Raw genomic sequence first — 122805 nt, 5'->3', positions numbered from 1 at the left:
TAACGCCTCAGACACAATATACAGACCAAGATTTGGAACCCTAATTCAACATCTGATTGCCCCGACATTTTCTTGAGTCCCCCAACGACCTGGCAATATCATCTGTCCTTAATCACACGTATCTTAGAAAAATTCTTAGTAGGTCACCCAACATGAAATTGTTCAAAGCTAAGCACGCTTAGCTTTAAAGTAATTTCTATAATTGAGTCACCAAAAAGGAACATACACCTTCTTGATATAGGTAGTAATTTTCCTTATAAATCATACAATTTTATACCATTGTATCTAAGTCTAAACGATCTTGTAATCGATCTAAACGATCTCATAGCAAGAATAAACAATCTTGTACCTTTGTACCAAGTCTAAACGAATTTGTACTCTTGTACCCAGCCTAAATGATCGTGTACCCTTGTACCTAGTCTAAACGATCTTCTACCAAATCTAAACAATCTATTAGTGATAGTGGTTTATCTCTATCTATCTGAGATGGACAACTAATTGTTTAGATAATGGTAGATGATCATTTAGATCATGTACCAATATCGTTTAGATCTTATGCTAAGAAGAAAAAAATAAAAGATGATAAATGTAGAAGGAGAAATTATAAAAGTGAAAATGAAGAAATTGGCAAACATTTACATAAATAATCACAATATTGTAAAATAAAGAAGTAATAATATGAAAAAAATTTAATAAATATGAGGAGAGGATGAATAAATCACAAAGAAGAGGAAGAACAATAAGTGAAAAATCGTTCGCATTAATCAAGTGCAAACCTGAAATTTTTGAAAATATCATGGTTTTTTTATTTTGTTAGATAGATCGTAAATATTGTAGTGTGCTTGTTATATTTATGAAAATTAACGTTTAAAAAATAGTTATTTTTCTATCCAGCTCTTAACTTAATTCTAATTTATTCACAATTAGGAAAAACGCACCTCCATTCTCTTGCGGGATTAAGATATAAGCCCTAAACTTCTTATTTATGCTCCATTAAGTTTTCGTCTCTTCCTTTAGCACTAGAGTCTTTTTTTAGTTTATTTCTTCTCTAATTTAAAAAATTATCATGGAAAATTACGTTGGGTTGAAACTCACACATTGAAAAACACAAGAGCACACAGTTCTTATAAGATAGATGGATTATTCCTCTCACTACTAATTAATTTTGAAATAAAGCTCAAACAAAGTATTCAATCCAATTAAAAGAAATTGAGATTCAGTCAGATTACTGAACCCAAAAGAGGCATCATTTTATGGGGGACATGGTAAGATATTAAGAATCTCACATTAGAAAAATCAAGATTGATTCATACTCCTTGTAAGATATATGTTTTCATTATCAACTGATTTGAGACGGAATCTCATACTATCAAACATGTTGGACGTGCTTTTTCGTATCTGAAATTAGTACATGATTCGTAATAGATAGTATATCTACGCTAAATGATTAACATGGTTATAGTTAGGGATGAAATTGTTTATAGATTTCTAAAATTATGTTAGCAATGCCTAGGCATCTACAAAGCAATGGAAGAAAAAAAAAACTTAGTAAGTGTTATTTTTGATTTTGTAATACTAATTAAATAGGTTGACCAAGTGAACTGTAGATTGGTAGAGATGTTTTCCAATTTTATAAAGCTTTAAAGTTTTGACCTACAAAGTTCCTCTTTTCTTTTTTTCTTTTTTTCTTTTTTTTCTTTGTGGGGTTTAAATATTGTTTGCAATCATTGGATTAACTGTTTGGTGTCAACAAATTTAATCAAATATTGTAGATGGGCTTCAAACCTATAATTACTTTGCTTGCCTAAAAGGGCAATTATTTTGTCTCCTTTGTAATCTATTATTTTTCATGGCTAATTTATTTAGTTTCTTGGTCTTTATTGTTTTGTTTTCCAATAACTGGTCCTAAATTTAATTTTTTTTTTTTAGGGTATTAAAATAGAAAGTGTGATATAAACTGATTCAATAGATATTAAAATTATAAATAAACAAAAGTTATAAGTATTAACATTTTATTTATTATAATAACAAAAAAAGTAGATAAATAGCTTAAAACAATCTAACTCAAAATATGGTCGAGGGGTTGAATTGGGCAATTGAGTTTACTATTTAATGATGTTTATTTGAGTTGATTAAAAAAACTTTTAGAATCCAAATAGTGAAGTGTGTATAAATTACAAATGTGAACACATATTTGATAAATTAGAAGAAGAAGATTTTTATGAATTAAAATTGAAGTATTGGAAGTAAGTTGAAGAAAATAGAAGATAATTACATAAAAGAAAATTTAAAAAAAAAAAAATGAAGGGTTTAGGGAAAAAGAAGTTAGATGAGGAGGGAGTGATGTGTATGTGTAGTGTTACCTTTAGGAAAATTGATGATTCAGCCCAACAGGTCCTTTCAAGGCCCACCATCATTCACAATTACATTACTCCCACCTTTCTAATTCTTTTCATCTTTTCTTTTCCTTTTCTTTTTTCTTTTTCTTTTTTTCTTTTCCTCCTCTCTCTCTAATAAAATTAATAAATAAATTATGACTACAATTTTTTTAAATTCTTGTTTAAGAATTTCTATTCTTATCCTTTTATTTTTGTATAATCTGTTTGTTTGTGGGTTGTTTCAAAAACCATTTTCAAAATACTCTTTGTTAAATTTTATTTTCCAAATTGAAACAATTGCTTCCTCTTTTATATTTATTGTATAAAGGTGTACGTTTTTAAGAGGATGTTTTTAAAATATCAAAATAAATTAAAATATTTACTAGTAATATAAATTTTTTAAATTCTATCAGGACTTCAATCGTTGTCTATCAATGTCATTAATAGAAGCATATCAATGACTATTAATGTCTATTATTAATAAATCTTAAAATTTTGCTATATCTTGTAAATATTTTGTTCAATTTACTATTTTTTACAATTTTTCTATTTTTAAATAGTAACACTCCCATTTTAACTCTAAAATGTAACAATTTTGTACTGATTTTAGCTTCTTTGTTAGATTTTTCTTTTTAATTAATGAAAACAAAATTTTGAATGAAAAGTAACCAAATAAGACAATACAAAGATAAAAATAATTACTTTTTAGTAGATTTTTTTTGACAAAATTAGAAGTACGATTGTCCAACATAAAAAATGTTTAGAAAAATCATGGTTTTATCTTCCATTGAAAGGGTTTAAGAAATCTCCCATAATTGTGGGAAACCCCACTTAGGTCATTGTCTAGCTGAGAGCGAAGTTTGTTACTGATCTAAGCAAGCGCCACGGTTGACCGATGCCCTCAAAAATCATTCAAGGTTATTTCGTATTAGGCTTCCACATCTCAGCAAGGGAGAGTATTTGCCACTAATTGGCAGGAGGCCAAGAAGGCCGACACATCAGAGACAGGTACGCTCTCAATCTTGGGGCACTTTGCACTAGTATTGTTTGACTCTGTGTCTTCTCATTCTTTTATATCTTCGGTCTTTCTTCAATATATGTATTTAGAAGTAGAACCCTTGAGTTATGTGTTATCAATGTAACACTCCAAATTTTGAGGTATTTCTCTCAACTTAATTGTCAAATTTTATTAAGATTTTAAGAATTTTGCGTGTTATTTTATTGAAGATTTGTGAGGAAAATGTTTAATTTGATGGAAAAGAAAAGAATTTAAAAAGGGAAAGAAAAATGGAAAAGTAATAAAAATTATAATATAATAATTATTATTATTATTATGGGCATTTATAAAAATAGCAAAATAAATTAAAGTATTTATAAGCTATAGCAAGTTTTTGGATTCTATTATTGATAGTCTTCTATCACTATAACATATCAATGACTATCAGTGATAGAATTTGCTATAAGTTGTAAATATTTTGTAAACTTTGCTATTTTTGAAAATTTTCCTTATTATTATTTAATTTTTAGAATCCTTCTCGAGTTGTGTGCATCTCTTTCCTCAATTCTTTATATTCTTCTTCTTCGTTTTTTTTTCTCCCCAGCTACCGTCAGTCTCACTTCCTCAGTTCAACTTCACCATCACTTCTTCTTCTCCTTTGTTCGTTGCACGCAAAGCCCATCCCAGCTCCTTCTTCTTCTTCTTCTTCTTCTTCTTCATTTTCAGTTAGTCGTCGTCACACCTCCCTTAGTCGATCGACCAACACACAGTCATTGACAAGTTTCCATCAACCAAGCTGAGGCATTATCAATCGTTCGCGCAAGTGCGACCGTCGCACATTCTTGAGCTCAAACTTTCTGCGCTCGGTTTGGTCTCATGCAGATCTCCATCTCCAATAGTCATCGAGCGAGCCCAAGCCTGACCGAGCGATATGTTCTCCATCGAGCCATATTCCTCTATTTTTCTCGCTGTTATTCGATTCAGTTCATATGTCGCTGTCGTTTCTGCCTTTTCGTGAACCATTGGGTTTATGTTTAGTAAGAATAAAATTGTATGTTTTGTTGTTTTCATGGCTATTGATAAATGCTAATGTTGAATTAACCATTTGAAGAAATTCTTGATTCTTAAAGGTACTATTTAAGGATAGCGATCGAATCCTTGAATTTTCAATACCTTTGAACTGGGTTCGATTCTCCGTTGAATTGGATAAGTTGTGAAATTCACATTTGGTGAAGTGACTGGGAGAAAGTTTTGTGAAAGTGTTTGAATTTCTGTTTAATTGTGTTTAGGTTGCTTCGTTGGACTTTAGTTTGATAAAGGAGCTTAACTAAAGATAAGGTAAGGGGTTTTTACTACTAAACCCTATGTTGAAGTTGAAGTGTATTGACTGTTATATCAAAAAGAATGTATTGATAGTTTACTGTTAACTAAATTGTATGATCTGAGGTGGGTGATGCTTAAGCATAAGTTTTATTATTTTGATGAATTGTTACACTAATGATTGATTATGTACTAGTATGCGTAATTTTGACTGTTTATGTGTTGGACTGAAATGATGATGGTAGGTTGGACTGTATTTTGAGTTGACTGTTTCAATTGTTAGAATGGACTGAGGGGAAATTGTTAGCTTTATCTATGGGGTAGTGTACCTTGCATGTGTCATCCTACGGGATCACGAGACTGTTATGATGTAGGGTACTTTCCAATAGGGAGTTAATCGTTTTTACCCCTAACAGGACCAATTGTGGGTCTTTTACTAGGTATATTTTATACTCACCCTTTATGACCTTTTATGTTTAACTTTTTCAGGAAAAGGTAATACGAGAGGTAGACCAATGAGAGACAAGAATGACACGTGATCGCCATATGAGGACATTATGTCAAAACTGCATTCGCTTATTGTTTTATTATTTTTAAATTTTTATGATTAAAATGAATTTATGGTTAGTGACTTTGTAAGTTGTACTTTTGAATTTTTTTTTTTTTGAAATAGGGCTCGGATAAATTTCTTTGATGTCTATTCGATTTTTAACAGATTTTACGAGCTTTTTTGTTTAAACAAAGTATCTTTATGTTAAATTAAGGACCTCAACTTAGATAGAGAAGTTGGGTCGTTACAATAAGTGTCTAATCCATCTTGAGGGATTATGTTGTAGAAAAAATATATAAAAACATGTCAAATAGAAATGGTGAATCATGTTTTAGTTGTAACTTTGCTAGTTTTAAACATGTGAGAATTCAATGTAATCCTAGGCATAGATTAGTTATGTGCTAATCATGTTAGTATAGATTGTTCCCGTAAGAAAGATAGTTTTTAATCCTCTTGTAAAGGCTAGTTTCAAGTACAAGAGGGTTGAGACAGTGGTCTTACCCAAAGTTATCTTAGCCATGAAGGCTAGTAAGTTGATCAACCAGTGTGAGACATTGATCTAGAAAAAAGGGAGTCCTATTAAAGAGAAGCCCTGTGGAGAAAAGTCATTTTGACTAAGTGTAAATAAGAAAAGAAATGACAAACCTGAAATATATAAAAGATTTAGCCAGTTTAATTGGCTTTTTTATTTTGTTACATTGATGGAACTTAATTTATGATGTCTGATATTTGGTAAGAATGATCATATACTATGATTATTTTTTTTGTTTCTTTAATTAGGTCAAAATTCACCCCTCAATTACTCCATAATTTAGTAGTATAATGCAGTTTTGAAAAAGTTTGTGAAAAATTAAATTAATATGAGATAGGAAAAAGAAAAAAGCACTTGAAATGAAGAAAAGGACCCAAAATAAAAGATTGTCAGAAGAGAAAAAATTTCCTCTGGAAAACGCAATGTGTTCCGTACTGATGGGACCCAACCCAATCAGTGACATGACACCTGTCGCGTGACGTGGTGCTCAAAAACACGTGTCAGGTGTCACTTTCCACTATTTTCCACTTTTCCTTTTTCTCTCTAAACTTCCTAATACTTTAAGGAAAAATATATTACATATTTTCAGTATTCATTTTCAACATTCCATTTTCTCCAAATTTATATTTATTTTGTTACGACTTACTTAAAATTTTATATATTATATGAGAGAAAATCTTAAGTTTACTATGTAAAAAATAATAAATACAAGCTTTAGTTATGTGTTATACATACTAATCTTTAACTTATTATACTATCTTTTATTTTGCTCACTTTTTACTTTTACCACAACCTTAGTTTCAATTAATTATCCATTCAAATTTTTTATCCAATTATTTCAACTCGAACTTGTGCTCATTTATGCATACTCATCACCTTCCTCAAAAAATATAAATAAATTAATTAAAAGTATGCATACTCTCACTAATTTCTTTCATATAAAAAATATATATATGAAATTTGATTAATCAAACATCTAATTTAAACCCTACATTAGACTCATCATATTGCATGGTCAACTCTATTATTAATTTCTCATCATATTGCATGGTCAACCTCTATTATTAATTGATAAATATTTAAAAAATGTTCATAAATATTTAAAAAATGTTTAAAATTATTCTTAACGTTAGTTTTCTTGTATGAAAATCGTTAAAGTTTTGTTCCAAAAATATCTGTCGACTATGGAAGCCCTTAAACTTAAAAAAGATCCTAATATTCTTAATAATCCATTTTTTTACACCCAATTCTTAACATTGAAAATAAAAATCAAAATTTTGTGTTGAAACCATAGTTTTAAATTTTCATCTATATGTCGATATTTCTATCAATATTTTCACATTTTCATGGGTTTAATATCAATAGAATGGGTGAATCGATATTTCCATTTCATCTTTAAAAAAAATACACAAATCACAAAAAATAAACTTCAAAATGACACTAATAAAATGTAACGACCCAATTTTCTTACTAAGTTGAATTCATTACCAATTAAGTAATTATAGACCTTTTATTTTTAAGGAAAAGAAAATACTAAAATTTAATGAAATGTTTTAAATATTGAGTTAAAATAAATAAACAAAAGTATATATAAAAAAATATATAAAATAACTAACTAAATAAATAAAATAACTAATTAAAATACTAGTTGACCCATAAGATTTAATAAAATATAAGATAGAAAAAAACCAAAGGTAAACATGAATTTTGAAATAAATTTATGAAAATATAATTACTCAATCTAAATTCTAAACTTTCCCCAATGACAAACTAAAGACATTTTTGATTTAATAATTATGTGTATGTTAATTACACCAATAACTATAGACTATGATTTTAAGTTAAAAGTTTAAGTTTTTATTTTACTTGGTGAGAAAATTGGTGTAAATTTAGGATCAATGAGAGTTTTTTTTAAAAAAAACTTTTTTTTGTCACGCCCCGTCCTGGTTAAGGTCACTTTTTTTTTTTTTATGTCAATGTCTTATTTCATAAAACATATAAATCACACATTAACCTCTAGCTTATTCCTTTCCACCAATAACATGAATCATTCCTTTGCCTAGACTTGTGATTCCTTTCACCAGCATCAAACAACATAGACATAAGATTCACTTCTCCAAACATCCAACGCTTATACTTGGGATTCCTTTCACTAGCATTCATTGGAGAATTTTTTTCTAGTTCATTTTCCGTTGCTTAGGCTATTTACTCAAACGCCTTTACTAATTATGTATACACAAAATAGTGTTAGCTCATTGATAGGAAGAAGATTAATGGTTTACTCGCATACAAGCATCACAATCATCACATTGAAACATTTGTTTTCTTTTCAAATAATACCATCAATATCAACGACATATTACAAAATGTTATGTATTTATAACAACATAAAACTTAGAAGAATGCTTTAAGAACACCTTTTTTCATTTAGAAAAATCACTCAAGAAACACTTAAGTTTCTTTTCTTTGAGAATACCTAACTTAACTTCCTTCATCTCACTTAATGCTTCTCAATAAGCAGCTCAATACTTAGTACTTTCTCTTAACAAATTCTCATATATTACTATCTTCTTTAATATTCCTTTCAATATTATTTATACCAGTCCTTTAACCCGATTAGTCATCATCAAGCCTCTCTTAGCTTGCCACCTCCTACTTAACATTTTACACACATCAGCTTATAAGTCATCAGGCCATGCATCCAATTTAAATTCAACACATAACCAGCTGTTAACTCAATATTAGACATTTTCTTGAAATACTAAACTCTCAACACCAACTTTTTTAGTGCGTTACGCCAAAACGCCTAACTCTAAGCATTGAACGCATACTACCTTTTACCGTGTCGGCAAGCTTCAATGTCAATCTCAAAACACATACTTCTACTCAGAACATTTCTTCTTTATACTTTAAAATGATCATTTTAACAAAAACTCTTTCAACATGACCCTTCTGTTTCGGATTAAGGCCTCACATTTTAAGTTCAAGGGTATTTAAGAAACTTTTTAAATAACTCAAAGATATTTTTTAAATAAAACTTTAACGATTTTCATTCTAAAACTAATGGTAATTAAGGATATTTTTGAACCATTTTTAAAAGTTTAAAACACGTCCTTAAACTTGTAATGTTCTTAAACTTGTTTTAAACTTTCAAAAGTTTAGGGGTATTCTTTACACAAACTACAAAGTATAGAGGTAATTTTTTGTAATTTAACTTTAATTTATTTCACAAAATAAAGATAATGGTTAAAATGATTAAGAAAACTTTAAGTTCAACAACTACAATAAATGTTTAAAAGTTAAGAGACCTGATAACTTGTTGAAATACAAGTTATTATGGCCTTTTAGGTAGAACAATGGAACCAAAAACACATATTTAATGTGTCAAAACACGTAGTTTCTATTGCAAATTCATACATACTAGGAAATACACTTGCACAAGCATCCATACTTGTTTTACCCTGGTTTTCAGTGTTTTAACGTAGGATTATAAAGAAAAGAAGACATAGTGAATCACATAGGAGTACGTGTAAGTGTTACGCGAGAAGAACCTTGTCTGGCGAATGACCTCCCTAGGTTAGGAACCACATTAACACACGATGAAGGTTCACGAGTAGACAAGAATGATAGTTGGAGTTGATGTGACTTGACAAAGGTTGCAATTGACGCTAACATGACTAGAAGAATAGAAATTTCCCGTTGAAAGTTATCTATATAAAGCCTCCTTCTACACCATTCATTTCATCTAGCCTGAATGGACCAAACCCTAGAGAGTGGCAGAAAGGACTAGCCTTTTCACACATCTGCAAAAGTTTCTTCCTCTTTTTCCCTGGTCAATCCATCAAGTGAGAGCTTAAGGACATAGTAGAAAAGATTCCACCATTTACCCCTCCCCTAACTTGTAATGTTCATTCTCTTTACTTTCCATTTTTATATTTCTTTGTAATGTACAATGTTCATATTGTACAATGGTCTAAGACCTACATTCTTTAATACATTACATGTTTATACATTTTCAATCCAATATTCCTTTACTATTTATCTGTCAATGTGTTACATGTAGTTTAAGCTTGTGATAAGTTATTGATAAGAAGTTTAACTCATAATGGTTATCGATTTAGATGAGCTACAATCATCGCTTGGCCAACGTATGTTCATCAACTAATTGAGAGAGTAAGTAGCAAAGATATGTCTAACGCGTGCAAGGAGAAGTTTGGAGACAAAACTCCACCTTGGCGATATAACTTCCATCACTTGTGTCCCAAAAAGAGAATAAGTGTGGGTACTTGGCGCTGAGAGATTGTCAACCTTAAAAAAGAAGTACTATAAGTCCTATAAACAACAACTTCTAGAAAAAAAATTGAACTTTTTTTTTAAAAAAAATTAACTAACTCACATAACTTCCACTAAAATATTTTAATTGAATGGTTAACTTTCAATAAAAAAAATCATTTAAATGATAAATTCCAAAAAGTGGAGTTGAATTTAAAGAGAAGTTACTCAAATTATTGAATAGAATGAAATAATCACTTATAGAGTTATTTTTATATTTACAATCTGTCGCCACGTGTCCGAGACTAAGTGGAGCGGCCGACGTCCTCAAAAGAGTTAGTTTTAAAAGAAAATAGCCACCAATCTTTTTTTTACGGTGTGATTGGACACTGAAATAAAGTAAACAATTTAAAAAATGGTTTGTGAAAAAATAAAGTTGAGTTCGAGAGTCATTTGTGTGTGGAAAAGGTATTAGCACCCCACAATACGCATTTAGAAAAAACGGTGGCCAAATTTTAAATCTTGAATTAAAATTGTTTATTTATTTATTTTAAAACTAATGTCTTATTTCACACCTTATTACTCCAATATTTGAAGCAATGATCTCATAAAATAAGTGGAATAATATTCCGTTAATTAAACTATATATTGAGGAAAATTTCTCACCTTAAGAAAAAGATAAAATATTACAATTTCTCAAAATCTATCTTAGGCTAGTCTTGGAATAAAGATTATTTTTTTTTAAAACATTGATTAAATTCATTTTTTTTCTTATGATCACATCTTGGACTTCCAAAGATGTGATCCCTCACCTTAAGAATTCTAAGAAATTGGACTCCCAAGTTTCCTCGATTCTATCATAGGATTTTATTTTTTTAAAAAAGTTAGATTATTAAAAAAGATTCATTGAGGAAACTTTATGAAATTATAGATTATTTTGAAGGTTTAAAAACATTAAAAAAAAATGATAAGATTATAGATAAAATTTGCTAAATGATTAACAAATAGGTTTTTTTTTTTTAAAAAAAGCATAAAGACTTTTAAATTTGAATAATTTTAAAACATTGAAAATTTTAAAATACAAAAAAGAATTACTTTTTAACTGCATATAACAATAATTATTATGATAGTAACGTGAATAAGTAAAAGAAATGAGAACATAATCAAGTAAATAAAATAAGAAAATAAATTAAAAAAAGTAGTGATACAAATAAATAAATAAATAAATATATATATATATATATAATAATAATAAGATAATTAATAGAGAATAAATAATAATATAAAAAGAATATCAATAACAAGAATAGTAATAATAGAAAGAAAATACTAATAAATATAAATATGAGTACAATAACAATAACAATAATAATAATAATAATAATAATAATCATAATAATAATAATAATAATAATAATAATAATAATAATAATAATAATAATAATATATATGTATTCTTTAATAATAATGACATAACTCTCTATTGCTCATTCCTTCTCTCCATATTTTTAGAGAGAAGAAAATAAAGATCAAAAGTTTAAAAAAATATTATGCTTTTTTCTTTTTTTCTATTTTTTAGGGTGAAGAAAAAGACTAAGGTTTTTTTTATAAAAAAAATAACAATAAAAATATTATATAATTTTTTCTTTCTCTCTATCTTTAAAGAAAAAAAGAAGAGAAAAAAATGATCGAATCCCAAAGAAAATTATTCGTCGATGAGGTGAGGATCCTTGGGATTAAAACCCTACCACATGGAACCTTTAATAAAGTTTATTTCAACATGAGATTTGATTTGGTAAAGAGAAATAAAAAAAAGTACCGAAAGAAAAAAAAAAAAGTAAATATACCAACGTAATGAAATGAATAAAAAACTTTTCTTTCAATCCGCAAAGATGCTCCCAAACAAAATTTCTCTACAGATTTTTTTTGTAAGAATTTTTTTCTCCAAACAATTCTTTATTTAAAAAAACTTCTCTCATTTTTTACCAAATGACAAGGCCCCTAATTATAGACTCGAGGTGTAGCACAAATTAGGAAAAAATAATAAGAATAAAAACCAAAATTTGATATTATGTTAATCAAATAAAATTTTATTTTCCTAATACAAATTAAATTAGATATTTTGAGATTTTGTAAAGAATAAATTAATAAATCAAATGAAAATTAAAAGATTTTTCATTTAAAATTGGATTTCTTTTTTTTTTCCTAAAATGATAAAAGTAATATTATAATATTTTATTTAAAAAAAATCATTTCTTTTTCCCTAAAATAGTACAAATGTGATATTAAAAGGTTTTTTAAAAATAAATTGATTTATTTTTGTTTCTTAGAATGATAAAAATGAAATATTATAAGATATTTTATTACTAATTTTTTACCTTTTTAAAATAAATAAATAATTTAGCAATTATTACTAATATTAGTATTTAAAAAAAAATATGTATGGGTAGGATAAAAATAGGTGGCTACACAATCTACCTCAAAATGTTTATTTCTAATGTATCCTGTTGGATAACAGTTCCATCCCTGTTTTCTATTTTTCGTTTTCTATTTCTTATTCTATGTTGTTATTTTAGAAGGAACAAGAAACAAAAATGTATTTCTTAACTATTTATGTTTTTGGTTTTTTTTTAAAAAGAAACATAAACAGAAACGTGTTAGATAATCGTTTCTTGTTTTCTATTTCTTTTTCTTGTTTTCTTAATAATATAATATATAAAAATTTCTTGTTTCCAACATTAAACATGAAAAAGAAAATTGTCAAAAGTTTATATCATTTAATACAAACAATATCAGACTATTAGTATACAATTAAAAACAATAACATAAAATTGTATTTATCCTTCAAATGTTGTCCAAATTTGATTAACAATATCATCTCTCACTTCGACCATTTGTCTTAGATGATGTCGACTCACATCTAATTCAATTATATCACTCTGCAAATTGTTTGACAAACTCTGTGTATCTTTAATGCTCATTGATTCATCCATTATAAGAAAATGAGGATATCCCAACGCATTCCTTAACGTCAGGTAATATATTACTAAAGTCGTTGAATAGATTCTGATCTTGATAATCATTCAATCTAATATAATTGTGAATTGTGCAACATGCTATCAATATATATTTTTATGTGTTGATCGGGTAAGGAGGCATTTTCTTAAGAATAGGAAATCAAGCCTTTAGCAAACCAAACAATGTTCAACGACATTTTGCAGTGAAGAATGTCGATAGTTAAACACCTCTTCTCTACCTCGAAGGCGATGTCACCTTTTTCTAAAATCTCGTAAATGATATCTTTGATTGTGAAATGGTGCTAATAATCCATACATATTTGAATACCTTGAATCGACAAGATAGTATTGATCTGCATTAAATAAAACAAATAAAAAATTATCATAAAGTTAAATATTGAATTAAAATTCTTATAACACATAATTATTTTCCTCTTTTAAGCATAGAAAATTTATTCTTTGGATGCTTGATACATTATAGAAGTATGCACAAATCATTGGTCAATTCTTTCCAACCAGACATGACATACGTTAATAACATATCAAATGAACATACATATTATATTCCATGTTGTGTTAGCTTTCTCCCACGAAACTGTATAATTTGTTCATTTTTTGTAATACTTGAAGAAACATGAGTGCCATCAATAACACCAACACAATTATAAAAAATAAGCATAAACATAAATATATTTCAAAATATTATATTTCTGAAAATAAATAAAGTCATTAACTAGAAAAACATTACCTTAAAGAATGGGTAGTATTTTGATTTTGATACACTCTCTAGTGGTATAGTGGCCATTGTGGGAGGGCCAATAATTTGTACTTCAAGCTTACAAACCTTATTCAAAACAAGATTAAAAGCTAGAGAATTAGTTTGACCTAAATGTTAAAATCCTTTTGTTGCTATACGATTACTTTCATTATGTAATATAATTAAAAAAAATGTATAGCAACTTTTTCTTGAATAGTGAGATAACTAGATGCTTTCAAATTTGTCTTGGATTTTAAATCTTTACAAAACCTTATGAATGTAACTCTTTTCATTCTAAAACACTCAAAACATCTTTTATCGTTTCTATTTAATAATTTGATCACATAATCATGTCCTTTCAGTGCAAAGGTCTACATGGTTGTCTAGAAAATTGTATCTTAGGCAAGTTGACGTAAAATAAATTGAAAATGATCCACATGGTGTCATCATCGTTGTCAGAATCAAAAGCCACAAAATCATTGTCTTGAATCAAATTTATCTCACTTCACTAGCCTATCCCTCGATCAAACAAAAAAAATCAAAACAAAAATCAAATTCATCTCATAAAATGAAACATAAACATAACATATTTCTAAATTTTAAAAGAAATCACACTCAAAATAGTCATATTAAAAAATAACACAAAACCACAAAGACAAACCTACAAAATTGATGTTTAGGTATAATACGAAGAAGTTATTGACGTAGTCCTAAATCATCTGTAAGTGACATCTAGAGACTATTTATGAAATCTTTCTTCCTTGAATCAGACACGAGCAAAAATATTTTTCTCCAAGCAAGATCTTCGTGCAAGAGTTATAATGCTTTGGTATAAGTCTCTTCATCAATATCATCCATTGTATTTAAAATTTTGAAACATTCCATCAAGTTTTCATCGAGATCATCTTTTTTTATATAATTTCTTTATATAATTTCAACTGGTCTTTGTAAATATTATGATTTGTCAATTGCCTTTTGCATCTTCTCTATCCATTAAGTCAACAAATAGAGTTTCACCCTTGTTTGATCATGGTCCCTCAGTTCTTAATCCATCAAATTCAACAACCTCGATGACACAACGTTGTTCTGATGATTTTTGTGACATCTAGAATTTAATATTAAAATTGGAATAAAAGGGAAAATCAATAAAACTTGAAAGATGCTAATTCACCTATTGGTTACACATCAATGTACAAACTTTAGATAAGCTTTCAATAACATCGTGGGTTTGAACATAAGAATGTTTGAAAATTCAGTTATAAAAGGTCTTATCGTAAACAAAACTGCAGCCAACTAGGTTGGTTTCCTTGTTTATGTTCATATGAAAATAACTTGTAAATGTGTCATGTTAAGGCTCTAATCGAGCAACTAGTAGGTGACTAAATAGACTTATGGGATAAAAGATGCAATCATATTCATGCGTTGCAAAACTTCTAATGATATGCGTGTAATGCAAGTTTTCCTCGTAAGTCCAGGGTCGAACATAGAGAATTAATGTTTCTAATGATCTTATTGTGCAACTAAACTCATGTTGTATACTCTATACAGTGTGTTAGTATGAATAGTATAATTTATCCTACTTGTTTACATTAAGGTGTCTTTGGTGGTGCAAGGTGAACATGGCAATGAGATGAAATGAAAAATGAACTCAGTTATAGGCGTGGAAGGAAAGAATGCTTAATTAACTAATCATAATGGATTGTGCATCAATAGTTCAAGGTGATACAAAACATGTATTAACTTCAGAATTAAGGTGAGCAACCGTTTGGCGCCTTCATTATACTTGCTCGTCTTTTGAGGTCCAAATACTTAGAGTTAAGATATGCTTTATATCTAAGCAGCTTGTTTGTATTATAAGTAACTTATCCTTAATTAAGGCAAGTGACCTCTCGGTTCTTTCGCTATACACGTTAACATCTCTGTAACTTATGCGAAGGAAAAATTGCACAAGATTGATACAATCTCCTTTTCTCATGCTTAGTTAATTATATGTTTTCGCTTGTTAGATGATTGCTATAAATATCATTGTCTTCCTCTCTAATATACATTATATTGACATTCGCGTTTAACTAAGCAAAACTTATAAAACATACAATCAGATTGTCTAGTATTAAAAACACATTTCTTTACTCGTGAACTAATTAAACAGGTTGACCATGGATAGTAGAAGAGAGATGGGAGAATGAAAGAAAAAATGAATTACTAATATAAAAAATCTTTAGGCTTCTTGGCTCTGATTTTTGCTTGTTCTTGAGGGGAAAATAGTGGGGGAAGAACTCTCTCGTTTTATTCTAAGCTCTGACCTAAAACTCAAGGGAGAATGAATGAAGGATTAGGAACTTGCTCGTCTGGCCAAAGAATGCCCATTTTGTTATGAAGTAGAGTCTTCTCTTTATAGCCGGGGAGTGATGTTAACATGACATTTGCATCGAATTAATCTTTCTGATAAAGTTGTGTAGGCACCGTACTAGGCTATGAATGATATGACATCCATGCCTCTTGAAATAAATTTGTGTTGGCACTGCGCAAAACGTCCTATCATCCTTCTTTAGAGATTTGCGCCAATCAAATTTATTTGCTAGTGCATCAGATCATCGTGTTGATCTGACGTCTCTCCTCGTGCAACATTCTATCACCAAACTCTACTTTTTTTGCCTATTAGCCTGCAATACAGCATGTAAAACGCGATAAAACAAGGATGAAGTTCTTTTGCGAGACGTCATGCACAAGTTAATCAAATTACTTATTTTTTTTCTTTGTTTTCTTCTATTCTTATACGACAAGACTTCATTATTTTACATAAAATGTCATAATAACTTGCATTATTACCGGTTATCACATACGTGTACTTTTCATATTATAATACGTTTTTAATTTACATTTAGAGACAATACGTGGCCAGTCTATCTAAACCTATCACATTAAATGAACCACGAATGTTAAAGAGGAGTGAGATGGGGGAGAATTGTTAAAAATAAACATACCAGTAGAAAGACAATAACTAAGAACAACCTGACTTTCATCTACTAAAGGTACCATGCCAAATGGATTTACATAACTTTGTTAGTATAAATGATATAGCATTCCATCTTTGCAGACTGTATAATTGAATCCATAACCACATACCCGTTGTTAAGCCTTGCTATGAGAATTTGTTTGTTTGTCCAAATCCACAAACCAAATAAAGAAAATGAGGAAAAACAATGGATGAACATAGAAACTCAGAATAATCTCATTGGGTTTTTCTTAGTAAAGTGTTTCAACTAAACCAAATACATCAATTCAATAAAACATCTCATTAAGGCTTATGAAATCCTATAATACTGTTTCAGAGGGTATTGAAGAGTTTGATTTGTAAATTAGTTACAAATGCCGAATAGAAAGAATAACATTAAAAATGGTTTTAAAAAAACTATAGGACACAAAGTTGCCCTCTTCCTCTACACCTAAAAGCAGAGACATATGGAACATATAAAAAGAGCATCAAAATACAATCCATTCTAGTTCCATCAATGCAGCATACCCAAAATACCATCAAATTCAGCATACCTAGAATACCATCAATTCCAGAAAGAAAAAAAAAAACAAATTTGAATTATGGAAAAAAAATAGAGGAAGAAATCCAAATCGACTGCCAAACAGAAATTGAAGGAAAAAAAAAAAAACCTATGCATGCCCTCGCTTTAGAGGAGAAGAGAGTAGCTATTGGTGCATGCACTAGCTATCGTGTGTAGTCGTAGCCCTAGCTTGAGAGAGAGAGATTTGGAGAGGAAGATAACTTTCATGACTAACATATGGAGAAACGTTTCTACTATTTTGAGAACAAAAGAACATCGAACATTATCAAACACATTCCTTTTTTAAAAAATTAAAAAAAAAAACAGAAGACAGAAAATGGAAACATCATCCAACCCACTCTATATTACATATTAAATAATAAACCTAGAAATTTAACATAATACTAGTAATAATCTATATGTATAGTATATATGAAAGCTCTTATATGGATACATTTTTAAGTCAATTTTGTCATTTAAATTCAATGTATAAACAGTGGGTGAATTTTAACTCTTCCTCCTCATTTCTCTCTAACCATTCAATATTTGATTCAAACATATTTATTACCCTAATTAACTTGATGGGAAGTGGAAGAATACTTATAGGCATGATAATAAATTCAAGAAAGGCTTTTAATAGTCTCTAACCCATCTTTCTACCAATTTATTCAATATAAATGTATGATATCCCTTGCTTCCTTAGCAACAAATCATTGTTAAGTGGAGATGAAAGTGCAAGGAGACAAGAAAGATGGAGAAGATAAAGATCAATAACGAATCTAAAAAATCACATCATCAATTAGAAGGAGAGAAAAATGCAAGAAGACAATATTTATTTCTTCGGTATTAGAGATCTATACAAATATTTTCTTTCATTTCTTTGTAAATATTATCTACTTTTCTATTTGGTTGGAACTATTTTTCTTTTTAGTTAATTTTTTAGTTATATAAATGAGTAGAATGAAAAAATTTCTTTCATATCATTTTCTATTATATTTTCCTTCTGTTTTTCTAGCTAAAATGAGAAAGTAAAATGACATAAACACCTTATTTTTTATTATGTTTTCTTATCTTAAATCTACTTTTTTACATCAACCCTTTAAAATTTCTAACATTTTTTTTGGAAAGTATGTTTTTAAATATAAAAATTACTATTATTTTAGATTATAAAAATTTAATATTTAGACATAAGCACAAAACCAAAAGAGTTAGGAAACTGAAATATGGTAAAACTAAATTCAAATCAATGATTTTAGTTACACATTTTTAAATTCTTAGATTAGAAATATTATATGACCTTTATATTATGTATCAACTATGGACGGCTTATGAATATTTGTTACAAACATTTAAATTCTAAAATAGTAAAAGATGATAAATTAACTATTTAATCTCATAAAAACCTAACATTTTATATATACAGATATTTTCTACATCAATTATCCAATAGTAATTGCTATCATGTTTCTATATATTACTTAAATCTATTTTCCTTCTTTCTTCTTTATAACTTATACTTATTTAAGTGATCTTCAATAATATAAAGATATAATATAAATTTTTTTAAAAATAAATTAAATACTATCGCATTTTGATATCTAACTAAACTTGAAATAAAGAGATTAACTAAAAAAATAAAAGTTTGTATCCACTATTTTATAGAAAATAATTTTGAAACATCTATATCATTAATTATCATTAAAAATAAAATATTAATCCTACATAAAAGTAAAAAATGATGAGATATAACTCTACATTAGGTAAATATGAAAAAATAATTATTAATCAAATGCTACTATAACTTATATTATTAATTTTATATATTTAAAAATAACATGACATATTGGCATCCATGTGTATATGGTACGTACAAGAAACTAGTAAATTAAAAAAGAGACAAAGATGGTAGACATGAGGATGATTCTTATTTTTTTCCACTGCCTCCTTCATTTTCAATCTTAAACATGAAAACTCGACCCTCTTAAGGGCAGATTTCACGTGGTCCGTTTATGTGGAAAAATGAATATCTTTATTCACATGTAAATATTCTCATCAATATTTACGTATTTGAAATTGGAGATAAATTGGCAATTCCATTCCATTATATTTTGAAAGTCCACAAAACATTACAAAATTTGAATTAGTTAAAAATATATATTTCTTTAATGTTTTGTTTCTATAATATTTTAAAAAATATTAAAACATAATCATTAAAACTTTGATGAAATTTGAGATCCTCACATTTATATCCACTGCTGTTGTTTTATTAAACCTTTCATATAAAAAAAAAAGATAGAGTTAGTGAGAGGAGTAATTAAAGAAAGAAAAAGAAAAAATGAAGGAAAATGTGACAAAGGGTCAAGATTCTCACACTCGACTTGTCCCCTTCTCACACAAATCTTTTTATATTTAAAAAAGAAAAGAAATGGAGAATCAATTTTTTTCCCTAGAAATAAATGGAAAACCAAAGAGGGCCTTTCCGTCAAACCAATCTTAGATGATTATTAGCGGGCCCTCCAAATGCGGCTTCAACAACTTCATTTTCTCCACATTCTTTTATCAATTTCCCTTTTTATCCCTTTCAATCTTTTTGTGTTTTCTTTTTCCATGTTTGTTCAACCCTCTATATATCCTTACTATATATATATATATATTTAGTCAATAAATCAGAGGTTCAAATCATACTTATCATACGATTGAACTCAATTCAAAAAATGATTAACTTAAATCTAATGTCCATTTGTTGTTGAGCTTCAACAAATCTCTACGTATCTTCTCGTAACTTTTATTTTGGTTTTACCCTAAAAGACCTAGCTCATAAAGATCGTCCACACTCTACGATCATCTCCTTATCTAATTAAGATAGAGTTTTGGTCGTTGCATCGAGTGTTTCTCTCTCTCGATTCCAATTACAACAACACTTTTCAAGCATTTATACTACTCACACCCTTTATTAATCCCACTATCAAACTAGAACATTACATAAGGGAATTAAACAACGTCTAATCTTTTTCTATCTAGGACAACTTGGAACCAAAGATAGAGACTCGTTTTATAGTACTTGAAGCCTATTACTTCCTTCAACTTCTTTTTATGTGGTATAAATGAACTTCAAATATTTTTCCAATCTCGACAATTTTCACTTAACAAGATATTTAAACATTTCACAGTCTATGCTATATGCATTGTCTTCACCGACAATCATAATTCTCTATTCAAAGCATTACAACTCACCCACCACATGAAGAGTATACCATTTGGAATACCACCTTCCAAGATTTTCTTTTCTTTGTCACATGTCAATAAACCTTGCTTTAATTTAAATCTTCTACCTACTTGGCTCACCCAGAAGTTCTTCAGTCATCTACATAACTTCCACTAAAGATTGGGTTTCACCTAGCTCTAAGTTAGCATATTCATCTTAGGCTTCAATCTGGTCCAAGATAAGATTTACAATCATTAAAAACATCAAGAACTAAGAATATGAGATGAGAATATCGGATTGAGGGTTGAAAACCCCAGTTAGAATTGACCTAAAATCGTGTGCATCCCATCTTTCTATCTAAATTAAGAGCGTCGTAGCATTGCTACCTTATGTGCTTTTTGGAAAATGAGTCAAATGTGACGCCAAACAATGTCACTAAACCAGCTCCTTGGCGGCATTTTTATCTTCTCTCTTTCGTTTGACTCAGTTTCTTCATTAAGGCTCCAAACTGATTCGTTGAAGCTCTATTAGCTCTCTAACGCTAAATGTTATCCCTCAAGTGTTCTATATATATAAAATATCATACTCAACATATTAAATAAAATAAAAATCATGAGCCAAGCTGAGTAAAATTACATTCTAGGTGTTATCAAATCAATCATCCATTTGTCTAACAAATTTGAGACTTTGGTGGCATTTCCAAAAGGTGAAAAAATATATATTTTTTTAAAAAAAGTTTAGTATCTGTTTTGATATAGATTTCGACCTCTATTTTTTTTTAAAAAAATATTATGATCTAACGAAGCTAAGCTATACATTGATTGATATAACATTTATAATGATTTTGTTATTATACTTTCAAATTAAATAGATTAGTGTCAGCTGAGCTATGCTCTTGTAGGTTGAGGTTAAGTGTATTAGTTGCATATAAATGAGACAACTATACAACCTCCATTCTTCGTGTAGTCTTTCACTTGCCTCAGCAAGATGTAATGCAGCAATGGACTATTGAATATTACATCCATATCTACAAAGCATCCAAATATTGTCTTCTTGAAGATAGCCAGTTGTGTACGTTTTTCTTCATTCGTTCATCGTAACATGGTGAAAAAATCTTTCTTGCTATGTGCTCAACATCCATTTAAAGGGAGCTTAAATCATTTTTGTTAACAAGAGTTTCTTAGTCTTAAAGCGACTTAAAAAAAGGTTAAGATCATAAATGTTAAGCTTCATCCTAAATTTAATAGTTAGAGACATGCTTATCTCAACTCTGATTTCATGATCTCTTGAAGAAATTTTCTTTGTTTTGTGTTCAAACTATCAAAATGAAAGTTGAATCAAATGTTTATGTTAAAAGATACTTAAATCAACATTTAAAGTTGAATATATAAATTTATGTAAAAAATAACTTCGTGATTATTTATGTAAAAAAAATTAATGCATGAAATAGTGTAGTATGTGACATGGATTGAAAATTTGAATCACACCCTCATTTTAGATGGTTTTCACACAATTCTAAATACATTTTGTTATTTGAAATTGAGAAGAATATACATTTCAACGGTAGTTTTGAAACGTTTATAAGAGTTTGACGGTAACATTACAACTTTTGATTGTGTAGGGGTACTTTTCAAACAAAGAAGAAATATATCTACTTTACCAAGAGTCCAGTTGTCGCTTCTTAATAGAATGACTGACACTTAATGAATGGAGATTAATTTAAATGTAAAGACTTTAACTAATTAATTTTATATCATTAGAGTTTCAATACGTAAGTCCACAAGATCTTCTTGTTAGCTAAATAAGAATCAATGAGAATCAATTTTTTTTGGATTAATTTAAATTGTTGAAGTTAATTAAAATGAACTAATTATATATGATATAATTAATATAATGTATATCACTACAAGAAATAAGGTTTTCTCTGGCGCAGCAAAACGTCGTCGAAATCCTAAACCACATCGGGAAAAGTTTTTTCGACGTCGAGGATGATGTTGGTAGGTACATCGAGGATACTTTTTCCGACGCAGATCACGTCAATGACAGGAAAGGATTTATCGGCGGACAATGCCAGAATGTCGCAGAAGGGTTTCCACGACGCCACATCAGAAAAGTTTTTGGTGACACAACGTTGCGAAAGGTTTTGGCAACGCAACATCGTGAAAGGTGTCTGCGAAGTGACGTCACAAAAACCCCTTCGGCGATGTGACAAATGTGCATCATAAAAGGATTTAAATATTATTTTTTTGTTTTATTATTTATTTTATTTTATATTATTTTACTTATTTTGTCATTGTTTAAATCACGGCGTGTGGCAAGGTGACATTGGAGAAAGTACAAATAATGATTTATTATTTACATTCTGCGACGTCGCAAAAGGTTAACCCTAAAAGATCAATTTTTAAACCTTCCGCGACGTCCCCATGCCACACGTCGCGAAAAGTTAACATTTGTCATCTCAATTTTGATTTTCCGCAACGTGTGGTAGATAAACATCGTGAAAAAGTTAAATAATAAATCAAAATTTAAACGTTCTCTGATGTCGGAGAAAATTAACATTTTTTGTTTCAATTTTGACTTTCCACGGCGTGTGGCAGATAGACGTCGCGAAAAGGTTAAATAATAAATCAAAATTTAAACCTTCCTTGACGTCTATCTTCCACACGTCGTGGAAAGTGAACCCATTAAATTTAATTTTTCTTTCTACAACTTGTGTTTCTCGTACGTCATGGAAAGTGATGTTTTCCGACGTGATGTTTCGTGAATCGATGAAAGTGGATTAACGGCGACGTTCCTTTCACGGACATTGTTTTTGATATCGCGATTGTTTTGATTTCTTATAGTGTATAATGTATGTGATTCATTATAATATAAAAATTGATGAGTATTTCAATATAATTCAAATATTAATTATATGAATGAGATTTATATATAAACTATAACTTAAAATTAATATAAATATGATTCATATTAAAACTGTTGGGTAACATGAAAGAATAAAGCTAAGGTTTTATATCATCTAAATTAGTTAACAACATATCCTAAATCTCACTTTAAATGGTTAATTTTATTAATTTTATTAATTTTATTAAAAGTTGTCTGAGTTTTTGTGTGAATGAATTAGAATCTAATAAGGATTAGATAACTAAATCCCAAAAAGTGAAATTGGACCAATAAATGAATGTTTAAAACTTAAGTTCACCATTAGAAGCTGTTAGGGATAGACTGGATGAAAGAAGTGAGAGATTGTATTTTGGCAATCTTGTGGGGATAAAAAATGTAATAAAATTTTGGGCATTTTTCTTTTAAAATAGTGAGGTTTGGGGTGGCAAATTACAAATGGGTAGTGAGAAATTCATCATATTGGTGGCAAAGACAAGTGAATCAATAGTGGACCCATGATATATTGTTGATGAAGAAGATATTGTGATATCTCTCGTCAATTTCAACCACTTTTTACACATGTATGATACCTTTTTCTTTCCATTATAATTTTCATTTACCCATTTAGTCAAAGGTTTGAGCTTTTAATAAATAAATAACAATAACAAACAAGGTGATTTCCTTTGCCCTACCATTGTTTTAATTTTTAATTTTATATATATACTATATCATCTCATATCATCTTGAAATTTTATATCATTCTGCTCTCCCACCACCACGGCTTTTTTAAACTTTTGTAGGCTACATGTATACTTTTGCCTTCTAAACTTGACTTTAAACAACCATTTATGGCTTTTAAAGTATCTACCATAAGATTGTCTCTATGCTTAACAATATCCCTTTTCCTTGAAATAGTTCAAAAGGTTAGTTAATAATTCATCATGTCCATTCGTTAAGGAGTGATGTTGGAAATTTATTGTGTTCTAGAAGAACGATATGATTGAAAATGAAATAAATTTCAACTAACACTTAAAATAAGATATACATTATGTTTGTTACTTTTGTGTCAATTACAACTTAGAAAAGGTGTGTGAATATCAAACTACTTTTCTCTACTCAAATATAAGGTTGTTCTAGCTTATTAAAGTGTAACAAGATGTGTAAACACGACAGATAAAGCAACAAGATCAAAACCTAAGAGGTTGTACGTAATTCAGTTCAGTGCAAAGTTACCTGTGTCTGATAGTAGTTTATCAATTAGAAATACTAAACTTCGTAAGTAACAAAGTTCAAAATTACAACACGATTCTTATAGGTTAGACATCCCTAACAATGGCTCACCTTAAGCTTAACTACTAGTTTCATCCTAAGTTCCAAGTGTGAGATTGTGCAGGGCTTTTCTCAAATCCCTCAAACCAAAAGATTTAGATACTCCTAAATATATGTTTAATAGCACACATTTAAGTTTTGTAACAATAACTCTACTAATATGGTTTATAGTAGAAAGCTAACTGTGACCTGTGACCATATAAACAAGAAATCATGATGACCTCAGAATTTCCAAGGAACTGTGATCCCATAACTCTTCTTAGGAAGAATTAATAGATTTCTTGACCTAATAGTAAACTAAACACACTATAAATGAAATAATGGGCCACTTGAGGAAAGATTCAATCAGTAAAATAATGGTAAGAGCACCAAAAAGGGAAAGTAATAAATTAAAACAAATTTGCAAAATTTTCTAGATAACCAAACTTGGACACAATGAGATGCTTGACAATGAGAACATTTTGCCTATCCAAAAATCTAACAACCAACACACCACGAACACAACCATCTATAAATTCTAATACCTTATTTTCTCCATCTTTCAAAATAATTATATAAATGAAGAATTGATTTGGTATTTCTACGATTTGTTCATTACTCTACTTAGGGTTTGGACACAAAATTTTGTTAGCTCATCGGTTCAATTTTCTGTGATGTTAGCTAGAATGTTAAACATAACATTGTCAACATGAGTTTAGGTTAACAATAATTGACATGATCTTTTATTTTTGAGATAGAAGATTTGATCTCTCATCTCTACTATTATTGTTAAAAGTAAAATTTTAAATTTAGTTATAGGACAAAAACGAGATACCTTATAGTTAGAATGAGTTCTTTTTAAATTGTCACATGTTGTTTGATTTTGTTCGAGAATTGACTCGTGGCATTGAGAGAGAAGGTTTGTTTTATAGGATTCACTTTTTAAAACTCCAAATATAATTATTCATTTGACATTTTAATACACTTCATACTCTTGAGATTTTTATACTTAGGAGATGAATATTATGTCTAATTAATTAATAAAATAATATCAACTATTCATTACTATTCATTTTAATTAATTATTAAATCTATATATATATATTATTTAGATTTAATAAATTTCAATTGAAAATATTTTATACCATCTTAACATTTAATTTAAATTTATTACTAATTATATTTATTTCACTATTTTGTATTAATAAGTAAATAATTTAAATAATGTTTCATTGGAAAGTATTCATTTATTTATATCTTAAGTGATTAAAACTAATCAATATAAAAATATAGTAAATAACTAAATTTAATTATGACCATTTTTCTCTTCCATTGATTAAACAATTATTTAGTTATAGATTTCATATACAAAATTGGTAAATCCAACGTGTTAGTTTAACCTTGAGAGATTAATTATCTATCTTGTAAATCCAAACCTAAACATTAATTATATTAGACATTTAAATTTCAGACATTTAGTATCCATACTTATAAAACTATGTGTGCGATCCACAACTTCGAGTGCTTTTTTTTCTCCAGTAATGATAATATGTGGTAAGAGAGCTCACCTAACTTCACACGTCGTCAATAGTTAAATTGTAATTTACAGCGGTCACCTGCAATATTATCAAAATAACACAAGTACAGTGTTTTCCATAAATACTCCAATGAATTAAGTTAGACGATCTCAACAAAAAGGTCACACGAAACAATTTAAGGAGGAAGATGAACTTGTTTCATATTGGGGTAGTCCACCGTGGAGGTTGTCGTAGATAAAGAGTCTATCGTAAGTAGGCCTTACACTACAATTTCTTGGCCTAGACCTCCACCTTTGAGATCGAGGTGGGGCAATTGGCTATATGGTCTAATTTTCTTTCCTCTCTTCAAAGGAACTCACTGTGTTCATTCCTGTCAATCTCGAATTCGCTTTAAGATAGACAACTTTCTTAGATTTACCTTAGCATAATATTTTTCAGTTCAAAACTATCTTAACATTAATAAATTCTTTTTAATGTCTTACTAAGTGATACACACCTAGAATGTGCGTATTTTGCCTTTGATTCAGAGTTGTTTTTATTAGATTTGATATGTTTGTCAGTGTTGTTCAGGGCAAACTTAGAAAAATGATTGTTAGAAGTAACAATGATTAAATCGAGCTAGTGAAAGAGTGAAGGAAAAGATGCAAAACCCTAATTTAAGGGTAGGTGCCATCGAACTAAGTAGTTTCTTGCCTCAATGCTTTTTCATGAGAGTATTAACAATTGACACACTACAGAGCATCGTGGTGCCTCATTATATTGTTGTGGTGTTAAGTAAGCATTGTTGTGCTCTATCGATGCACAACATTGCGTTTTGATAGGGGATTGACCTTCATGTGGAGAGCATCGTGGTGCCCTTGTGAGGATTATTTTGGCATTCGTTCAAGATCCAAAGGCATTGTTCGAGTAGAAATTGACGTGTCTCATCAAAGGAGGAGCATACGAGAGTGTCTTCTTTGATTCTTACTTTTCTTTAGTTTTATGATTTCAATTTTGCATGAAAATGTGTCTTTGAAGTCATGAATGGCTAGACTCATTAGTTATAGGGTGATGATTGAATTACTTATAGATTTAGGTTAATGTTTAGTGTTATTTATAGATACCGTAGAACTTTATTTTTTCAATGTTATTATGCTTTATTCTTATTGATTGACCCTCAAATATAATTGTTAGATTAAAAGTTCAATTTGATAGGTTACATGTCTAATCGGATCTATGACATTAAACTGCTATTAGCCTTTCATGTAAATATAGTTAGGAAGAATAGTAAAAGTTTTTTATGACAATTATATTCGTAATGCTTAGTGTCTTAATATGGGTTCACTAATGTAGTTATCATGTAAGATTTGCATAAGAAATGTTTCTTTTTTTTTTAAAGAAAATTAACAGGATAATAGTTTCAAGAATTAAGCATATTGTTCAATACAAGAATTCATGCTTGATCTAAAATAAAATCTAATGAAGTTTGTAACGAAATCAACAACTTAGAACACTTTTTACTCCAAGTTCCAAAACTTTCTTTCTTTGATTTGTTTGTTTTTAAAAATTATCTACATTCTACCATGATTCCTTAGTAAAAAAATTTCGATGACCATTTTTCTAATGATTTCTTTCTAACAGCTGTCGTCGCTCAACTTCAATTGACTATTTTACAGTGACTACAATTAGTCAACTTCCAACAACTGCTATTGTCAACCTCCAATCATCATTTTTTGGTATTGTCACTAGCCAACCTTCAATGACAGTTTTTTGTCAACTGTCATCGTCCATCTTTCGATTATCATTTTTCGATGATCATCGATGACCAACCTTTTTTCCCTGTTTTCTAGCAACCTCCATTGATCACACCTTCGACCACTATTTTTCAACAATTGGTACCGATAACCTCATAACACCATTGATGACCAATTCTTGGTGATCATTTTCCAGGATAAACTCTGCTACCAGCCAACCTTTGTTGACCGCTTCCAAGAAACTGAACTTTCAATAACTGTTTTTAAGCTAATACCGCTTGTGAACTCTTGGCGATCACTATCACCAACCTTCTGTCACATTTTCCAACAACTGCTGCCACCAACCTTCTGTTACTGTTTTATAGTAACAAAAGTGAGTTTAGAGAAAGCTTAGTGGACACATGAAAGTAAGCTTAGTGGATCTCAAGGGGAGCCTAGGAGTAAGCACAAAGAAGACTAAGAGATAGCTCAAGACAACTCATGAGAGAGACTAAGAAAGCTTAAAAAATCTTTGTAGGGTCCGTTGTGCAAGCTTAGGGAGATCTCACAAGGGATAGTCTAGTCTCCTAGCAGTAGCTCAAGGAAGGAGAACACACATGAGAAACTCTTACCTTCTAAAAGAAACTCAAAACAGAAGAAGGATCCACAAGGGATAGCCTACAAGGGTGAGTATAGGCTCCTAAGAAGAGCTCATAGGAGGAGGAGAACTCATAAGGGAAACTCAACATAGTGAACCTAGCCTCCTAAGAAGAGCTATATATCAATAAGGAAAAGTCTAATATCCTAATTAGAGGAGCTACCTATAAGGGACAGTGTTAGTCTTTAAGAGGAGCTATTCGTAAGGGAGAGTCTAGCCCTACTAAAAGGAGTTTAAAGGATTAGGACCACCGAGAAGAGTAACTTTTGGGTTAGTAGTGTCTGAGGAGAGCTTAGAGGACCCATGAAGGAATACTTCTTAGCGATTAAGTGTGAAACTGTTTGGATTCTCAACGAACGAGAGTCATAGAGGAAGCCGTGAGAACATTCTTATATATATGTTACAATGATAGTGTAATTGTCCATTGAGTATTAACCCAGCTATTTCAGAAATCTAAGAGAGATAATTATGAACTCGAGTATCAGTTACGTCATTATTCTATATAAATGACCCACATCATTAATTGAAGGTATGTCCAAATGCCCTACTATTTTTTATTGTCTAGTTACTCATAAACGTAAGACTGATTTCAATATTAAAGTGTGTGTGGCTAGACATCACATTGGTGCTTAATCTCTCTTTCATCTTACAAGCACTTGGACAATTCCTCTCATATAAAATAAATTTATGGTTGATCTCGTATTTATTGATTGATCTACGTGTATAAAGTTTTTTATAGTAGGGACTAAATCATTACATATTATAAAATACGAAAACTAAGTTGTTAAAAGTTTGTTGACTAAATTGGTTGTCCTTTGTTCGAAAAGAAGATGGTTGGATGTGCACCTAAAATCTCACATGCATTAAATTATAAGGAAAAGATACATATGTGAAACGAAAAAAAATTATGTCCAATGATATAAGACACCACATATTGCTAAAAGCTAAATGTTGATGCAGCCTGACGAATGAGTGTGAATCTAGTGGTCTTAGATGGGTTATTCGTGATCGTGATGGAAGGGAAATTCACGTAGTTCTACTTTTACGGGGAAGAGATATGTTATTAGCTTACTGAAAGCTAAAGACATTCTCGAAGGTTTGATCGTGGTGCAACACGTGAATGGGCTAGTATTAACCATCTGATCGTGGTGGAGTCTGATGTATTAAATATTATTAAGTTGCTCTGTAAATGATATTGTTTTATATGTTGGATGAAATAGTTTTGTTTGATGATAAATGGAGTTTCGTTATTCAATAAAGAAAAAATCTATAATGTTGTTTGTATATATTACAAGCCATTAATTTAGGTGTTACATCTTTATTATCAATGTTTTTTAAGGTTATAATTATCATAATTATTATTACCTATATTTATATTTCTAAATTTATTTAGATTGAAATGATTTAGATTCTCTCTCATGCACCTCTCTTAAGTTGTCCCCTATGGAGTAAATTATACTCTTTTATGATTAAAATAGGTATGATTGCATAAAAAGCAATATATGTATAATTCATCCAAAATGTCCACACACATCAATCTTAAATTTTAAATATCTCCTCAAAAAAAACTAAACTAAACTTTTAATATTATTCTTATTACATAATATATTTTCTTATGTTCATGAGGCTATATTAAAAAAGAAAAAAACCTTTTGGCCCATTTCCCCTCAACAATAGTCTTCCACTATTTGGGAACATGTGATTTAAAATCATATTCATGAAATAACGAGGGAAATGGAATTTTTTCATTATATTTGCAATAAATTCTCACTTCTAATAATCCAACCATTGAACACCCTTAGTGCATATATGTATATATAGATTAGTTGATATTGGGCATCACCACTTCTCATTAGAGAAATTACAAAAAACTACTAGAAAAGTAATTTTAGGGAATTAAATTTTTATTAGATTTAAGATGGTTGGAAGAGTTGGGTGTGAGCAAATAGAAAAATTCCAAAATTCGAAAATTCGAAAGAAAAAAAAAAAGAGAAAAGAATAAGTAAAAGTAAAAATGTAAAATAATGTTGAAAAAGTTGATAAGAATCACTCTCTCATGTGTCTCCCAACTACAGTTGGGCTCCTGCTTTTCATGCCCCCCTTCCCCTTTTATCTCCTATTTCCATTAATATATAACAAAATTAAACTGACCCCTCAGTCACTCACCAACCCAATAAAAAACAATCAGTGCAATTCTGACCGCTCTTTTGGGAGTTTGTGAATCTCTTATACTTCATCCCACCCCTTCATTCTCCACATACCTTCACAATCAACGCTCCAGATTTCACCTTCACTTTTCACTTTTCACCTGCATGCCAAGTTTAAACTTAAATAAACAAACAATGCTGCGTTGGCAAAGGGGATTTTTTGGGCATTGAGTAATTCTAAATCTGAACACAATTTCGTTTTAATATTTCGAGACAGTTTTTCTTTTTTAAGTGAATTGATAGTAATTAAGAATTGAAAAGATATTGTAGTTAAAGGAATTAATTAAAAATTAGGGGAATAATAAGTTCGTAAAAAAAAAAAGGATTAAAGGGAGACAGAATACTGAGAATGTCAGTTTAGAGTTCAGAATCATTCCACGTATAATAATAACATTAGATTTTTAAAATGTTAAATAATTATTGTCTTTCACCCATTAGATTCACATACCCCTGCCCACTTATTTGTTTCTTTTCAACTTTCAATATATTCATTTAACTTACTTATTTAGGACAAACATAAACATTGTTTAATCCCTTTAACTATAAACATTAAACTAATTTCAAATATTAAATGGGTACACATTAGATAGAGAGACTTAGTGAAAAAAAATTAAAGAATCAATATATATAACTGCGCCTGAGAAGACGAAATTGAATGGGTAAGAGGAATGAGTGTGAAAGATACCTTCCCACAATTTTTTAAAGGAAAAATGTTAGGGCTGTTATCGTAATAAGAAATTGATAATTTCAAAAATGTTTTAAAAAATGATTATGACCTAAAAAAAAAAAGGTGCCAAGGAATGTAATATAATATATGTTAGTGAAAATATAAAATATGAAAAGAAGGGATAGCTAAGATTAGGTTAAAGAGGGAAAAAAAAGAATAGGTGCAACATGCACAATACTTGATTACAGTCTAGCTAGGGACACAATTTTTAATATTATTATAGATATAGAGAAAGAGAAGACTCCAAATTGTTTTAGGCCACAACCAAAGATTTCTTTATTCAAATATCTTTCTATTATTATGCTTTTCTTATTTCTTTCTTTTTAAACCCTTTCTTTTTTCTAATTTTTAGGTTTAACATATATAACTTATTTCATTGGTTGTTGTTAGTTTATTAGAAATCTAACCTTTAGTTTTAAATTATAAATTTATTCTTTTGATTTCTATTGATGTTAGTCTTGTAACATAGATTATTAAACTTCTAAGTTTGTGTCTAATCGATCTCTACAAATTATAAGAATATAAAGGTTTGAGTTTAATAAATGAGCAATTTATGTTGACCACCTTTTTAAAATCTAATATCATATATATTTATTTTTAAAAAGAAATGTTCAAACTTTGTCCTTAATTTGTCATTCACATTTGAATGGGTATTGGGTGTGTGAATAAGATGTTAGACATAAATTTGAAATAAGAATTTGTAAAGTTCATAAATATAATCTTTTATATTAACTTTTTAAATATTCAAAGAAGTATTTGATGAAACATAGAATTGTTATTTGTATTATGTGTAATAAAGTAAAATAGTTTTTGAAGTAAGAATTAACCTTTGTAGAAAACAAGTAATGAAATGTTTGTTCTTTTAGAAGAAACAAAAAATAACTAAAGAGAGCTTAAACAATCATCCTTAATTGATAAATATAACTTTTTATCTTATGAGTAAGCTTCAATTCTCAGCACTTTAATTAGGTAATAAAATAATAAAAAATAATGAATAATCCTGTCAAATTTCTATTTCAACAAAAACATTACACATTCAAACCATTATTCCAAATTTATTCATAAATTTCAAAATTTTACGATTTTAACTTTCACATTTGATTTTTGTTTTAGTTTGGTAGGTAAATTTGAAGATTATACTTTTAATTAACCTCATTTTTCATTTTTAGAGGTAGTTATCTATTAATTAATTTAAAATAATGATAAATTACTTAAGTAGTTTCACTATTGTCACACCATTAAGAAAATATTACAAACAAAAGATTACAAATGTAAGATTCTAGCTCGATATTTTGATATGGTAGTACAATTGCGTGACATATCATATAATTAGTTGAAAAAATTAGATGTATCAATCTTGTTTAATACAACAACGGATGAAATGAATGATAGATCAAATCTTCAACCTTTAAAGGAAGAGATCATATTCGATTATTGTTGATCTAAACTCACTTTATATATAAAATTTTATTGTTAGGATCAAAATAGTATACCTAATGCATAGGGGCATAATCATGAAAGAGTTAATTTTGAATACTAAATTAAACTTACTTCCAAAGTAACTTTTTTTTTCAAAAACCAAAATTTAACTTTTTTGTTTGGTGAATCTAATTATGTTTTGTTAAATAGCTCAAAAACATATTCATTCTTTCTATGGGGAGAGAGATTTATGGGCTCAAAACAAAGGTAATCCCTATTTTTGCTTAGATTGTTTATAGTCATTAAAAAATATATAGATTCTTATTTACTTATTTTAATTGTTTATTTGCTTTTCACGGTATATTAAGTAGAAAATGGTTTTTTTTTTTTTTAATTCATGTGGGTAAAATGGGGTTTAGTATTCCTTTATGATGATTTTAAAATGTTTTTAAATGAAGAAATTATTATATATATAGAAAAACTAAAACAAAGAGCAATTGAACATCCTTGGGTTTTAAAAAGGAAAAGTAAGAAATTGAATGATTATCAAATGACCCTTTCTAGGTTCTTAGATTTCATTTCTCAAGAAAAACATTATTTACTACTTACAAAATTTGGAACTATTGATCAATATTAAAAAAAAAAAAAAAAGTTGAGATTTGAATTGACAAGTAATTGCTGTTTTCATTTTTTCCATATATGCATACAAGTAATTTATTAGATATACATAAATATATCTAATAATATACATATACATACATACATATATACTCAATTAATTTTTTAAATAAACAAAGTATTTTCAAAATTAGACCATTTTTAATTAATCTAGAATTTGGTGATTAACTCTTATTTGTTTGCAATAGTGTAAATTTGAATCTATAATGAAGTAGCTAATTTCTTAATTGAAATATCTATGGTAAGGTAGCAATTTGAAATTAATTACTTCGTTATACGTTATCCATGGTACCAAATTTTATGGGACAGAATTGGTCTAATTTACGGGTGTTTCAATGGTAAATTTGTAAACTAAGAAATGGAGTGACGTGTAAAGTAGAAAAAAGTTACACAACATGCAGCACAAACTTTGATGATTAAATAAAAAATGAAATTAGGTGTTATCAAGCTAACATTTTTTAGAATGAAAAAAAAATATATAATTATCTATATTGAAGTATGATGGAAAAACTTAAGATGTCATTTTTACTTCTCAAATTAGAGTGAATTAGGTCATTTGGAGGCTCCCTTGGGTTGGGAGCATGCAAGACATGAAGGTAAGAAGCTAAGTGCTTGAGGCGATGTGCGTTTTTGGACTTTTAGCTCCTAAATCTACCTTTCTAAGCCCTAAGTTTTGTTTAAGCACCACTAATCATCATTCTAGGTCATTTCTTATCCAATTCTATCGTTAAACTTTCTCTATTGATGTGAGGTTGTTTTTGAAAGAAGAATCATTTGACATATAGTGTTACAACAAATTCAATAACATAAATAAAAAGTAGAAAGTAAGAGACAAGGTTTGGCAACCTAGTTTATGCTGTAATATCATCTACATCTAAAAGGCATATGTCTAAGAAAAAATATTTTCACTAACTAATTGTTAAGATACTTATCTATAAATACAAAGCTTTTTAGAGTGACACACAAAAAAACCTATCTTAGTGAAAGAATACTTAGGTGAGCATGTGCTCAATCAAAAATATTGTTCACTAATTAATAGTTAAGTGATTACAAAATTCAACTTATCTAAAAGTAGAAAGCTTATGTACGGTGACATACAAATAACCTAGCTTAGTAAAAGAAGACTTAGGTTTTCCCTTAAGTGTGAGATTCCTTCTCAATGATATCCTCAATCTTTTTCGGTTTCAAATGAAGACCACTTCATTCGATATATATAAGGTTCCTCCAAGGGTGAGAATCTCTTCTCATGTAAGAGACAATGTTTTAAATAATGAAGAGAAACAACTCAAGATTCACACAACTTCTATATTTTTACCATCGCTCAAATTGATAGAATTGTTGTTCAGGCAAAACATATAAGAAATGAAATAAATTTTCTACAAGATAATGTTAACCCTAGATTTAAATACAAATCCTTACATATTAGGGGTGAGCATCGACATTTGAAAAATTAATCTGAACGAATCGACACTCAACAGTCGGTTTAAGAAATAGATTTTTGAAAAGCTGAACCAATCCAACCATATTTCTATACTCGTCGAACGAATTTTAAAAATATTATAAATTTATAAATTAGCCTCGAAATTTTACTTCTTCCTTCATCTCGCCTAGGAAGCACAAGGATTAGCCCCTGGATTTCACTTCTTCCTTTATTTCAGTCGGGAAGCACTGAGATTAGTCTTGAGATTTCACTTCTTTCTTAATCTGAATTGAAAAAATCGAACCGACCGAAATCGATCAGCAGTTCGACCGATCAATTCAAACTATTGGCTACCGGTGGTCGGTTTCTCCTCTTGTAAACAAACTGAAAGTCTATTTTCGATGCCAATTTTTGTACAAAATCATCCCTGTCCAACCGATGATTACCCTATTAAATATGCATGGAAAAAAAAGAGAAGAATTAGACTAATACTATAACCAACAAAAAGCTCCTCATAACCGAAAAATCATTGAGAACAAAGACGAAGATTTGTAGATAAAAGTAAAGATTTTTTAGACATAAACTACTCTATGCATGAGATAACATCATATGGGAGCTGACGAAGAATAAGAATACCAACACCAACAAAACACATAAGAAAAATATAACAAATCCAAACCACTAAGATCAGTTCATTAAGTCAAGATTCACCCTAACTAATTCAATGTTAAAATAATCCCATACCAGCCCAGTAAATAATTTAGAGAATAAATAATTTTAAAAGTAGGGATTAAAATATAAAATTTTATTACAGTAATTAATAGAAATATAAAAACCCCTAAATTATATAATAATTAGAGTACATAAATAAGAGATTTAATTTTAATTATAATAGTATTAATGAGTTAATTTAAGAAAACACAAAAACATTTAAAAAAGAAAAACTCATGTCACTCATTATTATTTTTTTTTTGTATATTATAAATATTATAAAATTGGTGATATTAAATAGTAATCATAATTATAAAGTTGTTGACATTTAAGTTTATTATTTTTAAATTTTAAAAATTTTAATAATATCGATCCTATTACAGAAAAAAAGAAGGAAATTACTATTTTTGGAGGGACCCTTAATTGAATGGAGAAGATAAGCAGAAAAAAGTTAAAATACGGAAAAGGTACAAAAATCTCAACAGGTATGAAGAAAGTGAAAGTACTTTGAACTTGCAAGAATATACCCTCACCATTATTGCTAAAAAGTCCTTCTATTAATACTAATACTAATTTCTTTTTCTAAATAAAAGTTTGGTATTTACTTTCCTAATATATATATATATATGTTTAACGATTTATGGGTGCTCCATGTTATAAAGGAAAATTTTGAAGAAATTAGTTGCCTTCTCCATTTTCTCCTTTACCTTCCTTTCTTACTATTTGATTGTCTTATAGTTTCTTAGTTACGTCTAAATCTCATTTTACTTCCTCAACCCTTTCATTATTATTTATTAGTTTTTATTTTTTTAATCTCATTTTACTTCGTCAACTTTTAGTAATAACTCAATTTTTAGTTTTTGGATTTTGGATTTTTGACTTTTCATTTTAGTATCAATGCTTTATGATAATTAAATCTTTGTTTATATGACTCTCATGCATTCTTGCATAAGCACATATATAATAATGCACAACCCCAATATTTATTCTCATTTTAATATCTTTAAAAATAAAACGAAGTGAATGTAAAAGCTCAAGTACCAAGATTTTAAAGCTAATATGCGGTTTTGGTTTTTATTTATTTATTTAATAATTAAAGTTAAAAACTTTAATTTAGTATAAATATGAGAATGTGTGGGGATTGGAAAAAAGAAAACTATATACAAAATAGAGGAAAAAGAAAAAATAAAATTAATGAGATAAGTTTATAGATGGATTTGGTTATATTTTGTAAATAATTTTAATATTTTGTTATTTTTAAAAATGTTTCAAGATTAAAAATAAAAATAAAAAGAGTAAAAATCCAAAATAAGATTATTTGAACATTCTTCTATAGGTGAGAATAATTTTGCTCATGCTTTAACAACTTTGACTTCCACTCATTAAAGTTTTTGGATATGAAAATGTGTATTTTCAAGTGATTAAATTAAAAAAAAAAAGTTGTTTTACCATCACTTAAAATAGATTTTGAAAAGATAAATTTATAAAATAAGGTGGTTTAGGATAAACACTTAAAATCAAATTTCATAAAAATAAATTTTGCATGCTTAATGATTATTTTTTTTTAATTCACATGAAACATTCGAGCCAACACCTTGGACTATCCTCACCAATCAGCCTTTCACAGTTGTCTTCTTCAAATGTCATTGACCAACACTCGACTATATTCTCCAATGACCATCGTTCTTGAATCTCTATCCATTGTGTTTTACACAGTCGTTGATCGATAACAAATTTTCGTTTATCATTTTTTTCACAACCTCTTTTGGCCAACCTCCAACCACCATTTTTTTAACAATTTTAACCAACCAAATTGGATAACGATTTTCTGGCAACTGCCGCAAAACAACTACCAATCACCATTAACCATCTACAGTAAACTCTTGGTAGCTATTTTTCTAGCTACTGTTTTTTTCGACCATTGACGATCAACTTTCATACGTCTACTATTTTTCAGCAATCATTGTTGGTCGACCTTTGACAACCATCACTAATCAACTTTCAAAGAATGTTTATATGGCAACTGTTTTTTGTTGACAGATGATGATAAAATTTTGTGTACCATTTTTCCTACCATTGTTGTTAGCCAACCTCCAATAACTATATTTTTAGTACTTAATATTGACAACCTTTTGACTATCGTTTTCAGTAATCCTAGTTGATCAACTTTCAACAACTATTTTTCAATGGTCGCTGTCAGTTAACCTCTAACTGCTATAGACGACAACCTCTAACCATCATTTTCCAGCATTGCCACCATCCATACTTTGTCGACTGCTTTTTTTTAGAACAATGGTTGGTCAACTTTTGTCAACTGTTTTTCAATGACTATTATTGGCCAAGTTTGACCATTTTTCGGTGGCTGTTGTCAGTTCTTTTGTCAACCGTCTTTTTGTGATTGTTGTTATCCAACTTTAATCAATCATTTTTTTTTATAACGGTTGGTAACCAACTATTGATGACCATTTTCGATGATAATTTTTTACTAACTTTTGTTGATCGTCTAGTGACTCTTGTCGGCCAAATTTTATTGACTGTTGTTTGTCATCTTTCATAGACCATTTTTTTCGATGTTCGTTGACGGTTAATGTGTGACCGTTGTCAGCCAACTTTCATCTACCATTTTTTGATAATAATTGTTGGCCAACTACCGGCAACCATTTTTCGGTTATCGTTGTCGACCGTTATCGGTAACCACTGTTGCTAATATTTTTTATCGGTTTTGTGGTTGTTGTCTTTTGGCTTTTTTTATTGTTCTTCGGTGATCGTTGTCAGCTTACTTTCGTCAACAGTTTTTCATGATTGTTATAGGTCAACTTTCATCGATTGTTTTTCTATGATTGGTATCGACCAACTACCAGAAACCAAGTTGGTGATCGTCATCAATTGACTTCCAACGACCGCTATGGCCAACCTGTGAATACCATTTTACAATGACTGTCCCCGACCACCTCCAACCACCATCCTCGATGATCGTTACCAAACTTCTATCAAAATCTCCACAAACTAATTCTTTTATTATAAATTGAAATTATAATATATATAAAAAAAACTTTTATTATATAACAAATCAAACAATTTTTTACGTGAAAACACTTTTGAGAAAAAAAGTTGTCAAGCACATGTGTTTTTTTTAGAAAAAATGTGTAAATGAAAATGCATTTTTTGGAAAACATTTTTTTAATCATTCAAAACGTGCACAAAATATATCTGTTCAAGTCTCCTAATCATGTTTCTTGGGTTGTTTATGGTTTATCTCAAAATGTGTTTCAATGAGATCTTGTCTCAAAGGATGTGTTGTAAGATGTTGATTCTGGAAAAAAATTATTTCCATATTTATCTTATTCAGTAAAATATTCTCTAAATTTTTTTACTTTTCGATGCTTTGTTGATTATATGTGCAATATTTTCTATCACATCCCCTCCCAAGACTTCCTCATGTGACCAGGTGAGGTGTGACCACTTGAACAATCAACTTCTATATCTCCACTACCTAGTAAAGTGGAATTCTACACTGATTTACTCTTTAACGCGTACCATAGATAGTTAACTCAACATAAGACTTTATTCAAGAAATACTTAATTTGACCGAAGCCTAGATCCCCCAAGGGTTATATCGCATGATCCAACTCCAACATAAGTCATGCAACGTATTCAGATGACTAGCTCATAATATATCAAACGTTTAAACCGAAAAACTTAAGAAAATACTTTATTAATTTATAGAAGAGTTTACAAACTACCAACATTAAGGTAATAAAGCAAGTACCAAAAGCTTAAATAAAATTAACTAATTTACAACATATCCTTCCCTCGCCTAATAAGTCTACATGCTATCGACCAGACTAGTGGTTACTGGCAAGAAGATGTGATGCAACAAGGCATAGCAGGTGCTCAAGATGGCAAGTCACACTGGATGTCCTTTTTTACCTAGGGGGTGGGACCTTTGAAATATTAGACAAAATGTGTAGTGAGTTGGGATTTCTTCAATACATTTCATTTTACTAAATTGTTTTTAGAGAAAGAACGCATAAATCATAAACTTGAAATTCATTTCGCAAGCTCAACGCGATTTACAAGAATATGTGTTTTAAACAAAAAAACGATTCCATTGCCTAAAGCAACTTCAAATGTCAAAACTCATATCACTTGTAGTTCACAAAACGCTTTAAAAATTAATATTTTCTTGCATAATTCACTTCATAAATCATAAGGCATAAAATCATAACGTAACACATGTATCCATCACCTCAGTTGAGACGTCATTCATATATTCTCATCATTGAGTTATAGTTATACGGAGTAATCTCAACACACCAGCCAGTATAACCACTTACCATACATTTATAAAGTATTTTCCTGTACCAAATCATAAAGTAAGTATGAGTAGTTCATTGCATAGGGTACCAAAACATTTCACAAAGTATAAATCGTAATCCTTTCAAATACAATTTGAAAATTATTTTGGTTTAAAAAATATTTTAAAAATCACTCACAGTCAAGATGTGATTTCCTTCTAGTCTAAGCACTTGGTTAAACTCCTTGTTAACCATGAGCGCATGATAACTCTGAAAAGTGTTCTCAACGCCTCATAAATTTTACAGTCCTTACTTAGCTCAAAATTCAAATGAAGCTCTTAAAACTTGCTCGAAACTTCTTATTTGTAGACTTTTTTCTATGAGAATTTTTATGTGAAAATGATTACTTTTGTCCAACGGTGAATTTCAACAAATTGTGTTATGCCATGTAGCTTTCACTATCCAAATTTTGATCATCAGTGAGTAGTTGGATAGTCAGGACTAAGCGCCGCCCTTCATACATAGGTGACATCAACTACTTATTTGTTAAGGAATCTTAGGTCGCCTATTACCAAAACACATAGAAGCTTTTCAACACTTGATTGAAATGCATCTTCGCATGAAGTCGCTAGAAACACTTCCACTCTTACCGCATAGAGTCTTATCGCGTAGCTTAGGATGCGATTAATGTCTCACATTTCCATAGTTATTCTAATGTGATCTTTAAGCTTAAGAAGCCTTCTTTGCTATGGCTTCAACACGTATTGTTTTGTGAGCTTGATATTAGAGGTTTGATTGATTACTTTCTACGATTAGAGTATTTGAAGACAATAATTTTTTAGTGTGATGTCAATTCTTGTGCATTGTTATTATAGAGATCATATCAAATTCCAAGAAGCATTATACAACATTAGAGGAAGCCCAAGGCAAAGTTGTTCAAGAATAATTTCTTGACTTTAGGGGATCCTAAGGCACGATCTTGGTGAGAAGAGAATTCTTACATCTATAGTTGTCACTGTAATAATCTACATTATTTACAAATAAATACAATGTTGTAATAACTTAATTATATTAGTGGATTGTCTTTTCTAGGTGCACACACCCCTTGGATGTATTTATCACTGAACTAAGTTAGCTCTCAAGTGATATTATTGTTTTTTTCTTTTTAATTTGTTGATTTGCCCTTGTCAATGTAGTTGCTAGGATGTGTTGTATGACATCCCCATATTATGTGCGAAAAGAACCGCATTATAAAATTAAAAATATTATTTTCTTCCTCCTTTATAGTACCTTCACAACGAGAAAAGAAGAAACATATTGAATCGCAAGAGGAGCGCATGCAAAAGCTTATGTGATAAGAAAATTGTCTAGCGATTAATATCATTATTAGGCAAGACGCCACATCATCACACAATGAAGGTTCACTAAAAGACAAGAACGGTAGTTGGAGTTGATGTGACTTAACAAGATTGCAATGGGTGTTGACATGTATAGAAGAATAGAAGTTTTCCGTCTAAAGTAGTCTATATAAAGCCTCCACTCCTACCATGTAAACTTAGCTGGTCTTAATGGACCAAACACAAGAGAGCTCCAAATGAGGTAGCATAAATGATTAGTCTTTCCTTTTTTGTAGAAGTTCTTCTCCTTCATCTCTTCTCCAGTCAACTTGTAAGTGAGAGCTTAGAGATAAATTAGAGAGAGAAACCATCATTCTCTTCCCTCTAATTTATAAAAGAGACAAGGAATGCATTTTTATGCATTATGTGGCTCGACTCCCCCTCTTTACTTTCCATTTTTGTTCTTTTGTTGTAATGTTTGAATTTTATATTGTACAAGGCTAAAAGGCTTACATCTACCAATACATTGCAGTTTTGTTCCTTGTCAATCTTTCATTTTTTTACGTATTGTTCTCCTGTTGAAGTGTTATAAGTAGATAGACTTGAGATAAGTTCTTGATAAGAGGTCTTTACCTATAAGGTTTATTGCGTTTAGTTGAGCTTGGCTCCATCGCTTGGCCAGTGTTCGTCGCCAACTGCTCGAGAGGGTACGTAGCAAGGACATGACTAAACATGCGCATGAAGGAGTTTGGAAACAAACTCCATCCTGGCGATTAAACCTCCATTATTTGTGTCTTAAAAGGAGAACAAATGTGGCAACTTGGCATTGAGAGGTTGTCACCCTTAAAAGATAGGTAATGTGACCCTTACAAGTAGTAAAATCTAGATAGCTATCACCTAATAAATCTTTATCATTTGTACCCCGAGAGGCGAGTAAGTGTGGCTTTTAGGCATTGAGAAGTGTCCACCTTAATTAGAGGATCATGGTTACGTTCTATTGCATCAAGGACTACCGTATAGCTTAATCACTTATAACGCGGAAACCTTCCTTACATTTCTTAAACACAAGTTAGTTCACTCTCCATATTTACTCCCTATTCCATGTCACCTTCACAGAATCTCTAGTGTAAATAGTAGATTGAATAGTACACATACATACTTTTACTTTATACTATATAGACATTGTATACTGACTAGATGAAAAGTAAACTTTATAACTAAGTTTGATAGAAATTTCTTGTGTTCCACCCTAGCTTACCTAGAAACCCTCTCACTTTGCTGACACTTGGTCAAGCAAGAGGAAAACTTGTACTACATGCATATCATCAAGGAATTTAGCAACGAATATATAAGATAAAAGAATTTTTTATCGCATGATCCTATTCTACCCGCCTACTAAGTCACTCACTTAGAGCTTAACATGACATATCCTTGTATGAACGTTACATTTAACAAATAACCAAAAGACCTAGCCTCTCAGGTCACTCTTTCCTCCACATGAAGATCCAACTGCAAAACCCTTCACCTTTTCTGTCTCATCTATGTACTCTCTAGGTCATGCTCAAGCCACAAAATGTTGAAGTTAAGATTGCACCACGTATGTCACACCCTTTATTAATTTATCCATTTTTAGATAATTCTATATGAAATGAACTCTATTGTTACTACACGCTTAATCACTATACATGTTGTGAATTGTATTAAGAATATTGTTACTACACGTTTAATCATTATACATGTTGCGAATTGTATTAAGAACATTTTTCATGAGATGATTTTATTATTTCTCAACATGTAAATTGTTTGAATCTATCTGATATTATAACATAATGAGCAAGGGAAACTATACATGAATGATGAATTGAATCTATAGATCTAAAAAAGTATAATAGGATCAAAATTCATTGAATATAACAATGATAATTTGTGAGAAATAGATTAACCTCAATAAAAGAAATAGGAAAAACACAAGAAAGTTTACCTCCATATACAAGCAAGACTATAAAAAGTCCAAACTCTCAACTTTGTTTTACTCGTTAAAATTATTTTAATTGGTTGCTTTTTTTCTTCTTATATATTGACTAAAATGTTAGCAACATATTCAAATGGATAATAGATTAACATCCTTTCTTGGATTATTTTGATCAAGGCTGGTTTCTATCCTTTTATATTTTGTCTCACACGTAATTAAATATAATCATGGGTGATCAAACTTCCTCTCATTTATCACTCCAAAAGCAATAGAAAGTATGACAAATGATTTTTTTTCGGTAAAAAGGAAAAGAATGACTAAAACAATAAAAATGTGTATACTTATTGAAGTTGTTGCTCAGAAGGCATAGCTAGATATTTATTTTTAGTAAAGATACCTACAAATGATATTTAGTATGCGCTTAATAAGTAAGTATTTGAGTGTAAATGATTTTGGTTTAAGTTTAGGGTTATGTGTTTGAGTTGTCAATTTGTTTAATATGTAGTTGTTGACTATAGGATTTGAGGTTGTGATGGACCTTTTTGTTTGGTATTGTGTTAGTACTAGTATCTTAAATATCATAATTTGTAAGATATTTAAAAAAGTATGTGGGTTTTAAGTTTAGTAATCTGCATTCGCTTTGTCATTACAGAGACGTAACGATATTATTGTTGACGAATGTGCACCAAATACATGAGATTTGACTAAAAGTTCACATTGATTAAAGTAAGAAAACTTCATTGTTGGAAGTGAACACTAATACTCATATACATACAAGAAGCTTAAGTACGTGGAAGGTGAGAGAATCTCACACTTAAGGGAGTCGAAGTTTCATTAAGAGAGAGTCTCACACTTAGGAAAACTATAAGTGAGTTGTTTTTAAGTTGGACTATACAAATCTCACTGTAAATGCTCATTATTTACAAATAAGTGCATCATTAAACCCCATGATTTCTTCGTTGGAGAATTGAGGTTGTCTCCATTTTTACCACTAGGCCAACCTATGATAGTTAATTAAAAAAATTCTTAGACATATTTGTCTTTGAATTTCAACCCTTACATTTACTTTTGTTTTATGTCAAAATCAAAATATCATCAATATTTCAGTCCTTACATAAAATCAACACGATTTTATGATAACTAACCATTATCTATGCATTTTTATGATCTCCAAAGGATGAAACTCCCTTTCTTGACCATTTTACTATACTATAACTTGATACATACACTATTGTCAAACCAAGTTTGTTGGCCTTAGTTTAATCAATAACATTATTTATAAAAGTAATGGTAATCGCGATAGATTTATAATTCTATAATGTATATGAGCACAAAAATTGAAAAATGACTAAAAACTATCTTCAAAAAGCTAGTTGTTCCCACGTAAATTTATTTGACATTTGTAAAAAGATCGAAAGATTTGTGGTTTAATTTCTATACCCAATTTATATTAAAAATGCCTTTAATTAATTTTTTTTGGTCAAATATTCATATGTGGCATTTTTTCTTGTTCAAATACTATTTTTGTTAATGAACTATTTTCAATTAAAATTTAAACTAAGAAAAAATTTTAGAACCATTTTCTAAAGTTATATCGATTAAGTTGAGATATTTTCATATATAATAAACCTAGTTTAGTGGTTAAATTGAAATATTTTCAGTTGAGCTATCTTTCAAGAGCATTCCTCCATCCATTATAATAACATATCATTTGAAAATATTTACACAAATGATTAAAAAAAGGAGTCATGAACAATTTGTTAAGGTAATAGATTGATTCGTTGGGAAGATTTAGAACTTAAATTGGAAAAATTGTACATCAGGTACGATGTGTTATTTAAAAGAAAAATGTGGAGAATGTAAATTCATACAACAATGAAAGTTTAGAGTTTAATCTAATGAAGAAATTAGCTTAAAATTTTAGTCCTATTCTAAAAAAAAAAGAAAAAAATGGTGAAAAAAAATGAAATGCACTATATAGAGTATGTAGTATATAGGCATTATCTAAATTAGATATTGAAACTGTATAAGTTTTCAGATAGCAAAATTATTGCATGGGTTGAATGTTTTATAATGTTTGATATTAGTTGGAGTGCACATATGTAACTTTAACAACCACACAAAAACATATGTTAATAAGAGCAGGAAACAATAGTTTAAGACATTACTAATTCCAAATCTTAAACCCTTCATTTTCATTTTTTTTCACTTCTTAGACTAAACATTGAGAAATACAAATACTACAAAGTATATTAAGTTTTTTTTTTTTTTTTTAATTTAAATAAAAAGAAAAAGGTGAATAAAATAATGAAATTGTGAGTAATAATATTTAAAAAAAAAAAGGGAAAAAGAAGGAATATGTTAGGTGACACGTGCTTCTTTTTATATTTTATATTTGATTTGTTTTTGTTTCTTGAAAGTAATAAAGTAAAGAAAGTGAGGATTGATGATAAAATAAAAGAAAAGAAAAGAAAAGAAATGGAAAAAAATAAAAATTTATTACAAAAATGGAGGCCAGGGGACATAAAGGGTAATTAAACTGAAAAGGTAAGGGCATTGTAGTATGTGACGTCACCGCGACAGCAACCCCCACTACATCACAACCCAACCACACCCCACCACGTGTCCTCACTTCTGAGTCTCCCTCCGGCCTCCTCAACTACAATTACCTTCTCCACTTCTCTCGATACCGACAAATTTATGTATATCCAACTTTATCTAAATTACGATTTCAATATGTGTCATTCTACAACTGTTGCTCTAATTTTGTTGCTCCTTCGCCCCTTTCTTTGCTGCTCACTTATTCATTTACACCTTTTTTTTCTCCATTAAAAAATCATTACACTATTTTCTTTTCATTCTTCTCCTATTCTGATTTCAATATTATTACATTATATTATAATACCTGGACTCTCAATATTTCAACTCCTACATTTTATATGCCAAATCAAAACATATTAAAAATACATAATACCAAGGACAAAAGATAAGCCTGTATTACTTCAGTTTTTGCTTTATTTCATTCATCACTTCTGGAGATCAGGAATGACCTTCTAACTCATCCCTCTTTATACTTCATCTTATTCTTAATTTACCTATTGATAATATAAAAAGGGGTAGGATTTAATTTTCTAAACTCTAGGTTGATGGGAAGTTCTAAGCTCTCTTTATTTTTAAAAATGATTGGACAAAAATACTGAGAAAATGTTGATTTTGATAGATAACTTAAATAAAAATTCAATAACTAAACTATTAAGAAATAAATATTTTTATGATTTTCAAAAGGTTGAAGGGTCTATTATTAAGTTTCATTACTTGTTTTATTTATGCTCATATATGTATATGTAATATGGTAAAAAAATTGATTCATATGAAAATAATAAAATATGAGGAAAATTTAATAGTAAGAATGTATGGAAAGGATGTTTGATAATCCATTGTGAATGTCATGGTTCGTCAATCATCATTTTATTGAATAGTTGAAATGAGAAAAATACGAGTAAACTTTTGAGGTTAAAATTGTAATTTCACGAAATAAAAAACAAAAAAAAAGAGGAAGTGGCACGTTTTGTAAATAATAGAAAAACCAAGGGGGTTATGGGAAACTCACATTTTCTCCTTGTGGTTCTTTTTATGGCGGACTTCACCGCACCTGCTGCGCTTTTCTCACAGGGGGATTACGAGAGAAATTTGCAGAGCCAAAGTGAAAGAAGAAAGAAGAAAGAAGAAAGAAGAAAGAAGGAAGAAGGAAGAAGAAAACAAACACAATTCCAAATCCAATACAAACCTATTCTCCTCTTATCTAACTCAAACGAAATCAACACTCACTCACTCTCCCAAACCACCCACTTCTCTTTCATCTCAACTTCTCTGTTTCTCTTTCAGTTTCATTCCCACTCCTTGTTTTTTCCATCTTTGAGTTCAGAAATGGAGCAGATCATGGCGGTTTACAAGATTCAGGCCTGTGGAATAGTGTAGGTGCTTTCAGGAGAAAGCAGTTTTCGCTGTTCCTGCTCTGTTGCATCCCACTAAACTTTTTCGTCTTCTTTTCAAGCTTTCGGCTCGCCGGAGCATGGCTTGCCGGAGAAGAATTGTGGGAAATCTTGACCCAGAAAGGAAAAGGAGCGGTGGTTTGAGAACGAAGCAGGCGGGGAGAGGATCGTGCCGTGGAAGTTAGAAATTAGGATGGGGAAATCGGAAATAGCTTGGGAAATGTACGGTCTCTCCAGCGCTTGAGCATTTTTAACTTCTTCTTCTCTACTGTTTCGTGCATGTTTTGATAATTTTTCCAAGTTTTGAGAAAAACAAACAAAACATTGGATTCGAACTCTGTTTCGGTTGCTATGGGGTTTTTACTTAAAGAGATGCTCAAGGCTCTTTGCGGTTCGAATCAGTGGTCTTATGCTGTGTTCTGGAAGATCGGTTGCCAAAATACCAAGTAAGATTTATTCTCCAAAACCCCATGAAATCCCATCCTTTTGATTTTTCTTTGGAGCAGTGGAATATCCCTGAAAGAATGATGGGATCTGGGTTTCATTCCAGCGTTGTTTGTTTAGTTCAATCTAAAAGGAAAAAAAAAAAAAAGGAAAAAAAGAGTAAAAAAGTACTCGAGAGAGTACTGTGTTTGAACCCTTTAAAGTGGGAAGGTCATTAATTAGTTTTGGATTTATGTTTATCCATAGCTTGTGCTTATTGAAGTTGAAGGGATATTAAGTAGCTAAGATCCACATGATTGGTTGAAACAAAATTGTTTGATATGTGGCCTTGTTCGACTGTCACTAACTGCAACATCATTTTCTCTTTATTGACAACCTTTTACTAGCATCTTTATCCCTTTTTTAGCAGCAGATGTTTTGGATGGATTCTGAAGAATCTTTAGGGAAGTAGATTTTTCAATTTTTTTTCAATTCTGTTTGTTTTTGGGCGGTTTTCTTTGGAGATTAGTGGCCTTTGGCTTTAGCTTCCTTGTTTGTTTTTCTTTTTCTATTTTTGCTTTGTGGAGTGAGCTTTTGCTTTTTTTGGCCAACGGGTCTTTGAGTAATATGCTGATGACTTGCTTTCACAGCATTCATATGTGGCTGACAGAATAGAGTTAAAAGTTGATGTTTTCAGATCCCTTTGACTAATTTGTTATCTTTTGGAAAATGGAAAATTTTCTGAACTTGCTTGCTTGCCTAACCATATTATTGAAGCTGGACTTTTGTTTTTCTAATTACTTAGCAATATATAGGGTTTCATTTCTTTTTCTTTAAATTTTTAATTTATACTTTTTATTCCTTTCTCAAATTTCGCTCAAATGAGGAAAATATTATACTGCTTCTTTACTATTGGGATCTCTAGTTTAATGCCATGCTGTTATCTTTGAAAATGAAAGTGAGGCATTTTGAACTTGCAGGCTCCTGATTTGGGAAGAATGCCATTACCAACCGTTACCCAGCTTTGACTCTTCTGGAAGTGGGAGTTCCAAATTTCCCCTTGGGGAGTTGGAAGGATGTTGGGGGTATTCCCAAAGTTCCTCCTCGTTCCAGGCAAATCATGGAGAGGATAAATTATATTCACTAATTCACAAAATGACGTTAAATAAACATATTAGTCTAGTAGGTGAAGGGTAAGCGGCTTCAAGATCTCAACTATCCTCTGTTGCTCCTTTTCAGTACTTATCTTAACTGAATATGCCAAGAACATTTGACATTTTCAGGATTGTTGGGCGAGCTGCATTTACAGGAAACCATCTGTGGATTCTGTCAAGCAACTACACCAGAGATGCTTATCCACCAGAGGTATGCTTCAAAAGTTCTGCTGCATTGCTTGGTGCTCATAAACTCGTTGGAATCATGAGTATTTCCAGTAACAGTGAATAAAACATTGTTAGAGCAATTTGAAAATCTATGGTACTATTGAAACGAGATTCTAAGCAATTATACTTTTTAATGGTTCCATCCTTTGGAAACCAACGTTCTTGTCATGAACTCATTCTTTGATGATGTTTCTCACACCTTAAATTTACATGGTTGATGTGAAAGTTCATAGGGAACGTAGACGAAGATTTTTGCATTGACCATCAATTCTTTTGTATGTGCTTTCAGGTTCTCAGTGAGTTGCATCAACAGTTTTTGGCTGGAATGCAGGTTTGACAGATTTTTCTATATCTATTCCCTGTAAACAATTTGTTTCCTCTAGCATTTTTTTAATATCTTTTGTATCTGATTTGCAGACTGTTGCTGTCATTCCAGTTCTTCCTCATGGAGTTGTACAGCTGGGCTCGTCCTTTTCTGTGAGTACCCTTACGAGTCTACATGTTACCCCATTGAAGCTTTAGTTATCCTGTGAACATGCTAGTTGTTGACTCTCAGTTGCTGCCGACATATCATTGAAAGATTATTTTGGCAATAGCTTCAGTATAATCTTTAATGTATCGGAAGTCCTTTCGGCTCTTTTTCTTTTATTTAGTTTGTTGTGTATCTTTGTTTTTGGTAGTTAAGTGAATTCTGAAACGCCACTGTCCAGCTCTTTTCAACCAACAAAGTTGTATATTTCCTTGCAAGTGGCAATAGTCAACTACCTCTATATCTTTGCAAGGGTGTTAACGGTTTCTAATAGTCTGAGATTTATTGTAGTCTTTTGATTGCATCTAGTATTAGCTTAACCTCATGATAATTTCAAGCTCCCTTAATGATGTTCTCTAATTGCTGCTTCAGATCATGGAGAACATGATGTTTGTAAACCATGTGAAGAGTTTGATACTGCATTTAGGGTCTGTACCTGGTGCTCTTCTTTCTGAGACTTATGATGGAAAAGACCCAGTTGGGAACTTTGGTGTGCCTGTGACATTGGGAATGGCTGGACTTACAGACGCTTCTCAAAATTGCAATTTGATGAAACCTTTATCGATGGTTGACAATTGCAACCCACAAGACAACTCATTGCTAGCTTCTAGGTCCAGTCAGCCTTCTGGTTTGCTGTTACAAGAGATTCGGCCTAACAATCATCTTGCTGCTTCTTCAATGTCACAAGATCCTCACTTGACCCAAGGTTTGGCAATGCCTCATCAAAATCTGGGTCTATCAAAAGTTTCTCAAGCGATGAAGTCGGATATCCCTTCAAGAAACAATTCTGAATATGGACGTGTCAGAGCTGAAGTCATTCTTCCCAGTCCTGAGGCACGATTTCACCAGCAGGCTTCCTCAAGTTCTTTTTACAACTCTCAATCTGGTGTTGCATCAACTGCTGGGCATGGCAGCCAGAAATTAGCTGGAAATCAGAATCTTTCAGCTGTGAGCGTACAGCAGGATGTTTATAACTGTTTAAATTCATCAAATAGTTATAACCTGTCTCAACTGGTAACACATGGTGGTGGAACAATTGATAATGAAAATAGTTCCGTGACCATCAATCATCCATTATTTGAAAGCAGACAGTCAAAGGAAAAGAAAAATATTGGTTCGAAGCGATTTTCAGTTCCAGTCTCCATTTCTAGTGACAGCGGGGCAACTCGCAAAAGTGTTAATGGGGGTGAACTGGGTGGAATAGATATGCAAAATGCTCTCAAGTCCAAGGTCGAGGAGGTTTCTTTATTTGGTGGGGTAGAGAATTCTAGTGGTAAAGCAATTTTGGAAGCTATGAAGAGTTCTCAATCTCAATCGAAATTAGCTCCATCAGCAGATAATGATTTATTCGAAGCTCTTAATACTACATGGACTCAACTGGAAAGTACCATGTCCTTGAATGATTACATGTCTGGTCTTTCTAATGATTACTCAAACCATTTAGGTGGATTTGAGAGCCCGAGACTCCCGCATATTAAAAATGAACAAACTTGTGCTCTGTCCTCTTTTGGTGATGACTTGTTTGATATTCTTGGTTTGGAATATAAGAATAAACTACTCACTGGCAACTGGAATAGTTTATCTGAAAGTATGCATAATGAGAATCAGCAGAAATCTGAATCTCAGATAATGAATATGCTCGAGGCTGGCTTGACCTCAAATAACTCTTCTACGTGTAGAAAGATACCCGAATCAGGAATCAGTTCTATGACAGCCTCTGACCAACTTTTAGATGCTGTAGTCTCCAGAGGTCACTCTGCCATCAAGCAGAGTTCAGATGATAGCACTTCTTGTAGGACAACATTGACCAAAATCAGTAGCTCCTCTGGTCCAAGTAGCTTGATATATGGACAGCCAAGTGCATCCAATCACGTGCAGAGGGGAGTTTTTGGGATCCCCAAGTCTCTGGGTGAAGTAGGGACCTTAGATAGTAGTTCTTTCAGATCTGGTTGTAGACAAAATGATATGTCAAATTGTTCTCAAGGTTCTTCAGTATATGGATCTCAAATTAGTTCATGGGTTGAGCAGGGAGATAATTTGAAGCGTGAGAGTAGTGTGTCCACAGCCTATTCTAAAAGGCCCGATGAAGTGAATAAATCAAGTCGGAAAAGGCTTAAACCTGGAGAGAACCCTAGACCGAGGCCCAAAGATCGCCAGATGATACAAGACCGCGTAAAGGAGTTGCGGGAGATTGTGCCAAATGGAGCAAAAGTAAGTACTTTTACTAATTTACATCTGACTTTCCTCCATTTGATTTGCATCTGTGATTCTAATGAACTAACTATTTGTGTTAATTTCTTAACAGTGTAGCATAGATGCATTATTTGAGAAAACTATCAAGCATATGCTTTTCTTGCAAAGTGTCACAAAGCATGCAGACAAGTTAAAACAGACTGGGGAGTCTAAGGTATGGGGATTATTAACTGTCTTATTGATCTTCCTATACTATTTTTTGGTTGTCTATGGTTCTTTTCCCACTGCCTAGGTACCTAGAGTGTTCTGACATTGCTTTGGTTAGTTAAATATATCATTCATTCCATTTTATAAAATTTGAAGAGGTTTGAGAACTTTGTGTCCTTGGTTTATTGCAGATCATCAGTAAAGAAGGTGGACTCTTTCTAAAAGACAACTTTGAGGGTGGGGCTACCTGGGCATTTGAGGTTGGTTCACAAACTATGGTCTGCCCTATCATAGTTGAAGATTTGAATCCACCACGTCAGATGCTTGTGGAGGTAGGCCTTCCATTTGAACCATCTTCAATGTTGAAGCTCCCCTCCAATTTTCTATAATCTTTATATTAGTTTGTTATTCCATTTTTATGCAGTTATTGACATATAACAATTTTGAAGTAAATTTGAACTCTATTTTTTTAGAATTTATATGACATTTTTGTCCTTTTTGTGGCAGATGCTTTGTGAAGAGAGGGGCTTCTTTTTGGAAATAGCTGATTTGATCCGTGGAATGGGCTTGACTATATTGAAAGGAGTGATGGAGGCACGAGATGACAAGATATGGGCGCGGTTTGCTGTTGAGGTAAGTGACGAGCATGGTCATGTTATTGCAGTAGTAGTCAGCCCTCTGGTGGTAATTTGCCCCCAACTCTGTTGCTGCAGGAGGGCTTTTACATGTCTTTTTTATGTAGGGCGATTTTCAGACAAAGGTCTATCTATTTCCGTTTTACTTAAAGTAGAAGATGAAGAGACAGAACCTTGTATCTAAACAGCTTTCAATATTCTGGTTCTTAGGTTTATATATGTTACTGAATCAATTTTTGCTTTACATTTACAGGCCAACAGGGATGTAACTCGAATGGAAATATTCATGTCGCTCGTTCACCTGTTGGAGCAGACGCTGAAAGGCAACAACACGTCGATGACAAATGCAATAGATAACAACCATATGATTCACAACTCCTTCCCTCAGTCGACCCCGATATCTGCAACTGGCAGGCCAGGTAGCTTGCATTGAGCAGCTGCCTGCACTACAAATTCTCATGGGGGTGTTGAGAGCGAGCCTTTGACATCGCTCGCTATGACTAACATGTTTCCAGTCCCAAGGTCTGTGGTTGTTCTAACATTGCCGATTTCTTTCTGAAAAGTTTTTAAAATCAAAACTGAACTCAGTATTAGAGGGGAAGATTTGGTTAGTTTATTTTAGGTGTGTTATTTCTCTATGAATGTATAATTGTTTTGATCATATTGAGGGAGCTGCTGTCCTCTATCACAAACCCATTTAGGGTATTAGGTTTTTATACCTTTATCTACATGAAATGTTAACTGTAAAAGGTCATAAATTATGTGATATGCAATGTTGGGTTAAGTTATGTACCAAACAAGTGATGCTTAGAACAAAATTCAGAGTCCGAATTTATTCAAAATGCTTACCCAATGAAATTGTGAAGTGTAACGTCACCAGTGCAAAAACTTGTACCATTTCGAATAAGAAGGGCAAATCGAATGGAAAATTTGTTATAGCCTAGCTACTAAACAGTGCAAAGGGTGTATGCTAGACATCCTCGAATTCTTGTCTTTTCAAAACTTTGCTTCACATTGGTTCATATTTTGTCTCCTTGGAAGAAGTGTTTGTCACCTATTGTTATCTTAGTCAACTTTTCTTGGTAATGGTAGAACAAATTTCATTGGTAGCAGGGGAGGAATAACTTTTCTACTTAATCACAATTTGCTGATCTTCAAAAGCAAAAGACTGTAGCTAACTCCAAAGACAATGTTGGTTTTTCCGGTAAAAGCTTGGCAACAACAGATAAAAGAAGTTTCCTAATACAGTGAGTACCTCCTCCAGTAAATAAACATATAACATTTGAATTGTTCGAATTAGGAAAAGAGAGAATTCGATGAATATATTTGTTATAGTTGTCGGTTATAAGTTTGAGATAGAGTTTTACACTTAAATGTGATTTAAATATTCAAAATATGAATATGGATTCATATTCAAAAGCTCGAAAGTAATGAAAATGGTCAAAGTTGTATAAAGTCAAACAATCGGTTTTATATTGAAATGTCATTTGAATTATATTGAAATTTTATACTATTATCATACAAAATTCACTTTAGTTGGATATTTTGATGTAGATTGGGTGGAATGTGCCGATCATAGAAAAAGCACTTCAGGAGAATTTTTCTTTTTAGAAAACAATCCCATTTAGAAAACAATCCCATATCTTGGTAAAATAAAAAGCAAAATAGTGTTTCTTTATCTATAACTAAAGTCGAATATACATGTGTAACACCCTAAAAATTCAAGTAATCTTAAATTTAAATATCTAAGCTTAAGTTAATTACTTTGAAATTATTGGAGTGTTATAATGAGATATTTGATTAGAATGGTTGGACTTTATGGAAATTAAGATTAATTAAATATCCATTGGAAGAATATTTAATTAACTATCGGACTATTTGTCGTTAAAAAAAATATGATATACGTGGTGTGTTATTAATTTAATTAAATTGGTGGAATTTTTTAGAAATTTTGGTTAATTATATATATGGGTGTATGTTTGTATATATATAATTATTTATAAAAGTGAATAACATTAATTTCGGTGAAAATATAATTATATGATGGGTAAAAGAGAAAAGATGGAAGGGATGAGAGAATTAATGCAGGAAAGAGTTGTTTAGTTATTTGAAATTGGACAAGCAAATTTGTTATTACATTTGATATTTCTTTTCAACGACCAAATAAATTAAAATATTTAGAAGTATAGTAAAATTTTGAATTCTATGAAAGATACTGATAGACTTCTATCACTATATCATATTAATGATAGAATTTTGTAAAATTTACTATTTTTGAAAAAAATTTCTAAAACGAAAGTATCGTTTTTGCGTGCAACCAATTCATCTTCTTCATTTGAGAAATCATTGAGTCGTTGTCGCCACTGTACACTCCAACCATCTTCGCCTACTGTCAAACAATGTTTGGCAACCACACTCCTCAATGTCGTCTCCTTCTCTCTCCAACGCACAACTGTCACTCCAAGGCAAACGTCGTGAAGGTTACATTCGTCCATTTCTCTCTTTCTTTTCGTCTGTTGGTCGTTCATTTTCCTTTCGTGTCCACAGGTCTCCAACATCGTCTTCATCTTCGTTCGTAGAATTTGTCAGCCTTTCCTCTGTTGCAACCCACGTTAGTCGATTCCTTTCTACTTCGTGCCACATGCACATGCACCAGCTAGATCCGAGCCAATCCTCTTCAAAACTCGAGTGGTTAGCTTCAATCCCAAGTTGCGCATTTTGGCCGCCAACAACAAACCTCTAAACGCCTATTCTATGGCCAAAACACCAACTTTCATACTCACCCAAAATTTTCTTCTTTTCAATTTATCTTTCTTATTATAAGTTTTAAACTAAATTACCAAAGCTTTCCTTCCATTTTACCTACCAAGATACATTCTCCAACCCACTTCCTTATCTTAACTTTTCCTATAATCAATCATTTCATGCTCTTGAAAATATCCAAGTTCAAAAGGGTTCGGGGTTTACATAAACCTTATCGTCTTTGGAAGCAAAACTCTTCTTCGCCTTCTCCTCTCGGGAAACTAAACTCTTTTTCCCCTCGCTCTTCTTCCTTGCCTACTCTTTCTCACGGCAGACCACAACCACCTACTTCTCTTATGACCTTGCTTCAAGTAACTTCATTAATTAGATCGATCGTCTAACACTTCTTGGGATAAAACTCCTTCGTCGTGACGATTTTCCCTCTATAGCCTTCTCTCAAACGTGACTTCCTTCCTTCCCTTTGAATCTTATCTTTAGAATGATCAATCTTTTCATTTTAGAAGGATCATCCCACTCCTCGGCACTTCTCTTCTCCAACATGACTCCCTTTTTCGAATTTGGACCTCACAAATTCCTCCCAATATTTCTTCAGTTCCCATGGATGGTATTTCATTTCATAATGAAGATAATGTCCAAAAATGGAAATTCGTTGTTAAAAGAAGAATGGCTGATGAGCATAACGTTTCTGATAAACATCATCCTTATATTAAAGTTATGGACTAATTTTTAAGGCAGGTGTTTCCAAAACTGTATTTAATGTTGGTCCTTTCTATCTTAGGTTAATTAAAGAACTCATTGTAAATCTTCCAACTACTTTTAATAACTCAAGTAGCCCTGAATATCAGTTAATTTACATCAGGGGATCTCACTTGAAACTGTCTTCAACCATTTTAATTACTTTTCTTGGAAATCCTTTACCCGAATGATTATTCTTCTTTTCAGCCTTCATAAGAAGTCTTGGCCTTTGAACTACCTGGTGGCACTCTTCCTAAATGGTCTGTGAATGGACAAATTCCTGTTGTACCTCTAAGCATCAAATATGCAATCTTGCATAAAATTGACATAGCAAATTGGTTTCCTTCTTCTCATGCATCCAGTGTCTCCTCTGCTTTAGCCACATTTCTTTATCAAATTGGCACTGGCTCTTCAGTTGATGCAGGCCTGTTTATTTATTCTCAACTGTTGCGCCATGTTGACACACTTTTGGTGTAAAGATACCCATTAATTTTCCCAGATTCTTCTCCAACTTACTTCTAAATCAAAATCCATATATTTTAACGGATTAAGATGCTCTAGGCCCTTCTCCCGAACTTGTCAATTACGTACAAATTATTTTAAGGTTCACATGTTCAGACATTCAACATGTAGCTCGGCCTCATCGAGATCCTCATTCTTTTGATTTAGATCAAATTAATATATCTCCCGGAAGGTTTGCTCATTCCTCATGCTTTAGCTTCACGGATCATCAAGAACTTATCTGATGAGTCTCAAACTCTGAATAGCACAATCAATTCTTTAACAGAACGAAAATCTGAAGTTGATGCTCTCTTATTTTTCATTTGAAGGCTCTCCCTCCTTCATCTAGTACTTATGAAAATGCTGAATGTTGAGTTTTCTTTTTTATTCGCAAAGGGGGATTTTTGTTGCTGCTAATTTTTTTTGTTGCTGCTGAGAATGCTCTTAGTTATTGCTGATGGATGTTTATTGAAGACCATTGAGTTGCTCAGAATGCTCTTAGTAGTTGCTGTTAGATTTTTATGAACAACGTATTTATTTTCATTTGAAGACTTGTCATTTTTTTTTTTTAAGACATACATTCTGAAGATTTGTTTTTTCTGTGAAGGTTGTTCTACTGAGTTATTCAAGTTTATATATTTGACATCCTGGCTTTCGGTAGATTAAAGTTTCAAGAAGTTTATAAAAGGTTCAAGACCTCTTAATATTATCATATGTTGCATATAAAAAGAAAACAATTTCATACTTTGTCAAAAGGGGAGTTTGTTACATTTTTTACTTAGTTTGTTTTTATTTAAGGAGAGAAAAAGATCTTCCTTATCTATAGGGATTTTATTACTATCCTCTTCTTGTCATCTTCACAAAGCCGGTTTCCCTTTCCTTGTTCGTTTTATCTTTCTCCCCATTATAAAAGAAGGTATTTGCTATTCATAACATTCTTCACATAGTGAGTGAAGAGTATTTACGAAGGTAAGAAATTACCTTCTTAGATATTTGATGAAGATTTGTTTGATAGACAATCCTTAAAAAAAAGTTATTAAAACCCTTAAATTTAGGCGGCAAAAAGAGGGGTAATTTGAAAATACGGAAAACGCTTATAGCAGGAAGATTCCTCTTATTTGCCTCTCCGAGAAGCATTCAGGAATTTTGTGGATTGCTAGAAATTATTTTGTGTGGATTTGTTTTTGTTTTTGTTAAATGATTTATTATGTGGATTGCTCGAAATTCTTTTGTGTGGAAATTCTTACTAAAGCCTCACCACAATTTTCGTTTTTGTTAAATGATTAAAGTAAGTGTGGATTTGTTTAAGCTTGGCTATCGAGTATCCAAAGTTTTCTTTGTACTTAGATAATTATCTATGGAGCTCATTTAGTTTTTAATCTTTAGGTAGTTTAAGAATGTAGATTTTCTTGTCAGCACTATAAATCTTTTTCTTATTTAATTTATTTTAAATTTGGCATTTAAGAATTTAAAATCTTTTTTTATTGTTCAATCTTTCAACTATAAGTAGTTACTATAACTTTGCAATATTATTCAGACTAATTTTTGTTCTGGGGTTTCCATTTTAATCTACAAAATTATTGCTCTCCTGCTGTAGTTGCATTTTTACTTTTTTTTTTTTTTGTTTTCTTGCTTTCATTTTCTTGATTACCTTTGGACTGTAATCAAACTTTCACTCATTTTTCTTTTTAGGTTTAGTTTGGATATTGTTTATATTAACTAGTTTATGACAGGAGGTTGTTGGAAAAAGAAATTTTAAAGAAGTCTTAAAAGGTTAATCTTTGAACTTAATCCTTATAATGCTTAATCCTTTTGTGTTTGCTTGCAACGAGACGACTGTGTCGACATTTGATACATACATACTTCAGGTAAAACATTTCTATAGTTAGCTTTTGAAATTTGACTAATTTTAGAATGGATAAATCTTTCCTTCTCCTCTTCATGTTTTATAGTTAATTTGTTTAATTTTACAATGAACAAATCTGTGCTTTAGTCTCTATTCCTTTAAACAAGTTTTTATTGATCTTCTGCTACTAGCTCTCATTCCTTCTCTCTTTTTTAGGTTTGGGAAAAAGTTGCTGCCTATAAAGTTGTAAAGAAAGGTTAGTATCCTTTGTGTTTGTGATAATGATGCTACATCATTCTATCGATGAGCTTCTATATTTATTCTAGGGTGCTCTTTTACTACAATGTAACACTTCCCTCTAGCTTTAAATTGAAGAAGAGAAATACGTACTTGCTCTTTTATGACTTACATACTTTTTTTTTTTTTTTTTGCTTTTTGGAAAAGAAACATTTTATGACTTAGATATTTGTGGATTTCTTTTAACCATTGTACATATTTTATGTTGATTTGATTAAAATAATGGGTGTTGATTGCAAATGTTGACAATTGTTCCTGTTTCTGTTGTTTCTATCAACTAGGTTTCCATGTCTACTTAAAAGATGATGTGTAATGGGACCTTGATGTCAATTTTTATTTGTGCACGACCTTAGTTCTACAAAGTTTGTGCTTTTATTATGACTATTTCACGTTGAAGTCAATTTAATTAGTTCTACAAAGATATTGACACATTGAAGAGTTTTATAGGTTTTAGAAGTGCATCGTTACTGGTTGTAAATGTAATTCGAGACAACTTTATGTGGCAAGTTATAAGAAGCTAAACCTGGAGAAAGAATGTTAAATAAAGAATTGGTACATATCTGAACACCTACAACAACACAATAATTTATTAGAATATCAATAATTAGAGGTAGTTCTCCATTTTTTAATGATGAACATTTGAATGTTTTGTAGAGCCATGACCAGTATATGAAAGGAGCATGGGAGTTTGCAGAGAAAATAAAGAAGGATGCAAAAGAATGTGGATTTGATTATGTGCCCTTGCAAGGATTGTAGAAACATGAGTCATCAATCTTTTGATATTGTTTACGAGCATTTAGTAACCAAGGGGATGGATCTAACATATAAGATTTGGTCCATCATTGAGAGGAAGTTTGTGTAAGGAAAGAAATTGAGGATGTAGATATGTTTGATGTATTTAACATGTATCAGTCTACATATGAAAGGGAAGTAAACGTTGATCCTACTTTTCCAAATGCGATAGTGAACTTCATTAAAAAAAGAATAAAAAATGCAAAGGCCCCCGTAATATCCGGATTGTACAAAATTCATAAAGATGTCAGCTATGGTGACCTTATATAAACTTAAAGTTTTGTGTGGTTGGACTGATATAAGTTTTAGTGATTTATGGAAATTATTGCATGATATGCTACCTTCAAACAATCTTATCCCACCGTCTCTTTATGAAGTTAGAAATTTTTTCAAAATATTTGATTTGGAACATCAAAACATTCATGCATGTGTAAATGATTGTTGTTTATTTTAAGAGGAAAATGAGAACTTAGAAACATATTTGCATTGTGGTTCACCTAGATGGTTGATGGATGCTCGAACTAAATGAAGTAGACAAGGTGTGTCGGCTAAAATCCTAAGATACTTTTCTATCATATCTAGGTTGAAACACATGTTTAATACTATGAAGTTGCTAAGAATTTAACATGGCATTCACAACATAAAAGCAATGATGGTAAAATGTACCATCCCATTGACATCTATTTGCAACCACACTTGTTGAAGATTTAGAATAATTATGAAAATTAATGATTAATAGCAATTCATAACATAACAAGTCTCATGTGGACCATAAATGATTTTCCAGCATATGAAAATCTTGTTGGGTGCACGACGAAAGGAAAAACTGCATGTCCAACATGTGAAGATGATTCACAAGTTTGGTTGAAAAATAGTAGAAAATTTTCTTACATGGGTCATAGACGATTTTTTACCTTTTTCTCATTCATATAGAAAAAGAAATATTGGTTCGAGGGAGAAGTACAAAAGAGATTGCCACCCAAGTTGGTGAATGGAAATCAAATTTATCTCCATCTTAGAAAGTTTGAAAATCATTAGGAAAAGTGCAACAAGAGGAAGCGAAGTACACATATGAAAGAAATGTGGAAAAAATTATCCATCTTTGATTTATCATATTCGAAGCTAACTTTTTGTCTTCATTTATTACGTTCAATTTTTACTTATATTGAGGCACATTGAGTAAATAATTTTTTATTCATCTAACATTATTCCTTTCATTTTCACACAGGAGCTAGTGTTACGCCATAATAACAATGTCATGCATGTTGAAAAGAACATTTGTGAAAGCATTGTCAGGACTTTATTAGTCATCCAAACAAAATCTAAGGATGGAGTTAATGATCGAAAAGATTTAGAATTAATGGGCATAAAAGTTGATTTACACTTGCAAATAAGAGGAAAACAAATATACCTTCCTGCGCACTAAATATCTTATCTTAATCAGAGAAACAATCTTTTTGTAAAAGGTTATAAAACTTAAAGTTGCTAAACGGATACAATTCTAATATTTCAAACTGCATATCTCTAAATGATTGCAAAATAATGGGGTTGAAGTCACATGATTGTCATGTATTAATACTACTTTTACCCGTAGCTTTAAGAGAATTACTACCTAAAGGTCTAAGAAATACAATAATGAGACTGTGTTCAATGTTCAATACACTTTATCAATGAGTGATTGATAGAGAAATTGGTAGAGACTGAACACAAAATTTGTTAAAACCCTATGCGTTCTTGAGAGGTTTTTCCTCATTCATTCTTTAATACTATCGTACATCTGGTTGTTTACTTGGGACGTGAAGCTCAATTATGCAGACCGGTTCAATTTCATTGAATGTATTCGTTTGAAAGGTACCATGTTTATTCCTATATAGGAGTTTGAAGTAGCTTCGGTTCTAATTATGATATATTTACTGACATAGATACATGAAGTTATTCAAAGCATATGTTAGGAATGAAGCAAGACTAGAAGGCCTAATTGCTAAAGGTTATTTAGCAGATGAATGTGTAAAAGTTTCTGATGGATTTTTTAATGAGTAGCCAGAATTCTTTTGTAAAGAATGTCATAATCAAGAATTGGAGAATAGTGACATTCTTGAAGGTCGCCCAATATCAGCAGGGATATCAATGATGATGACTTAAACAATGCACATAGCTATGTTCTGCTATTCAATACTACACAGATTAAACCATTTGTTGAGTATGTATTTAAAGTTAAAGCCTAAAATTATTATTTATTATAATTTTTCAAAATCTATGGTAGACTAGTCTTTGAATAATTTTTAAAAAAACATTAATCAAAATCATTTTTTCTTGAGATCAAATCTTGGACTTCCAAAATATTGATCCCTTACCTCGAGAATCTAGAAATGACAAACTTCTAAAAAGTTCTAGATTCTATCATAGGGTTTTCTTTTAGCGAAATAGATGTGAGTTATTAAAAAAAAGTTTGATTAGGAAACCTTTTGAAATATATATTTATATTTTAAACTTTTAAGAAAATATTAAAACATATTGCTTTGGAGCAAAAATTTTAAATGGTTAAAAAATGAAATTTAAGAAAGATTTCAAAATTAGGTCAAGTAGGAAATAGTGAACAATATGTATTACACAATTTAATTAAGCAAGTAAGATAAGATTTTATTTTATTTAAAATTATTGAGGATGGATCTTAGACTTTCAAATAAGCTCTTCCCTCACTTCAAAAATTTAGAAATAACGAACTCTTACATCATCCTAATTCTATCGTTGACATTTAAAAAAAAGATAAAATGTTGTTAATACAAATTTTCCTAAATTTAATGCAAAATGTAAAAAACAAAATGTATTCATAAATTTAAGATCACGTGATAATAATTATTATATTTGTGTGGAAAATAATTAAAATAAGGGAAAAAAATATTAAATCAGTAGACAAAAGAATAGGAAAGAGAAAGAGACCATACAAAAGAAAAGGAAAAACAATAATAATAAAAAGGGAAATTGGAATGGATGACTATTTTAGTAATAATAATTAAGGATATAGCAACATTGTAAAAAAATGGTAAATATAGCAAAACTATCACGGATAGACTTGTATCGCTGATAGACTTCATATGATATATTAGTGATAGACCAATATTTGCAACATGGTTTATCAGTGATAGATTTATATCATTGATAGAATTTGACAAATTTTGCTATATTTGCAAATTTTTTAAAATTGTGTTATATACTTAATTAATTTGAATTTAATTGCTAAATTTGCAACTACCCCTAATAAAAAGATGGCACAAAGGGTAGCGGTAAGGGTAAAATCAGAATGGGTTGGGTTGAGACATTCTCAATCCAACCCATATTTTCGGATTATTTGGGTTTTAGTTTCTAACCCAGTCCAACCCGTAAAATATGGGTTGGATTGTCGAATTGTGTATATAACTTTTTAAATTTTTTTTTTCTCATTTGCTAGTTTCTAAAGGTTATAAAAGTTTGAAATCGTTACATTTAAATTTCAAACATACATAATTCAAACTTTTATACAATAAATTCAATATTTATATACCTTTAAATTTTTTTATTAAAATAATATTTTTTTATTTATATATTATATTAATTCGAGTTGGGTTGGTTGAACCAAATTTTTCAATCCTCCAACTCGAGACCCAACCCAAAAAAGTCAAATTTTTTTAACCAACCCAACCCTTATAATATGGGTTAGGTAGTTCGAATTATTCCGGTTCAACCCATATTTGTACACCCCTAGGTAGAGGCAAGTTGTCGGCACCAATCATAATAATATATATAAAAATAATAATAAAAAAATTAAGGAATTTTTAAAAAGAGTAGATTTTACGAGCTATAGCAAATTCTATCACTGATAGTCATTGATATGTTATAGTGATAGAAGACTATCATTGATAGAATCCAAAATTTTTCTATAGCTCGTAAATATTTTAATTTATTTTGTTATTTTTAAAAATGTCCCTTAAATTTATCTTAAAATAAATTAAAATATATTTTCAATTCAAGATTTGAAATTTGAGTACCGTTTTTTTAAATGAGTGTTGTGGGTGCTAATACCTTCCCTATACACAAATTACTTCCGAATTCAACTTTATTTTTTGCAGATCATTTTTTAAAAAATTGTTTATTTTATTTCGATGTCCAATCACACTGTAAAAAAGATTGATGGCGTTTATTTTATTTCGGTGTTTTTTTTAAAAAAAAACTGACTCTTTTGAGGACGTCAGTCACTCCGAATCGTCTTAGGCACGTGGTGACACTACTATTTCAAAATTTCATCATTTTTATATCACTATGCATTTTGCTTAAAAAATGGTTGGTTATTGTTGACGTACTTTATTAAATTAATTACATGAGGTGTTGATGGAAAATTCTTAGATTAAGAGGAGAGGGTAGAGGAAATTAGGCTTTCCAATTTAAAGCTCAACTTTGATTGAGGAATTATGTGGGTCATGTTAGCTAGATTGCTCTAGTTTAGTAGTGGGTACTTTTAATCCTTAAACAATTTGAGTTGTATTAGGAGTTTCAACTTGAACTTGATTCGATGATGAATAGACTCTACAATAATATATAATCCAACAAAAAAGAAGGTTCTCACAGATAGATATTTGAACATGCAAAATCCTTGGGATTAATTGCATTTTATTTTAAAGCAAGATAAGACATAAAGGTAATATTTTAGGCAACCATCAACTTTACAGTCATAATATATTGTTCCAAAATGTTATATATGAGAATACAAAATCATCTGTCAAAGTAGAGGTACATATTCAAACCAAATTTATAAACATATTCCAACTCAATGCTCTATCCATTTTTAATAGTCACCTCTCCATCTCAAAGTTAAAACTAGCCAAGTCCTTTTCTTTGTTTCTTTTTTATATATATATATATAACAAAATATATTTTCATATGAATATTTGATCCCATGAGAAATTGGTTATGAACCACTACAAAAGCATTACTTTAATGGATTTTCTTTATATTTATATGATAATATATATAATATTCTCTACTTTGAATGTTTGCATGATTTTATAATAATGGAATTTTACGCATGAAATTGTTGTCTTTATTCCTATATTCCTAAAATATTTCTCCTCCTATGTTTAACCATTATTGAGATTATGTTTATAATTGAAAGATAGAAAAAATTCGTAATCTTTATAAAGATATATACATGAATTGTTACTCCTCTTTTATTATTAATTTGGTTTTGAAAGGTAACAAACTATTTATTTTACTTTTTATCACAGCTTCAAAAACACAAAAGAGGATTTTGAAAAATAAAATCCAATCCATGAATGGTGAGCCCAAATAACTATCGTATATATCTTTAGGGCATATTTATATCTAACACCTTTTGATCACTCACGTTGCACAGTTATCAAAATAAAAAGAAATTAAAATGCTAGTATGAAGACAAGAACCTTAGGTTTTTTTTTTTTGGTTAGGGAACATTTGATTCTTTTATTTCTTTTTTATAGAATTAAGATTTTTTTAACACGATTATTTAAGAATAGTTTTAACATTTTCTTTTCGACCATTAGATATTATATTACATTTACCTTTACACCTATTAGTTTAAGCTTTTGAGTTAAACTGATGATTTAAGATGGTATTAGATAAAGATGTTATGGGTATAAGCCTTAGTTTTGTTATTTTCTTCCTAAGTAAAGTTGACTTCCACTTGTTAGATCGTTGTTTATAATTCAAACCTACAAGTAAGAGGAGTTAAGAGGAGTGTTTAAGTTTTGGTGATTTAAAGATCTAGTTAAACATTTGAAATCTTATCAAAATTTCAAAAGCATAAACTAATTATTTTTACTTTTCAATATCGGACTTCCATTTTGAAACCACTCCTAACATATAACAGCAAATTGAAAAAAAAAAAAAATGGATAAACGTGACCTATATAATTTATAAGTTTTGTTTAAAAAAAAAAACCAAAAGTAAAATAGTAATGGACTTAGAAACTATACCATTTCAACCTTTTATACATTTGTAGTTTTTGGACTCTCAAAATTTATAAAAGAAGGGGTGAAGTATAAAAGAAAAGTAAAAAATAAGATTTTTGAAACATCACCAAACTTAGAGCCAAGTAATTATTGCACCATTCCTTTCTTTGCTCTACTCTTAAATCAACTTGTGTTTCAACAAACAAGCTGCATGGCATGTTTTGTGGCAGTCAAATGAGAATAAAGAAATTTCTGCCAATATTCAATGTGCGGTAGAAATTATAAATGTCTGCCAATGAATTTGGGGGTATATGTTGCATTTTCTAGTGAAAAAGAATAAATAGTATTAAAGATATTTGATATTGTAAAGAATAAAAAGAGATCACCCATGATAAGTATGAAGTACAACTCTAGTCTACAACTCTAGTCTACGAGTAAATTAAATGAGATTGTGATGTAGTAAAGTGAGCATATAAGAAGGAAAAAGAAAAAGAAATTTATCTAATGGAGAGACAATAACTTTGAAAATAGTCTCTATCATTCCAAAGAGAAACAGTGAACAAAATATATATGCAAAATTATAATCTTTCTCTCACACACTTTTCTCTTTTTATTTATTACTATTATTCTATAATTAAAGGACATTTGAATATTCGGCTTTCCATTCATAATGGTTTACATTGCAAAATCTAAATCGGAGAAATGAAAAGTAACTAGGTTATAGCTGCTTTAGAGTACATAAAAAAAGTTACAACACATATTGAAATCATATTATGTAAACATTAAACAGTATATATAATCTTACTCTTCTAAAAATAAGATTATCCGGCACATAAATATTACATTGTTACATATAATGCTCTCGCATTTGCAAATAATAAAACCAATAAAAAAAACTCCAGAGATAAACTTTAAAAGACAAGAAACAAGGTGACTTAGTAATTCAGTTCGATCATATAACACATTCTTGTCTAAATAGCAGTTTACTTAGAAAATATATTTTTACTAATATGGCAAATACAATGTAATTTTTTTAAACGATGGAAAACACATAAATAGCTCCACTCAATAAATGATCACTTAGACTCTCCATGAGTGTGAGAGGTTCTCTCAAAGAAATCTTTGTTCTATCTAAGCATGAGTTTATTAGTAACCACTTACTTAGGCTCCTTCTTCAACATGCAGGGTCATATCGTTCGGAGGAAACATTACCTAATGAAAGAATTCCTAAGACATCATCTTGACAACCCAAAGAGCTAAATTAAGCTGGCTGGAACAAATATAGCCAAAAACAAAATCTCTCTTAACATGAACTATAAATCCAATTGCTTTGTGTTCATTTCTCACGAATTTAACTTCTTGCCATTCAAGATCTCTTCAATGTTTTTTAGAAAATGAATATTGGTAGCGTGGAGGACATTAATTTAGAACCATTGAATAATGTTGTTGGTTCTTGAGCCTATGCATTTGTAGAAGCTAGAAGAGATGGAGGGAAAAAAAAGTAAAGGAAGAAAGGACTTTTATACAGTGTCAAGAATAGTGTGTGTATATATATCTTAATATAATTCTAAAGAATTACTAGAAAAGTACAATTCTTTGTTTACAATCGTAAAATGGTTTTAGTTTTTAGATGTTCATAAATATTTGAGGTTGTTAGTGATGCCTAAATGAATATATTGACAGCGAATTTTTCATTCTGTCGAGCCTAATAAAACCAAATTTAAATTTTGGTAATAAGTCTATACATATCCATTGGGAGTAGGAGAGGCCAATTAAATTATTCTAACTTAAGGTTGCACCAAACTTTAAATTGTATACGTCCTTGAATAAGTAAAAGTTGTGAACTTCTGTAGCTTTTTCGTTATTTGATGTGTTACGTACAGGAGCTCTATCAAACTAGGAGAGATTAGAGACATGGATTACTGTTTGAAGGACACTGATAAACCCTTCACTCCCCACCGATCAATTCGTTCGTTCTCTGACCGTTCGATTTCGGTTCAGTTTGTTTCATTTTTTACAAATATTAAAATAGTTTCTTTTTATTTAAAAAAAGGATAAAAAAAATTTGGATACCTATTCAAGGGTTAATTTGAGTTTAATCGAACCTTTTTGGATTCAATTTGTGGATTACCCCGTGGGTCAACATTGGGTTTCGAGCAATTAATGAATTAAGATTGGATTTTAGTTTATAATTTTCTTGGATAAATTTAACGACAATTAAGTAAATATGTCTAACGATGTTTGAGTAAATAAAGCAATGTGACATTTTTGTCAATAAGTTTATTTTTATTAACTTAAAGGTTAAAAAATGTCAAAACAATTTTTTAGGAGACGTTTGGGGTAAGAAGTGAGTTATTATAGTTGAGTTATAATAGTTATCATTTAGGGGTGGATTATTTTAACTTGAGTTATAGTAGTATTTATTTGTAGTTTATATTTTACAATAAATATATTTTTTTCTTTTCATAATTTTTGTAACATGAATTAAAATTATTTTATAATAAATTTAAATATTTGACATTTCAAGTATATATCAAATGTGTTAAGTATGTATGAAACGTGTATCAAGTGTATATCACAGGTGTGTATCAAAGTAGATATCAATACTCTATGAAAGTAAATATCAATATAGTGTATCAAACGTAGTAAAGTAGATATCAGTAGTGTATTAAAAGTATATTAGTAATGCATGATCATATCAAGAGTGTGTATCAAGGCGTATCAGATGTATCAGGTGTATCAAATGTATCAGATGTATTAGGTGTGTATCAAGGTTTATGTCATTTTTGTAAAATTAAATAAGTTTTGTACCATAGACCAAATATTTTAAACATATTTTATGAGGCATGCATGAGAAAAAGGCCTTTAATATCATGTAATGGCTTTTGATAATCAGGTCATGTGAGTTAGTACGTATTTAAGATCTTTTTCTTCCCTTGTGTTATTGTGGGTGGAACCCTCACTTAACCCATAACCATTGTCATTTCACTAGAAGAAAAACTGTCTACTATGACAATTATGTATATCAGAAAATGAGAGAGAGAAAAAAGAACTGTCACAAAATGTAAAATTTCGCGTTTTTGACGGGAAAAGACGGAATTTTTCGGATAATACATTCTGAGTTATTTGATGTCATAGAAAAAAACATAAAATAATATTTTTTTATTAAAAAAATAATAAATAAAGATTAGAAATTTAGAAAATATTTTCCCAAATCATAAACCCTTATTATTTTCTCCCATTCTTCCGCGAAATCTCCATCTCCAATCTGATCGTCTTCCATCTCCAATCCAACCATCTTCCGGCCTCGTCACCATTCGCCCCTACTCCTGGCCGTCTGTTCACTCTGGTGTGGCCATCTATTCGCTCCGATGTGTCCATCGTTTTCGTCTTCTCCGGCGCTGCCATTCGTGCCCGCCGTCACTTCCTCTGCTGGTAAGCTTCTATTCCTTCTCTCTTTGTCTTTCTCTCTTTGTGAATATTGTGTATTTCCCTTTCATAAACATTCCAACAATCCAATGTCTTTATACATGAGTTTCAACTACCCCTCTTCTTCTTACCCAAGTCAGAAGAAGAAAAGTGAAGGAGGGGCGAGTTTTTTTTTTTTTTTTCATGGTGGAAGTTTGAATTTTGAAAGTGGGTGTTCAAATGTCGCTTCATTATCCTAAGTACATGAAGAGGGATTATGAGAAAATGGAGGAAGGTAAGTTGAATTTGCTTCTAAAACAATATGGACTTTGTTTTGATGGTACCCTTAAGGGAAAAGAGCATTTGCTATTGGGATGTTCTTATGGCCTTAACAACTTTGAATTTACCCACCATGTGTTTGATGAAATTCCTAAAAAAAAAAAAACTATTAAATTTTTATGAACTCCAACTCTGCCCTTGGTCTTGATTGTCACATCTTATGTTTCTATGAATGTTTCTTAGTGTGCTGAGAATGGTTTTTCAGGATTCAATATTTAACAAAAACGTCTACATGCTTGCAAGGTTTGATTTTCTCTATTTTTCTTTGAATTGGTGCTTACCTAGTGATTTTAAGATATGATTTGGAGTAGTTGTGTAAATGACTGATAATTTGTGGGGATTTTCACTTAATACATTTAGGATTTTCGTTAGGTTTTATCTTGTTGTACTGTGGACAGAGGAAGAACATAAGTTTTCCTTGTTGGGATTACAACAAGATTTCTTGATTGATAGGATTTTGGAATCATGCAGAAAAGTTGAAGTATTCTCTTATTTATTTCTTGAAATCTTCTAAAAAAGAACATCATCAATCAATTCTATCTTGAAACTTAAACAAGATTTTTTATTTGGTGAGATTATGAGAAAATATAATATCAGTTTGTGCTTGTAAGGTGTTTGACGATATGTGTCTGAAGCTTTAAAAGTTTTTTTCTTTTTCTTTTGCATTGTGCGAGTGTGTTCTATGATTTGATTGTTAAACACACTGAAGCCTATTTTTAACTTAGTATATTAGAGTTGTTGTAATGAAGTTTAGTTTGGCAATTGGCAATTCACCATTAGAAAATTGTTTGATTTGTTTTTATTGTGCTAGTTGCTGTCATTTTGCAGTTTGTACAAGTATTTGTAGCTAAGTCATGTCAATTCATCTATATGGTGCATAATGGTTTTTTAGTGTACACTTTCCACCCCTCTTTCCTCCTTTTGGATAGAAGTTGCTCAAAATGTTCAATCTCGTGAATTAATTGTTTCCCTGTTTTCATAGGCAGGAAGCGTGGATGTTCAATTATATATACGTTTGTTTAGGAGCTATTTTGATACCCTAAAATCATTTGATTCATAGACCTATTATCTTTTATGCTATGAGTTGGTCTAAATGTATATTTTTTTGTCTCCATTAGATTGAGGATCCACTATCTTTTCATTGTAGATAATATATGGGTCCTCGAAAATGTTCTGCTCAGTTTTCCTGATAATTTATGTTCCAGACTTATGATGGAATGATTATTGGAGAACATTCTAGGGAATCAGATCTAGATGTAAGTTGAGAACTTTATGTTTAGACTTTGGATCGAAGTTGTAATTTCTACTTGATTTACATGGTAAGCAATTTTCTTTTTTCTAGGTTAATCTTGTAAGAACTAAAGAAAACTTACCAATATCCGTTCTGCTTGCAAAGATGAAAACATGAAGCTATCTCCACCTCGACTTGTATGTTATTTCTACATTGAGTTCCAATTGTATATATTTTAGTGTTATTGTGAATCCAGTATCCAAGATGTAGAACTCAGTTCTAGAACGTTAGGACACGAGTAGGCTGAAAAGCTTTATTATCTTTTCCTAAGTATGATTACTCATACTAACATCCAATTCTAAACTTAAATGCAGAGATGAGTCTTGAAGAAGCGATAGGATACGTTGCATCTGATGAACTTATTAAGGTAGTTTATGATTTATTCATTCAAATTGTCTTTCCCAAGGTCAATATAGCCCCTTTATGTTCACTAAAGATGTTGCAATTAATTCACGATATTGCATTTGGGTAAATTTATGCTTTATTAAGGTAGTTTATGCTTTATTCATTCAACAATGGAGTTGGTGCCATGTTTATGCAATCCAAAGGGACTTGATTTACATGATGTCTAAGGAATTAGCCTTTTAGTTGAAAAATGTAGTCTCATATTTCCGGACTATACTTAAGTCCTCTTCTCCTAAGTTATTGTCTGCTTTGTCAGACATCTTTCTAAAGTCTACAAAAGATGATGGTTATTTGCAGGCATGCCTCTATTGGTTGAAAAATGAAAACTTGTGCTTTTGTGATAGGTTGACTTTGTTATTAGTTAGGTTACTTCAGTTGTTGGTTCATAAGCATATTGTGGTAGTTACTGCTAGTTGTCTTGTGTATGTTTGCACTTCATCCATTTCTTTTAATGACTTTTGCTTCTTCTATGTCTTGGAGTTCTTTTGTTTCGTATGGGCTAGGGTATTTTGTATATTCTATATATTCCAATACTAGTTCTATTTGAACTATTTGCAGCCCACAATTGGTGAAATTTCTTCAATATCAGATAAAAGTATCTTGTCAAATCTCTTGGGGAAGACAATAAAGTTAGAAACAGAGGATTAGGAGACACACCCATAGAGTTTATTAGAACTCTTGCCTAAAAATTAGAATTCTTCATTCCAAGCATCCTTCCAATTATAATTTTAAAACTAAACTAAATTTTCAAATGAAACAGGGAGATAGATCTCTTGCTAGTTCCTTATTCCTCATATCCCAGCCTAAAAATAATCCAAAGGCCTCCCTTTTTACTAGCCAGCAAGGTCAATATAGCCCCTTTATGTTTTCTTTTAATTTTTAGGCATACTTATATATAAGTATGTTAACAATTTTTAACAATTTTTAATTCTATATATATATATAAGTATTTTTAGCAACGGTTAACAATTTTTCTACTGCTACAGATTCCAATAGCATTGGATATGGCTGTTGAATTTCGATCCAGAGATTCTGACCTATGGAAGCACATTTATGCAGATGAGTACATGAAATGTGAAGTGATAGTGTGTTGTGAATCTTTAAAAAATGTCCTGAATGTTCTGGCAGTTGGAGAAAATGAGAAAAGGTTCCAAGCTACATTCCTACTTATTGAACCAAACATCATCAAATAATCATAGTTCTTTCGTTTTTGTCAGTTGCAGTTTTTTTTTGTCGACTTTGACACTTGAACAAGTTTTTTTTTTTTTTTTTTTTTTTTTATGAGGATATATTAAGAATCTTGCTTTTAAGGCTTCCTCTTTTCTCTCTCGCTTTATTTAAATGATAGTAAATGGTTCAAATTAGTTTATTACAACAATGATTTGTATGTAGTTTCATTTATAATGTCAATATATCAAAATTCTTGATTAATGTCAATATATAATGTCATTCTCAGCTACATTATTGTCATTCAAATGGTTCGTGTAATGGTGGAGCGGCAAGGAGAACAGGAAAAAACTGTAGTAAATTGAGAAATTTGCAACAGAAAATAAATGACGTAATAAATGAATTTGTGACAGTTATTAATTGTTGTCAATCCGAAAACAATGATAGTTGTTTAATAAAATAAATTGTCACGATTGCCCTATATGTGACAGGAAAAAAATGTCGTCAATAGCAAAACAATGACATTTTTATACAAAAAAAACTGTCGCGATTAACATATTCATGACAATTAAAAAATGTCACAATAAATGAATTTGCGACATTTATTTAACCGTCGTTAATACACAAATGATGATAGTTATTTGTTGTCATAAAATAAAATATGACAGTTATTTGACGTCATTGAATTCTGATTAACGACATTTATTTCATGTCATAAAATAACTTATTGCGACAGTTTTTAAAAACTATCATCGAAGGACTTTCCATGACTCCCGCTTCTACGACTGAAAATAACTGTCGCAAATTTCGTTTACGACAGTAAATAACTGTCGTCGTAGACCACTTTTCTACTAGTGTTTCCCTCAATTTTCTCTTCACCTTCCTCTCTCTAAACTCATGATATATGATATATGAAAGGTCTGATTTCTCAGAGTTAGTTATTTTGAGGGCAAAAAGGTTGAACACAATGACTTTGTATCTTTTATGCTACTCTTTAAAATGAGAATAAGCAAAAAAAAAAAAAATTAGTAAAAATAACTAAATCAATTGGTCAAAGTAACTAAATCAATTAGTTAGACTAACTAGAGGAGAAATACTAAATGTGTGGTAAGTTTTGGTTGTCAAAGACACGATACTGTTTTGAAGTGTAGGCAAAAGTTGGTATTATTTCAAGACTAAAATTTTTAGCTATTTGAAGGATCCGTTTTGGTTAAAACCAATCATATTCTTCATCCATGGAGAGGCACAAAAAGAAAAAAAGCCAAAAAAAAAAAAAAAACTATAGATTTTTAAAACTTCTACATTCCATAACCACCACTTTTCTTCGCGTTCGTTTTCTTAGAAAAAACAACAAATCTACTTTCTTTCTAACAACTCATAAATATGAATATTTCTCTAAAAACTTCCTATAATGTAAAGAATCCAACACACAAAAAAAACTCTAACTTAGTTAGTGATGTATGATGACTAGTCATCGTACATATCTACACTTACATTGAGAGTGAATTTGGTGTTTTAAATTTGAACCTTTTTCATTTTTATTTTGTTCCTCTTATTTCCCTACTTTTTTTTTTTACATTTATTTTCTTATGGTCGTGTCACTCTCTTTTTTTTTTTTTTGTTGATTTATTCTTAAACCTTGTTCTTTAACCATTTAACTTTATTTCGGTATGATTAACATTTTTTTTTATCTAATTCTTTTTTTCTTCTCTTTGAATCATTCATTATTGTTTCTTTTGCATTTCCTATTTTCTATGCTATTTAATATTATATTTTTTCCACCTTTCATCAATTTAATATGTTATTATTAATAGTTGTTACCTTTTTTAAGAAAAATAAAGACGGTGGAATCTAGAAAATTTGAAAGGTCGATCTTCTAAAATTGTTTAGGTGAGAAGTTGATTATTTGCAAATTTAAGATTGAAATTCAATAATTTTTTTAGGTTGACTCTTTATGAATTCAAGATTGAAATTCAATAATTTTCCTCCAAAACGTAATGTTCTTTTTTCTATTTCATTATGCTTCTTTAAGTTATATTAATTGTCTATGTAATATATACCGTTAATTGCTGCACATTCATATTCAACACAATATTTCCTTATTTGTTAAATTTCTTTCAACACATTTGGAAGTTGTTTAAATTATATCCTTTGTAATTATTAAAAAGAACTAATGTATCATTTCAAGGATTCTAAATTCTTTTTATCTTTCTAACCAACATATTTTTTTTATAAAATTTTCAACGATCGAATCTAGAAAATTTAGTAATTTGATTTTCTGAAATTCTTGGAGCGAAAAAAATGATTTTTTTGGAAATCCAAGAGCATCTACGATATGATTTTTTTTATTAAAATCTTAATATGCTATTTTGTGTTAGTTTAATTGGTTATGATACTTCTTTACTCTTGCTTTTATCTATCTAATTTTTCTATTAAGTTCCATCTTGATTTCTATTTAAGATTTATAAATTTTTTTATTAGAAGTTTCAATGTTTTAAAATCTTTAAAATTTGAATTTGTATGAGTTTTAAAATATTTCACAAAACTATTTTTTAAAATCATTTAAATTCATCTATGTAATCTTGGAAATTTGGGAGTTCAATTTTTTAGAATTCTTGAAGTCACATATCTCGGAGCTAAAATTTGATCCAAAAAAAATGATTTAAAAAAATCTTTATTAGAAGATCATTTCTGGGAAGAATTTTGAGAAATTGTAATAATTTTTCACTTTTCTTAAGTCAAGATAATTATTTTCGATATAGTCTAATTGATTGCTCTTTAGTTATTTTATGAGATCGTTCTACAAATATTGGAAGTAACGAGGGATAAAATAAAAAAATTGTTTTTAAAAGAAATTAGATAATATTTTAAATTCAAGATTTGAAGTTTCACCACTATTTTATGAACAAATGTTGTAGGGTGCTAACATCTTCCTCATACACGAACTCAACTCTAGTTTTCACATACTACTTTTTATTTTATTTAAAAATTATTGACTTTATTTTGGTGTCTAACACATTGTAAAAAAGATTGGTGGTGACTCCTCAATTTATTTTATTTTAAGATTAACCCATTTCGAGGATGTCAGTCGCTTCGCTAGTCTCAAACACGTGACAACACTTCGCTTTAACTAGAAATTATTAAAACTAGCCACAACAAAAGTCAAGAATATTTCCTTTAAGCATGTTCCTAATCAACTTTATTTTCTATATACAAATCTTGTATATTATCTCTATATATGTAGGACAAAGTACAAAAGAGAATATATTGTTAATGCATACCAAAACATTTTGTTCCATAATCCATAAAATTAACACTCTTTGTAGCAAAATACCTTTCTAATAATAAGAAGAAAAAGAAAAGTTAGTTTCAGCTGTGATTCAATCTTTCCTATTCTTCTATAAAGGTAAAATTTTGAGATTTCTTAAAACATTAAATTTTACCACAATTTTCAAATATATATGCCAAAATTCTTATACATTTTTTTTTAATAACTAAAGTAGCATATTTTTTTTTATAATACCTTTACAACAAGGCATGTGAGAAGATATTGTAGCTTGTTTCTCATCTGGCATCTTATTATTCTTATCATAAATTCCAAAAAGTAACTTGCTATATATATATGTGTGTTCATATAATTATATTATATAATATATAAAATAACAAAATTATTTAAAATATTTACAAATGTACAAAAGTTTCCAACTCTATTCTGCTATATTTGAAAACTTTTTTTCTTTTGTATTTATCTAATCGAGAAAAAAAAAAACCTATTCCCTCGCACCTAAGAACAAGTTAAATGAATGAAATAATAGATGAAGTACATTGGTTATAGAAGATGGGTGGCCAAAAATAAAACACCAGCTAAAAAGAAAATTAGAGGGAAGAAAAAGAGATGGTTGGCAGAGGCAGCCAAGTTTTTTATGCCTCAGCAGATTTTGCAGAGAAAGTTCCTATGATCACCAAGTTTGTTGGAATCAGAATATGTCTAATGTTTGATTCTTGCTTGCAAACTTTGTAATGATTTTTATTTTTTTAATTTTCAAGTTGGGGATTCATTTGATTTGAAAGGCGAATTTTCTTTTCTAATTTTATAGTTTATTTCAAAGAGAATACATGAAAAAGTAAATAATGAAAGTTTTTATTCCTTGTCTAACAAATAAGTTTACATACACATGATATACACTCTATACATGTTTGATATACAGTTCATACGCATTTGATACCACTTGAATTAACATATGATATACACTTGATATATACTTAGTACACATTTCATACACACTTGAAATATCAAATATTCAGATTTATGATAAAATATTTTCAATTTTTGTCATAGGAGTGGAAAAACAAAACTATATATTTAACTGTAAAAATATAAACCACAAATACATACTATTATAATCTAAAAACAAAATGTTCATGACAAGAAAAAATCCAATCTAAGTGATACACACAATATATACATGACACAAACTTGTTGTATTTGATAAAACTTGACATACCTGATATTTCCAATATACACTTAATACACTTGATATGTATTTAATACACACTTTAGATATATTTATATATATAAATGTTGAAAATGATCAAATATATAAAAAATTTTAAATAAAAATGCCTAGAGGAATTTGGCTAAATAGAGCCCTGTGAATTTTTTTTGTAAATAAGTTAATTTTTATGAACTTTAGAATTAAAAAACATGAAATACATTTTAAGGAGCGTTTGGGTTAAAGAATGAGTTATTATAATTGAGTTTTATAATATAGTTTGCCTTTAACGTGTAAATTATTTTAGTTGGGCTTATAATTGTACATATTTATGGTTTATAATTTTACAATAAATATATATACTTTTTCCCAATTTCTTAACAAAAGTTTAAAATATTTTATCATAAACCCAAATATTTGATATTTGAATTGTGTATCAAATATATTAAATGTGTACCAAATGTATCACGTATATCAAGTGTGTATTAGGAGAGTATGAAGTATAACAAATGTGTATCACATGTGTATCAAGTGTATAAAAAAAGATGTATCAATAGTGTATATGATAATATATTGAGTGTGTATGAGTAATATATCAATATGTATTCGATAGGTCAGATGTATTAGATATATTATGTGGGTTTGATTTTGTCTTTTCTTTTTAACTTTTTGGAAAACTTTGTGTAAAAAAGTAAATATGTTTGTGGTATGAACCTAATTTTTTTAATTAACTTATTCTACCAGACACGAAATAACACCTTAAAAGTTTATAGTGAAAGTATTATCATATGATAATTTTACAAAATAAATCCACAATATAAACTCGTAACAGAGATTGTTTCCGAGATTTATTCAATGTGCATTCACTAAATTTAAACAACTAAAGTACAGAAAGATAATGATATTTTAATAAATTTTTAATGTATGAATATCTTATATCTTAAACATTAATGATGAGATTAAACTAATGTGAGAGATCTTGAATTATAGCAAGAGAGTACTTGCAAATATAGAAAAAAGAAAAAGTAAAAGAAATATGATTTTCAAATTATTTGTTATCTAGTTTTACCTCTTTCAATATATTCTTTTATTTTTTTAAACTATTATTTGGTTCAAGATCGTAGAGTAAATATAAAAGATTTATTTTTATTTATTTTTTTCAAATGGTTATTTGGTTGTTTAAGATTGTGTGTCAAATATAAAATATAAAAAAAATAGTTCAAAATATTAAATAGTCAAATCTAAACGATAATGTATTCAAAATAGCTAAATCTAACCAATCGTGTACCAAGGAATCTTAAACAAATTATTTAGATTTGACTAGCTAAATTTAAAAGATCAAATCTAAACTACAAATCTAACAATCGTGTACAAAATTTTTTTGAAAAAAAATTGTTGAGATATGACTGTCCAAATTTAAATGATCAGATCTAAACAATCATGTACCAAATTTAAATATTCGTGTACCAAAAAAATTTGAAAAAAATCGTTTAGATTTGACTTTACAAATTTAACGATTAAATCTAAACAATCATGTACCAAAGAATAGTTAAATTTAAACGATAATGTACAAAAATTGTTTAGATTTGGCTATCTAAAAGGAAAGAATAGTCAAATCTAAATGATCATTTACCAAATATATTACATGCGTTGGACGACGATAATTTTTTTGTATTTTTTATTGTGGTTTTTTTTTCAAAATTGTTCTATATAGTATAAATATTTTGTGACTTTGTTATATTTTTTAAAAGACTTCGTACTAGTTAGTTTATTTTAATTTTAAAAATTTTATATGAGTATTCCATCGGTTCATATATTGCATGCATATACACATACATATGCATGCATATACATATGTTATGTGTATGTATATATATCTATATGTATGTATGGGTAGGTATATATAAAAAATAAAAAATATATATATATTAAATATATATTTTTTTCTCTTTCTTTTCATCGACCTTAAAAAGAGATTAATAGGTGCATTTAAATATCTCAATTAACCGACATAAATATACATGTTAGGATTATTTATATTGACTATAATTCAATAATTTATCAAATAGTCATTTGAAAACCATTTTAACTGTATCATGGACATTTTTAAACAGAGTCAAACGAACCAAAATATTTACAAAATATATCAAAATTTCATATATATCATCGATAGATACGGATATAGAATGATACACTGGTATAATCTATCCGTATCACTGATAGAACCTACTAAATTTTATAAATATTTTCAAATATTTTTATTATTTACCATAACTTGGTGTATGTATATAAAGTGTTAATTAATTAAAAATTCATTTAAGGTATATAATGCCTATATCCAGTACTTATTAATGTATTTAAGTTGAAAAAAAATAGGAACACCTTTTAAATAAGTAGCAAGTTTTTTAGCCTCAATATTATGTAGAGCGGAATAACAATCAATCTTTTATAAAATTTTGAAACAGTATAGATGTATATAAAAGAAACAGAACTCGATAGATGTAATATCAATGCCTCTAGAACCCTCAATAGCCATATGGTCTTCCATTGACAAATTTTTCTCTAACCCTCTCCTTTTGAACTTGGATGTATTTCTAATACCGTTGAACTCTTCTCCGGCTCCTCCTGTATTAAACTCTCGTCTTCTTATATCGAATACACATCTTGTATGGTGATGCCAGGGTGTGTTATAAATATGTGTACTTAACTATTCTATTGCTGTTAAAGGAAAATCAATGTCTCTTGAACCCTTTTTTCTATGTGTGTTAAATAGTTGATAATAAACATCCAATTCTTGTAGCATTTTTATGTAAATGCTTAATGTTCTTTTAGGAAATGACTCAATCAATATCACTTGATTTATGACTTTGATTGGTCCATTGTGTGATTAATATAGATATGATCAACTTTATAAAAGTTGGCTTTCAACGGCTGAAATTGATACCATATGGTTAAGGAATATATGCAATAGCACATAACCCCATAACCAAGAAGATCAAGCCCTTCTCACACTAATGGTTGCAAAATCTTTAAAACTTTAACTTTACAACACCTCTTCACACGTGTGCCTCACACGCTTTTTAAATTATATTTTTATGCAAAACGTTTTTTTCCTTTTTGTAATGATTTTTAACCAAAAATTTAATTATATAACTGCTTGATTTTCTTTGTACTTAAAAAAATATTCCCAAGTAAAAATATCAATGTTTATAAGCATTTAAAAACTCACCCCAAGTTGTGAAAGTTATCTATTTTTCCAAAGGTAATATTCTCAACATGTCCTTCAATTTGGGAAAGCTAACTTATCTATTTTCCAAAGATAACACTCTCAACATGTCCTTCAAGATCCGATTTTAAAGTTCTTACATCATATATAAATGTATAGATAATCAATATTTAGGGTTAATGGACTTTGTTATCATACTAGATAAATTTGAGATTTCATTCCAAAATTAATGGACTATATAAAGAGAAGAGTAACACTTGTAAATCTAATAAAAATTCTCTCTACTTTTAACATTCATTTCAAAAATAATTATCTAGTCAAAAACACTTGTTACACTATCTTCAATTTTAACCAAAATACTTACTATTTAAAACAAACCCTTTAAAGAAGACATATATTTGCCAAACTCACACACTTCAGAGAAGTTAATGGATGACAACAAGACTACAAGTTGGGAGTACATTTTCAAACAACTTTAATTTCAATAGCCTTTCATTTGGTTACTTTTACAATTTACAGCAACAAAAAAAAAGTAGACACGAACATAATATTTTGTGTTGTTATATATAATAGATCATATGCTCCAACACACACATTCCACAAAGCCATTGAATACCCTTTTGAATTGCCAACAATTCTTCTTTCTCTCTAGCTCCCTTTTTTCCTCTCTTAAGCAAATGGAAATGGAGTGTGATGAAAAAGTAAGGGTAGGGAAGAGGATGTCTTTATGGATGAAGGGTTTATTTGCAAAATTAGTGGAAATTGGAAACGAGACAAAAGCTTTGTGGAAAGATGATCCAAGAAGGGTTATTCATGCACTAAAATTAGGGCTTACACTCACAATTGTCTCACTACTTTACTATTACAGACCACTTTATGATAACTTTGGAGTTTCAGCAATGTGGGCTGTCATGACTGTTGTTGTTGTTTTTGAATTCTCAGTAGGTATGATTACTTCTTTTTATTTTTATTTTTATTTTTTAAACTTTTGGCTTTTTGACGCTCTTCTCTCGTTGTTGTCTTTGAAGTTTCAGTGAGTGTTCATCGCTTTTTACACTTCTTTTTACCCAACATCTAAGAATAAAGCTTACCCCATGTGGCCAATCTTTTTTTAATTAACTCATCCAAGAAAAAACAAAATTCAGAAATCTTTCTCCATCTACCAAGATTTTACTGGTCAAAAGCAAGTTTTATTTGCTTTTAACCTAGTTAGCACAGGTAATTATGTTTAAGCTTTAGACACATTCTTTAAGAAAAAAAGATACTGTTAAACAATGTTTTGTTAGCTAAATATACTATATAACAAAATTTGGTTGTATATGATCAGAGCTGCCCTTAAAAATTAAAAATTTGAACAACTTTACAGTATATGATGGACCACAAGTGATTTTTGAAAGGATTAAAAACCATTTTATTGTTTTCAAAATTTGAATGATAAAATACACATTTTGGAATGATTTTAACTGTTTGAAAATGATCCCTTATCAAATATGTCAAAAACATGTTTGTTAAGCAAAACACTGTTAAATTGAATACACTGGAATGTAATAAAAATGTGTTTGAAAATTTTCAAACTTATTTTAAATGAATGGAAGATTGAAAAATATGAGTTTGATATGTGTATATAGATATTGTAAGGAAGCAATGCACAATGCATATTATAGTTGTATGATTGAAAAAATAATGACAGGAGCAACAGTGGGAAAAGGGTTGAATAGGGCATTTGCAACACTGTTTGCTGGTGGTTTAGGAGCTGGAGCTCATCACTTGGCTGCTCTATCTGGACGTGTTGGCCAACCAATCATTACTAGTATCTTTGTCTTCTTAATTGGTAAACTATATTCTTCTCTTTTTATATATATATTTTCAAACTTTTAATAAAATAAGGGTTTTCTTAATTAGTCTCTGAGTTTAGAAGAAAACACTTACAATAATTTCTTTGATCTCTAATTTCTTAGACAATTTATTAACTCTTACCATTTTGTTTCATCCTTTTAAATAATGATATCACGTTTCAAATGAGAAACATAATTGCCAATATTATTTATCCTCTCTTTTTCCTTTTTCTTCTTTCCCCTCCTTAACTAAAGTATGACTTAACTGCTTACTTTCAAACTTTCCTCATCTCCCTTTTCCAATAAACTATGAGCAGCAACGTTTTTTCTTCTTTTTGTTTTATTTTCAAATATAACAAAATCAACCAAAATATTTATAAAATATAATCAAATATTATATTCTATTAATAATTCATATCGATCGATCTGTCAATATGTATCACTATAAAATATAAAATATAAAATTTTACTATATTTCATAAATATTTTAGTGTTTTATCTTTTATAATAATTTTTCACACGAAAATAGTTTATTATTATTATTAATTTTATCTATTTCTAATTAGGGCTTCCGTGTAAAGGAAATGAAGAGATGGAAGAGATAATCTTAAAAAAAAATTGTAAAAAATAGTAAATTTGATAAAAATATTTACTAACATAACATATAGAGATACTCTTGAAAGTAAAGTGTTGCTGTTGTTTTTGTTAAACATTGTAAAGCATAGTGAAAAAAGTATATATATATTTTTTTTACAAATTAAAAGTGTCTTTTACTAACTTTTTATAATCAAAAGGTGTTTGAAAAATAATTGTAAAATCAGATTTTAAAAAAAAAAAACCTTTAAAATTGTGTTTTTGACTATTTCAATAAGTGCTTATATAAGAAGTTAAAAACATATATACTTTTTTCTTTAAAAGGCAAATGTGCTAATACATAGTAAAGGTTTTATGGATTTTTAATTAATTTGATCTATAAAGTCTAAACAAATCCAATTTATCCATCGACTTTCTATATTATAAGAAAAGTAATTCATTTTAGTTTGATTTTGAGAAGGTCTGGTCACCTTTATACATCTCATTATTTCATAAAAATCCACTTCCTTTCCTACCCAAAAACTTTCCCATTCATCTACTGTTTTACCTTAATCAAACTCTACCATCTGTCTAATGTTTGAATAGCTTAGAGATCTTTCCAATGGATTTTAACCGAACATTAAGAACTAAAATTAAATTTATAAAACCAATGATAAGAATAAAATCAACAAATTCCAAAACATGTAAAGAAGTACATTAAAAGAAAAAGAAAGAATAGTCAATTTAGTTGTAAAATTAAATGCATTAGTTCCTTAATTAATATAACTTACCCAAAATAATCTTAACCACTAATCAACAGAATCATTTCCTTTAATAACTATTTGATTGATTTTCTTTTTATCAAAATACAAGTAGGGAAGGGATAAGAGATAAAGAGATAAAGAGATAAGAGATACATCGGAATATCTCAACTATGTTATGTTGAGCTTCCATTAACGTTATTGTATACATGTTTCTCCTCTATTGATTATCAAATGAGGCCTCTCTTTACGGAAAAGAATTTAATTATATGAATACTTTAATGGTAATTAAAGTCATGACGTTAGGAATGATTTGCTTTTGGTGTTGAACAGCTTGCACATTGACGTTTATGAGGTTTTTTCCAAGTATCAAAGCAAAATACGATTACGGAATGATGATCTCCATTTTATCGTTCTCTTTTGTATCCATATCCGGGCTTCGAGATGATGAAATATTTTTGCTTCTTCAGAAGAGGGTTTCAACAATCTTCCTTGGTGTTTGTGTTTGTCTTATCATTTCTATCTCTATTTCCCCATTTTGGGCTGGTCAAGATCTTCACAATCGAATTGCTCTCAACATTGAATACCTAGCACTCTTCTTTGAAGGTATACATATCTATATAACATTTATTTACATAACAAATTATTTGCACGTTAGAGCCCAAATAATATAACAACCTACTAAGATCACTTCCAAGACAATCAAGCAAACAATAGTACTGCTCCAGTGCACCACAAATTAATCACCAAGCAATCAATACATAATGGATAGCAATAAACCATAAAATCTTTGAAGATGAAACAAAGAACACACATGAATTAGACGTGAAAAGCCTCATGAATATGAAGAGTAACAACCATGGGACTTTTGAGGAGCCAACCCTTGTCACCTTCTCTTACTATTATAAAATTGAAAGGAAAAAAAATCCAAATGAGTCCTCCAATGATTTGTTACCTACCAATTACCAAATATATACTTTTTTCATACATAAGAGGTAACACTACAATAAAAAGAATGAAAAATCACCCTTTTTACAGATTATGTTCAGTAACAATTACGAATAAACCAAGTATTAAAATAACGATCTAATCGTTCAAAACAACAAGTTGACCAAATTTCAGCAAGATCCAGCAATTCAAACTTTGGCATTGGTAAAATTGTGTGGAAGCTGTCCTCGAAAAAGCCCAAACTGCCTCTGCTTCTCTCTGATTTTTGTCTCTTTTTTTCATCTCCTTCCCCTTGGGTCATACCCATATAACGTAAACGAAAACATAATGCTTTCAAAATGGGTCAAGCAAAAGTTAATCAAAGTTGGGCTAAACATATAACCTAATATTTTGGGCGTACAAAACACAAGTTTAAAAATAAAGTCTTTGCTTGTGCAACAAGTGGGCTCAACACCCACAACACTATAGTCTAAGTATGTTATTTTATATTAGCTACAATTATTTTATAACACTTTATGACTAAAACAATGCTCTAAAACTATAACACTTTTAACCAACAATGTTAGTGACAAAGTGACATTGTATAAAACCGCCATCTTAAGCATGAAACAATAATGGGTTGGAAGGTATTTTCTTTTGAAATAGAATAGAAGTGACTTTAGCTAACTAAAGATAACTTGATTAATTTGATCTTTTTTGACATGTTTGGGGGTAAGAGTGGAGTGAAGTGGGCTATAATAGTCCACTCATTTGTGGCAAGATTTAGTTTTAGTTGAGGATTAATTAGGATTAGCTTTTAAATTAATTAACCCATATGTCATTACTATTCTTTAACCCAAGAAGCATTTATATCAAAGGGATTGGGATGTTAATTCGTCGACCAACTTTCGAAATACACCAATAGTGATCGTCGTCGACCAATCTCCGACCACCACCTCCGGTGACTCCATCGGAAAACTTCTAACAACCAACTCCAACGACAGTTGCTTGCCAACCTCCGGTTTTCATCGTTCTGTCACACCTCCTTCTAGACCACTTACTCTCCACCTCAAAGGTGGCATGAAGCCAACATACACCGTTCACCTACTCAACGATACCTACTGACCTTACTTAACTAAAACTAAATCAAACCCAAAATACAATATACAAAAGAAATAAAACAAACTTAGATATATATGTAGTACTAAAACCCAAAATACAACTATGAGTATGATATAAACATAAGTACATTAACCAAACACCAAAGTAACACAATACTAATACAAAATCCTTACACCCCACATCTAGTACTACTAATACATACTCAAGTACATACAAGAAGATACTATTGTACAATACATATTGGTTACAAACTCAAAATGACACTAACAGATAGGTAGTCGAAGTTAGGTGCAAGGTCCACAAAGTGTATCTGGAAAGTAAGAAAACATCTTTGAAAAGCATGAGTTAAAGCTCAAAGAGTAATTGGTTATAAATACTAAACATGCTAAATAAAGCATGATAATCCAAACAATTCCTAATAAATACATTTTAGCAAAACAAAGCAAAACATATGTTTATCAAACTAAAATAGTTTATCTCAAACATTCTCTTTCAGTTGCTATACCATAAATCACTGTTTATCTAAAAGGAAAAAGTCTAGACGTAGAAACCCTATCCCTTAATACCATACTTACGAGACAAAAATCTAGGCATCAATAGTGCCCTATCTTGTTATAGCTAGCTAATATGAGATGAAAAATCTAGGCGTTTGTAGAGGTTAGCTCTCATCTCTAACCTAGTACAAGTGATGAGAAATCTAGGTATATCTACTGTCTCATCTCTAATTTCGCACAACATGGCCATGTGACATCGAGATGTGTATCACTTCGCACACGTGCCTTCGCAAATAGATGCGCATCTCGCCTCACATGCAAGGTCTTACGAACGACCTTGGCGCATCACTTATGTCGCTTGGTTGTTCCTTGGCTGTGCTACACACCCATACTTTAGGCTGAAATAACCTCATTATTTTAATGATGCATGCTTGATAAGCCCTTCACCTACCTAGAAACTGCGAAAATTGCAAAAAAAAAAGAACACTTTCCACTTCCAACACTTATAACTCTCAATGAAACCATCAAAATGAAAATGTTTTTCTTCTTCAAACCTTCTTAGAATTGTCTTAACTTGCTTACCTAAATATATCAGCATCAAATTCAAAGGGAATCGATCTGTAGCCTCCAAAGACTCAATTAGTGATAATCATCGTGGAGCAATCTTTGACTACCACCTCTGGTGACTCAATCAGTGAACTTCTGATAACCAACTCTAGTGACCATCACCACGGATCAATCTTGAAAATTTTTAATAAAAACATTTTTAGCATATATAACAAACTAAAGCAATTTTTTATATACAAATACTAAAAAAAAGGTTATAGAACAAAGATTGTATTTTTATTCTAACAAGTTTTTATCAAAGTTTAAATAAAAATGATTTAAAAATGATTTTTGAAAAACATTTTTCTAAGTCAATCCAAATACACCTATAGCTTAATTATAATATTATTCACTTTCTTACACTTCTTTTCTTGCAAAATTCTACTTGTTAATAGTCATATCTAGAGATTATCGTTAAATTTATTAAATGAACAATCCAATTAACAAGATTTAATTAAATCATATATTAATTTCTATAAAATATATTATAATATAAAATTGCAGAAGACAACCTCTCAAGTAGTAATAAATTAGTTTGTGTATAATTAATCGGTGGAAGGTACGATTCGATTTTTTTAAAAAATGGTATTTCATGTATGCAAAATATGTATGCTAAAAGAATAATAGTGAAAAAAATAAATATGAAATCACACATAGAATAATAATAAATTTGTACCTCAAACACAGATTATAATAAATCAGATTATAATATAATGCACCCCAAACGAAATTGTTCTTTCTAATTGTGATGAAATTGTTTACTTAGAAACTACTCAAGAAGATTTTTGGAATATTTTTCACAGGATATGGATCAGAATACTTCAAAACTTTACAAGATAGAGAGGCCAACAAAGATGAAAATTTTAGTCAATCATACAAAAGTATTCTCAAATCAAGCGGCATTGAAGATACATTGGTATATTTCTCTCTTTCACTTTATCTCTCTTTTATGCTAATTTAATCATTTGTGAATTCTAAACCCTGCGTATGAATTTACCTCTCTCATTTATGTTTATTTTACACATATTTGTAACATTTGACACCTTTTCACAGTATAATTTTGCAAGGTGGGAGCCTGGCCATGGATGTTTCCAATTTCGTCATCCATGGAAGCAGTACCTTAAAATTGGAGCCCTAACTTACCAATGTGCCTTTAGAGTTGATGCTCTTCATCGCAATCTCTCTTCTAATTTTCAAGTAATAATATTCTCTTGCTTCTTTGACTCCAAACTCTCGTTAAAATATCATTTTGGTGTAAAATGTTTGTTATACCGTAGTCATTATTGATTTCACTAATTCTTAAAAATACTACACTAGGTCTGTAAATTCTAGCCTAAATCAATTTTAATCTATTCTATTGATGTCTCACTGAACTTTTTAAACATTTATTTACTGTTATGAATTATTTTGAAAAGAATCTATGAAGCTACTGATCTCTATTTAGGTTTCAACAAATGGTAAAGGTGAAATTGAGCATGTATATTAAAGTCATTTAATTAGTGTGGACCTAATACTAATTTAGTTGAAATATTATTATGTACCTAGTCATCCACGTTACATTTTTTTTTTAAAAAAAAAAATGGACATCCACATGATCTGATTTCATTCTAAATCACGATTTAACATTAAAGCTTTTATAGGTTTAGGGTTTAAATAATTTAATATCATATCAAATACTCTAATCTAAATTCCATTATCATTCTTTGTAAGCCACCAAAAGGGTTTTTTCCCCCCTCTAAGAATCACCATTTATTGTTGTAGCTATCACAAGAAATTCGAGCAGAAATCCAAGAACCATGCATGGAGATGAGCATGGAATCAGGTAAGACACTACGGAAGTTAGTTTCATCCATAAGGGAAATGAATCAACCAACTCAAGCAGAAATCCACATACACAACTCAAAAGCAGCTGCCAAAAAGCTCAAAGCCTCACTCAAATCATCACGCATGTGGGAAAATTGTGATCTTTTGACACTCATCCCGGCAGCCACCATCGGATCACTACTCATTGACGTGGTTGATTGTACCGAGAAAATTGCAGAGGCTGTTCAAGAACTTGCCTCTTTGGCACATTTCAAGAGTGCCAAACCTGGTGTGGTGTCTTTGGTAAAATCAGAGGCAGCAGTTCAAAGTGGAAAGGAAAAGGTGCAGCCTAATATTGGTCTTCCTTTTGTTACAATACCAATCAGTACAGGGTGAAATTGAGGGTGTGATTATATGGAAATGAAACCAACAAATAATCAGTTTTGGTCTTTACTTCTTATGATTGTAGTAAATTGATTGAGGCTGATGTTGTTGGTTGATCTTCAAAGAGCTTATTTTGGGTAGTTTTTATTCAGTAATCCAAAATAATCATTTTATATTATTTTTAGTTGATTAGTAGACTGTTGTGAGTTTATATATTTATAAAACACAATAGAAGAAATGTTTACCTAATGTGGTGTAAAAGTTAACTAATAACATTATTTCTTTTGGTCGGTGTTAATTATATGGGTTGTTTTTCGACTCGAGTGCAAAATAGTCATAAAATAGGAATAGAAGCAACAAAACAAAAAAATTAAGTATTCACGTTTTTTTTGTTTACGGAGGAGCTTCTTCCTCAAAACGATTACAACTTCGAATTCTTGTACAAAATGTTTGTTTTCCTTATTTTTCTTTTGTTCACTTGAGTTTCGGATGCATGATAAAATTGGTGCTTGATAACACCACTAAAAAACAACGTCATTTAGAATAATAAAGGGGTAGTTGTAAATTTAGCAATTAGATTCAAAATAATTAAGTATATAGCAACATTCTAAAATTTTTGCAAATATAGTAAAATTTGGCAAATTCTATCAATGATATGAGTCTATCAACGATAGATCATGTTGCAAATATTGGTCTATCACTGATAGACTATATGAAGTGTATTAGCGATACAAGTCTATCCGTGATAGTTTTGCTGTATTTGTAATTTTTTTTATAATTTTGCTATATCCTTAATTATTATTGTTGAAATGGTTCCATTCCAATTTCTCAATAATAAAAGTAAATAACATGAATAATGATATTTCAAAATATTATAAAAAATACATCATTTCAGAATTTTTTTTAAAGATATATAAATAACATACATTTTAAAATAACAAAGGCATTATGCATATACATTTAATATATATATTTTATTCATTTTTCTAAAATAGATATAACTACACCAATATAGATTTTTTAAAAAACTAAAAAGGAATAAAAAATAGGGAAATTGCATGTGATGACAAAAAAAAAAATTTTAAAACACCCCATAGCATTTTTTTTTCTTTTGCATATTGGAAATATGATAAATATAATATGACAAGTAATTAGATAGATAAAACGGTTATTAGAGTGCTATTAAAGGGCTATCACTGGGTTATTCGATTTTAAATTTGCTACTTTTACAATTTTAAAAATATAGTGACATAGGTCCTATTATCAAAAAATTTTTTGTTATTTTTGCAAACGCCTATAAAAATTATTAATAAACGTAACTGCACTGAATTTAAGGAATCTAATCTAAAATATAATTTCAAATTGTTATTAAAAATATATATTATATATATTATTTAGGGGAATTGTGAAAGATAACAAACTTGACAAAATATTTACAACATATAGCAAAAATTTTAAATTCTATCAATAATAGATATTAATAGACATTTATATGCTTCTATCAATGATATTGATAGACATTGATAGAAGTTTATCAGTTTCTATCATTGATAAAATCCAAAATTTTGCTATGACTTCTAAATATTTTAACTTAGAGGAATTTGCAAAAATGACAAAATAAGTTATAATAATTAAATCCATAGTACACACATTTTATTATTTGCGAAAATGGCAAAACGAAACCCAACCCACACATCAAGCGGTAAAATCTCACAAATGTCCTTGTTACTAATATACGTTTGATACACCTTATATATGTCTGATACACCTAATACACCCACTATACACCTAATACTTCTTGATACATCCAATACATTTGATTGATAACGCTTGATACACATAATACTCTTTGATACACTCGATATCGAAACATTACTAATATATATTGTTTGATACACTTGATACACTGCAGATACATTTAGTATTCTTCACTTATACAATCGATTGATTAAATGCACTTGATATGCTTGAAATCCTACTTATACACTTGATATACACTTGTAAACTTGATTCATATACTAGATAATGATTCACTTTACTGATATGCTTTAACAATATATTGTTGATATACTTGATAATGATATACTGAGTTACATCATTCATATACTTAATAATACTCTAATGAACTGCATAAAATTTGAAAAAACAAAAATCACGTAATAAGTATATTAACCAACTAACACATATAATATAAGTATATCACAACACTAATATACGAAACTAAGACAAAGTAAAACAAAAAAATTAATGTAAAAAAATAAAACAAAATCATTTGGGATCAAATTCAAATGATTAGGACCTTAAAAAGTGTGAGCATAAATAAATAATGTATAGGACATTAAAAAGAAGAAGAGAAATGAGTTATTGAAGGGTAATTTAAGAATAATATCAAATTTAAGATGGAGAAGTGAAAATTTTGCCATAATTGCAAAATTCTAAAACAATGTGCTATAATTGCTATATCATATTCTTAAAATGCTATCCTATGCAATTTTACTTTAATTTATTTTGGTATTTTTAAAAATGCCACTATTATTTAATTATAATTATCCATATTGTTAATAAATGGTTTAAAATATAATAAATCTAGAATCTTGTAGATATATTTGCCATTATTATAGGAGAGTTGGTGCAATCTCCTCTAAAAACAAAATCCCAGAGTTAGTTAGGGTTTACTAATTAAAGTTAAAGGTTGTTTGTAAAATACATTGTCTTTCTCAAATGTGTGATATTGTTCCTCATGTTGGATCCATTAAAATACATTATACTTTTGATCTATGAATTATTCTATAATGATGGATAGAGCCAGGAATAATATAATTAAACCATGTTCATGACAAGTCGTTCTCGAAACTACACTGTATTTTTTACTATACAAATTACACTATAGTCAAAAGAAAATCCCAACTTATTCCCAGATAATGAGGATGTATTTAATAGTGTCAAAGTCCAACACATATCTTAGATACCAATATTTTTTCGTTCCAAAGAACCAATATGTTAGATTTACAATAATTGAACACACAAATACAAAAAAGACAAATACTCCGTAAGGCAACTATCGTTACAAACTATATATATACACATAATGTATCTTGACCCTAAATGATAATATATGACATGAATTTTAGATTACGACACACTGAATGTATCTAATTCAAAAAGAACGATACTTGAATTTAATACGAATAACCTACAATAGAGTATAACTGCAAATATCCTTAGGTGGCTGTAAGATACATGAAATACACTGTATTTCAATGAACATAGGCACATATTTTTTTCCATACAACCAAACAAATCCATTAATAATAGAGAACACTCTAAAGAATTAACAATTTCATAACAAAATCGAGTACTTAAAAATGATAACTAAGAACTAAGAGAAATGCTAAAACGAGAACTTAACTTTGTATGAGTTCTTTACACAACCAACAGTTGTGACCTCTTTGACCACACTTGCTCAATGAATAGTAGTTTTTTCCCTAAAAATAAAGTAAACTTATTTTATTAGATCTCCCAACTTGACGTTTACTTGGGGTGGAAGGAGTCCATTGTTGCCACCTTGGTATATATTCCTAATTTGATCTACACTACCAATAGAACATATTCCCTTCTTGTACAAGTTTATCAAATTTGAAACATAGTAGAACTTATCAGTGTACATGTGCAGATGAAGATTTCCTGCAAATAGTGAAATAAAAAAAATAAGATACTGTTAAAATCTGATTGGAGTACATGTAAATTATATTGTATTTCTATGTACTGACCAATTGTAATTTTTTTAAAAAGGAATTACAGTACATTTGTGATTAAGTATGCCTGAGTTGTTTCAGATTAGTGCATTCGAGAATGCTGACAACATGGCATATGAGGCCTTTGGAGTACCTCTAATGGAATTCAAATTAGACCTTGAAAGATTTGAAGACGGAAAAAGTCTACTTTGAATATATTCTACAAATCCTTGAAATGAAGATGAAAATGGAACATATACCTGATAACGTGAATAAATGACCATTATTATAGCCATTTTTGTTAGAATAATGGGGTAAGACGCATAAGGAGATGATCAGAACACATCACTTATGTTGTAAATGCATAAATATTTAGAAATATGGCTTTCATAAATGTCGTGCGTATTTTACACGGTTATAATGTTTAAACGCAAGACAAATGAGAAAAGAAAAAAGGAGCAACTCACACTTGACATCTCGCGCAAAGGCAAAGCGATGGTTCACGCTTGACGATAAACAACCCTAGACGATGAACCTAAACATCACACGAGCAAAGCTCACAAAAAGACAAGAATGGTAGTTGTAATGATGTGACTTTGTTGGGACAGATGACAGTGCTGACACACTCAGAAGAATAGAGTTTTTCCACCGAAAAAGCAGTCTATACAAGCACTTCATCCCCACTGAGAGAAGGGGGTCCGAATAGGCTCGGAGTCTGAATAGGTTAGAGAGAAAGAAAGACTCAAAATGGTCGAAGAAAATTATAAAGAGAGAGAGAGAGAGCTTGAACAAGCTACCTGGAGATTAAACAACTGTGATAAAAGAAAAGATTATTTGTTGTTGATCTCCGAACTTGTAGTAACATTTTTCATTATTCTATATATTCTTTTTCTATTTCATTGTAGTGTATATATTGTTCATATTGTACAGTGGTCGAAGGCCTATATTCTTTATACATAAACTGCATATTTATATCTTTTCAATCCACCATTTCTTAACTTCTCATCTATCTTTGTGTTAATAAATGAGAAAAGTTGGGATAAGTCTTGATAAGGAGTTCAACTTATAAACTTTCTTGCATTAGTGAGCTATGTTCACTTGGCTAGTGTAAATGGCTAACTGTCTCAAATTGTAAGTAGCAAGGATAAAATTAAATGCACGCAGGGAGGAGTTTGGTGACAAACTTCGCTTTAGCGAAGTAGCTTCCAACACATTTATATCCCGAAAGGTGAACAAGTGCGGACAATAGGCACTGAGAGGTTGTCGTCCTTAACCGAGGAGTCCTATAAGTATTATGAGTCACGTTCTTTTGGTATAATTTGCCTAAGCAAGCATAGTCATTTGTATCCCAACAAGCGAACAAGTGTGGCGTTTAAACACTTCTAGAGAAGGTCGCCTTAATCATGTGCTAATTATGTAATTATAACGCGTTAAGGTTATCGCAACGCCATGGCGTAGAATTTTCTTCACCCGTCATCTACATACAATTTAGTTCAACTCATTCTCCCTTAACTTAAATTGCTCTCTATGCATGAGTCTCGAGCTATAAATAAGTAATTGTAGTTAGTGTACATTCTTTCAATTTAATTACTATAAAGCCTAAACGATAAGTGAAATCTAGAATTAACATTTATCACAATTCCCTGTGTTCGATCCTGGATCACCCAAGTAAACCTATTATTCGATTGCACTTGGACGAGCCATAGGAAAATTTGTAGTCAATGAGAACTTAGGTATTATGCAATGAAGAGGTACATAGTGAGCATTTTGCATGTCATGATCATGACCCATGACTCATCGCCTAGAACCAAAGTATGCTATACAGAGAGTTATGGTGAGCGCATTTTGCGTGATGACTTGACTCAATGGTGTATTGCACTTGCGTTACACACACACGAAATTAGTAAGTCTAAACTGACAACCAAGTTTTTGTACCTCAACACCACGATAATTGAGATACTAGAAAAATTTAATCCATCTACCATCTAAAACAATCTTTACTCGTTGTAAGCTATTACAAAAACTTGTTTGCTATAATTCCACTACTGCCTTCGAAAACTAATGCTAAGGAATTTACTATAAAGATTGTAATTAACCGATAAAATATGTTAAACACTATCATCTTCAAAAACTAATGCTAAAGGATGTACTGTAAAGATTGTAATTAATCGACAAAAGATGTTAAACAAATAACATAAAGTTTACAAATTTTAAAAAAGAAAATTTTCAAAAATAGCAAATTTTAAAAATATTGACAATCAATAACAAAAATTTTAAATTCTATCAGTGATAGTCACTGATATGCTACAGTAATAGAAGTTTATGAATAGTTATCATTGACAGAACCCAAAATTTTGTTATAGCTTGTAAATATTTTAATTTCTTTTGCTATTTTTAAAAATGCTCATTTTAAAAATACACATTTTTTGAATTTAGAATCTTAAAAGCAAATAACATGAATAATAATATAAAAAATGCTAATTTTTGAAATATTTTTCAAAATAAATATAAATAACATACATTTTAAATTTTCAAACTTTAAAATAATGAACGTATTACGTATAAAGATTTTAACATATTTTTTTATATTTTTAAAATATATATAACTGCCACCAAAATATATTTCTTTTTAAATAAAAAGGAAAAAAATATTAATAAACCTAAGTTGAACTAAATTTAAGAAATCTAATCTAAAATATAATTTTAAATTTCTATTAAAAAATATATTATGTATTATTTAATTATAATTACCGATATCGTTAATAAGTGACTTAAAATATAACCAATCAAAAATCTTGGAGATATATTTGTCATTATTGTAGGGAGGGGTTGCTCCAATCTCCTCCAGCAACAAAATCTCATATTTTAGGTAGGATTTACTAAAGTTGAAAGTTGTTTGTAAAATACAATGTCTTTGTGAAATCTACGATATTTTGTCTCATGTTGAAGCCATTAAAATACACTATACTTTTAATCTATGAATTATCCTATAACAAAAGGTAGATTCGAGATTAATATAACTAAATAAATGGACGCGCTTAGATTGCTTTTGCTATGTTTCTTATTCCTGCTACCTTTTGTCATTTTCCAAGTTGTTATCTACAATTTTACTATTTCTACAGTTATCTAAAAGAATAATAAGGTTTGGGTGAGAAATGGCACCCTAGACCCATTGAACCTAGAGAGAAGTTTAGTTCATGTCAAAGTCCAAATTAACATCGTCTCAACCCAAAGCTTCAACTCAAGACAAAAAATGGACTTTATAGAAAGATGCCTTGAAATGACTCAACTTTTCTATCTAAGTCGAGGTCCTTAATTACTTTAACATAAAGACACTTTGTTTAAACATAAAAGTTCATAAATTCTATAAGAAAATAAAATAGACATCAAAGAAATTTTAGTCGGGCCTTATTTCAAACAAAACAAGATACAAAAGTACCATTTATAAAATCACTAACAAACAAGTGGTTGTTCTAACCACAAAACTCAGTTTAATCATAAAACTTAAAAACATTAAAGACCTTAAGCAAAAGCAAATTTTAAAAACTAGGTTACCATCTAACGGTCATGAGTTCTTTTTATCCCTCATCCGTGTACCTCTCACATTACCTTTGCCAGAAAAAGTTAAACAAGAAAAGGGTGAGTATAAAAGTATACCTAGTAAGAGACCCACTACTGATCCCGTTAGGGATAAAAATTATTAACTTCCTATTGGGAGGTACCTTACATCATATTAGTCTGGTACTCCCAAAGGATGCATTTATCAGTCTAGTGTTTCCGAAGGATGCACACATCAATCTAGTGCTTCCGAATGATGCACATATCAGTTTAGTGCTCTCGAAGAATGCACAAGAAGTGGTGATCCGGTAGGACACCTGCAAGGTATACTACCCCATAGATAAAACTAACAATTTCCCCTCAGTCCATTCTAATAATTGAAATAGTCTAATCAATAAAATGCAATCCAACCTATTGTCAACATTTCAGTTCAACACATAAACAGTCAAATTAACCATACTAGTATATAAACAATCATCAACATAGTGATTCACCAAAACAATCAAACTTATGCATAAGAGTCAACCTCCTCAGATCAGTCAACAGTAAACCAACAATACATTCTAAAGCATATCAGTCAAACATTCTCAATTTAGTCAATTCGACCTTCTCAATTTAGTCAATACATTGCAACTTTGATATAGGGATCAATAGTAGAAAATCTCTTACCATAACTTTACTTAAACTCCTTTATCAAACTAATGTCCAACGAACCAACCTAAACATAATTGAACAGAAATCAATCACTTTCACAATTACTTTCACCCATTCAATTCACCCAAATGTGAATTCCAAACTTACACACATAAATGAAGGATAAACTTTTAATGAAGCTTGCTATAAAACTTAAAGATTCAAGCACAAACTCTCCAATATCACCTTCAAGGGTCAAATAATAACTCAACCGAATAATACAACATCAATACTTAAACAAAAGCTACGAAAACAACCAGAAAAATCCACAAATTTCACCCTTACCACAAACTACAATAGTTCCCAATGGCAGAGGCAACAACTTCGAATAGATGGAATTGACGCATGCAAAACAGATCTAAGGGGTTGGCTTGGAAAGGTGAGCGATGACTTGCACGCACAGCTGGGAGAGACAAAGAAGTGTGCTGAAGGCGGCCGGGTGAATGACAAAAATTTATTTAAATTAATAAAATAGCAAAAAAAATATGGAAAAATAAAATTTATTTAAAATCATGTGCTATGGGTTGCTTTTTTATAATTTATTTGTCATCTAGATGCAATTTCTCTTGGATAAATGACAAAATTTTATTTAAATTAATAAAATAGCAAAAACAAATATGGAAAAAATTACTAGAACAATGCCTTTAATGCCCCTACCTAAGTGAAAAACTTGAATTCTAAATACTTATTCAAGAAACCACAAATACCCTATAATTAAATCAAACTCCCAACTCAGAATTAGGGCCTACCAAATTCCTAATTTCCTCTAAAAGCCAAAAATTAACACCTATCACCATCAAAGCTCAACGTAATTTCTGCACATCTTCTTCAAAACGTGCGCGTTCAAGAATTCAAATGTTATCAATCTCTCCACATCTTTCAAACCTTTCAAACACTTAAATTGTTTTTTTTTTAATATAATTAGTTATGGAAGACTAATGGTTTTTCATTTACATTTCTTCAACTTTTATTACTACATAAAGGGCTTCCTTGATTTCTTTCTACCAACATTATTGAGTATTTTATTCCATTAGTTTGTTATTCTTTCCCTCTCAATTTTTTCTCCAAAAGTTCAATATTTAGCATCTGAAGATGAAAATTCATTTGAAGAAGATCGAGTGGATATAAAAAAAAAAGTAAAGATGCAAAGATAGTCAATATTTTGATACCCCTAGGTCCTAACTCACCTAGCTAGATATGCATACTAAAAAAGAATACAACATTATTTATTACTTGATTTTTTTCTTATTTCCTTAAGTAACATAGTAAATAGAAGATGATAGACTGTATTACTCACATGAAACTAACCTCTTTAATTTCTACGAATATATATTTCTTTTCTACTATATATAAAAGCATGGATGAGGAGACATTTTTTGTTCCAACTTTGTCCTTTCATTATAAGGTTTTTTTTTCGAATTCATTACTATTTTGGTGGCAATTTTGTAATTTAAATACAAAAATTAATGTAGTTAACTGATAAATTAAATTAATTTTTCAAAGTTGTTTTATTAATATGATTGTGGAATTTTATAATGGTCTATATTTTACTTTTATGTTATTTATTTAATTAATTTATTATTCTCTTATTCCAATGTTTCTTCCTTAATGTAAGAAAATAGCTCTTCCTATATCTAAAAAAAAATCACTTTTCTCTCTAATTAATTAATTATCTTATTAAAACTTCTCTTTTCCACATCAATTCTTTTCATCTTTCTCTTTAACCTTTTGTCTTCCAACTATTCACATTCTCCAATCTCTTATTAACTCTTCTATATATAAATATGTCTATTTGTATTCCTTCATGGGTGTTTAGATAAATGTGATCTAAATATATGTTTGTGTTTATTTTTTTCATGAGATATGTTTGAGTCATGTAACCATAAAGATCTTTTTTTTAGAATGTAAAATAGGAAATCTTGAACATTATAAAATAATACATTACTTGCTCGTGTTTTTTTTTTCATTTAATTAATTTTTGTTTTTTATTAGAGTTGTTTTATTAATAAAACACTGAACTGTGGTTAATACATTTTTATTGTGTTTGAATTATGTAACTTTATTGAAATCTAATTATAAATTATAGTTAAAGGTAATACCAAGTGTCAAGGTAGAAATATGAAAGTAGCTTTTCCGCTTTTGTCACAAGAAATTCATTAAAAATAATAAAAAAAAATTCAAATTCAAATTATTTTAGAGTTTTAAAAGTTTTAGAAGTTGAATAGTTTTATAAAGTATTTAATAATAAGTCATAACAAATTTATGATTTTACAATAGATTATAATAAATTTTAAAATTTGAAAAGTTTAAAAATTTCAATAATTTAACAAGACTACTCAACTCTTAAAATTAAATAAACATCACCTTTTTGTCCCTCCAATAGATGTTTTCACGCTTTCTTTAATGAGTACAATCTTCTTCCTAATAAGAAATAATATAAACTTTGAAAAAAATATTGTATTTTTAAAATGAAAGTAACACGTTTTGAAGAAAAAAAACAACAACAGAGTTTTATTATAATTCAAGATATTAACATTAATTGCAAGAATATTTTTTAATGCATTATATCTTATAGAATACTAATACATTAAAACATTAACATAAAATCACTTTTATCCTCTCAATTTCTGCACCCATTTTGGATGACCTTTTTATAAACATTTTTTCTTCAAAAAACTCATTATCAAATAACTTTAATGATAACAATAATAATGCGTATCTTTATACTTTTTTTTTATAAATGATGTATCTTTTGTATTTTTGGAAATTAAATTTGTTGAATTTTGTTATATGTGATTTTTTCATTCACTTCCTACTCTTTTACATTCATTTAACAAATTAAAAGATTCACAATGCACGTGTTGAAAGACTAATCCTTATAAATATGTGGATGGATCCATAATTTTTTTTTTAAATATAACATAAAGAGTAGGACTTGGCAGAATATTATTGGACTAACTTCTAATATCTGTATGTATTATTTTAGTTATGTAACGAATATAAAGCTAGAAGGGACTCGAACCCTCCCTGCATTTATAAGAAAATGTATTTAAAAGCTATATTGGTGAAAACTTTCAATTACTTCTCCCTCTCATGTTTTGGGCAACTATTTCATTCTTATTTTAAAAAGAAAATGCCTACTCATTGCATCATTCTCTCCAATATGATATAATTATATGCTCCACGTAGAATCTCCTTCTATATTTTATTTTACCAAGAATGTCTACACATAATAATTTTTCTCAGTAAAATAATTACAATGTAGAACTTCAGTTGAGTTAAACTTTTCAAATTTCAAATCACCACCCAAATCTTTTTCAGTTTCATATATTTTCTCTATTATTAAATAACAAATAATTAAATTTAAATAACTTATAGGAAAAGCCCCCAAAACTTAAAAGAAGGTAGGGTTTTAGGATGAACTCAATGAAATAACTAATTTGTATTGAAAATTTGACAGTGAAGATTTTGCTGCTGATCGATAAGTTGACTTAATAACATTCCAATATTTGGACGTAAGCACAAAATTAAATAAAAGGAAAAGAGATAATAGAATACTGGGAATAAAAGTTAATAATAAAGTGAACGATTTAAAGTTTGATATATAGAAAAATACAATAACGATAATAATAAAAACAAAATGGGAAACAGATGGCATTGTGAATGAATGATTTGTGGAACAAATAGGTGGAACCTGATGACTCAAAATGTTAGGTAATCAAAGTATTTTATATCCTTTTAACTAAACATAAACAAGTTCAAATTTGTCTTTTTCTCCCACTTTATTTTATGTTACTTAATTTTAGAAAAAATTTCAGGTGCATATTCTCCTGTACCCATGTGCAACTTATTTCATTCTTCAACCTAACGTTTTGTCACACCACATTCTTGTTCCCAATTACATCTATACCTATAGAGTTCATGTTCTATCACTAGTAAGAGTTTACAGCATGCACTAGGATCAATCTCTTCAAGGTTTTCTATATTTTCAATTCCTTTAAAAGATCATTATATACTTAATTATTAGCCTAAACTCCATTGTAATTATTATTATTTATTTATTTATGATTGGAGTGAATTCAATAAATTGGTAGGTATAGATGAGTGAGAGAGGGTGTGAAAAGGTAATTAATTTTGGTAGCTTCTGGAAACCAAATCGAAAACGACGAACCAGACCACGAAATTTCTTCCACAATTCCTTTTTGTTATTGGCAACACATCGCTCAACACCTGTCTCTTACTAACCCAATTTCACTCTTTTTTTCTTTACTTCAATATTTGTCTACTCAAATATATTTATATTAATCATCATAATTCTCTTTCATTTTCATTTACTCTCATATTTTCTTCCATCTAATTACTCTTATCCTTCCTCATATTTTTATGTTAAAAAATATAACTCAAACTACATATATATTAAAATTAAAGTTTTATATTGTTTTATTTTTCTTACTAAATAGTAAATTTAAATTTTGCGTGAAAAGATATTTAATTTTATACAAAATCTTACACAAATACAAATGACTTTATACAATACTCGTAGTTATAATATTTGTCCTAAGAAAAATAGGGATATTTCTTTCTTTTCTTTTAAGAGAAAAATATTTATGTGCAAAAAGCTAATGATATCAACTTTTCCATTTTCACTTATTAATGTTTGGCTAACGTTCATGCACCTTTTATGTATCTTATTATTTTAGGGAAATACTGTAGTAGAATTAAAGTGTACGTAAAGATATTTTAATCTTAATTTAAAAGGACAATTAAACCCCACTTGAATAGTAATTAAAAAAACAATTATATACCTTGAAAACCATATATATTTCAGACACACCAATAATGGTTGATACCTTTTGTTTGTGATACACTCTCAAGCTAGCTATCATCTTGGATCTTCAATCTTTCACTTTTACGCGTAGCTTCCTTCTATATATGTACACAAACTCCATTACTAATTCTCATATAAAAAAGTAGAGAACTTTTAGACCATCTCCTTCTTCTTCCATTCCAAATACAAACTAGTTTTGAGGTGGTTTTGAGACATGGAGATGGCTAATGAGAAGAGTGGAGGACTTTTGGCTAGTTGGAGTGAAGGACTCAAAGCCAAAATTTCAAAGATAATGGCCAAGGTGATCGAGTTATTTAAGAAGACAAAGAAACTGGCGAAGGATGATCCAAGGAGAGTAGTTCATTCGCTCAAAGTTGGTTTAGCCATCACTTTGGTGTCATTGTTCTACTACTTCGAGCCCCTCTACGATGGCCTTGGTGCCTCCGCTATGTGGGCTATCTTAACCGTTGTTGTCGTCTTTGAGTTCTCCATAGGTAAATATGTATGTTTGTTTCTGTTGTAAATTTTAGTAAAGTAGTAGATGTTTTAATTACTAAACTATTATCGTTGGTTTTGTTCCGTCATACTGTTTGTTGAAATAGGAGCAACACTTGGACGAGGATTGAATAGGGTTTTGGCGACGTTTCTAGCTGCAGCTTTGGGATTTGGAGCACATTTTTTGGCGGATTTGGCTGGAGATACAGCCCAACCTATTATGCTGTCGCTCTCTGTTTTCTTTCTTGGTATGCAATTCTAGTTCTAAGCTTTTCAACTATACAATATCTTTTATTCATAATATACTAGAGATTATTGTTTTACAACTTCAAACAAAATAAAATATGTCAATTACCTTTCAAATGATTGTTCACTTTGCCCATCAACATTGAATATTATATTACATTTTATTTTTTAGTCATGAGACTAGTCATTATTTTTATTCTTAATTATTTCTTAAATTTTATTATATTTTCCACGTTGTCATGATTCTCTTTGCTTCATCATTCTATGAATACCTATTTTTTAAAAATAAAACTAATACTATAAACTATTTGGGAATATATAATTAGTGGGGCATCTAGATATGTTTCTTTTTCTATATATATAAATTTCAACAATTTCTTACTTTTTCTCAATAAAAACAAAATATAACATGATTAGATTATGAGTTGTGACACTATGAACTTAATTTAATTTGGTTAAATTTATGGATTTTTAAATGTCTGGACTTAACTTTAATTTGGTGATTTCTGTAAACAACATTTGTTTTTCACTTTGTTTGTTAAAATTGATTTCATAATTCAACAGTTTAAAAAGAGTATTCAAAATTTAAAAACTAAAAAATGCTTTTCTAAAAATGTTGTTTATATTTTTGATATTTGACTAAAATTTTAATTATTGTATCTTAAGAAAGATACACGTTTTTTAAAATAAAAATGAAATGGTTATCGAAAGTGATCTAAATAGTAATTTTGTGTTTTTTTTTTAAGAAAACACTCCAAAATATTAAGCTGTAATAGTAGTAATAACAGGAACCGAAGAGGATTGGAATAAAAATGATGTGGATAGAGTTAACCAACAAGCAAGGTTAAAAGTTTCCAACCCGATATAATGGTTTAGGAGAAGGATATATATCTGAATCAATTTAGCTGTGCTTAATTGGAAGTGTGCACATTCACTTATGTTGATCATATGTTTGATATAAGTATGAATATGCAGCTGCAATAACGACATTCGTGCGATTCTTTCCTCGAATAAAGGCAAGATACGACTATGGCTTCCTCATCTTCATCTTAACGTTCTGTTTGGTATCGGTGTCGGGTTATAGAGAAGATGAGATTCTTAAAGTTGCCTACAGGAGAGCTCTTACTATTCTCATTGGAACCTTTATTGCCATTCTCATCTGCATATTGATATGCCCTGTTTGGGCTGGTGATGATCTTCATTCTCTTGTCTCCAACAACATTGAGCAACTCGCCAACTTCTTCCAAGGTATGTTCCCACTAACTCTTATCTCTTTCTCGTCAGGGCCAAAAATGCCTAGGAAAACAGTAACAGTAAATATACCTTAATTTTTTATCCAATACTTATAGTTAGGCACAGACAAATTTAGCAATCCACATCTAGTGGATTGAAGATGATTAGAAAAACATAAAGAAATGGAGAATCAACATATATATGTATATATATTTACATAGTTTAGTTATACCTCGAGCAGAAGAAGTAGAGCAATTTTATTATTAGAAATAATAATACCATATTACATTTAAATTGGTATAAATTATAAATTGTAAAGACTAAATTGACTTCGGGTTTTCATATCTAACAAAATGAACCAAAATATTTATAAATATAGTAAGATATGGTCGTCTATTTGCAATAAAGCCCATTAGGACTACTATTTGTGATACATGTAGATGTTTAATTTTTTCAATAGTTTTGTCATTAAAAATAATTTTGAACGAGCTCGTTTTGATGAAAGGGTTGATTTGTTTTTTTTTTTTTTTTTTTTTTTTTTTTTAAAGGTTTTGGGGTTGAATATTCAAATGAATGGAAAGAAGATGAGGGGATTGTTGAAGGATTTAAGAGTGTATTGACATCAAGACAAACTGAAGAGTCACTTGTTAACTTTGCAAGATGGGAACCAGGCCATGGCACCTTCAAGTTTCGTCATCCATGGAAGCAATATCGCAAGATTGGAAGCTTAACTAGGCAATGTGCTTATCGACTCGAATCCCTTAACACCTACCTTCTCGCTGAATCTCAAGTAACAAGCTTTTCTTCCTTCTTCTAAACATTTTATCAATACACATAGCTTTAATTTTCATTTTTAATTTATGGTCTATTTGGTTTATTTTTTCTAAAATTGAGTCACATCTTGGAAATAATTGAATTGAAGTAAGTTTCTCACTTTTTTAACCTAATTAAAATGAACCCAAGTCTCTAGACAAAAAATAATGAAAAGTAGTTTTTAACTAAAAGTTTGACATCAAACCAAATCATATCTTAAAAAGAAAAATTGAGCTCCTAAAATTACAAGACTACAAAAATAACTAATGTCGAAGTCGAACCATGGGAAACAAGTACAAAATTTAATCATGGAAGTAATATATTTGTCTATTTGAGATCATGCTCAGAAAAGTAAAATTAACAAACATATTCTGTTGTTTTATACAGACTCCATTACATATCCGCGACCAACTCAAGGAGTCTTGCTCAAAAATGAGCACTGAATCAGGCAAAGCTCTGAAGGATCTAGCATCTTCCATAAGAACAATGACTCTACCGAGGTTGCCAAACCCTCACATCGAGAAGTCAAAGGCAGCGGCGAAGGACCTGAAAGCAGCGTTGAAGATCAGACCGTGCAATAGCAGCATTGATCTCCTGGAAATAGTACCGATGGCGACTGTGGCTTCTTTGCTCATTGATTCCATTTCTTGTATTGAGAAGATTGCAGAGTCAGTTGGTGAATTGGCCTCACTTGCAAATTTTAAGCGTTTTGAGGTTGAGAAATCAGCTAGTTTGAAATTTCAACAAGAACAGCAGCAAAAGTTGGCAACTCCAGCCATTGTCAGTGGCCATTGTCATGTTGTTACTATAGATTAGTGATAATGCTTTTTACGAATCTTTTTTTTCCCTTTTTTCTGTGGAATTGAAATTCACTTCATTGTGAACCATGTTGTATAATAAGAGATTTAGGAACAACTATACAAAATGACTACATTTTTAGAATACATTTTAAGAGCTTTTGGTTTTAAATTAAGGACACCTTTGTTTGAAAATATTTCATACTACCTTAAATTTATTATATTGAAATTTTGAAGTGAAACTGTAACGCTTCGATTTTGGTATGAGGGCCAATTTTTTCTTTCCATTTTGTTTCTGAATTTTTACAGAATTAGAAATGAGTTGCTTTTTTGTTAGGAAAATGCTTTAGGACCAACAACATCATGATCACATTTGTCACTCTTTTCTTAAAATATTATGACGGTGGCGGTGGAGCAGTATATGTTAATGATGCATGGTTTTGGTAGGTTATTACAGTACTGTTAGCACTATGCAAGTAGACGTTTCTGGTGTTGATAGGTTCTTATGGTGTAACACACTATGCAAGTGGATGTTGGTGGAGTTAATTAGGTAGCTTTCTTAAGCTATAAATAGTTTTGTATTTTAGTTGTAATTTGTGTGAAATGAAGTGAAGTGAATTCCTTTTGTCTTCCATTTCTCTTAATAGCATTAGGAAAATATACTTTGCTTCACCTTTGCAACTCCAAATTCTTTAATATCTCATATCGAAAGCCCAACAATAATTGGTATCAGAGCTTTATTCTTGAGAGATCTATGAGCGTGTTAAGTTGTCGAGTCATAGATATCCAAGCAAAAATTTCCAATTTCTCTTCAATTTCTGCACGGGTGTTTGATGGAGGTAACTATCAAGTATGAACAAGTCATAGAGCGCTAGACAGTTAATTGTTCGTTCAACTTGTCCTAGATTTTAATGCGACTAGTATATTAATCTAAATTTTGTATGCGTCATTGGTTTAATTAGTATTAATTAGTTGCTTAAGAAAATTTGGTTACCGTTTTCTAACCAAATTGGTTAGAATTTAACATTTAGATTTAGTGATCAAAATGTCATGACTGGGAGTCTTATTTAGACCTAACCTAGGATATTTTATTCATTGAATTTTACGATTCTCTTTTGTTTCATGCAATTTTTTTTCTCTTTCAATTGAAAACAATCTCAAACCTCCGTGGATACCTCAATTGGAAAATTATTTTGTTTGAGAAATTAACGTACTTCCTAGTTCGACTTGAAGTTACCACTAAGATTAGCGTGTGATTCGATTATTTACATAAATTTTGTGCAACAAAATCCATCTGTCATACATGTCATTTGTAAATTGTTTTTTAAAGAACCCTAAATATAATAATTGTTTTTTAAAGAACCCTAAATCTATCCTTTTGTCCAAACTATAGCGAATGAATTTGAAATTTAACCAAAGATATAATACATTACATAATAATATTTTAATTTTTAAAAAATTGATTTGACCATATAGCATGACATATACTATATTTCTTAATGTTTTTAACTTTATTTAAGGGGCACTTGCAAAAATGGCAAAATAAGTTATAATAATTAAGTTCATAGCACACACATTATATTATTTGCGAAAATGGCAAAAATGAAGCCCAGCCCACACATCAGGAGGTAAAATGTCACAAATGCCCTTGTTACTAATATACGTTTGATACACCTTATACACGTCTGATACACTATATACACGTCTGATATACCCAATACACCCCTTGATACACCTGATAATTTTTTATACACCCAATACATTTGATTTGATACACTTGATGCACCTGATACTATTTGACATACTCGATACTGAAACATTACTAATGTATGTTTGATACACCTGATACACTGCGGATACATTTAGTATTATTCACTTATACAATCGATTGATCAATATCCTTGAAGTTCTACTTATACACTTGATATACATTTGTAAACTTGATTCATATACTTGATAATGATTCACTTTACTGATATGGTTTAACAATACATTGTTGATATACTTGATAATGATTCACTTTACTGATATGCTTTAACAATATATTGTTGATATACTTGATAATGATATACTGAGTTATATCATTTATATACTTAATAATACTCCAATGAACTGCATAAAATTTGAAAAAACGAAAATCATGTAGTAAGTATATAAACCAACTAATACATATAATATAAGTATATCACAACATTGGTATACGAAACTGAGACAAAGTAAAAAAGAATTAACGTAAAAAAATAAAACAAAATCATTTGGAATCAAATTTAAATAATTAGGGCCTTAAAAAGTGGGAGCATAAATAAATAATGAGTATGACATTAAAAATAAGAAGAGAAATGAGTTATTGAATGATATTTTAGGAATAATATCAAATTTAAGATGGAGAAGTAAAAATTTTGCCATATTTACAAAATTTCAAAATGATGTGCTATAATTGCTATATTATATTCTTAGAATGTTATCCAATGCAATTTCTCTTTATTTAATATAATTATATATTTAAAATTTCCAATTTTAAATTTTAGATAAAAGAAAACGTAAAAATGTTTTTAGAATTGCATTATTGTTTGGACCAAATAGTTTTATGAAACATGAAAACAATCTGGATTGCAAACAAAAAAGATAATGATTTTGAGAAGGGAGAACCTGAGTTGAGATTGAATATATTTGGAACTAAAGAAGGAAAATGGGAGGAAAGATAGATGTGTGTTTAGATTTTATATATAAAAGACAATGTATTTTAGACCGCCCAATATAATGAAGCTCAAATGATCAGTTTTTGGTAAAAATAATTGAAGTATGACCAATAATGATACATCAAAATAAATGGTCTTAACAGAGACACATTGAGGAGGATCTCACACATCCAGCAGATGAAAAAACCTCACAATCTAGTATGGACATAAGTACATTAATTCCTCTCATTACTTATTGATTTTTGAGATGGAACAACACAAAAAATTTCATACTCTCTTTTATGTCAACAACTGCAAAAATCCATTTTGGATTTGAAAATGTTTCCGAAATATTAACAAGGAGACTGTTCATCGATGGTAATGGCATGATGAGCTAAAAGGACAGCAGCTCCATGGGATAACGGCTGCAATGCATATTGATCTTGATCTTGCAAATCCATTTGCTGTTCTGGTGCTACACTAGATTGTACTTCCACAGCCTTGAAACCTGCCATTGAAGCCAACTCTTGGACTGAATCCACAATCTTCTCAATGCAACAAATTGTGTCAAATAGAAGTGATGCCAATGAAACAACTTGAACAATCTCCATAGCATTATTTACTTCTTCAAATCTCCATTCTTCCAAATGAGACTTGAGATTTTCAGCTGCAATCTTCGCTTTCTCTATGTGGGATTTGGCTGTTAGTGGAAGAACCATTTTTCTTAGTGCTAATGCTAGTTCTCTTAATCCCCTACTTGATTCACTGCAAATCTTCATACATTCCTCTTTAAATTGACCATGGATTTGTTGTGATGGCATCTGTATATAAATGAAAATATCATGAGAATACATATAGGGAAGTCCAAGTTTCTTTATATGTTGGTACGTACATTGTAATCAACATTTTCGAATTATCCCCAAAGTTTCAAAAACAAGCGAAGATAGTTGCTAAAAATCCATTCAAGATATACCACCAACTAATCGTTATGGAATAGAGTAAGAATATCATACAAACTATATAGGAGTTGACAAAAGAATTATTGTTTTAGATGCAAAAGTGAGTCAAATCGATACAATTCTGATTGTGGAGAACAAAAATTTGCACTAAATTAAATCTTACTTGAAATTGGTTGGTTTTGAGGTATCCATTAAGAAGTTCAAGGCGATAGGCACACTCTCTATTCAAGCTTCCAATTTTCAAGTATTGCTTCCATGGATGGCGATATCTAAACTTCCCATGCCGAGGCTCCCATCTTGCAAGGTTAGTCTGCCCAAACACACACACATCATTAATTTAACTCAACATTTTTCCTAGCTAGGTGTGCGAAGTTATAAGTTAAATATGTCATTCGAAACGCAATTTCTGTCTCTCTTCATAAAAAAAGAGTTGTGTTTCGTTCGATCGAGCTTGAGTACTCACCAATGATTCTTCATTTGATTTCGAGTTGAGAATAGTTCTATACTTTTGCATGTCATCATTGGAAACTTCTCCTTCTTGTGATAATCCAAAAAATTCAGCCCCGAAGCCTGCCAAGGATTCGCATATACATCCATCAAAATCAATTCAAAAGAAGAGTGATCAATATATAATTTATCATATCAAAATGACTTTTTTGAAAACTATTTTATATTCTAATCAACCCAAATACATCTGCTGATCATACCTTGAAAGAATAGGGCAAGGGATTGAATGTTGTTGGCAACCAAACAGTGAAGATCAGTGCCAGCCCAAACAGGTCTCACAAAAATGCAAACAATGAGTGTGACACAGCAACCAATAAGAATTGTTAAAATTCTACTTAATGCAAGCTTTGCAATTTCCTCATCTCTGTATCCTGATAGTGATACCATACAGAATGTCAATATGAGTATCAGCAGCCCATAGTCATATCTTGCCTTAATCTTTGGGAAGAATCTTGTGAATGTTGATACTGAAGCTGCCATCCATTCAAAATACAAATTGAAAAAATAAGTATAAATTGCACTCTCAAAGTTTTCTCTTTAGTTTCTTATTTTGTTATTTTGCTCATGAAGAGGGGCTTTTGGATTGACATTTTTTAAAAAACAAATCATTAAATGACTAATGTAGGGGTGAGGATGAAAATATTTAATCTTTTGGTTAGAGATATATGATCATTTCTTAATCTGTTTAAGTACATGTAAATTGAGATAGTTCATCTTGTTAAACTATATGATATAGTTACGGTCTAAATTAATGTTAGGTTTAATAAAGAGCTTGGATATAATGAGTTCAACCTTTTACTATCAATCCCTTATGGTTATCAATATCTTACAAATATCTTTGACAATATAATAGAGTGAGTTAGGTGTTCCGATAAGATCTTTCGTCCATTCTTTATCATTAGACATAAAAAGAACCAAAAGATAGTTAAATGGTGACTACTAAACTAAAATATAGAAAAACAAACCTTCAAAGTTGTTAAGTTAGGATGTGAAAATTTTATTTGTTTTAGAAAACATATTATATAAAATTATTTTCATAATTTTAATGTAAATCGTGTCCTTTTACGCACTTTTTTTTATTACAAATTAAAAGAAACATTTGAGGAGGTGGAAGTAGAAGTATACCTAATATGAACACAAATAAGGCAAGTATTATTGGACGGCCAGTGTCTCCACCCAAGCTTGCCAAATAATGAGTTCCAAACCCTAGACCCCCAGCTAAAAGTGTTGCCATCACTCTATTTAAACCTCGCCCTAGTGTTCCTCCTGTTCATATAAAACATGTGTCAATAATGTAAAAGAATTGGAATTATACATAAAATTTATCGTAAACTTTCCACTTAATTTTTTAGCTTTCTAGTGATAGTTTATTAGCAGTAGTATTAAAATAGGTTGATCTTTGGAAGCTTTTATCTAGTCTTTCGAACCACTAAATGCGATTTTGACTTTAGAGTTTAGAAAAGTTTGTTATAAAATATCTCTATGTGATAGTATGATCCATTATCAGCAAAGTTTGTGAATGTAGCCAATGCACTTTTGATATAAACTATGTAAATCTCTAGATTGATTATTAGTTTACGTTTTTTCGTTTATCTATGTTTGTCGTTTTCATAACAACTATGATTTTTATTGTTTAAGTATTATTACATAATTTAATATGAATATGAATAAAAAGTTTAATTGAAAACTTTTACCATATTACACTTACCAACTGAAAACTCGAAAACAACAATGACAGTGACGATAGCCCACATTGTAGAGGTTCCAAATCCATCATACAAAGGTTTGAAATAGTACAACAAAGACACCAAGGATATTGCTAATCCAACCTTCAAAGCGTGAACTACCCTTCTCGAGTCGTCTTTTGCTAGCTTCTTCGCCATTGTTGCTAGCTTGACCGACACGGTAGAGAGTTTTGCAAATATGGGCTTCAACCATCTCAAGCATAAAGGTAGCAACCCTTCATAGCCATTAGAGTTTTTCTCAGTTGCCATTGTAGTGTTGAGTGAAGGCTTGTGAGTATGAAAACAATGGCATGTATCTCCACTTATATTAAGTGTTTGTATTCCGCGTAAAGAGAAAAGGAATAAAGCACTTGCATGTGAATACTGGAAAATTTGTTTAATGTGTTATAGTTTATTAATTTCTTTCATTTGGCATTTATGAGTGTACTCTCCTTTGACTGTTTTCTTGGTTAACGTACAAACAATTTCTTAAATATTGTATTCACATGTCATTTAATAAATCCATGTTTTCAATACCATATTTTAAATATGGTACTCAATTTCTCAGTTTGTAAAATAATATTTTCAAGAATTAGGTACTGACGTTTTGATAATTGAGCATTATATACACATATATAATGATCGATTGGCTTATCACATGTATCTTGTCTGTCACATTAAAAAATTTATTGATAATAAATGTATGTTGTTGGAAGAAAATTTTGAAGGCACGGTAGAGAGGGAAAAAGGTTACTTGTGTTATTACATATTTTGAATACTCTTTGGCTTCATACAAATAATGAGAAATCACTCATATTTATACTAGTTGGCATTCATAATTCTACGTATAGGATTTTGCTAACATAACACATTTTTTATCTAATGATTACAAAATATTTTCTATCTAGTAGGTAAACCCAGAGTTCAAATTCCTTGGTTGCACATTAATTACCAAGTTCAACCCAAACTTAACAAAATTAATTACTTCTGAGTGGACTTTTCTTATTCAAAACAAAGGAGAAAATATATCAAATTTATGCAAAAATAATCGGGCTCCATCCACTTTTCTCAATGCGGATTTTAAATATGTAAGGTTGGGTTAATTACCTTTTTTTTTTTCTTTCCATTTTCTTTTACTTATGGGTTATTTTATATATTTATCTTTCTATCTTATTTAAATGTTTGTGTTGGATTAGGGTCCATTTAATATATTTTAATTTCTAATATATAGTTGTTTAAAAAGACATTTTTTAAAATAGTAAAATAAATTAAAATATTTACAAGTTGTAGTAAAATTGTGGATTCTATTAATGGTAGTCTTCTATCATATATCAATGACTATCAGTGATAGAATTCTATCAATGAGATGACACACGAATGCCTAATAAGCGAAACGACTCTTTCAATTGTCTCTTCGGAAAGCTTGTTCTTTGAGCTTTAGAGATTTTTCACAACTTTTTACAATGGACAAACAACTCTTCAACTTAGATTTGTTGTCTAGTTCGATCTTAGTACTTAAACTCAGCAACTAGTAGGCGATAAGCACAAAAGTAAATATAGCATAAAATAATAAATCAAACTTCTTTTCTTTGTTAATTGAACACTTTTACAGAGTTCATAAACTACAAAGATACTGTTGGAACTTATGTCCTAAAACTTGTAGATTGTAAATATAATTCATTGACTATTGTTAATAAAATATTTTTTAGTGTAATAATTGTTATTGATTATATTACTAGTTTTCTCTTAATAACCTAAATCCAATAAACAAATATCCTAAGTTGTTTAATGAGTATTGAACAGTATGTAGAGACATACAAGGATCAATGTTCGAGATCAGCTTAAAGGGTCTATAGTATAAGGATAATGTTGGGTACCTTATCCTCGTAACACTGTGGATATGACTCACTTTGTATTTGATACAAATGCAATGATCCAACATGTTCGTGTAGTTGACATGTGAGTGCGGGTATCATATGCATTGAGTTTGCATATATAAGAGCGGATCGTAAACTTTTTTTCATCCCAATTGGGTGCATAAACCAATCTCATCCCAGAGGATAGGAAAATCTTCGACGAGTTATGTCCTAATTTGGAGATTTATTTTGTACATTCAAAGACGGCAAACACGTAAGTTTTTCTTTCTCTTATCTATAGTTAGAAAGCATATTTAGCCTTTAAGTCTTAATAAGAAAATTTGTTTATATATTATTTTGTCAATGTACTAGTATTTTGGGATTCCTAAATTGAATTGAGGAATGATTCTATAAAATCTTTTGTTGTCATGGGCTTTTATCCCTTCAGATATAACCCTTTTCTTTCTCGCAATAATACCAAAAATGATCTAGACATCCTTCTTCTTCCACTAAGGTGCTGCTCTTCATGCCAAGTTCTTTTGATCCCAACTCTTTTCCTCGAGTCATCCACAATCCAACTCAAGAACAACCCTTGATTGCTTCTTTTTCTTTCTTTGCCGCTAATTAAACGCTGCTCTTTGTGGTGAGTACCTAGAGGTGTAAAGGCGTCACTTCGTCCTTCACCATGGTTGCCCAACCTCCAAACTTTGCGAACAACATTTAAGGCTTTCTTTCCCTAACTCGGCTCTTTAGCTCCCCAGGCTTGGTCTTACCAGCGTAGGTGTTCCACTAGCTTTTGAGCTAGGTCATATGCGCTAAGGAGTGATGCACCTTCCAATGAATCCTTAGATGCGAGATAAGATGACAAGCCTATCATGCCATATAAGGCTATTGAGTAACTCTGTCGTCCCTTCATAATTAGGCTACAACGCCTATGATCCATCCCTTGCTTGGCTTCAACATCTAACAATTTGAGGAAATAAAAACTTAAAACGTAAGACAAACAGTCTTAGTGACTGATGAGTTTGAGGGTTTGAGGAAACCTTCTTGGGGAAAACACAACATAATCAACAATAATAAGGTCAAACTGCAACATATAAATCTCATCACATCAAGTCACAAACATTTCAACAATTAGTACAACAAACACCACACTTAGATCATCTCGAAAACCATGCTCATCACTAACACCGGGGATTCACACTCAACCAGAATCACGCAAGTTACCTAGGATTTCCACCAGTGCCTCATCACAACCTCGCTTAGACTTGGGATTCTCTCCACACATAGACCTGACATTCACATTCGACCAGAGTCATGGGAGTTACTTGGGATTTCCACTAGTGTCTTGAGATAAATCTCATCTTCTCATGTTATACAATCATTCCAAACATCAAACAAAAAGGGTAGCTCCCCAACTTACTTTCTTTACAAATTATCATAGTAGTAACAATATCATACAATAATTATTAGCGAAAGAATACTTTCAAACAATCTTTAGTAGAATACTTCTTTCACACATTAAATTTATAAGCGTAACATTAACTATTTATGAAAATCATCCATAAAACCTTTCTTCCATTGGTGAAAGATTCACAAATATTTTGCTTATGAAAGTTAATAAAAAACAAACATTCATTACAAAGGTTGCTTATAAAGATACTCGTTTGTTTTAAGAATAATCACTCACGAAAAATACTTAGTCTCAACTGCTTCATTCTCTACTTTTGGGTTCTTCTTCTCGCCTAGTGGTTCTCTCAATTGGCCGTTCAACACTCAAAACTTCCTCTTGTTACTTTCATCAGAAAAATCTGACACTTTTGAATAGAAACTCTCTTTTTCTTTTGGTCTTTGGCTCTATTTATAACGACCTTTCATTTCCAAGAGTCACTTCATTGCTTTACACATGTCACCTTACTGATTCATCGCACCATGCAGTCAACCCAAACTCGACACATAGGCTAAAGGTCAGCGGCGATTAGACATTCCCTTGAGACATATATCTTTGGAAAGCTATACTTTTTAATTGCCCAACTCTCTTTATCTTTTCGGGAAGTAACTGACATCTACTTTCCTCAGTGAGTTGTCAAGTCATCACAATAGGACATCTACTTCCTTGCCTCACTCTCATGGGCATATGTAATTCTTCTCGCTTTACAGCACTAAATGCCTAACTCATGGCATTCAACTCAAGCTTCTTCCTTGCCGGTTAATTAATCTTATCGCATTGCTTACCTTCACGCGATAGAACTTAAACTTACGCTTTTCTCTTTGCATCACCTTTTCTCTTTTCACATCCTTTCTCATAAGATGTCCCATACACTTATGTTTATCCAAAAATAATTTCCCGCAAGAATCCTTTTCAACAGGACTTCTTTTCTTTGAATCAGGGTCTCACAACTAGTCCTTCCTTTTTGGAATTTCGTCCTTGAAGTTCTACTCCATCGCTTTGTTTACTTTGTCCAATGTAAGACCTCCTCGAGAAACTTGATGAACAGGGTGAGAAACTACTCTTGTTCACGTAGGTCCCTTGCCAACTTTGGCCTTTTCTCAACAACTATTTTAAATGTATCCAGCTTGCTCACACTCAAAATAAATTTTGCTATATTTGCAAACTTTTAATTGTCGCTTACTAAACTCGAAGCACTTAGTACATCGATTGTTGCTCCAATTCGATCCTTGACTAAAACCATATTTAGTTTGCTTACTAAATCATTCAACATGATCCTTGACTAAAACACAATCATTTAGCATGGTCAACACGATCGTTTAGATTTGAAGGTCTTTTTCAATAATTTTGAAAACAACTACATGAACGTGTGGATATGATATAAATGATCGCTTACCTAGTCAACACGATCATGTAGTATGGTCAACACGATCTTTTAAATTTGAAACAATTTTTCCATCGTTTAAAAAGAACTACATGATCTTGTGGATATGATCTAAACGATCGCGTACCATATTCAACTCAATCGTTTAGTATGCTTAACACGATCGTTTAAATTTGAAAAAAATAATCATCACTAAAAAGAATTACATGATCGTGTTGATACTACCTACATGATCCACGATCGTGTATCATTTTCTACACGAGCACATATCATGATCATTTAGAAGAAGAATTACACGTAAGCATGTGGCCGAATAATCGCATATTAACTGAATTTTTTTTTGTATTTCCCATTGTGAGTTCGTGGACTTTCTCCATCTTTAAAATTTTTCTATATAATGTAAATATTTTGTCCGTTTGTTATATTTTTTTAAAAACTCCTTTAGAATATATACAAATTAAATAAATAAGTTAAGCAAGAAAACTTCCCATGGGGAGTTATCTGAAACGTTGGTGTGAAGAGGAGTTACTTGTTGGTCGAGTAGATATTTTGTTTTAAAATCTGAACCAAATATTTTATTGAACTAACCACAGGAAACTAGACTTAGTAGCAAGATCAGGTTCAACACAACGGCACATTAAGTTTCTCTCATAAATAATTTTCTGCATAAAGGAAATAGATACAGAGTTATGTAAGAGAATTGTTTTTAATGGAAGCAAACTACATAAAACAAAGGCAGGAAACAAAAGTTCTTATAAATAAATGATAAAGAGATGTAGCTTGGATTTCATAGAGTTTTCTTATTCAAAGCATTTGTGATCATAAAATTTCCTTTACTGAATTAGCAATTGCAACCTTTCTAATTAAATTGTCCAAAATAACTAACTAGGAGTCGGTCTAATGGAAATGATACAAGATTTTGTTTGTACTAACTGCCTTAAGATGAAGGCTGAAGTTAGGTCAAAACCTAATTTTGTTTGTTTTAATTCTAAGTTGATTAGAGCAATAATAAATTTAAATAGATTAGTAAGCTAACCTAAATAACTACTTTCTGTGATTTACTACAACCCAACAAAGCAAACTATACATTAATTGAAAACATAAATCAGACAGTCCCAAGCATGTGATTATAAGAATTGTAATCATTAAAACCAAAATCAAAACCGATAATACAATAATGAAATTTCATACTCTAGAAAATACAATGAAATCAACGAATATCCGTAGAAACCCCTTATGCACATGTCAAATGGGGAATATTTTAGAATCATAAACATCATAAAAAGAACACATAAAAATGAGAGAAATCAAACTTGAAGCAGTTGGAATCCGAGATGGAATGACGTAGGCAACATAACTCATTTTTCTATAAAATTGTGATGGCAACACGATGCCATGGAAAACGTGTCGATGCTGGATGAAGATCACACATGTTTTCCCTTTGGAATGTCACAACGCTCTAAGATAGTGTTGCAGAGCTGTGTGCTTTTCTCAAAAGCGGAATATTTTGCCTTACTGCGTTGTGCACAACACTGTAAGGCGTCATGATGTTGCAAGGTTGAGGTCAATTAAAGGCCATATCTTCAGACTTTGATCCCAGTTGATGCTATTTAACTTTGTTTTCACCTATTTTAGCTCCATTTTTCCATGCATCAACACTCGATTCTATACATGATATGCTCTTAATCTACAAAATAACAAAATTGAAATATAAATTTCAAGAACAATGCTAAATTAGAAGTGAATATATAGCATATTTTTGGTGATATCACTCCTCCTACAACTAAATCACATGCTCTCTCAAAGAATGAAAACAATGAGATAGCAAAGATCAGACGTGATTTTGGTACTCAAAAACTTTCTCAAATTCATTCAAATTACTTCCATGAAGGAAAAAAAAAAAAAAAAGTATTATATGCGAGAATGTGTTTCTTAGGCCTTTGCCTTGAAAATTTACAATTTAGTTTTGCCTCATTCGAGTTTGTTCTTGAAAATTACTATCTGATACGGATTAATTCGAGTTTCTATTTGTTTATTTTGTAGAATTTAAGCATGTTATGGTAGTCTAGATAATAGTGGAATTTGATCGGCATATATGATTATTACTTTTAGTTACCATATGATACGTGACACTAAATTGCATGCATTGCACAAGTTAACTTTTCGATTGGATTAGTTGTGCATTGTGATCTAATCAAGGACTTAAAATTTTACAAATTTAACCATGAGGTAGGTGTCTAAAAGTTAATTGTTCCGTCTAACACATCCTACAATAATGTGATTGGAATAATTCGAACAAGGGTGCTTTTCATTGTATCCGATTAGACTAATTTGTTATTTAGGCTAATCTAATTAGTTTTTCTAATAAGATTGGTTAGGCGAAAGAACACAATTAGTTTGGTGATTAAAATTCAATAATGAACACATACTTTGAACGGAAATAATTCATTTTACCGCAAGCTAGGCTGTCTTAATTATTGAATCCAAACTAATTTACTTTTGTTGCAATTTTCTATTATTTTCAACAAAACAATCTAAAAAATCCTCTTTAATTGTGATGTTTGTCTTCTTCCCTTTTAAGAGAAGAGTCTGAAAATAAGAACAATGGTACATAATGGTTCCCCACGGGATTCGATCCTCTCAAAATTATGCTCCAATAATTCCATTTAGGGTGAGCATGATTAAGATCAGGAAGAAAAAGGAAAATACGTACTAGTATGTCAAAAGCCAAGATCTTGAAATTAAAAATATTCTTCTTTTTCCAACATTTTAAGAAATTAGTTCAATGTAACGATGATGTGGGGTTAGAGAGATGAATATTTAATTTTGATGAGTGAAATATGTTCATATATTTTAATAAGTTAATTTATGTTTAAATGAGTATATCTTAATTATTTTAACATTATACTAAGTTCCACCAAATAACAACCCCTATTTTAAATTATAGTGAAATTTATTTGAATTTTGTTGTAAAAAAATAGTCCAACATTATTGGTATCATTAATTGAAGTTTGAGCTTTATTGGTGATTGTGTTGTCGGGGAATTTGGATTCATATGTTGAAAGAATTTGGGTCCAATATTTCAAAATTAAAAGAAGGGTACACTATGAGATGGGAAAACGAAGCACAAATTCAATTATTTATTAACAAAGTATCACACACCTTTTTCACACACACATCCCAATAAAATAATAATAATGAAAGTAGTAGTAATAATGATATTAATTAATTAATAATAATAACAGGGGAATTTATAATAATAGTGGTAGTAATAATAATAATAATGAAAAGTAGAAATTACATTTCATTACCTTCCTGATTCAGATACGTCAAGAAAAGTAAGTTCTCCGTATCTTTTATTTAGAATTTTGATTCTAAATTTTTGTAACGTACTCATATTTTAAGATTCCTAAATTAATTTGAGCAATGGTTCTGTAAAATCTTCTACTGTCATAGAATTTTTATCCATTCAACGAAAGTTACAGTTTCTGTATAATATTTTTTTTCATATTTACATTATTCTACCTATTTGATCTGCTTGAATGTTTTCCTTTCCAAAGCTATACCAATTTATTTTGTAGATATTTTCATGTTCTGTTGTGCTATTTAAGCTCAAGAAGTATTTGTTGCCATTGGGTTGTCACATATATTGTTTTACTTATTCATCCAGTTAATAAGTTTGACAGAGTATTGTGTTGGAAACGGACAACTTTACCTAAATGTGGCACTAAATCTTGTAAGTGGTTTTCTGAAGACTTCTTTAATTTTCAGACATTCTACACCGCTTTAGGGAAAGCCTAGTTGATTCAATTGAGAAGGATTTCTCATCCTTATGGGGAGTCTATGTAACGACTAACGTGGTTACTTCAAATTTTGTAAAATTAAAATAAAAAAAGTGAATACTAAATTAGAAATTTTGTTCCAAAATAAGATAGACAACATAATTTTTCTAAAAAAAAAATAATAAATAAGTAAATAGGACTTTTGTTTACTGTCCTCTAAAATGATTAAAAAATAACAATAAAATATAACAAAATAAAATAATCATAACATCCAATTTCCAATCAAAACATTTAAAATAATTTGAAAACAAATATGAGCAACCTCTAATCCCAAATGGTAAGATCACGGGTCCATCTACCAGGACCTTTTGGGTGAACTGCTAATCTTAGCATGCATTGAACAATCAATAGGCTTTAGAAGTCATAGCACCCATAGTCCAACGTTTCTTAATGTAAATAATATCCTTAACATAGCACGTAAATTATTTCATCATACAATAACATGTATATATAGTACCATAACTAAAAAAAGATAATTATATACTTGTGACTATCCAACTCAAAGGTATCTAGTAAAAGAATAACTTACAATTTAACCATTTTTTGCAAAATAATTCCCTAATCCAACTTAGACTAACGAATTTAATTAATAATTTTATCCAATAAATTTATCAATTACAATCCAACGTTAATTCTTTAATTTGCTTACCTAAATAGAAGTTGAATCGAATTTCCATCTTAGAGAGGAGATCCACAAAATAGATCCAAAAACTTTTCGATTGGTTTCAGTAAGAAAAACCCAAATTAATTAAACAAATAAACTCAACTTTAAAAGCATAATTGGTATTTCAAAATCCATCTAAAAAGATCCAGAAAAATGTCACGTCCTGTCCAAAAAGTCACTCTATGCGACAAGTGGAGACATGAAAGCCTAGACACTCTACGTGATTCTCTTTGTGAGATAACACACAGAGTACCTAGTAAGCGAATTGAATACAACCAACAAACTTAAGTGCAAAATATGAACTCAAATAAAATAAGAAGACTTCAGTGATATATGCGTTCAACAGAGTAGATTCAATAGACTATTTAGGCTATATACTCGAACTTGATCCACGTTTATGTCTCTACATACAGTTCAAGTTTACACAATAATAGCCTTGAGAGATTTGTTTATTGGCTTTAAGATTATAGGGTCAATAACGATTTTATTGAATAGAATATGATTACAAACTATGAGTTTTAGGATATAAATTCTAATAGATTAGGGGTCGAGCCGAGGAATAAAATATCACATTTATGCCTATAAGTACCACCAACAAGATTAGGGTTGGATGGTGCAGATAGAAAGAGTTTTTTAGAACTACCCGCGAGTTGAGATGATGATAACTCAAGGAGAAGGGGTTGTAGAAAAGGGTCTCAAATTCCTAAAAGTCATCGACATGAAGAGTTACACCATTGTAGCAAAGAGAGAATAAGGTGCATTGCTACACGATGAGGTGAGCAAACTAGACGTCAAGTTGGAAAAGTTGTGATAGGCGAAGGAAGTTCTAAAGATTTTGCTTAAGTCTTGTTGTAAGAAAAAGTCTAATTTATGTTGTACTTATTGTAAAGTGTTAAGTTAATAAAGAAAGAGAAGTTTGTACTTATTTTGCTACATGGTTGTCTATCATGTATGTAGCCGAAAGGCATTATTAAGCTAAGTATTAAAGGCTAGGCGATAAGGCTACGCTAACGAAAAGTTGATGTTGTTGTAATTCATTGTGTTGTATTAAGAAAGCTTTGCATTTAAGATTGGTAGAGAAGTTGTTTCGCTTACTAGGTGTTCAACGTTTATCATGTGGTATGGCTTACGTTGAGGTTCTAGGCATCATGCCTCAACTTAGTAAAAGGAAGTGACTTGGGGAGGGGGCATGACAATTTATCAACTTTCTGTGAGGGATTGTGCTTTCTGTGAGGAATTGAATGATTGAGAATAGTAATAAAAATGATCCCTGACCTAATTGAAAATTATGAAAGTCAATTTATCAACTTTTACATAGTATTAAAGTATACAAGTCTACACTCTACAAACTTCAGTTCTCTTTTTTTCACCAAAAGAAAACATGTTTATAGAAAAACTAGAAAACTAAAAGAAAATAAGTTTCGAAAAATATCATAAGAATGATGCATTTCTAAACATTATAATACTCCAAAAAAAATTTTGATTGGAGAGACGTGTATAAAAAGAACAAAAGTGACACTGGAAGCCCAATCAAACAAATCAGGCATTATTCTTCGCTCCTTTTGCTTTACTTCGTTAATGAGTGCCATTTTGTATTGCCGTAAAAACGCAAAAGTGTTTTGTAGTGGCGTTATCCTACTGAATAGAAACAAAAATGGAGATTTTGGTTGCAAGTTCATAAATTTCAAAGAGATAACAGAGAATTGAGTGCTTTTACCTCCAAACGACTAACCAAATTCAGATGTTCATCACAAAGTCAACACGCACAATCGACAAACTTAATTTTATCATTCTTCAAGACCTCAAAATCTGTCAAGTCAACATTCTTTCTCAAACCCATGTCATTTTTAGTTACAGATTAATCCTTGACGGGATTAACTTGATTTACATAGATCATCAGGCTTTTATTGCATACTTAGAAGCACTTGATCATGGTAATTTCAATAACAAAATCAGTTACCCTTAAAGAACAACAACAAGAAATCGAGTAATTTAAGCTTTAAATTTCAAGTCTCAACAAATTTAACTACATATAAAGTGAGTGAATAGTTAAACCGTCCAAACCCACCAAAGGATTCTTAATAATAAATCTTTAGAACTGCTTGAAAAGACAAATGGGGCGAGATGATTAGGACAAACAAAACTACTGGTATGAAATTGTAAAAGCATACTTGCAAAGTAGCTAGAAAGTGAGCAAACTTTAAAACACTACATGACACAAAATCGTTCAATAAGGCTAAACAACTGCCAAGCAATGGCTTCGTCAGGGGCAAAGTCGCCTTCGAAATACACATAGAATCAATTAAAGTTCCAAATACATACTGGAAGAGATAGGGGCGACTACGGCAACCATGACACTAAAGGATAAGAGCGACACCAAAAGAAATAGGGCAAATGACGAGGACAACGGTGGTCGTTTTTGGCTGAGTCTCTGAGAAACCCTTCCATTTCTTCATAGATCTATGTTTCACAGATCTGGTAAGGTTTTTAAATGCCAACTCTTGATGCCAGTTGTTATCCCAAAACTAGACACATTTATTAATGTGTTAGTACTTACAAATTACTAACGGCGATAATTTTCTTCAATCTCTGACACGGTGTAAAAGCATCGGGAGTACTCTCAGATATCCTGACACCTACCATGCACGATGTCGAGAGATGGTTACTAATTTTTTACACTCGTTTTATGTGTCGGGAGAGATTATATCTTTTGACGCTCTAATTATTGCATTTGAAGATGTCCTATCTCCCGACGAAGTTTCTCTAGATGGTGTGAAGCTACGTCAGAAGAGCCAAAACTTC

General features: G+C 30.2%; 5 protein-coding genes across 5 annotated transcripts; 4 read left to right on the top strand and 1 right to left on the bottom strand.

Annotated features, from left to right (window-relative positions):
• The first annotated feature begins 47110 nt into the window (after positions 1 to 47110).
• Positions 47111 to 53757, top strand: LOC101220429 (transcription factor LHW). Its single transcript, XM_004139093.3, has 10 exons — positions 47111 to 47891; positions 48849 to 49061; positions 49152 to 49233; positions 49540 to 49581; positions 49668 to 49727; positions 50152 to 51990; positions 52085 to 52186; positions 52371 to 52511; positions 52687 to 52812; positions 53068 to 53757. The coding sequence occupies exons 1-10, from the start codon at positions 47797 to 47799 to the stop codon at positions 53245 to 53247; spliced, it is 2880 nt and encodes a 959-aa protein (XP_004139141.1). The 5' UTR covers positions 47111 to 47796; the 3' UTR covers positions 53248 to 53757.
• A 14829-nt stretch (positions 53758 to 68586) lies between these two features.
• On the top strand, positions 68587 to 72588 carry LOC116404420. The gene is made up of 6 exons (XM_031886790.1): positions 68587 to 68604; positions 68908 to 69143; positions 69661 to 69698; positions 71061 to 71113; positions 71912 to 71996; positions 72138 to 72588. Exons 1-6 carry the CDS (start codon positions 68587 to 68589, stop codon positions 72164 to 72166), a joined length of 459 nt encoding a protein of 152 aa, XP_031742650.1. The 3' UTR covers positions 72167 to 72588.
• Positions 72589 to 80621: 8033 nt separating this feature from the next.
• LOC101220190 (aluminum-activated malate transporter 2) lies at positions 80622 to 88840 on the top strand. Its single transcript, XM_004139092.3, has 6 exons — positions 80622 to 80982; positions 81728 to 81868; positions 83540 to 83812; positions 87159 to 87271; positions 87409 to 87552; positions 88117 to 88840. Exons 1-6 carry the CDS (start codon positions 80715 to 80717, stop codon positions 88552 to 88554), a joined length of 1377 nt encoding a protein of 458 aa, XP_004139140.1. The 5' UTR covers positions 80622 to 80714; the 3' UTR covers positions 88555 to 88840.
• A 12528-nt stretch (positions 88841 to 101368) lies between these two features.
• Positions 101369 to 105134, top strand: LOC101219954 (aluminum-activated malate transporter 2). The gene is made up of 5 exons (XM_004139091.3): positions 101369 to 101849; positions 101958 to 102098; positions 103072 to 103344; positions 103878 to 104119; positions 104530 to 105134. The coding sequence occupies exons 1-5, from the start codon at positions 101570 to 101572 to the stop codon at positions 104956 to 104958; spliced, it is 1365 nt and encodes a 454-aa protein (XP_004139139.1). The 5' UTR covers positions 101369 to 101569; the 3' UTR covers positions 104959 to 105134.
• A 2513-nt stretch (positions 105135 to 107647) lies between these two features.
• Positions 107648 to 111108, bottom strand: LOC101219712 (aluminum-activated malate transporter 2). The gene is made up of 6 exons (XM_004139090.2): positions 110792 to 111108; positions 110209 to 110349; positions 109284 to 109556; positions 109040 to 109146; positions 108740 to 108886; positions 107648 to 108438 (listed from the first exon to the last, which is right to left on the bottom strand). The coding sequence occupies exons 1-6, from the start codon at positions 111075 to 111077 to the stop codon at positions 107971 to 107973; spliced, it is 1422 nt and encodes a 473-aa protein (XP_004139138.1). The 5' UTR covers positions 111078 to 111108; the 3' UTR covers positions 107648 to 107970.
• Positions 111109 to 122805: the final 11697 nt, after the last annotated feature.

This window comes from Cucumis sativus, chromosome 1 (genome assembly GCF_000004075.3).
Source record: "Cucumis sativus cultivar 9930 chromosome 1, Cucumber_9930_V3, whole genome shotgun sequence".
Taxonomy (NCBI): domain Eukaryota; kingdom Viridiplantae; phylum Streptophyta; class Magnoliopsida; order Cucurbitales; family Cucurbitaceae; genus Cucumis; species Cucumis sativus.
The sequence above is the reverse complement of the archived record's forward strand: the minus strand, read 5'-3'. Positions and strand labels throughout refer to the sequence as shown.

What these genes read in the sequence shown, in the direction of transcription:
- LOC101220429 (XM_004139093.3), top strand. Translation starts at nt 47,797, where the DNA reads ATGGGGTTTTTACTTAAAGAGATGCTCAAGGCTCTTTGCGGTTCGAAT. An exon ending in ATTAGTCTAGTAGGTGAAGG is followed by an intron (nt 49,062 to 49,151) that starts GTAAGCGGCTTC and finishes TGACATTTTCAG; the next exon opens with GATTGTTGGGCGAGCTGCAT. An exon ending in AACAGACTGGGGAGTCTAAG is followed by an intron (nt 52,187 to 52,370) that starts GTATGGGGATTA and finishes GGTTTATTGCAG; the next exon opens with ATCATCAGTAAAGAAGGTGG.
- LOC116404420 (XM_031886790.1), top strand. An exon ending in CGCCGTCACTTCCTCTGCTG is followed by an intron (nt 69,144 to 69,660) that starts GTAAGCTTCTAT and finishes ATGGTTTTTCAG; the next exon opens with GATTCAATATTTAACAAAAA. An exon ending in CCTTTTTACTAGCCAGCAAG is followed by an intron (nt 71,997 to 72,137) that starts GTCAATATAGCC and finishes CTACTGCTACAG; the next exon opens with ATTCCAATAGCATTGGATAT.
- LOC101220190 (XM_004139092.3), top strand. Translation starts at nt 80,715, where the DNA reads ATGGAAATGGAGTGTGATGAAAAAGTAAGGGTAGGGAAGAGGATGTCT. An exon ending in TATCTTTGTCTTCTTAATTG is followed by an intron (nt 81,869 to 83,539) that starts GTAAACTATATT and finishes GGTGTTGAACAG; the next exon opens with CTTGCACATTGACGTTTATG. An exon ending in CCTAGCACTCTTCTTTGAAG is followed by an intron (nt 83,813 to 87,158) that starts GTATACATATCT and finishes TATTTTTCACAG; the next exon opens with GATATGGATCAGAATACTTC.
- LOC101219954 (XM_004139091.3), top strand. Translation starts at nt 101,570, where the DNA reads ATGGAGATGGCTAATGAGAAGAGTGGAGGACTTTTGGCTAGTTGGAGT. An exon ending in GCTCTCTGTTTTCTTTCTTG is followed by an intron (nt 102,099 to 103,071) that starts GTATGCAATTCT and finishes ATGAATATGCAG; the next exon opens with CTGCAATAACGACATTCGTG. An exon ending in ACCTTCTCGCTGAATCTCAA is followed by an intron (nt 104,120 to 104,529) that starts GTAACAAGCTTT and finishes TGTTTTATACAG; the next exon opens with ACTCCATTACATATCCGCGA.
- LOC101219712 (XM_004139090.2), bottom strand. Translation starts at nt 111,077, where the DNA reads ATGGCAACTGAGAAAAACTCTAATGGCTATGAAGGGTTGCTACCTTTA. An exon ending in CTTATTTGTGTTCATATTAG is followed by an intron (nt 109,557 to 110,208) that starts GTATACTTCTAC and finishes AATGGATGGCAG; the next exon opens with CTTCAGTATCAACATTCACA. An exon ending in TCAAAACCAACCAATTTCAA is followed by an intron (nt 108,439 to 108,739) that starts GTAAGATTTAAT and finishes ATTTATATACAG; the next exon opens with ATGCCATCACAACAAATCCA.